We start from the raw sequence: 144,179 nt of genomic DNA, 5'->3' as shown, positions 1-144,179 counted from the left end.
TTCACACTTTTTCTGCAGCACATTACCAGCAGTGGAGAGATTCTTTGATTACCTGCACTCGATCTTCCAAAAGTGATCTAACATTAATTAGAGATTCAATAGAGAAAGAGGGGCAGAAAACTTCTCTCTAATTTCCTGAAGGAGGAAGAACAACATTTTTTCCCTGTGTACTACAAGGCTAAGGGAGCACAGTAACTACAGCAGGTAAGAAGCCTGTGGAAAGAATTTGCAAATGATTAGTGTAACTTATGAAGGACTGAGTGGGGAGCCTGGACAACCAGGAGAGAACAAAGTAAGAATTCTCAAACAGAATTAAATATTTTATTTTAACCAGCTTGCATTAGGAATGACACCACGTACAGCAGATTTGCTCATTGTCTGGTAGTGGAAGCAGTCGCCTGTGAAAGTCTGAGCTGCTAAATGGGAAATACAGGAATAACTAATTTGCTTGCCTGAAGTCCTCCTGAACTCCTGAATTAATGTTTGCCCTTCATAAGACGGGGCTGTAAGTTATCCATAATTATCTTGCTGCTGTTCAAATTTTGCAAGTGATGGAGTAAGCTGCACTAAGGTCTGAGCAATGCACTGAGCTGACCATTCAGTCTGGGGAAATCTTTCATGGCTGAGTTGAGATATATTGAGCTTAGTTTTGTTTTCCAGGAATGTGTAATACTGGTGGAAAGTCTGAAAAACAGATTTCACACAAAGGGAAAGGTTTCTGCTTTCTTCTGGGTCTCCCATTTCTCAGCTAATCACTTGGTTAATGTATTGAGCAAATAAACAGTGCTTTTTTGATTATTTTGCCACGGCTATTTAGCCAGCTGCCTTTCAAATGTAGAGCCCAGAATTTCTGGGTCTTGCCCAAGGTTATGTGTACAGAGACACTTCATAAGCCACAATCAGCATTTAATTCAGCCCAGCATTTGCTCTCATGACTAATGGGATACAGCTATTTGCAAGGTTATTTGATTCTTACACAATCTTGTTACCAGCTTTTTGAGGAAATCCCAAACCTTTGTGGCCTCTGTAAAGGCTGATGATCCCTTCCATGTGTATGTGTGTAGAGGATTTTTCTCTAGGGGCAAGAAATCTGAGATGCCTCCATTCAGATCCTTCACAGTCACAGTCAAAGCATTGCCTGCCCTTGCCAAATCCCTTGGAAAGTTCCTTGTGGTCTGCATTTTATGCTAGAGGATTAATGAATGCTGCTGCTCTTTAATGAGCCTATTTGCAGGGGATTGGCACTCATGCAAAGTAGGCTCCAACACAAGCATAATACATCTAGAAAGAGGGACGAGCACCAAGATCTGCAATCTTTGCTGATCAAAGTTTGTTTAGTTGAGCCAAAACTTGATTCCAACTATAAGAGACAGCAGTGATAGCTGGAGAAGAGTACTGAAGAGTTGGCAGGGCAAATGCAGGTCATGCTTAGTGATTTAAACACAAAATAATGTTAATTGGAGGGACAAAGCTAAATTACTCACACAAGTTATAGAATCATAGAATCACAGACTGGTTTGGATTGGAAGGCACTTTAAAGATCATCTCATTCCAACCACCATGCCTCAGACAGAGACACTTTCCACTTGGCCAGGCTGCTCTAGGCACATCTAACCTGGCCTTGAACTCTTCCAGGGATGAGGCACCCAGGAGTTCCCTGGAAAACCTGTTCCAGTGCCCCACCATCCCTGAAATTATGAGACTTCAGAGGTCACTCTCCATCCCACAGCCAGCAGGATCGATGGTATGGTACCTGACTGACTCCTGTCCTGTCCAGCAGCCTCACCTGATACACCCACCCACCTTCTGAAGGGGAGGGGAATGCTCTCCCTGGTCCCACTCCTGGCCAATTTGGACTCTTGGAGGAGGAGCACTCCATGGCTCCCTTGCTGCTCACAGGGCCAGCTCCCTGCCTGGGGAAGCAGGACTGTGGGGTGGGTGTGCAGTCAGCCTGCTGTCCCAGCCCCGAGAGGAGGGAACCCCACCATGGCCCAGGTATGGCCCATGTGCTCACAGACCCTCTGCAGCCCCATGTGGGACACTTCCTGAAGGTAAAGACCAGGCTGATCACAGAAACACCACCTCAGTGGTGTTAAAACACCTGTTTTGGTGACAGAAACCAGATTGTGCTTGCGGCCCAAAGTGGAGGCCAGCTTTTCCATCCTGCTCTGTGTGCTGTGCCCAGTTGAACACAGCCTGGGTGGTGCTGTGCCAAAGGGTTGTGTTTGACAAACTGCCAGCCATGACTGCCTGGCTTCTGTGCCAGCCAGAGGGCTCTTGTTCTTGTTTGGCTAACAAAGAGAAAAACCCTGAGCACCTGAAATGAGAAACACTGCAGTGCACACACGGGAAAAGTGCCCTGCTGAGTCAGCTCACTGCAGGCAGCTGCTCACAAGCCTTGGCTTAGGGTGGAAATGAGGGAGTCAGAGTGCTCTCCTGCCATGTCCCCAGTGGCAGAGCAGCCTGCTGTGCTCTCTGTGCTGTAAGGTTGGGATCTGCACTGCTCTGGTCACTCGGGATGCTCTCCTGAATGCCTGGGGTGTGCTCTCCCTATGGAAGGGCTTCAGCCACAGCACAGCCCTTGGGTTTTCTGCAGAGCACTGTCCCACCGATGGGTGATCACATCCTGTCACCTCCTGTCCTGCTGTGGGACTGGGCTGCCCCAGGAGCCCCTGTCTGGAGCTGTGGGGCTGAGCTTTTACCCCAGGGCAGCCTCAGTGGGGGCAGGTTTGTCCCTGTCCTGCAAGTCCCAAAAACGGGGCCCCACAGATGATGCATTGCATTTGCCCTGGGCAGACTAAAATATTTGTAATTGATATCACTTGAAATAAATCTGCTTTGGGAATTTAACTAATTGAAAAGCAATGTCTGCCAGCACCACAGGATCCCTGCATGATTCACCAGCAGGTTCAGGAGACCCACCCCACAGCTCAGATTTCTGACTTCAATCCCTGAGCAGTTTTGGAGGGTTTCTGGGGACAGAGCACTAGAGGAATGGCAGAAGCACCTCTCCAGGGTGTTTCCCTTGTGGCAGAGCAGTCCTGTGGACTCCTCTGGGGCACTGCTACCTGCAAAAGGGCACAGCCACCTCTGAAGGGAGCAGAGGCAGGAACCAGAGGGATGTCTAACACACTTTAAACTCAGACTGACTTCAGGCAATGAAATGTCTTGATCCCAACCCAACAATTACAGAACACACCTCATGTGGTGATCTATACATATGCCTTATAGGCACATAATCCCATAATGGAGAGCTATCAATAATATGGTCTACAGAGAAAGAAGAGAGAGCTTTCAGATCCCCCTGTCTTAATCCTCAGTGCTGTGACACAGCTGGGTCTTTCTTAAGTCCATTTGTAACCCTGAATTTCCTGTGTTTTGTGTAATTTCAATGCCCCATGTTTTTCTTTAAATTTCTCACACATTCCTGCAATGGATGGAACTTTTAAAAGTGTAGACAAATAACTTGATGTTGAGAAGCACTGTGGAAGAGATAGGGGAAGATGTATATAATTTGTCTCCTACCAGCTTTATGAATGTCTTTCTCTGAGGAAAGGTAACAATTCCATCCAGAAATAATTCCATTAGACATGAAATATCAGAGCTGTGAATCACTGGGCATTACAGAGCATCTTCCCAGCAGGAGAGAATCTGAAAACTACACCAGAGAGAGGAGTTTAATTCTTATTGTAGCACTAGGGAGGACAACGCAATCAAAAACAGCTATAGGAAGTTGCAGTACTGCAGAACTATCTATTTTACTAGTTGTCTTTCTGGGAAAAAGAAACCAGGAGATTATAGTTATTTTCCTAGCAATGCTGTTGATTTGCTCAGAGTAGTAACTAGGATTCACAAGATTGCAATTAAGGACTCAGGAAAGCATGTTAAATAAATTCTTCTGAAAGACTATTGTAGTGACTATGCACACATTGCTTTTAGGTGTCCAAATAGCAGGAATAACTGGGTCTGCCAGGGAAAAGCTTTTCTGATGTTTTGAGAGGGCACTAAGTCCAACCAGTATTAGAGGTTTCTAAAGGCAGGACAGATTCTGAATTGTGGGTGGGCAGTCTGTTATTGCCACTTGGAAGGGTTTAGCTCTGACTGCAGTGAAAAGCCACCAGCTCCTTGTTCTTGTCCCTGCAGCTCGACAGAACTCCACTGTTTCACTGTGGAAGACTATGGAAGCATCTCTCCCACAGAGGTGGCCCTGTGAGATCATCACAATTAGGCAGGGAAGCTGCTTCACCTGTAACTTTTAGGACTTGCCCCATTCTGCAAAAGGACAAAGCTGTTTCCCAGTGCTTGCTGCTGATGCTCAGGGCCATGGTGGGTTTTCCTACTCTTCCCCATTGCTGAGGTGGACAGAAGAAGGATCACAAGCACGTTTATTCTGACCACTCTATGCTGCAAGTAACAATAATCAGGGCCCTGCTGACTTGCAAGGTTAATTTATAGACATTGGGCCTAACCTTCAGGAGAAATAAATTCACAGAAATTGCATGGGCCTTAAGCACTCAGTATCTCTGAAAGCAAACTCATTCTGCCTGGCTCCAGATTGCTGCTGCCTGTGAGAAACAGGTGTCAAAGGCTATTACACAGAAAATAAAGGAGGTCCTTGTATATTGTTAGCTAGGCAGCTAAAAAAGGTAATCTGGAGAGAATTTGCCTTACATGGCTTAACTGGATTAGCCTCTGCATCCTAAATGTCTGGACTGCCTCCAGCAGAGGTAGTGAGTGCCTTTCCTTGAAGCAGTCCTCTTTGTCAACCAGTTTTGGAGAGCCACTGCTCACAGAGATGCCTGGGTGTCTGATACCAGGATGAAGATGGAGAACTTGTATTACAGTGGCTGTTTGCAGAAGCAAACACAGGACATGCTTAACCAAATGCTTAAGCAGAACACACTTTACAGCAAAAATTCTGCAAAAACTGGGGGCAGTTTTTACAGCTGCAGCCGTGACAGTATCAAAACACTCTGCCAAGCCAGTTTTTCATGATAGAGCTCAGGTTTTTTTCAGGAAATGTGTTACTTCTCTTTGAGGTTTTTCAGCAGGCTGCTGAAGAGGTGCCCTTTAACCCAGGTGTTTACCTGGTGAGGGGACAGAGACCCAATGCCTGCAAACTTTGGGGATCCTCCTATCCCAAGCATCTGAGTTCATGGCTGCCTGATAAGCTGGGGTCGTGGTCTTAGCACCCTGGAGCCACCTCCAGTGTTTGGCACTGAGGTGGTTGGCAGGGGACTGTCCTGTAGTCAGGATCTTCTTTCTGTTTTTCAGGGACTTTCAGCACAGCCAGAACTATTAAAATTAACCTGCCCATTCCCTTCTCTCAGTCCTAGAATCCCCAATGCATCTCCCAGCTTCCCAGGACTCAGAAACGTATCATAGTGTGGAACAAAGGCCTGAAATGAAAAACATTTTAAGAAAAAACACCCCTACTCTTAAATAATGAATGCAATGTGATGCTCCATTTATGTCATATATTGTCTGTAACCACAAAAATAAGAGAAAAGTAATACTACATTTGTCTGAGATGAAAAATTCTGGAACAGAATAAGAGCTGCCAGAGATGTCTGGACTTATACAGAAATGTCTGCACGGCAAAGAGGTAGATGTCCAGTGTGGCAGAAGACCTTGCTAAAATAATTTATGAAGTATTTCCTGCATCTGCCTCAAACCATCAGGAAGCCTTCAATGTGTCCTTCACAATTTCCTGTCCTTTTTCATCTTAAACTTCAGTCTCTGCATCCCCAATGACATTGTGAGCTCACATGAAATCCAAGAAAAATTCTCTCCTGGTCTCTGAATGCCATTCAGCATTAAACTAGTTTCTAGCCATCAGCAAGTGATATGAGCCACTCCAAACATTTATTTAAACACTCCTGTGCACTAATCCACAAGAAGTCATAAGCAGTGTGATTTATCATGTGTGTGCACAAGTGTAGGAAAAAAAAAAGGACAGTCTTGAAAACTGTGCTGAGGTGATCTATGTCCTGGCTAGAAATGTGTTAAGTTGCTAAAGGCTGGGCAAAAATAAATAAGATGGGGAAGATTCACTGATTCTCACCTGTCTTCTACCAAATAAATCACAAAGGCTGGCTATGCCTCCCTTGAGATACTTTATTTGTTCTGCTCTCCCCCCAGCCACAATGAAAGGGGCTTTTCTTCCGCTTGAACTGACCTCTGGCAAACATTTCCCTTTCAATTAATATCTGAAATGTCCTTGTGGACTGCTGTTTCTGGAGACAGCAGGGAGACAGCTCTGAAGCCACTTGCACAAGAGTCAGGGCAGAGAATAATTACCTGAATTCATAAGGTTAATTTCAGTCTAGACGAAGGCAGAGAGAAGTTAACTAGAGGTCATCTTTGGAGAACAATATGTTTGTTTTTCTGGACTCTCTGGTCTCCCTGTGATGGCTGCTATCTATATACTGTGATTATTTCTCTTATGGACTGTTGAGCAATTACTGTGTCTGAGCACTGGGCTCACCATCCTCATGTCATTATCAGTTTTATAGCCCAGTGTGAGCCTCCCAGGAATGAGGCTTTGACTGGGGCTTGACCTGGTTCCCTGCACTAAATGGAAAGGCAACAGGCTGGGCGTAGGTGTTTGGCAGCAGGGAAGTTATTGGCTGAGTAAACCAAAAAAAATTTATTAAAAACATACATCAAAAATTTGCTGCATGGAAACTTAAGGGTAAAGCCCAGTGTGACTTAATATACAGGTTAAATAAAAAGGACCAGGATAACTAGAAGAGGTAAAAGAGAAACATCAGATTAATGACTGCAGGAAATTCAGATGGTTGCACTGAGCATTTTGCTGTCCAGACCAAGTTCTCTGGATTTTGCAAATTTTTGCTAAGGGGACAAATTTGCAGGCAGATTACTTGCTGGAGACTGGCTATGTGATATGCTGTGAAACCCTTAGGTTTCCATGGTACAATTATCTGGGTTTCATGGCACTGCCATGTCAAGTCAGTGGTGTTAACAATGGTGTCACTGTCAGGATGGATGAAGGATATGATGCAAGGTTGGTTTGTGAGAAGAGGGAAGATCCTTCAAGACAAGGTTTTTGCCACACAACTAAAATTCTCTCATGTGCTGCTGTGCAAGGGTAAGTGGAATGGGATGAACAGTGGCCCAGTGCTTTGTGCATTTTTTGGTGGGTGGCACAAACACCATGTACCATCTCTTCTTTCCCAACTAGTCCATATCTTCTTTAGGTCCTAAGCCTCCTCACTGCCTTTGGTGACATCAGTTTTATCCCCTTGCTAAAACCTCTCTTTGACTTTGGCAGTTCTGTCCCTCTCAAGACTTCTTTCATCTTCTCTGTTTATTCCTTTATTGCTTCTTGTCAGTTGCTTCCTCTGTTCTTCTCCTGGCTTCCTTTGAAAAGAAAATCTCACAGTACATTGCTCATCCTCTCAGCATTCCAAACACATACTCTTATGTGCTTATAAGAGCCATTCATTAACCTGGAAGTCATCTTTCTCAGCTAAAATATCAACATCTTTTGCCTCTTACTTCCCTTATCTTAGTCATCACCATTCTTCTTGACCTCAGAGGTCTCTCATTGACCACTCTCCCTGTCTTTCAGCTCCACTGTAAGGTGAATTTCCACAGCCTGAATTACTTGTGCCCAACATGGTGTTTGTAATAGTCCCCTGTGATGGAAATTTATGAATCCTTCCCCTCTTGGCCTCCCTACTATGAAAACCATTAAATCTAATGCATGTGCACTGATAAAGCAATTTCCTTCGCTGCTCTATCCCTTTCTGCCTCTGTCTTCCTTATAAATACATCAAGCATAAATATTCTCTTTTCCTGCTCCAGACTTCTGTCCATTTATTTACTTTAATGCCTTGTTGATTTGCATCCTCTGCTATGCCAGAAATCCCAGCCTCATTTGCCTGGATATCCAGTTCCCCACTGAGTGTACACATGCTTTGCTCACCGTGGAAGGGAGGCCATCCTGATACCAGCCTTTAAAACCTGCATTTTGCAGGCATTTTCATTGTGCTGCCCACACAGCAGTGCCAATTAAGCACGATGGTGCAGGCAGCCAAGGAAATGAAAAGGCCCATTCTGTGTGGTGTTTTACCCCCACATTTACATGTGTGTGGCTGAGCTATTCATAGGCATTACGTGATCTCCAAAATGGGACCCGAGTATGTGAGGAGGAGGCAGTGTGAGTAAGGGTGTGAAGGGCTGGCCTGTGACTGGGGTTTTGATGCCAGCTCTGTCACTGCTTTGGCATGCTCTGACAGGTCACCTGCTCCTGCCTCTGCTTCCCCACCTTTGAAACAGGGATGATTTTGTTTACCCTGTTTTCCAAGTGCTTTGAGACCGAGTGATAAAACATGCTATGCAATAACCATGCAGTGCTGTTTCTCCTGTCCCATTCTTTCTCATTATGTGTCACTCCAACTGGTTTCATCTGTGGCTAAATTAGTCCTTGGGCATCTGAAGGAATCCTACATTTTTCACAGTGTGATGGCAGAGGCGTTGCAGTTCTGTCTAACTTGCAGGTAGTAATGCAGCACAAATAAAAATGATAATAAAAGCACCTTTTCTGGAGCTGTGGACAGTGCTACAAAGGGGAATGCCAAGTGTCTGCACTCAATAATGGGCATCTAAAGTGACTTCTTGTGACATTTTATAGTCGGATGGTTGCCTGAAAAAGATCCCATATGGGATGTAAATTGCATGTGTTGCTGCCATATGCTGGGGGAAGCAAGATCCATTTGTTCTGTTAGAAGAGAGGAGCCTGCTGAATTCAAACCAGAAGTCAGGTACACATCATGTTCATCCCAGCTTGTGCTAGCGCTGCAGCAGCTCTTTATTCTTTTCCCTTTGAGTGCTGCACAGAGCTCAGTTTGGTGTTGCTGAGCTTCTGTCACAGGGAATTTGTTTATTATTTGTGAAGGGATGTATCACATCCTGGTTGAAACCTGTGTTATCACTCCAAGGGAAAAAAACCCCATATGAGCTCCCCCATGTCACATACAAAGCCAAACTTAGGTGTAAGCCTGACTCCATGAATTTCCTGACTTCATGGGTGTTCCAGTCACTTACATGAGGGTTGAATTTGGCCTAGGATGCACACTAGGATACTGGATTGCTATTTGAAAACGAAGAAGTTTCTCTTTAATCTTTTCAAGACTTTTATACTCCAGGCAAGATAGGTAGAATGGTTAGGGAGTGTTGTCTGAGTATTTTCTGTCCTCTGTTTCTCTGTTCTGACACCTTATAATGTTTCAGAGATGCTTGTTCCTTATTTAAGACCTGTAACAGTTTTATGGCTTTGCATAAATACAAGAAATAACAACCTGGAAGACACAGAAACTGCCAGACTGAAAACCTCCATTAGATGCTGATCTTACCTGTCCCTTGCTGCAATTCTAAAAACAAGACAATTTTCCAATAAGGAATTATGTTCAGAAAGGAACAGCACAATGATTTAGGCCCTTATCAGTAGCTGTGATTTCCTAATAGAATATTTCTCACTTTTTTTTTTTAATTTGGTCCTGGTACTCAAGAATCTTGAAGCAGAAACACCATGATCCTGAGAGGACATTTTCCCTTAGGGGAAAAAAATAATCCAGGCTGTTAGAGTTAATTTTTTTTTTCAAGATCCATGTACTGGATCACAAGAAAATGGTTTTGCTTCCAAAACATCCATTGTACAGGTGTCACCTGAGGTTAGGAGGTTTGTGACCTTTCAGCAGCTACATCAAGCAATGTGCTATAGGGTAGGTGCTGCAGCATCTCACCAAATTTCAGACCTCTGCAATGCTGCCAGCTGGCATGGGTGAGACATTCTGGCTCCCCATGTAGGCTGGGGTTAGAAACAGGCATTTCTGAGATGCATTTTGTGCTGCTGTGGACATCCAAAGCAGTCCAAGGGGTAAATGTCTGCAGCCCAGCCACTGCTGTGTCCTGGCTGTAAGCAGGGTGTTCATGACAATCCCACATATGGACATCTCCAGTGAGAGAAATTCCTCTCACACTGTTTCAGTTTGGGCTCCTGAAGTTAATGGCTGCTTTGAAAACGTGTAAATTGCTTTTCTTGGGTCACAAAGTAAGTCTGCACCACATCCCCCAGTGAGGCTTCAGCTGGCTCATTCACACACTGGTCACATCCCAGCCTCTGCCTCTCTCTGCTGTGCTCCCATCTCTCTCTCATTGCTTGTTTTTTGATAATGTGGCCAAATGACCACTTTCACCATGAGTGTTTGCAAGAGCCACTCGCTGTCTTTCATTTACATGCTGATAAAAGTCATAAGGCATGAAATAGTTTAGTCATATATCATCCATGTTTCCACCTTCCTGCAGGGATTCGAGTATGTCTCCCAGGAAGAAATTTTAGGCAGTTTACCCACCCCTAGGCAAGGGCAAAGCATCCCTCCTCATTCTCAAACCCACATAGGGACTGCCAGCAGAGAGCATCACACTCACCAAACCATTTCAGAGACTAAGAAGAAAAAGCAAGACAGGACCATGAAAAAGTCCCTGACAGAGAAAAAGAGAAAAAATATGGGGAAAAAAACCCTCACCAAGAGTAAAAAGGAAAAGAAAAATCAACTAGAATGAGTTAAAAAGAAGTTTTCCAGGGCTGCTGCTGAGTGGAGCTCTCGTGGCACTTGGATGCAGTGGTACAGAGCAGAGACCTCAGACCATGTGCTGCACCCCTTCAGTCCCATTTCTGTGCCATGATCAGCACTGCTGTCTGTCTCACAGCTGCACCAGAACTAGGGGCAGTCAGAAACCAGAAATCCCCTCCTCAGGAAAGCTGCAGGGCTTCAAAATGTGGTTTCATTCTGAATCAAAAATACCTTTCAGTGATTTTTTTTTCCCCACGGGGGCAAATGTTCAAACACTAAAATCAAATTGTTTCCTTTGGGCTCATTAAATTAGACCTCATTTTGTATTTATGTAAAATAACAGTATAACATAAAAGCTGTAGCAAAAAGCTAAGAACAGAATATTCCAACAGATTCTGCAAATATTTTAATGAAAGTCGTATGTAGCAGTAAAAAAATTTAGTTTTGTCAAACCAGCATTTCCCACCTGAAAAAAGATTGCTCTCAAATATCTCTGCCTTGTCTTTTCAATACATTCACCTATTGGTTAAAACTAAGTGTTAAACAATCAAAATTATGTATCTGTCATGCTCCTCTTCGATTTCCTTTCTGGAAGGAAGAAGGCCAGCCAGTGATTTATGGAGGTCTATGAAGACCAATAGCCTTTTTTTCTGATGGAGACCAGCCTGAAGATTTTTCATCTCTGTGTCATACCAGGATTTAGGCTTCAGAGGCAAAAAAAAGAAAGTTGGTAGGATAGGAAGCAGGGAGGGACCATAAAACAGCCCTGCTGGATGGTTGCAGATGAGTGAAGGTTGACTCCACTATTTAAAACCAAGCCAAGATAAATGTCAGGTATTTATAACATCATTGCTTGTCTTCATTCTCTTATCAATATGGTGTGGGACACAGGGGCCAGGAATCCCTTGCATTCACACACAAAAAAGCAACACCACAGGCAGCAAGCAAGTCCCAGATCATTCAGGAACGTAAATATTTTCCTGTCCCTCTATGGGTCATTTGCCTTCTCCTTTGTGGTCTCTTCAGGTCAGCATAGCAGAACAATGCATGGGACTGAGCATTTATGTAACTCTAATAACTTGCCTGGGTCGGAAAATGAGGTTGTGCATTGTTTGATAATCCAGAAGTTACTAATAATCCTGCTAGTTTCCTTTGAGAAGAAACAATATTTACAGGAGAGTCACTGCATGAACAAAGCATTCAAAATGCTTTTGTGAAGTGGATAATATTTTATAACAAGTTCTGTAAATATATCCCTGGGCAAGGAGATTCAAATCAAGACTTTAAGTAGGGAACACCTCCTTGATGGAAAAAATATGTTCCTGAGAACAGTTGGAGCCATTTGGTGAGATAAATCAGATGCTATGCTCCACTTTTATGGGTTGCTAAACCCCAGAAATATATGGTATGTCTAGGATCTGTTGGCTGCATTCTTGTGCTATGAACACAGATATTGTAGTTCACTAACAAAGAAAAATGATGGACCCAGCAAGCAATGGCAAATATCTTCTTTTCTCATTCTTCCTGATTAGAGCTGAGAGAAAACTGCTCTGCTGAAATCTCTAGAGCTGCCTGATTTTTCCTATATTAGGCATGAGCTGAAAACAGTTTGGGTCTCCTATTGCCACTTCTACCTCTAGGAAGGAAAACAAAAAGAACATCACTGACCTTTTTTTCAGGTAGAGCAGAAGGCTCACTAGCTGTTACAAAGACCTGGAAAGAATAATGGATTTTTAGGAATGCTGTCTCAAGAGACAGTCTTAGAGACCACAAAGTCCCTCATGTCTCAAGCATCTCCAAGGTGATGATAAACACATCTTCTATTCTGGACACTGTCAACTCATATAAAGGGAAACAAAATCACTTAACAATCATCAATGGGTTGCAAAAGCAATAAAAGAGGAAATATATTACATTATCCATCCTCCCTCCTCCCCTCCCATGCAGGACAGGTATTCTCCACAAAAGCATTTCTCACCAACAATTACACCTGAAGACTTTTAGCCAAGCAGCCATGGGGACACCATCTGTTTACAGGTAGAAATGATCAAGGATGAGAACAATGTGAGCAAAAAATACAGGCAAAATGAATAAATTAATGAATACAGAAAGCAGATCTCAAAATACATGTGAGGCATCACAAGTGTATGACAAAGAGGCATCACAAAAGAATAACAACATGCTTTGCTGCCTTGCAATGTAAGCTGATGAGGCAGAGAAAGGTCCACTTGCAAGCAGCCCCAGAAAAGATGGGATGTGAATGGTCTGCCCAGTTCATATCTCATTTAATTTTCCTGAAGCTTGTGTTTCTTAGGTGAAGTGGCTGCAATGGTAAGGGGCAGACTGTTGTACTCCAGAGTTAATTGGCTGCCAGTGAGATACACAGTGTTTTCTTAGGGAGATCTTGTGTTTTCTCTCTCTATTGTTCTGCTTAGTCAGTGTTACTATTTATGCTACAGTTGTTCTTCTGCTAATCAGTAAACCGCTTTGAAATTCTCTCAGTTGAATTATGAGCCAAAACTCAAAGTGCTGCTTTTGTTGGCAACTAAGAGAGACATCACAACATTGCATCACACAAAAGTATTTAGCCTTCTATTTTCACTCCCTCTTCATTTTCCCTTCACTTTTCTTTGACCTGGATAGAAAGCAATTGTAAATATGTTATTAGCACTTATAGGACAATATTTCCATTGTGAAGTCTCCAGGACGTATCCTATTCAATTTGTATTTTCAATTCTGAACTTTCAGTCTAATTCTCTTAGCAATTCCTCTGATTCAGCCTCTTAAGGAAGGGGAATTTTCTGCATTTTTTTTTCTAAAGCCACTTCAGCCAGTTGTACTACACACAGGTTTAAAAAGAAAGCTGTTTCTTCCTTCCCCTCTCATTTTGCTTCAGCACTGACAATGATGTAGCCTTTTGCTGTGTGGAAATGTGCAGTTTCCTGGTGACTGATGTAATGGAAGGTACCACAGGGGAGCTCCAGCACACCTGCAGTGAGAACATGCCTTCCTCCACTTTTGTGCCAAACACAGAAAAATCACATTTTTAACTAATGGCATTTTGGGGTGGCTTAGGGGTGGTTTTAAAAGTAGTGCCAATTAAGTTACACAAAAATCCCCAGGGATAGAACTCTCTGTTTGGTAGCTTGGGTTAAAGTCATTAGAATAATTAAAGTTTTCAGAGAACCTTCTAGTGCTAATGGCACCTTGTAGGGTAAGTGTGGCTCTGCTTGATCCTGTGCAGGCCAAGATGCAGGGTGGAATACATGCAAAAAACAGCATAAAGAAGATAAATTTCTACCTCTCTTTTCATATAATTTCTTTCTTCCACCCACTTGACCCCACTTTTACAAATCAGCACAGATGTATCTTCTTCCACCCCTTTTTACATCGTGCACATTGACTTATGATGATAGCTAAGAAAAGAAAGCATTTCTAAAGGTCAGAGAATTGGTGGGTTTTTTCCACCTACTGGAGCAAGGAAACTTAGGAAACACTATAATGATCAATGCTAACAACAAGAGTACTAGCAAAGAGTACTAGAAACAAACTGCATGCTGAAAAGAAAGATCAGGGAAAGGGTGTGCTTTGAAGTGTGTATAAAAGAAAAGAAAAAGACCGTTTTGTTGTGATCATTACAGAGAAGATATTTTTTCAAAACACTGAAAAAACAGAAAAGGGAAGATCTCCACACCCTTCCCACAGTTCCTCCTTCTAGACTGGAAGGAAAGCAGCATTTGGCACATCTCTGAGGATGAGCTGTGTGCAGTTGTTCTCACATGGGTACAGCAACACCACCAAAAAGCCTGAAGCAGATGGCAGGCACGTGGGTGGGGAGTGGATTGTGGAGATTCCAGGAGTAGCAAGGGAGAACACTGTTTAATAGAAGAACTAGAAATGTGCAGGGATAGGCTTCACTTGTGTTTAGCCCCCTTTGCTGAACAAGCCTTTGAGACACAAACACTCTGGAAGGGTATCAGTTGGTGGGAGGAGTGTAGTGGGACAATAATACCCTGAGATGATTAATAGCAGCATGGTGAGAGTTGCCATTTATATTTAGTTATTCTTCTCCTCTGTGTTATGAATCATCTGACACACCAGAAACTGAGAACAGATTGTGCAGAGTTTGAAGCGCTCATGACTGGGTGCTACTCAGGTGGCACAGGCCATGCTGGCCCTGTGGTGAGCCCTGCAGGTCTGCTCTCCTCCTCTTTCAGAGAGAAATTCAGGCAAAGTGTGTCACTGCTCCTCTCTGGACAGCTCATGCACACTTTTGGAATGTGGGGACAAGAGGCTGATGAATATCCAAGTTGTGATTCAGCCCCAGTGGGAAGAAGGCACACACACAGATCCAAAAGCTGGGAAACACCCCTGGATCCCACAGAAAAGGCACCAATCTGAAACAACAATTAGCAGATGGATTGGTGAACCAGTAATCCAGACAGTTTTTGAAAAGCCAGTGTTCTTCAGGAGCCTGCTTTTCCACCAGCACCTTCATCAGAAACCTGTAGCACAGAGCAGCTTGGGATGCTCTGCAGAGCCTGCTGGGGAAAGATGCATTTGGGGCAAAAAAGTGGCCTTCATCAGTCTAGAAAAAGGGGCAGGGAACCACATTATCACATAGTACTGTCTCTTTCTCCATTCCCATTGTCGAGATATTTTCTCATGAGCATAAAAACAGAGGCATCACATAGAGACTGGTCTCTAATTTTATCAGAGGTAATGATCTGGTGGATCAGCTGGCAAGGAGATCAAAATGAGAACCTAAATTTATCTCCTCTTTTTTCTGTCCTTCACGTCTAAAGTATCCCACGTGGGGACACAGGGCAGTGTCAGTGTCATTCTCTGTCACTAGAGCCAGCAGGAGGTCCTCAGACACAAAACCCCAAAGAATGGGATCACAGCTCTGCATACAACATTCACTATTGTTGCACACACCCATGCTCAGATATCCACCCCTGAAAATAACACTCAGCATGAAGAAGAGGATTAACCCAAGCATGTTCCAGCTCCCAGTGATGTGAGCTGAACTCACAGCAGGATCTGCACTGCAAGGCCCTGGCTTTTCAGGACAGAGGGCTCAGGTGGGCTACCCTTACCCTGGAGCCCAAAGCCACGTTCTGTAACATGAAATATCCTTTTTTTTGCTTGTTGCAGCACTTTTGCTAGATGGACTCCCACTTCATACTGCAAATTCCTAACACCAGGAATGTGTCTGTTAACAAGTATTGGAGGAAGGCATCTCTGAGCCCCCACAGGCACACTGCTTCTGATGATGCCATTTCAGAAGATCCAGGGCTATGTGCAATATGCAGGATATTACTCCAGGAACGTCAACAGCTTAGAGGCCAAGAGGTCTCCTGAAACCACTTAGAAGAAAACAAAGGCAATCACTCATTTTCTCTCGGTGCTCATACCTGGGTTATGTAACATGTCCTGGTCACTATTATTTTTGTCTTCCCATCCTATCCCTGTGGCAGATGGTTCACCTTGTGTTAATTTGATTCATAGGATTTCTGGGATAGAGAATATATCTCGCTGTGCTTGCGGTGTGTACATCTGGCATTTCCTGGCTTTCAAGTGCTTTACTATGCAACCTAAATAAATACAGTTTTTGTACAGAGATATTTGTAATATGTTTGTATTGCTATATTTATATTAATAATGTATCATTAAACATTGGAGGAAAGTAATTTGAAATGCAAAATGAAGAGAGAAGTGGATGCGAAAAATTATAATGCTGTACAATGCAGAAAATTGCAATATATTCACAAGGTAACTGAATTAGGTTTTGCAGGGGTAGCTACGTACAGAACTTTTAATTTTCAAGTGTCTGACTTTGCAACTTGTTTCTTAGCATAAATTTTTGGGCCTATTTCAGTTTTTTAATGCAATTCCCCACTTTTTCCCCTGGAGTGGAAAATTACAAAGAACAAATTATATGTAACTGCAGCAACTTGCTGCCATTGTGAGAAGCACCTGAACCCTAGGCACAGACACAGAGGATGGGACTTGGCTCCAGACCCAGACCCCAAAATTTGGGTGTTGATGAAATAGCTATTTATATGTGAAACACTTACCAGTCCTGCCACTGTAGTCCTTGGGGTCTACAGAGCTTCTCTAAAATGGGATGTCTGGTGAAGCCACAGCTCTGCAGGTCCTATTAAATGGCTCTGCAGGGACAGTAGGAGGAGCTGAGCCCCTCACTCCACCTGCAGGTACCTGTGGTGGTGATAGGTAGGTTTAAGGGCCTGAAAGTGGGGATAAAGAGGAACATCTGAATGTATTCCCTAATCATGGACTTCTGGTGCTGAATTAAACACTCTAGGAAACCCCATTTACTCTCCAGCCACCTCTCCAGAAGATTGTAGGTTTGCTGCTTTTCCTTCAGCCCCACACAAATCTGCAGGAGAGAAGAGGTGTCTGAAATAGCACAGGTTGTGTTTGGACAACAGGACTGAGTCCCCAGTGTCCCCTCCAGGCTGGGCAATGGATATATCCACGACTGCCATGCTCAGCATGCTCCTTTCTGACTTTCTGGAGACAGGAGGTTCCTGCAGTGTGTGTGGGGAGTGAGGAGCTGCAGGGAGGAGGAGGAACACTGGTGTTTGACATGGGTGCCCCAGAAAAGAAGGTGTCCTGCTGCTGTGTGCAGGGCTCAGAATAATGCAGGATTGTACAGGGAGAGGGAAAGCCCCTGGCCTGTTTCTCTTCTCATCACTGATTGCTTCAGCAGAGATACTGAGGCATCCCAAGAGGAGTAAGATGAGAGGTTTTGCTACAGCCACAGCCTAGCCTCAGAAAGCTGATGGCTGGCAAGGAAGCAAGTCTTTCCCAAAGATTAAAATTAAGGGTGATATTTTGGGGACAATGTGCTTCTTCACAAAAATCTAACAAGAATTTCACTCTTTCAGCCACAAGGCTTTGCTGTTGCTGAGAATCCAGCTCCCCTCACCCCCTGGCAAAACACTGAATATGTGAAAGTTCCTGGTCTTTTTTAATGGAAAGCATTAAGCAATGTAAAATGACAGGACCCTTATCCACTCCTCTTGAATTAATCAGAGAATGGTACAGGCTTTTAAGAGAGGATAATGAGGCTAGAGTTGCTTATCACAGACTCGATGCCATTTACACGGATGCCTGACAGGCAAATCATCTTGGAAGTGGTGAGTATTGCTGTGCCAAGCCCCTGTGCTGGTTTCTGTGATGCTCACCAAGCCTGGAATGCAAAATCAGCTGCTCTGATGGAAAGTGCAACTCTGTGAACTATTTTCAGAAGACACTAATGAGATTTTGCTTTGGGTTTATCAGTACAAAATGGAAAGCCCAAAGAGGATAGAAGGGACAATTGCTGCCTCACAAAAATGTAGCTACATCCATATAAGCCAGAAGTTTGGGTTTACCAAGAACTAAAATATTGGTTAAAAATTAATTTAAATGTGGCATCACATGACTTGATACAAGTCTGGCTCTGTGCTAAATTAGAATGTGCCAGGTTTGTGTATGGGTATCCCCTCTTAGTCATGCTACAGGCATGGCTACAGCATCACACTTGGATGTTCTGTCATGTGTCCTCTCGGCTGACAAAGACCTGCTGCCACATTCCCAAAATGTGCACAGCTGACAGGTGGTCACTTCCATGACTGTGCCATCCAGGAACATAACCTGACACAGAGTCTTGCCTGTCTCCTGTTTAGCTGCAAATGACATGCTCACCTAGTTATGTTCAGCCTGGAGATGTGATTCAGTGAGATGTCACACCCTCTCTATTAATGGCATCCTCAGCCACATGTCACCACAGCTGCTGAAAGCCTGACTTGTTCTGAGAGGGGATATTAGAACATGGGTTTTGCTTTCTCCCAGGGTGATAGGGCTTTCTCCCAGCTTCCTGCAATCAGAGGTTTTGTGTTTTCCTCTGCTGCTTCCAAACTGCTGTGTTTAAGAGCTACTAATGATAGCTTTTGGTACCCTTGTTGCTGGGCATTTGCATCAGCAGCTGTGCAGGAGCTGGAACAGACTTGTGGCTCTGCCCAAGTCAGAGGGCTTGTCTTCCAAGCTTCCTCAGCATGCCAGCTATGAATGGCTTGATTTTTCTTCATGTGTAAAATGTAGCCTCGACATGCTCAGGGCTGGAAAGGAGTTCAGAGGTGTCTGGGAAGTGGGCTGGACAGTGTGCTCCAGCTGGAATGACCCATGAATCCATCTCTGTGTGATGCTGAACTCAGCTGGGGCTGAGGCCAAACAGTGAATGAGTCCACTCAGGCACCAGTATGAAGCTGAAGCTATAACCACTGCACATTTCTGCCTGTGCTGTAAATAATTAGTGTCTGACCCCTCAAAAAGTTTCTGTGAAAGTCCCTGGTGTTGCCCATCTTTCTACTTCTCAGCTGCCATATTTCAGACTTTGGGAGATGGGGACATATTATAATGGACCAACTTGTTATATTGCCTATTAGCAAAAGGCCACTGTGACCTCTGCGGAAAACTATCAGAGTGCTGTAAGAAATTCAATAATCTTAGCCATAAAATATGAATGGGTTAAAAATTCACAGTTATTTATTTAAATATTGTGTTTTCAGCAGAGCACAGAGCTGCCCATAGTGTGCTATTAAAATACAGTTAGGCAGAATATTATATACTGATGGAAAACCATAACAGCAATAGCAGAAGAGCTGTGGTATGGAACCAAATCAAGCCATGTATTTTGTAACAGCTCAAATGCACCCTGACTCTAACTGATTACTACATTACTGCTGTGGCTGCTGCATGGACATGCTGGGAATGTATAAAGAGTCGCTCTGACTCTTACTCAACTCCTTTTCTCTGTGGAATGACAATTTCCCATTTTTCAGTCTCCAGTACTCCTTTGTATCTGTTCAGATGAACCTAATTATTCAGACCCATTTAACTATTTGTCCTACTGTAGCATGATTCATACCTCAAGACTCAACACAGTAACTGTCATACCAAGAAAAAAATATGTTATTCAAGACACCCTCTTCTCAACAGGTTATCCCTTCATTTTCTAGTGGAAAACCCTTTTGCTTGGTTTTATCTTACCAGGAAGACAGAAGCTTTGCTGTTTGAAAGTATTGTTTCTTTTCTGCAGATACTGGGTACAGTATACAGCTATTTCTGTCTCCTGTTTTGTTCTTGTCCTTTCCATGCACTTCTCCTTACAAGCATAGAGCCACACTGTCTGTCATCAGTTCTCCATGCTTTTTCTCCTAAATTGTTAAAGGCTTTTCCTCTCCCCAGTCTTGCCATTCTCAGCCTGCTCAGAACCATCCCTCTAATGGAGAGGAGAAAGCCCTTTCCAGGTATTTTGGCTTTTCTGGGACAAAAAATATTGTACAGATTTGGTTTTTTTCCCCACAGAAAAATAACTGAGTTTTGTCTTTGTGCATAAATCAAGACAAGGGTGGAGCAATGGTCATTTATCTGGGTCCACCCCTCTGGCCTCTTCCTCAGGGACTAAGCCAGAGGAACTTGTTGATGGCTCTGTGTTGCTTCCTAACTTTTACATTTATGTCTTATTCCTACAGCTCCTCTGGAAAAAGATACTGCCTGAGGCCATGGAGGCTCTCTAGCATCCCAAATCGTGCCTCCCCTGGGGCAGGGGATCTCAAGGGCAGCAGCTGGGTTAGGAGAGAGTCTGAGAAGACTCCTGATCCTCCCTCCACTCCAGTATGAACTCATTCATCTCCTTCTCCTCAGGTTCATTTGCAGTAGCTGTGCTATTTGTCTGGCACAGGGTGGCCACTGAGCCTTTCAGAGATTGCCCAGTACTCCCTGGAGAGAGTTATTGGCAGTATACAGATCTGAGAATTTGAGAAATTATGGGCATTCCTTGAGTTAGCCTCTGTAGACTCACCAAAACTGTCTGTAGAAGAGAAATATTCAGTAGAGAAATTTATTACAACCTTTTGCTGTCTGGACATTGATCCTATCTGGTTTTAAAGATGAGCAGCTGAGCATGCAACTCTCATCCATTCCCCTAAATCCTCGCTATGGCTGTTGGAGTATGAGGGATTTTTTTCCTTTTAGCTGTCCACAAATATCAGGACCCTGTTCTCCCTGGCTGCTGGAGACATGGAGAAGGAGGTCCTTCTGAATTCTTCATGAAGTGCTGCTCTTCTCTAGATTGTGGAAACAACCCAGCACACATCAGGCAGAGGAGGTATGATAATGACAATGGGGAATACAGCAAATACATGGGGAATACAGCAAATACAGATCCCTCAGTGGTGGTCCCAAGGGTCCCCACAGCACAGGCACTGCTTTTTCTCAATGCTCCTGAGGGAGCAGGAGAAACTGGGAGAAGTGCAGCTCTCTGCCTCTTTCCATGAGCACACACACACACACAAACACACACACAAAATCCATGTCATGAGTCGGTGAAAACAGAGACCAAGCAACACCCAATTAGCCTAACCATGACTGACATATCTGACAACATACAGACCCTCTATTTGAGCCTTACACATAGAGTTCAGCCAAATCCTCAATGATTTTCAGTCATAAATTGTTGAAAAAACAGAATTTATTTTCCTTAGCTTGAAAGGAAATTAAGAAATTGCCATGAGTTTAGAAGACAGAAATGAAATGAGTTTTGAAAGTAAGACTGGGGACAGGCTAATCTTGAGACCAAGCTGTTTCCAGATAAGCAGAACCTCCAGGTAGGTTTAATGTAGAAACTGGTGAGCAAATCACACCATTCACTACAAAGAAAGGAGTGGAGAAGATAAGAAGAAAGGAGGTGCTCTAATGGGTATAGAAGATGGTGAAAATATTTCTCTGGTTTCTAGGAATCGATAAAGTCTCATATTTCTGTAACAGCCATTAACACAGACTTCTGCAGACTGAAAGAAGTAGGTATGTTTTCTATATAGACTAAGAAACAAGAGTTAAATATAACCCATAGAGTCAAGTAATTCTGAAATTCAGTAATTAAATTACACTTGCACAATACACTAATTTCAGAGCAGTGCCTGAACAGCAACTAATAGGCATCATAACAGCTGAAAGAGTGTATAAATATTATCCCTGGTTTATAAATACGAGGGAAAAGGGGAGGGACAATGTCTGAGGCTACTGGGGAGCTACTAGGAGAGACAGGATGAGAAGTGGATATCTGTGGACATCATCTCCAATAGTCAACAAAGGGGGCTGCTCTTCACTCCACTGCAAGATGAGCACAGATAATCACCAGTGGGGAATGGGGGAATATTCCAGTAGTGCTGCCTGCTTCAGACAGCTGCAGGAGTGGCAGGCAGTGACACAGTGGATTCTTTGCCTCCCAGACCCAGGGTCAGATAATAACATCCCCATCCATCACCCTTCTGCAAAGGAAGTATGGTTCAGTTACCAGCAACTCAGGGCAGAGCTGGAATCAATTAGCTCTACATTTAAAAACCTCCTTTTCTTTAGGAAAAAAGTCTGTGTTAAATATTAATACTGGGAAATAAGTTAACTATTACACAAGACCAGAACACAGTACAAAAGGACTTAATACACACAGACAAGTTTGTGAACATAAAGTAAAATCCAGGCCCCACTGGAGTCAGTAGGATCAAGATTTTATCTGTTTGGCTTTAATGAATTTAGTAATTTGTCCACAGATTCTTAGTCTGTAGAGGACACCATATGGTTCACCACTCTTGTTATTAAAGCACAGGGACAAGGAAAATGATGGAGGACTTCCATTTCCTAGGATAGGTTAGTAATAATACAATATTTCCATCACCCTGCAAGGAGGTGACATAAGTGCTTCACTAGCCATCCCTGCTAAACCACATATTTCTCCTTCAGCACTGCTCTCAGAACTGTTATGGCAGTATTTATACTCTGCCAGAATCACTTCTGTGTGAGTAAAAAATGGTTACACAAGCAGACAGCACAGCAGCTACACATAACTGTGTGCTCCTCTTCATGTGCACTCCCAATATTTTGTTTTCAAAGGCTGGCCGTGGGGCATCTCTGGCAGGTTTCTGCCCCCACATGAACATGCTTGTGGCTCCAGCCACCAGAGCAGAAGCTGTGCAGACAGAGCCTGGCTGTAATGGGGCTTTCTAATTTTAAAGCCACACTACATTACCACTGGTCAAATTCTTCAGGGTGCTGAAATCGATCTCTGCAGTAAAGCTGCACCCATGGATGCTGCCCATGTGATCCTGTTTAAATTGGAGCACCACAGAAAAGACAAACTATTGTGATTGCTTTTATTCCGCTCTCTACAACAGATATTTTCCAGCCTGGTGGGTTGATAGGAGAAAAAAGCAGAATAATCCCTGCCTGTCTTAACTGTGTCAGCAGAAGCTCTGGTGCAGATCCAGCTACACTGGCGAGAGTTCATCTTTTCTGGGATAGCTTGGTTTGCTCAAAAAATATAGCTTTGCTTTCTTTAGGAGCACAAAGAGCAGAAATGGTGGTACAGCTACACACCCAAGAACAAACTGTGTTGTTCAAATCCCTGTACCTGTAATACTGTATAAATAAATTCCTTCTAGGGCCAGCACAGCTTCCGACTGCCAGACATGAGCTTTGAGAAACCTGAGCCACTGCTGCAATGTGTGACCAGGTCCAGCTGTCTCTCACTCCCAGTTGCAAAGGTTATCGCCCCCTTAGCAATGTGAGGTGAAGGAAATGTCACCTCTTCTTTGGTGACTCCAAATTATGGATCACAGCGTTAGCTGAAGGCCTTAATGTGCAGCATTGGGAATGGGAGCAGATGCAGTTTGGTGCAAGTCTTCTCCTGCTGACTCTTAAAAGGTTGTGATTTTGAACAGAGGGACAGAGCAGGCAGCTGGAGGCAATAACATCTTAAACTGCTGCAGCAAGGGTTACCATCTCACAAAACCCTTTGCAATGAAATTGTATACATTTACTGGAGAAATACAGATGTTAATATCATCTGCTGAAGCACCAAGCAATAAGGAGAATATGTGGTAAACTTCCTGTGTGTGCCAGCATTGCCCCAGGACTTCTGTGGCTGCAAACAGGACTCAACCCTGGTGCTTTCTCTTTGGTGCTTTCCCTTTTGAGTCAGTCTCTAGCAAGGGAGGGATGATATTTTTTAAGATTTCCTGTGCTTTCTGTTAAGGAGGTGTTCAGACTGGGGCTTTTCTGGTGCTCACCTGTGTAAGCAGGAACAGTACAACCCTGGGACCTGCTCTGATAGACACCTGAACATGCAAAGAACCTCTCTGATTACCCTGACCCATCTCTGGTTGGAAGGGGAGAGCTGTGGAGCCAGAAGCAGAGGGGGCAAGAGCAAAATGGCTCCAGTTAAGGGCAGTCAGTGCCTCATCCCAAAACACCCTGGGTCCTGCTTGGTGACTACTTTTGTTCTTACTGACATATTACAATGAACAGAGCCTACTGCTGCTTCCCAGATGAGACTCAGACTCCCTCTTGCTAGCTTTCCTGCTGAGCCCCAGGAGGTTTGGGAGCTAGACCCCTTTGAGGATTGCAGAGGGATCCCCTGCCAACAGGAGGGACAGAGGATTCCTCAGGCTCCCTCCCTGGCTCCCCTCCATGCTGAGGTTGGCATGCTCTCATATCAGACAAAACCAGATCTTCTCGGGCTGAGGGAAGCACAGAGCCAAAGCTGTTTTCATTCAAGGCACATTTTCCACCCCCCTAGTCTTATTATGTGGTGAGATGGAAGATGAAGAAAAAGATGAGCTAATGTCACTGCCTTTTCTTTAAAAAGCTGCTGATCCTCCTCAGAAAAGCAGTACCTCTGGTGAAATGAGTCATCCAGCATTTCCTACTCATTTCTTAAATTATCAATGGAGAGAAAGAGAGATGCTCAATCAAAAATGCTGAATTAATATCTGGAAGTTTCTAGGGATGCCTTCTGCCCCCTCCTAATGGCAGAGAGAATTTGCTTTAGGAAGGCTGGAATAAATGCTTCTATACCATGGGCTAGAGATCACAGAAGCAGCTGGTGCTGACCTGAATTAGATCACAGAATCATAGAATATTCTGAGTTGGAAGGGACCCACAAGCATCATCAAAATCCAACTCCTGGCCCCACACAGGACAGCCCCAGGAATTCCACCACATGCCTGAGAACACTGTCCAAACACTTCCTGAGCTCTGTCAGGCTGGTGCTGTGACCACTGCCCTGGGGAGCTGTTCAGTGCCCAACCCCTCTCTGGGTAAAGAATTGAATATCTGGGTGCTTTTTTATGCTTGGCCAATGCTCACTATGGAGGACACACAGCAGGAGTACATCCACGGTGCTCCAGCCACTGACTGGACCTCAGCTCATGGGACAAGTCCAGAGTCAGACTCAAATAAATCCCCTGCATGTCATGAGGTGAGGATGAGGATGCTGGCTGTGAGAAGGCCACCCCTCTGTCTCCAGCTTCTGCCTCTGCTGCTCCTCCTCCTGGGCTGGTATCTACAAAGCCTAAAAGAGGTGGCATTTATCAGGCAGTCTGCTCCCTTCCCTTGAGGCTCATCCAGCTCCCTTTCTCCATTCTCTCTTACCACTGTTTTCCTGCTTGCTCTTCCTCCCACTCAGCAAGCTGCTTGCTTTCCAAGGATAGCTTTGCCCTGCAGGTCAGAGCTGCTGCTAGCAGCTGTTTTATTTCTTATTAGTGTTTGAGGAGTTCCCTCCCTGCCTCCTAGGTCTGCCTGCAATCCCTGCAATGACATATCTATAAAATATCTGCACCTCCAGCCTAATGACACAAACTAGATTTCAAGGCTATTGAACTAACAGGGTATCTTAGCAACAAATATTTATTTTAATAACAGCATTCCCAGCCATGTTAAACAAGCACCTACTTCAATAGTCAGAATGCCCTAGAACATTTTATTTTGTACCACAACCTACCCTCTGTTGGCTCATCTTCACTTTAAAGAGTTGCTGAAGTCAATGCCATTGTCCCAGAGAGGTTGTCCTCAGCATCTTCCCAACATTTTAGAGCAATATCCAAAAGAAGGAGGTCACTGTGCTCCTGCTAACCACCCACACAGATCTGATGTGGGGCTTTCCTCTCACTGTCTGCTAGAAATTTCTGGTTGTTGCTTATGGTGATCTGCTTGGAGAGGAGTCGTTGACCTGATTTCTTGCATTGTCTGCTTACTGCATATCCAAAACCTGCAACTCCAACTCCTTCCCCAGCAATGACCAACAGGGTGATGCCTGCCCTTGTCATAATAGATCCTTGACTGACATCCTCTCCTTGAAGCTCTCAGGAAGCAACAAGTGACATCCCAGCAAACTTTCCTGCTACCACTCACTCATGCTGCTCACACAACCTGCCATAAAGCTTTACCATACATTTCCTCTGGACCTTATTAGGATTCCGGGAAGGATTTTTCTTTAAAAGAAATTTCCAATTTCCTCTTGAAAATTAGCTGTAGTGGAAACATTCACACATCAGAAATAATGGCTAACATAACCACCTAGCTTTACTGTTTTATTGTCATTGTACATTTTGCAATTACCTTTTCCTCTCCCCTGCTAGCTAAGCCAAGAGACTGACTGTGACATCAAACCATAATTTGTATGGTCACTGTTATAAATTTATGAAAGCAAGTAATAGTTTGTCTTATGGAATAAAATAACACAGCATGAAATTAGAGTAGCTTATCTTCATATTCCTTGGACAGCACATTGTTGCTCCCTGATGGGTTGAAAGCTCTTTCTTTTGATAAACTCACTAGTATCTGCCTTTGTACTCTCCTAGTGAGATATTTTAGTGACAGAAACATCCAGAAACGTTTCTTTCAGCATCTCCCTATGGAGGGCAAACCCAGCCTTTCTTGTCCCCAGCACTCATTGGGTTCAGTTTTGTTTCAGGAAGGGAATTCAGAAAGCACAGCCTCTCCTAGTGCACATTTACCTGGGGATTGTTGAGCAATACGTTCTCCAGGTCTCTTCATTTTCCCTCACATTGCCTCCTGTTCATTTGTGTGTCAGCAGCAGTGAATCAAGTGGCATCTGAGCATTTCTGCTCCAGGGATTCAGCATGATCCAGCCTGGTTCAGTGGGCACTTGCCTGGCTCTTGGGGCTGGTCCAGCACAGGCCAGAGTGCACTTGCCCAGCTCCCAGACACACCTGCAGGCTCCTCACTGAATTGCTCCTCTTCCAGGTTGACTTTGGTCCAAGTATTTTCTCTCCTCCTCCTGCCACCCTCCTCCCCCAGTTACAAATGAATGTTTGTGTACAGCTCAAGGAGAAACACCTTTCACAGTTTCATAAAAATAAATTATGTCACCCTGGCGCTGAGTTAGTCAGGAAGTTCTGCTGAGGACAAAAGCTGTTCCAAAGCTGCCATCATGCAATATTTAGCAATCCCACCTGTGCTAGAGGATGGATCTACTATGCCACAAACTGTGTGCATGGACAGGAGAACTGGTAACAACACCCATCCACCTGGAACAGCCACAGGACTTTAAAAAAATGTTATGGCAAGAATCACTGTTTACACCTGGACAGCTGAGTGCTAATGTTGAAAGAGGAATATTGCTCACCTCTGTCATTCTTACTTGGTAAAGGTCTAAGTCCAGACCAAACATGTGGTGCAACCTGCTCTGCTCCCCAGATGAGTGAAAGGAGCATTTTGGGTAGGATGCCAGACACTTTTGGTCTGAAAGCAAACAACTCTTCCTGATTCTCCTAGCATAACTTCATTAGTGACAAGGACTGAGAGTGAAAGTGACAGCCTCATCATTTGATTTGATTGCTTATTGTGTTAATTTGGTACCGAAGCACTTTGAAGCTATTAATCTATTGATTCATTTTCACTTGAGAACATAATTTGATTACTGTATTTTTTGCATTTTTATTAGCTTTGTAAATAAACTAAGTAGCATGCTTGCTTTCAATTTATGTTTGCTCTATTATTCAGTTTGATAAATCCTATAAAAAAAGCCACTGAGCTGGTTAAGTTAGACCATTCCAAAGGCAAGGCTGCCTAACATGGCAAAGGCAAGTCTATCCATGTGGCTCTTCTTCCACATTACCCATATCCAGCATATACAGCTGTACTCTATGTCCAGCAGCACCACCCATTCCCCTATTCATAAGGCACAGCTGGTTACTCCAGATGCACCACAGTTCTGTTTTCTAATGTGTGAGGCACATTTTTTGCAGCTGCATTAACCAACCTTTGCCAATGTCCCTCTAAGCCAGTACCAGCCCAAAAACAAATTCCAATTTTTCTAGGTGGAGCTCTTCTCCCCATTCACCCAGAGTAGCTGCTCATATATATGCACATACAGCCCTATAAATTAGGGCAACCTGAATTCATAAAAGCAGGCAAGCTGTTGATGTTTTGGGCTGTTTTTAGCACTGCTGCACAGCTGAAGCAGGAGAAATGGATGCAGGCTAGGCATTTCACTTGCTACTCTCCAAACACAAAGCACTTTTCACCATTGCCAAATGTTAGTTTCCAATCTCAGATTCTAAGTGAATCTGGCACCTGTTGTAAGGCAACACCTCTTGGGATAAATTTGCTTTTTACTGGTCCCAAAAGAGGAGACGCCATGAAAGCTATAGTGTTGAGTGCTGCTTCATAAACTGGCCTAAATTTAGGTTTTGTTATTTACAGCTAGAGCAGCAATGCATTTCAAAGCACTGGTTGGATTGTAGCTTGGAAATTGAAGATGAGAGATCTGACCTTTAGAAATGTGACCTCCTTGTCTAATGGAAGTATTGCCACCTTTTCTTCCTCCCTCCTGTGAAGGTCGACCTTCACCCTCCAGGCTTTGCAACATCATCACCCTCAGCATTGCCCCAGAGAATGAAACATACTTCCCTTTAGAGACTATCAGTGTATTTTGATCACAGACACTGACAGTGAATCATCAATTAGATAACCAGTAAAGTATAAAGCTGGAAATTAGCTGGGAAAATGATGGAGAAAGATTCCCATCAAATATTTATGCCTAAGCAGACAGAAGTCCTGCTCAGCCAGGCTTAAATCCCTTTGTGTTCCAGCAAACATTTGAGTGGCCACTGTTTGCCCACAGGGAAAGGTGGAGAGGGGCTGCTCAGCAGTGCTTGTATGCAGCCAAATCCATGCTGCAGGAATTGGTACCAACGTGGTTTTACCCTCACTGTGAGGGCAGGGGGTGTTAGGGAGATCAGGAAACAAAGCAGCCAACACTTTTAGTCCAGGCCCACATGATGGATACCTGGGGATGGTGAGGAAGAGGAGAAATCCTTGAGAAGTGGTGAAGTCCTTGACCAGAGACAAGTTGTTTGTGTTCCACCCCAGGAGCACAGAACGAGGTGCCTGAGCAGGAGCTGCAGAAGGGTGCAGCTAAGTACAAACTCTTTATGCACACTGCCCTGCTCTAGCTTTGACCTTAAAGATCACTGAGATGGACTTGTTTGGCTGGGAGAGGGAGACACTGATAACTATTTCGTACATGGTTCAAAATCTGACTCCTGTCCGGATGAAACGGACAGCTACCAGCCCTGCTGTCCAGAGATAAGAGTGGGAAGAGAATTGGGTATCTTGGCAAGATTTCTGCTGGAGCTGAGTTCAAACTGCAAGCTAATACATCACTCACAGCTCTTCAAACCCTTATTACCCTCTTTGTTATCTTGAATCAAAGTCCTCTGTCTTCTGGAGTTCAGTTCTTATTTTAACTGAGACATTTTTCCTGAAGAGCAACTCTCCAATTTAGGGGCTGGCAATAAATTAATAAAAAGATAGGTATAAATCATCACTCGTGACTTGAAATAGCTCTGCAATTATTTGGGTCTGTAAGGCTTAGCTAATGTTTCTAATGTAATATTCTGCCATGAGATTTAATTTGCCTCATACGAGTAATTTAGTAACCAAAGCATAGAGGTAGAACTGACAAATACCTATTAAACCACTATGTCCAGACACAATGGGGTGGATTTGTCCATCACTAGGTATTATGGCAACACTGAGCAGATGATTTTGGATAGATAGCCTCAGCTGTAAACTATTTAATTACATGTTTGTTATTCTCTTATTGTATCTGTCTTCCATTGAGCTGTGTGCATCATCAGCTCTCTCACATGAGATTTCTGGGTGCAAACAACTAATTTACATTAAGTGGTTTTCTTAGTCATCTGCATGTTATGTTCCTATCTGAGCATAATTCCACATCACAGACTGGGCTTTTTTTCAGGGATTTGAAGTGTCTCATTGTCACTCTGGGAGCTTATGACTGAGGTATATAGATACCACTGAGGTCATGAAAAACACAGAAGGTTATTGTAACAATTACCACACATCCAGTTATTTTAATTGAGTAGTCCATGACATTCCCAACACCCCTCCATTTGTGTGTGTTAGAGATGATATTGCACTTTTCAGAAGGTAGTAGCAATCAGCAGTACCATGGGTGGTGGTTACTTCAGGCAGCATTGCCTCTCAGGGAAGCCCTCAGTTTTCTTCTCAGCAGCTGTCCTGGTGGACCTGAATGGGATATTCTTCTTGCTCACAAGGTCCTTGACTATTAAACTGGTTAAAAATAGCTTCAGCCCAAAGTAACTTGTCATAAAAAAAGCTCTTTCGATCAAAATCAATGAGAAAGCACCTACTGGTTAAAGAGAAAAAAGTAAATGGAACTGAAAAGCAAAAGCTAAGAGGGGAGGGTACTCAGTCAAGACCTGACACTCTCTGTGCCTGATCTGTGCTTTCCTTCACCACCTTTCTCTAGACAGGAAAAATTGATGCACTTCTTGCTGTACCACCTGCATGTTACCCAGGGAGATAAAATTCCTCAATAAAAAAAAAAAATGAAATGCAAGGCTGTGTGCTTTCAGAGCTAAGCCTCATTTTTTAAATTCAAACTCCTCACATCTTCAGGCAGAATAGCATGCAGCATTTAATCTACTGACTTCTTATTCCCGTGTTTTGAATTAATATTAACCATAAACAATTCTGCTGGAAGAAAAGAGTGAACACCAGTGTTGCAAAACACACTCCTGGATGTGTAAAGGTTTCTGTAGAGACGATCAGCATTTCCTTTTCTTGTTTTTCTTGTGCCTAACTAGAGGAAAATCCAAAAAATTCAGATAAGCCTGGCACCATACAGCCCTAAACTTCCCTTGTCATCTACCTTCCAGACTTAATTTCTCCCTGCCCTCTTTCTACTGCACTTTGGAATAAAACAAGGCTTTAACAAGTGTTGATTACAAAATGCCCTGATCCCATCCTGCTTAGATTGCATGAATGGCCTATTGCTAGACTGTTCCGAACTTGACCCTCATTCTGCATCCAAATTCAATGATACAGCCATTCATCAGCTTGATTTTGGCAGCGTTATACATGCCCTCTGAAACATTATTTTTGGCAGGCTCTCAAAGCACGAGTGACTTTCAGCATACAAATCTCATTTGCTGCATCGTCTCCTTCATGATCCTTGATCAGCAGGAGCTCAGGACCTCGGCTGACTAGCACAAAACCAAAAATAGGGTGTTTGTCAGTGCAAGTCTGAATAACCATTAATATGTAACCTCAGTGACAACACTGAGGTGTTCATTTGTGTTCATCTGTGTTCATCTGTGCTGCTGGGTGTTGGTGTGTGCTCTGTGACTGCTTTCCTCAAGCTGTGTTCATGTGAGCTGGTCAGCAGGAAGAAGGTGCCCTAAAAGCACTTATATCTGGTCCCTAAATTAAGCAAATGTTGCAGTAAGTTGATTTGTCCCACCAAGGATGTCTGGAGATGGTAACTGAAAAGAGCAGGCCCCTGAATTAGGGCCTTTTTTTGGGTAGAGAAGCAGTAATAATGACTCCTTAGAAAATTTTAGAAGAATTTCTATTCTTTTTGATGGTCTGGAGTTGAATGTTAGTTAATCCTGTGCTACCAGTGGGGAAATGGCAGCACAGAACAGGCCTGGGGCTCTCCCTGCCACTCAGATTTTCTTCTTGGAAGATCAGTTCTCAGGTTTTTTCTAAGACTCCTGGATCTCACCTCTTTAAGTCCCCAAAACCTCCAGCAAAAAGCACAAGGTGCCCTGCAATCCTTGTGTGCAAGGTGTGTGTGTCCCTGCAGCAGTTCTTTGGGGAAGCAGGAGGAAGTATTTGATTGCTGCAGTGCCTTATATAACCCAGCAATAACCACATGCAAGATGGTAATACAGATCCCCCTGTAACTAAAGAAATGTTGTGGGGATCTGCTCAAGCCCAGTGAGGCACCAGTGACACCCCAAAACACCCTTCCTCAGGAACTCCTGCAGGGAAAAAACTGGAGGAGCTGCCTGGACATTGGCACTGCCCTTTACTCCCTCGGAGGGAAACCTCAGGACAAGAAGTGATTCAGCAGAAGATGATGCAGCACAGGAGAGATCTGCTTGGCAGAGACCCCATTGCAGGTCTGCTGTCTCTGCTGGGCAGCACCTCTTGCACTGAAAACGAGAAAATACAAAACCTTTGCCTCTCAAGAGAGGGAGATGCTGAACATGAAGCCACCTGGCAGTGTTTGCTGTTAGATAATATCCTAACCTAGCTAGTAGGACTCCCTTCATAGCCCTCAGCTCTGTTCTTCCAGCCAGGCTAACTGGAGTCCCTGTGCTCCTGTGAGAGCTCAGCCCAGCCCTTGCCAGAGCAGGTCTGTGTGCCCTTTTAATGAAAGCAAAAATAAGCACTCAGAATGTAAGCATGATTCTTCACTGAGCTGGGCATATTTCATGTCAGGAAGTAACTGTAGTAAAAGCTGTGTTCTAAGCCAGTAAAATCTATTTTGTGGTGATGAGGGATCAGCCTCAGTAAAACGTATCCAGAAATTAAACTAGTAAAACTGAGCAAACAGCTCTGTCCTATCAAGGTAATTTATATCCTGTTAACCAGAAGGAAAAAAAACAACCCAACATGCACAAGAGACATCTGGAAGTGAAAATTAACTAAAACCAGACTAATGACATAAACAAGAGAGAAATACAGCCTCCAGATCTGTGTAGCTGAGCCTGATGTATATCACAAACTAGATTGCTCGGGGTTTTTGTTTTTGAAAGAACACAACAAATCAGGGAGGAAATTTTCCATTTAAAGCCATAACTTCTCAATTTGGAGATTTGTGAGGGCATAAAAGACACAATCACAGAGGAAAAAAATCATCTGCCAAGAGCTCTACATGCATGTTGGTCCCAGAACTAATTGAATAACAATAACCATTATTTGAGAATCATTTTGGTTGCCAAAATTCGCAAATAATTTTATTTACAATCTGGTGTATGACCACCTGCAGATCTAAATTAGTTTAAAAAAATACATACTAACATATACACCCATAAATTTGGAAGAAATAGTTTTAATTTTAATTCTAATTTTAAAAATGTCAGTTAAGCAAGCACATTCTGTCCCTGTTTTAATATTGTCTTACGCTAAGGGCATTTGCTCCTGCTTATGAAAGAATTTATGGGTTTGGTGCATTTCCTGTAAATGTGTGAGAAGGCTGTACATGCTTCTAGCTGAAGAAAATCTGGGCATGGTTTTCACCTCATCCCTGACCTTGACTATTCTCTTGTCTATCTAGTGATGAAATCTTCATCCAAACTGCAGTGGGATCTGCCATCTGTTTGATTCCCCTGCAGATCTGGGCAGAGCACTTTTATGATCTGCTTCCATGCCCATTATAGAATTTTTATAAAGGTGACAAATGCTACTGCTGAAAAAACTGGGGGGATGTTGGCTTATTTTTCATTTTTAGTATTGGAAAAATATTATCGAGCTTTTATTTGCTCATATTACCCCCAAAACCCCACCAAAACAAACATTTGCTAAAATAATGGTAAGCTAAGCAAAGCAGAAAGGATCAGGTTTTGAATTATATACCATTAAATCTTAAACAATACTGCCTGCCAAGTTCAGAGTCCACAACATTTTCAAGCATACAAGTAATTTTTGAATACCAGGCTAGTTTTGCAGTGCTGACAGACTAAAATGCTCTCCTGCTTTACTTAGAAGTTGACCCAGTTTGACAGCAAAATCTTCAGGAGAAAGCAAATGGAGAACTTTGAATTTTATTTGATACTACTTTACCAACTACAGCAAAGCTCTGAAGGTCAGTAATGTTATCTAGGCACTAAATACCAAATCCTGCATCAAAACATGTCCCAGAAAACTGTGCCTGGTTCTTTCATTCCTGCATGGAAATGGTGAAGTCTTTCCCCATGGTACCATTTCCATGGTGCACCCACCCCATGTCTTTATTGTCCTCCTCCTGCACAGGAATAACACCAGGTTAGTAATTTGTAAGTATTATACAGGCCCTTGCTGTGCTTTTGAAGTCACCAGAACCCAGTAAAAGGCGTATTTATAGTTTAGTTTAGTTTTGTGTGACTTGTGCAGTCCTTGTAGCTCCTTTACTTACATACATTGTGGAACTGCCACACCACAACCTCCCTAAAGGGGATCTGCAGGATAAAAGGCTCTGTGCAGGTCTGGAGCTGGGCTGGGGCTTGGAGAGGACTGTAAAATGCAAGGTGGAAGGAAAACACTGAAATGGAAAATGAGGAGAGTCAGAGAGACTTCATCTTCTAAAGCCTGTAGGTTCTCAGGCACCAAAGTGACAAATAAGAGACTTGCTGAGCTCTTCTTCCCCACAGGGGACATTCCCCATGAACGTCACTGGGATGCCTGCTGTGGCTCCCAGGGACTAAAGGCACACTTTGTATCCCTCAGCCATGAGGCCAGCATGACAGCAAGACATGGGATGCTCTGGTACTGACCTGTGACTCTTGGGTCAGAAGCTCCAGAAAGTGATGGACAATGTAGGGGATTCTTCAGAGATTGTTTCCACAGCATGTTGTAATGGTGATGTTTATGCAGCCCCTTTTTTATGTTTTCTTTTGCTATTTGAAATTGAGTATTGAATACAAGTGACATGGTTAGAAATATTTCAAGTGAGTCAATAAACCATTTATCTCAGTTCCTAATACAGGTATAGTTCTGGGGGCTGTCCAGGAAAAGAAGAAATGTCAACAAATACATACAGTTTAGGACAAACATGGACATGACAAATTTCAAAGGCAATAAATCAACACAAAATTTTATCAGCCCCCACTATGCTTAAAAAGGAAAGCCCTAGTTGATTCCCTGTTAATTTAAAATCTGTGTATGTCCAGTCTGAGCCTGGAGCCAGCAGGCCCAGTGTGAGAGGCCAGCATTGCAGGCACCCTTTGTGCCTTAGGTGTCAGTGACAGTGGCACTGGGGCATTCCTGTGCTCTGTGCTGGGGACAATGGCACATGGACAGGACCTGGAGAGGAGAGGAGAGGAGAGGAGAGGAGAGGAGAGGAGAGGAGAGGAGAGGAGAGGAGAGGAGAGGAGAGGAGAGGAGAGGAGAGGAGGTACCTCAGAGTTACCCATCAGTGCCCATAAGGAGGAGGGGGGAGCACAAAGCAAGATGTCCTGGTGCTTTCCCTGTGCACCTCCCTCGCCCTGCTGCTCTCCTGGGCTCATCCTTTTGCTCAGCAGCTCGAGCATATGGTGCTTTGCTCCCAGTGCCAGGGAGGCTCTGTGAACAAGCTGCGTGTTCTTCTCACATTCCTTGACCCGAGTCCATCTTGGGTGGGTGGCCAGCCTGGAGCAGGGGCACGGCCACAGGAATGGCTACAATGTGGCTGCAGGATATGTGGAAAGCACCTCCAGAGAGAAGGGCAGCCATTCCATCTTCTCACAGCCTTTTCTCAAACGTTTGATTCGAGATGTACACCTGCACCCCTCACCCAAGCTGGCCATGAGCTCAAGCAGCTGGGACCCCAGGAAGGGCAGGAGGCTGTGCTAGGGGTCAGACAGGCAGTGCTTGGCAGACTGACACAAACTGAGACCACAAATGTTTGCTGCTCCTCTACCTAGAGGAACAGAGCTCCTCACCCAATGGCTTAGGAAATTGCTGTGTGGCTGTGGAGGAAATAAGGCTGCTCACTGAGGGAGCCTGAGGGACAAGCAGTGGGTGTCTCCAGGGAAAAGATTTCTCCTACAGAAGGAAGGGATGTGGGCACAAAGCAAGAAAATCCTCCATGAGGGAAGAGGAGCTGCTCTCGTCCACCTCCCAGCTCATCCAAGAAACAAGCAGGGTCTGAGTGAGCAGTTCACATCTGCTCCATTCCCCAGCATCACAGGGAAGGACTCTAGTCCAAAATGAGCAGCTGGGCCTCTAAGCTGGAGCCAGCTTTTTGTGTGCTCATGTAACAGACACCTGTAAGCAACACGCAACAGGTTGTCCTTAAAAATCAAGAGCTGTGCCTATACTGGCACAAGATGTGCTCTACGTGTCAGTCTTAGCTTTTGGGTTGTTTTAAGATTTGGTGCTATATACTTTACCTATAATTAATTTTTTTTTAAATTTTATTGCCTTACACAACATAATTCTATTTGCTAAAACATGCTGACTATCAATTTGTTGTTATTTTCTCTCTTTCTGTCACTAGCACATTGCTCTAAGATAAATGGCAGCTTTAAAAATCAATCATCTTTTCTTTTGAAGACATGAAGAGGAGCCATTGTTTAGAGCAGAAGAAAATCTAGACACCATAGAGAGAGAAAACACATTGGCTCGAAATCCATGCAGTGTACCTCAAATTCCTTTCATTGTGCACATGGTGTCATTTTACCTTGACCATGGCTATTTATTAAAGAGCTCTTGGTGTTCCCACAGCCTCTCTGGTGCTCTTTGGATTGTCTTTTGGAATATCACATTCCACACCTTGACCTCCCTCAGCAGCATCCATGTTGTCCACAGTCCATCAGCTGTCTCACACCTGCGCTTTCCCCTTCCCTCAGTCCAGAATTCCCTTTCTGCTTAAACAGCTGCACAAGATTTAGGTTCTGTTTTCTTTTCCTCTGGAACTAGACCTGAGATGCACACAGGGAAAAGCAAGCGTCAGGGAAAATGAAGCTTTCTCAAACCTGTTTCCAAGCTGTAACTTTTTGGAGTGGTCTCTGCTGAAAGGATGTGAACACTCTTGCTGCAGGGCTCTTGGGGCTGACACAAATAATCCAGTGTCTGCAGCTGGGCCAGCAGAGTAGGAGCTCCCCAGGCAAGAGGTTGGTTAGGGTTCTCCCCCAGCAGTGTACCCAACAGTGGTTGCTCTCAGAGACAAGGTGCAGGGTCTGGCAGGTCCTTGCAGGTGACCAGTGTCTCACCCAGCCCAGAAAACACCACACAATCTGCAGACAGACACTCTTGTGTCAGCCAGGAGCCTGTGTCTGTCACATTGAGGGGATTCCTGCCAAACAGAAAAGCTGGAATTTGCTCTCCTGCCCCGACATCTTCTGCAAACACTCACAGAGCAGTGATGACAATGGGTAACTTCTGCCAGCACTGGAGGAGAGGCTGAGATGCCCAGTTCTGCCTGCATTTGCTTAGGGCAGACATAGGAGAAATCTAGTGGAAACAAATCATGGCACAGACAAGAATGGAAAAGGAGGAAAATGCAAACAGTATTGAATGCTTTGGTGCTCACAGTTCAAGGTGCAGCCCAAACACACTTCTTGACAGAAGCTAAATAACAGAAAACCATGGAGGAGGAGGACCTCATAAATGCTTCTTGGCCCCTCACATTGATCTTTCCAGAAGAAGAAATTATCTATTTCCTCCCGAGGTTATTGCAAATTACCTATTGACCTTAAGAAAATGTCCAGGTATTCCAGAGGCAGCCAGAGATAATCTGGTGTTGTTATTCATAACTACACAGAAAATAAAAAAAGAAAGAAAATACAGTGTGGCAAACCAATTTGAGTGACTTGGCAAGTGTGCAGGGTTAATTGTCACTTTATTGCTAAAGATGAAGATAATAAAACTGTATGGCTCCATTTTTCTTGCTGTGTGTCAAAACTCCTATCATTTGGAGATATAATAATGCTTCTCCTGAAATAATATAGACATGCTCTTTGCGTATTTATATGGTCTTTGTGTATTTTTCTGCTTTCTGACCTCTTATCTTTTCCAAGTCCTCCACCCTTCCTCTGTAAATGCTGGTGATCTTAATTTATCCTGTTGTGGTAGTTATGCTTAGTCACAAATGTATTTCTGTTCCATTCCCTTCAAGAGGGCACTTCACAAAGCTTTGGAATAATCAGGAAAGTCATCACAGGCCATGAGAAGTACCTGCCTACAAAGCAGCCACAAACTTCCCTTTTAAATCAAGGCATTTTCTGAGAAATAGGAAAAGTTATGAAAAGCTTATTTATAGCGATGTTACTGATAAAAGCCAGATATTGCATGCCTGCTCGGAAGGCAAACAGGATAAAGGACATCTCTTTGTGGCCTAATATAAGAGCATACATAATCCAAGCATAATTCATAAAGCTTGATGTGCTTCCTATAAAGAAAGACTTTCTTGAAAGGTTTAAAAAAGTTTTCAAGCATTACTATTTCTTCCTCTGCAAACATGCACTGCTTGCCCATCAGGTGGAGGTGGCACTGTGACCTCAGTACTGCAGAGCCACCCACCAGCCATTTATGCTGAATTGAGGCTGAATATGAATTTCATCCTAACTCATACCTGTTGCCAAACTACTGAAGCTAATGTCTGTATTTGCTCCTTTATGTCTGTGCTGCAGGAGACTGGACCTTTATTTCCAAGTAGTTGTAAATGGAAATATCTTGGTTGATTTTGTCAACACATTCATCTCCTTACAGGATCTTTTTTGGCAAATCATTCCCTGGTTCTGTAATCTCACATGGCTACATCACCCTCTTCCTTGGGCACCTATAAAGCCTGAGACATCTTTAGAAGACACATTTTGGGGCCTGGGCTTGGCAGCTTGGCCCCACTTGATGCATGTGCCACAAGCATGCAGCCACCAGCCACGGGACAAACTGGCTGCTGTACAAGACATGCTTTCTTAGAGCTGAATTTTGATGCAGAGGTGTCAGTGGGACCTCTCTGGAGTTGCCTGAACTCACCTGAGTGCAAAAAAATTATCAGACACTTTTTTTATCCTTCTGCTTCCTGCATTTTGTCACAAAGCTTGTTGTTACCCTGCAATGGGCTGATGCAGGCTCTGGGCTCTACCAGCTGAGGACAGCCCCTGGCAGGCCACATGGAGACAAGAGGAATGAGAAAAGGACAAAAAAACCCTCAAACCTCTGCTCTCCATGGAGGATGAAGTGAGTGTGGATTATAAGCCTGAATGTCCAATAAAGGACAGCAAAGGCTGCATCCTTTACACTCAACAGCACCACAGCAAATCTGGGAAAGGCCAGAGTGGGCATGAAGAGAACAAAGCATCACATTTCTCACCTGCTATAATAGCAGAAGGGTGGGAGACCTTTACATTTTTCCACCGCTTTCCCCACAAAGTTCCTACTTAACCATCAAATAGCCAAGGTCAGCTTCAGGTAAAGATTGATGTCCTTGTTTTCACTTTCTATGGTACAATGCTCTGTCATGGGATGAAGAGCAGACTTATTAAGACACAGGATATTCCCTGTGCACCATGAAGAAATAGGAGCATACAGATTGAAGAAGAATCCCCTGCAAACTGCTAGTGTTTTAAAGAAATATTTTTCAAATGACACACTTAGGCAAAAATGTCCTGTTTTGAATAACTACAAGAATGTTCTCTCTGTGGGGAGATGTGAAGAGCAATTATGTTCCCAACTCTGCAAACATGGATTACAGAACTGAAAATGTATTTTGCTTTAGCAAAGCTTGCTTTGATTTTGGTCAAGTAATACTTGAGAATCTGCACTCCCAAATCTGCAAAACTATGATAAAAGTAATTTTTAAAGGTAAATGTGTTTCCAAGACACACATAAAGGCTAGCAGTAGTTTGGTAATTCCATTTAAGCCTAAAATGTTTGATGGCTTGGTGCTCTTGTCGTATTTTAATGGTATTTGCTCTAATCAGGCAGATTTTTGTTCAGCGCTCTTCAGAGCTCTTCATTTTTAATCCAAAATTTGCATCTACATCCAATAAAATATATGCTGCTAGACTGCATGTCAAAAAGCAACTCAGAGTTCCTCCAAAGACAGCCTTGTGAGAAGACTGTATCTTCAGTGGAGACATCATGGAGCCTCTGTTTCTCAGTTCTCAGGACATCATCTCCTCCAGGGCCTGACATTTGTGAAGAAAGGAGCTGTATTTCCTGATGTGGATTTGCTTCTTGCATTTCTGTTTTCCCCCTGGTCCAAAACCCTCTGAGCTTTAACAGCACTATCAAGGGAGGCTTTGTAGGCACTCATGCAGTTTAGATCCCCAACACATCCTTCTGAGGAGACTCAGGGGATATACCTCAAATTAGGCACTACAGGACAGAGTGACCTAAAATCACATGCTATTGGCAGAAAATGTGAGTCTTTGTCAAAATCAGTATCTACCAAAACATCCATTCTGATTGATATTATAGTTTGTTTCACGCTTTCTTAAAAACATCTGAAGGGGTGGGGAAATATAACCATAGCTACTGAAATAAATGGCTCTTGTCCCCCGGGCTGTGACAGCAGCATTTATCTTTTCTACAGCCCATGTGAGAGGGGAAGGAAGAGAATTCTCCTGCTTGTAGCCATTTTCTGTCAAAAATCTTAGTGTAATTTTTGTACAGTGAATATTTATAACTGTTGTTAGTGTCAATACAATTTTTTGCAGTTAGTGCACTTATTTACATTTTAATGGCCAAGCCAATAAAGATTTATGCACCTGTCATCTGAATTTTCCACAAAAGTGGTGATTGCTTAAAAAAACCCCAGCTCCTCCTGCAGAATACTCCTTCTCCAAGCATCTTTTAGATGCCTTCATTGTTTTGGGAAACAATAAGCTAACCAGCTCTAAAAGTCACAGGTTAAACCCAGCAAAATCTTGCAGCAGTCTTCATGGCAAAACTTCTGCATATTACAAAAGCACTTGCTCAGGAACCATTTTCTTCTCTCTCTGATTTTCAAACACTGTCTCTTGAACAGCAAAAGGCTGTTTTATCACTTTGATATGTCTCAGCTGCATAAACTACATTACTTTTGTAGCTTGGGGAGATTTACTGCTTAGTGTTGACCTTGTTTTGATTTTAATGCAGTCAAAGGTATAGTTTGGCCCCCCAGCTTTGTGGGGTGTGTGGGCACACCACTCAGGAGGGCCATGCAGTGCTCCAGCCTTCACTCCCCTGCACACATAACCTCCTCCAAACTGAGAACTACAGAAAAAGAGCCCTGAAGGCATCCCCTCTGTGCCTGCCCACGGTCTCGGGCTGCCAAGGCACATGTGTGCCCTCATTCTGGCCATGCTTTTCCCGGAGGCAGCCAGCCCACAAGCCTGTTTTTATTCCCACCCAGAGGAGGCTGGTGAGCCCCACACTGCTGCCGTGCTGCCAGGGCTCTGCAGGATCAGCTCCCTCTCCATCCCCAGACTAACGCGATTATTTCCGTGCCGTCCATCCCTCGCTGGATTTCGCGGTGGGCTGGTGGCTGCGGTGACAGTGAGGAGAAGCAGGCTCTCTCTGGAGCTGTGCTCTCTCTCTGGGGTGTGCTGTCACTCCAGGCAGAGTTGAGCCAGGTCTGTTCCTGCTGCAGCCCAGAAGACACACAGAAGTACAAGGTTTCTGATCAGTTTCGGCTGGGCTTCAATGTCCCGAGTGGGTTTAGGATAGAGCTCAGATTTGAGGCTGACATGAAGCCAAGGTTAGGGGCCAGGCTCCAGCAGCACCCCAGCTTCGTGACCTGCTCTGGGAAGGCACCGTTCCTGTGTCACAGATCTCACTGTCCCCACTCAGTCACCTGCACTAGAGCTGCTAAAGGGGCACAGCACAGTCGCAGAGCCGGAGGAGCCCTGCTCCCTCCAATGGCTTCGGTGCGGAGCTCTTGCTCTTAGCACAGCCTGGCTCACCCGGACTGCGGGGCTGTAGCCAGAGCACTGTCAAACCCCTGCCACTTGCCCTTGCCGTGCTCTCCAGACCTCCGCAGCTTGCGCAGCAACGCGCATTTTAATCGCGGCACGGAAAGATATTTTCTCCCGCACGGGCAATTCCTTCTGCAGCTCCGACCATGCAGCGCCTCCATCCCCAAGCCCCGAGCAGCCCAACAACGCCTCCGAGCACCTTCCCGAGAGAAGCGGGCAGCCGGGGGGTGTCTTTCGCTTCATCTTTCAAAGCCCCCAGCCCCCGCTCCTCTAGATACTGCAGTCAATGTCCCCCCCGCGGCCGATGCTGCCGGAGCCCCCGTGTCCTGCCCTGCCCTGCGCTGCCCTGGGCGGGGGTCCCGGTGGGCAGCAGCGGCAGCAGGAGGCGCGGTGAGCCCGGCAGCGAGCAGGGCGCTGAGCTCACCTCCCTCCGCCCCCCCGCTCCCTCCTCCCTCCCCCTGCCCTCCCTCCTCCTCCGCTCCTCCCGCGCCCAGCCTGCAGCCGGGATCTCAGTATTATGGCATCGAGGAGAATGGAGACCAAACCCGTGATAACGTGTCTGAAAACCCTGCTCATCATCTACTCCTTCGTGTTCTGGGTGAGTGCGGCGCGGCGCGGCAGGGCACAGCGGGCCCGGGGGGCTCAGCCCGGCACCCCCCGGCACCCACCTGCCCGGGGCGGGGGGCTCGGGGGGCTCGGGGGGCTCCGCAGCGCTGGCACTGCCGGCCGAGCGGGGACGGGCACATCCGCCGGAATATGGATCCGCACACACACACACGCTGGCATGGATGCGCTCGCACACATATCTGTGTATAAAAAAGGATGGGGTTTGCCTCCTCCCGCGGCCAGCACATCCCCCCGAGCCCCCGCGGGGGAAAGTTGCGGGGGTCTCCCCGAGAGCCGCCACAGCCTCCCCATCCCCGCCGCCCCCCGGCCGGCCGGCCCGTGTCCGCAGTGCCGGACCGTGTCCCCAGTGCCCGCCGATCCCTGTCCCTGGCTGGCCGCGGGGGATGTCACCCCCAGCCCCCTCCCAGCGCCTACCTGTGCCAGCCCTCCGCCCGGCCGCGCTGCCGCGTTTCGTAACCGGGCTGGGGCTCCCGCAGACCATCTTCCTGACCCAGATGCATTAATTGAGTTGCCGCGATCGCCTGCCGGGCAGCCCGGCCCGTGTTTTTCGGGCGACCCCGGGCGCTGGAGGTTTTCCCGGCCTGTTAGTCAGCAGATGCCGGGCAGGAGCCGCGTATCGCGGGCGATGGGCAGGTTGGAGACCTTCTGATGGCACACGGTGACAGCAGCGATAATGGCCCCGCTGGGTGCAGTTAGACCTGCTCCGCACAGCATCGGCACTTGGCACTTCCTAGCCGGGGGAGCTGGGCTGTGTTTTATGGGTTTTGTAGCTCTGTGAGACACTGTGACTCAAGTCTTCGTCTTCTTGCTTAAAAATGCATTCTAAACAAAGAATTGCTTATTCATGGCAATAACGTTTGACATCTTTACAGTAAACATGCGACTCCAACTGTTTTAACTTTAACTTTGTTGGCTTTTTTTTTAAAGCATAACCAAAATCTATTTTGCTAATTCATACTTATGGCAGTACCTCGATGTTCTTGACCCCCTCGTACCCCCCCAATATTTAATATATCCCTCCCATTCCTTTTCAATAATTTTGGTAGCAGCAGATGTGTCTGATGACTGAAATGAATAGGAAGCCGGAATCATCTGTTGGGTTTTTTTTGTTGGCAAGTAGATCTGCTCCATCACATTAGTCTCAAGGAGGTAGGTGGCTAAGTTTATATACTTACCACAATTTCAACATTCATCCTCTCCAGTCCTCAGTTCTCAGCAGATCTGTAAGAAACCCCTCTTCATCCTGTGATGAGTGAGCAGCTGCAGGAGCTCAGGCGAATTCACGGCATCCTAAAATTGTGTCTTTTTTTAAAAAGCAATCGCTGTATGTGCTGTAGCCCGAATAAACAGAGGACTTAGCTCAGCACGCCCGTTGAGCTAGCACATTTCACCAACGCTAATCTCATTTAAAAAGAGAGAATTGTACATCGAGCCAAGCAGCTGGCTAAGGGCATTTGTGCCGGAGGCTGTCATGATGCCAGGCCAGGTTGACAGCTGGGACCTCATCGGGTAAATAACACAGCTGAGCTCTGGTTTGGGCTCCAGCAGCACGGCTGTGCTGGTGGGATGCTCTGCTGCGAATTCTTACCCTCTGAACGGTGGGTCAGGCTCCCTGATCTTCTCCAAGGGCATGGCCCACTCTTCCAGTTGCTTAACATCCCACGGGTGCCAGAGTCTCTGTCTGTCCTCTTCCCTGAGCCTGGAAAAGGAGGAGGAGATCAATGGATGGAGCCAGAGTCCTGCAGCCATGATCAAAGGAGCATGAGGAGTCATGCTTGCTATTGCATCTGGTTTCTCAAGGCACCAGCCTAGGGAAACCTAGGCAGGTCTCAGTGGGAGAAGACAGCGAAGGGTTTGGTAAAGATCCATAGTATTTGACAGCAGATTCTAAGTCTTTATCAGTTCTTGTGTGCTAAAAGGAAGAGCAAAAACTAATTGATGTTTTTGTCCCCTTTCTGGGCTCTGAATCCATTGAGGATAAATTGGAGCAGGATGCAGCTATTGCCATGGGGGGAGCAGAAACATGATGTGCTCTGGCTGTATGCTCATTTTCTTTCTGCAGGCAAGTTTGAGAGCTGAGGGATGCATGGACTTGCCTCAACCCCCCCCTCCATAATTTTCTGGGGTGATTTTTGTACTCTCAGAAGCTGCTGGCTCCAGAGTCAGTGTAACTCAACTTCAGTCCCTGTGAATTCTCAGAGCTGAAAATATGGGAAGGATTCTATTGGAGGAACTATTTTAAAAATTTATTTCTTGGACTGATCTAAATACCAGAAGGAAACCATGCCAGCACCACAAATGGCTGGTTTGTAAATTTTTATTCTGACGGCTTTCCCACATTTTTTGGAGAGGCTGTAAGCTGATTTCTGAAGGAGAAAGCTCTGCGTTGCTTAGCTGCAGTTTGTATGGGTTTTTTTTCTAGCTCCGGGAATGGAGTTGTGATGCAACCCAGGGCAGAAATTCGTCCTGTGGCAGGGTGGTGTGTGGTGGCAACCCTTTTTTTTTTTGGGTCAGGTGGTTATGGATTGTGATGTGAGGGAGCGGGGAGAAGATGCTTCTTTGCATCCAATGAGCTGTTCTGAACCATCCATGAAGGACTTCTCGGTGTTTTACATTGTTTATAAAACAAGAAAATCTGTGTACTCAGAATGTTCCCCTAACAAGTGATTTTTCTGTCAGGGTTAAATATGAATTGCATTTGTATCACTGGGCAAGATGGATATAGGTGAAGGTTTTTAGTATAAGCATTAAATGAGGCTGCACTGACTTCATGGGAGCTTTAGGACCACAAGGTTCATTCAAATTTCATACTGCATAGCTTGTTCCTTTCCAAATAGGTCTTGTTTAATGGTATTTGTTATTTTGATAGCTTGCTCTCCTCCCCCTCACCATACTTCCCAACTTCTTTCCGTAAATGTATCAACATGGTAAAAAAATTCCATAAACAGAGATAACAAGCTTTTTATGTGCTCATATGTATTGTTATTCATAGAACACATTAAATGCCTAAGGTTACCACTTTTGGTCCTTAAGGGATGTAGTAATAAAAATTCAACAGCCATTTTTTCCTAATCAGAATTCTGTACTGACTGTATCTGGTTTGGAACTAGTAGATTAAAAAAAGGCGATAAAAGCTCTGCTTGGCTGTTAGCTATTTTTATTTTTTCCTTTTGGGTATCATAAATTGCTTGCATAGGAATCCGAGATATAACCTGTCTTGTTTTTAAGAGAAGATGAATTTTGGATTAGAATTTTAAGTGAATTCTTTATAGGAGAGAGAAACCTTGAAGCACCCCTCAGTATCTTGTATTCATCTAGTACTTAAGTAACCTTTTGTCTTAAAACATGTGTTTAATTAATATTTCATTGCAGGCTTCTAAATATATTTTGTTACCAAATTAACTGCCTGCCTCATTGTGTTTTGGGAGGATCTTTAAGGGTGCACACACTTGTTCTTAAAGTTATATGGCTGAGGAAAATGGGTTTTGTCTTCCATGCAAAGCTTGTTGTTGTCCCAAATAGGCACCGTAGCAAAGCAATTACTTTCTGATTCTAGGCCCTCTGAGACTCTTAGCCCTCAAATGAGTGCTTTGTGTGTGCTGTCCTGCTGGTATTGGGTTTTCTTGCTGTCAATTAATGTAATAAAAGCATGTAAGTAGAGTTTCCATTTATTTATTGTTCCAAGGTGGGTCACTGATCCGAAGAGCATCTTCCAAAGCCAGTGTTTTGGGGACTTCATTAAGTTCTCAGAACTTGGCTTGTCTTTTGCTGTGTGACAAAATCAGAACTAAGGTAGCTGCTTGCAGTAGTGGTAGCTTGGTTTTCCAAGGTTTTATTGCTTTCAAAACAGCTCTTTTCCTGGTGTGACCCCTTGGGAGGTAGCAGGTGGCAGGAGAGCCATGGGCTGGAGTGGGGTGGGACAGGTAAGTGTTGCTTGGCTGTGAGGCCACAGCTGGTGCTGAGTCTAAACCACGTTGAAATTGCATGTTTTCCTACAGTTCTTCTGCTTTTAGCCAGTTCCTCTGGTGGCTGTGGGAATGTGGTGTCACTGCTTTGGAGGTCAGGGGTCTGGAGCTGGCCCCTTGAAGGGTGACAAGCTCAGGGATTCTCTAGCAGGGGATTTTGGAAGTGTTGGTCTCTGCTTTGAAGTTCATTTCCATCTTCTCAGAATTCCCCAAAAAGGACATCACTGGTGGGTGCTGGGGATGGCTCTGGTGTTGGACAGGCAGCTCCTGGTCCTCCTGCTGTGGCAGAAGGGTGGAGGGGAACTCACCCACCATTCCAGGAGTCACAAAGCTGTTTTCTGGGAAATCGCCGAGACAAAGAGCAAGTGTGGCAGCCTGCTCTGGAACACTGATTTATGGCTCAACTCCTGACCCATCCTCAAACACAGCGATCTAGGCTGTGCATTATAATGTGAGATTTAATTTGTATGTCCCTTTGAGTTACTAGTGGCATCAGTCATCTTCCCTATTAGTGTCTAGCAGGGTTGCTGAAATTACTGGTTTTCTCCCCAAAATTTCTTTCCAGTGCTTCTGCATTGGTTCCTGCACGTTTCTGGTCTTTTTAATACCTCTTACCATGCCTGTATTTTTTTTTTTTAATTCTTTTAAAATATATGTTAGCAGATGGTTTTAAAGGAAATATTTTGGGAAAATTTTAGCTTTCCCATGTGGCTTAGATTGCTCAATCTTTTGGTGGTTCCGTTTGATTGCAAAGTCAACATTGCTGTACTTTTAGAAAGAAATATTATTATTCATATGTAGTTACCTGAAATCCCAAAAATCTATGCTCTCAAAAATGCACAGCCTCTCCCCATCATGGCAGATTTGAGGTGTTCCATTGTTTAGGCACAAACCTCATGCAGTTGCCTCCTTAAGTCAGTTGTTTCCTGTTCTGCTCTCATAATGATATACATGAAAGATTAAAGATAATGGTGTTTCTAGTGAGCATAGCCCAAGGTGAATTCTGTTGGCTAAATAAGTAACTGGATTTGAAAAACAACAGCAAAAAAAGGCTAGATGGTGTTTGAAACCATAACTCCAGAGTCAGTTTTCTAAGTTCTTTCTTGGCATGTGTACCCAGCTTGGCTTAGTTTAGTGGGGTTTTTGGTGGGAATTTTCACATCCTGAAAATTGTGTGTTTATGGTACAAATTAGCATTGCACACCTCATCTAATGGAATAATTGACTTTGCTGTTGGGTAAATGCTCCTTTTCTGTTTGTGGAGCTGTGCTTGTGTCTCAGCAAGTGCAACCCCCTGACCTTGGAGTTTGTATCAGGACGGTTCTGTAGTTAGGGAATGGTGACTTACTGACATTGAGGGGTCAGTTTGGTCTGGTGAAGGGGAATAATGGGTGACTTGGAGTTGTGTCAGTTCTGTTTGGGAAGACACAGGATGAAATCACAAAAAAGCAGCGGCAGGAGCCCTTGTTTTTCACAGGAGATGGGATGAGGGTGTGGGAGAGTACTGCTGTATATGTAGTAAACATTTGGCTGTTTAGCATTTACTCGTGGTCTGAGCAACCTGTTGTGTGGCCCAAACAGGGTAAGTATAAATTCCAGGGAAAGGCCTTGTTAGCACTTTTCCTTCAAAACAGCAGTAGAGTCCTTGGATGCTGGTTCATTCCAGCCTTGCTTGTCAAGGAAACGGAGGCAATTATCGTAGGTAAACCAAGGGAATTTAAAATGGATCCAATAATCTGATTTTATCTCTGATTCTGTGACTATTTATCAATTCCCTCTGCTGTCAGAGAAGGAAATTAGGTTACCTGGTACCGTTAGTTGTCTCCATCTCTGGGTTTTTATCATAATTTCTTCTGTTGTTGCAACTGTCCTACAAATTTACGTGCCAGTGAGTTAATAGATGAATATCTAGAAAGGCTCTTTGTCCATGTGAGCTTGCAGAAACATCTCCTTCAATCTTTCACATGCTGTTTAAGCCCAGTGATGCTTGTTACAGAGATGCTGGCTTTGCTGTAGTGCTGAGTCCCTTCTGCAGCCACCAAATTTGCACTTTTCAACCTTGTTTTGCAAACCTCAGCCACTGAATTTTTAGAATAACGTGCAAGACTCCAGAAGTGACTGTGGGGAGCAGATGACACAAACTGTACAGCCATTTTTATTTGCATAATGTTACTTCTTTAGGCTCATTTCTATTAATTAGTATTTAATCATCTCTCAGAGAAGAGATCCTTCACATGGGCTTCTTTCCATGTTAGCTCTCTCTCCCAGTGTTGGGCAGATGGCTGATCTGTCTCTATAACAGTTCTGGGTTAGGAGAGGGAAGCATTTGAATTTCCCTTGCACTGAAGGGACTCTGAAGCATGGCACACTTGTGTCTTACTGGATTATTGTTACTTCATAGCTGAGCTGGTTTTTTGAGCTCTGGGAGGAGGACACAGGATTTTTAGGAGCTGTAATAAAAGAGTGGAAGTTAATGCTGTTAATACTAATTTTGCTGTAATTTCCACGAAGTGTTTTGCAGGATGTTTTCCAGATGTGTTTTCCTCATCTCTGTGTTTCTGGGGACATTGCTAAAATCTTTAAAAGAAGCAAGCAGCCCCCCTTCCCTCTCGGTTTTTTTCTTTTCCCATCTCTGCGTTGCTGTGCTGAGTTCACTTGGTGGCTGGTCACTGTGTGATACTGGCAGTGACCTTCTCCCAAAAGCCAGGCAGGATTTACCACATTCACCAGCAGCCTGGGCTGAGCAGAAGGTTGGAATTGTCTCTTGCCATCATTTATTTCAGGGAGGTATTTGCTGAGAGCTTTGAGGAAAGGTTGGGTTTGGTTTGGGCTGAATGTGGATTTGGATGGATCAAACTGAAATGTTATTTTTTCATTATTATATTCAAAAATGGCCTGTTTTAAGAGGTTAATTTCTAGGAGAATGTGACAGGGTGAATAATGACATGATAGACTTAATCTGCAGAAGTCTCTGGATCTTGGGAGCAGACCTAAGGAAAAGGTTGGAATGCTTATAAGGTGCTGCAGAGAAGGAGGAGAGGAGAGAGTGAAGCCCTGTAAATATCAGGGGAAGAGGAGCACTTTCATTTCCCTGAGAATGGGAAGAGAAGGAAGCCCCTGCTCTCTGACCCATATAACCACTCAGTGCCTTAATGCCTTTGAACAGGAATGATCAGCTCAGACCTGCTGCTGCCACAGGACTGAAGTTACCAGTTCAGCTGACAAGTCCTTCAGGATCTTGCTCCTGATGGGATTACAGGCACTGCTGCAGAGGATGCAGTGCACAGGAACAGCAAATTGCACTGAATGCCACCAGCAAGGCATGTTTGCAACTCACCCTTAGCACGTGAGAAATTCCTGCTGCAAGGACCTGAATACATCTCCTGCAACTGAAGATTCAGCTAAGCCATGCTGATTTAGTCATTTGATAAGTTTTAGAAACATTAATCATTTGGACAGCATTTCTCATGGGTTGGCCTCCATTGGAAAGCAACTTTGAAGTGTTTGGAAAATTCCTTTCAGCATTTTTCTGGCAGTAGAATATGAAAAATTGCTCATTTTGAATGTTTCTGAAAGTAAACGGGAGCTAAATCAAAACGTGACATTTTTGATGAAGGTGGTCTTCTCAGTGATAAAAACTTAGTCAGTGATTTGGGAAATTCTAAAAATACAAAGTTTTCAGACAAATGAGAATTTCCCGAATATGCCAGGTAACACTGAAATTCTTTTCTTCTTCCTGCAATGAAGGTAAAAGGGGAAGATGCCTTGATTTTTGTTGTGTTCCCTAACAGTCTCCTGCCCAGAGCACTTTCATTACAACTTGCTGTGGCCACCACTGCATCAGAAGACACTCAGAACACCAAAAATGTGTCATGCAAGTTGTGCCTTTCATTCTTGCAAGAATAGGTTAAGATAAAAGGGAGGACACTTTCCAGGTATGCATTAACAGAGGAACAGATAGAAACTCAATCCTCCTGTTTCACTTCAAAAGTACTTAACATCTAACTGGCTCTAATTAGGCTTGGAATGGGAACATAATTAAGTGCATGTCACTTCTGTATCCCTTTGAAAACAAAAAAAAAAGGAAACAAATAGAGATAAGTTGCCCCCAGTACCCTGATGCTTTCCCTGATGGCTGCATCTTATGGCTGGGTTCATTTTCACTGGTGCAGCTGCCCTGTGGATGTAGCATTTATTGCTCTGTGGTGTGCACTGATTGCAGACAGAGCATGATTCAATTTACCTGCTAAATAATGTCTTATAGGGAACCAGCAGCTGATATTACTGCATGTTTAGGGATTTTTTTTTTTTCATTTCCTCTGTGTTTACAGGTCATTGATGCTGGGCTAGGGCTGCTCTTTTGTTCAGCTGAGCATTAGAGTCATTTGAAGCCAATCCAGTGTGCAGTTGCTTGGTGAATGTTGAGATCAGCTTGAGTGTTACCTGGAACTGAGTTCCTCCTTCCAGTATGCTTCAGGAAAACTGCTGAATTAAATCGTGTGGGTTAAATAACCTAGAGGCTTAAATTGATCTCTCTTGTCCCTGAACAACTTACAGGCCATCTGTTCATCACCTGCAGTCTTCAGGGTTTTGGTTTTTTTTCTAAGCAAGTGTGAGCTAAAAACTCTTGAAGAAAGAGCCAGGACCTCAAGATATCAGGGACTTGACTGTCAGGAATGTTTCCCTATTATTTCCTGGAACATACAAGCCAAGCCTCAGTGTATTCCTTACTTCCCATTCTCACAAAACAGGAGCTGGTGCAAAGGGATTAAATCAGGATTTTCCAACGGAAAGTCACACCATTTGAAAAGGAAAAAAAATAGTAGTTCATGGAGACAGCCTCAGAGGTTTATTTCTGTCATGGCAGGCAGGACTGGGAACACATACAGCCTTCTAGGAGGCAGAGTGACCTTGCTGCATTTACTGAGTATGTGCAGGATGTCTGTTCAGGTTTCAGAGCACTTTGTAAAACTCTCACTGGCAGGAAGGGACAACTGTTGTTTTTGCCCATGGCCTTGCAGATAAATACTTCATACTTCCTTATGGAAAAAATACTCCTTTTTAAATCTTTCCCCGTTGGTCTCCCTACCTCAAAGCAATGCTTTCACTGAGCATTCTCCCAGCATGGTAAGGGCAGCTCAGTGTCCTCTGTCCGCTGCTCAGCACTGACTTCACCCACCCTCAGCTGTGTTTGCTGGCATTCTCACCAGAGAGACGTGCAAGGCAGCATCACTGGTCCTTGTCCCATCCAGGGTGGCTCCTGCCACAGCCAGGGGACAGCCAGCAGCCTCCTGAACAGAGTGAAAGCACTGCCAGGCAGGTGTGGGGTGGGCTGGCTGTCCCTCTGTGCTCACCAGCCAGCGAAATTACAAACTGCAGGAGATGTGCTGGACCACCCGGTGTGGTGATAAACAGTATTTCATCCAGCACTTGTGTACTTTTCAAGTGAAACCAGCAACAAAAATAAAACCTCCCACTCCCAGGACTTGTGTGTTTTGTAAGCAGCAGCTAGTTGCTCTCTGACAAGATGGTTGTACTCAAAATAGGTTTGTCTGTGGTAAGGAGAATTTTCAGCTCATGGAATTGTTCAGAACGATACAGAAAATTTGCCTCAGTTTCGGTGAGCTGGCATGATATGCATGTAATACTCTTTAACACAAAACAAACCTGGTCCCTGTTGTACAGAAACCCGAGCATGCTGCACCATAGCTATTTTTTAACAGAAGTATCAGATTTAATGTGTTCCCTTCCCCCCGGCTCACTGACCTCAGATTGCTGGGGGGACCAGACAGGATTAATCCCCGTGCTGTGAAGAATATCCAGTATTAAAGCAAGGAGCTGGGCTGTTTCCTAGAGCAATGAAATCCCCAAATGATCAAGAATATAATTGAACCATGACCACTTAGTTGATTTCTTCTCTTAATTTCATTAAGTGCTTGGCTTTTCAGTGTCATGCCAGGTGTTAGACCAAAATGAATTCCTATTTTTTCCAGCACTGTTGAATATGAAAAATGTTGAACATTGCAGACCTCTAAACCTGAAGGATATAGAGAAGAACTTCGTGCTAAGTCTTTGCTCTTAGGTAATCAATCCAGTTATTAATTATATAAGAATAAGAGCCAGCTCATCAGTGAGGAACAGAAAATTACCCAGTTTCTCTTCTAGTACCATTCACCAGCTGATCAGCCCAAGTCTATGTGGCAGTAAAATTTCCTTTTTTAAAACATATTTGCTCTATATCATATGTTAGTGCAATACTGGTAAGCAAAAGAATATGAAATAAAGACATTTCAAGAGGAATTATATCAGCTCTGGTTGATAGGCACACGTGGGTGGACTGAGTTTGGTCCATATGAAAGTGTAAAATCTCTTGCAACATCATCTTGCTCTGCTTAAATTCAGTGGGAAACAAACATGGCCAAACGGTCTCATGCAGTCAGGCAGTGGTTTTTGAAACTCACCTGTGCTTAATATTCACATTCAGTGAAACAGACAGTTATTCTGGCTTAGATTCCACAGAATTCCTACAGACATGGGATTGGGAGGGTTTATCATTCATTTCCATGCTGGATATCTCAGCAGGATAAAGTTTTCTCCCCTTCCTCTTCCAAGTTAAATTCTGCCTCTTGGCCTCAAGACTTTTCTTGGTTACCCCATGATTTTGCAGCACAACATCATTTTACAAGAAGGTGTGTGATCCTCTGGTGTGGTGGTTCCACTGAAGCTTAGATGGACCCTACAAGAGGTGGAATTGTGTTTCAAATTTTGCAGCTTCTATGAAAGAATGCAAGAGTAAAAGACTTACCCATGTGCTGATGAGATGGTGTAGTGTGAGACCACACATGAACCAGCTGGTGGATGAATAAATGCTGAGTATTATGGCTGGCATCATAGGCCACGGCAGAGTGCATGTTGTTTGGATTAAATTCAGAAAAAAAATAGACCCTAGCTGCATCCTGTTGATAAGATGGGATTTTTTTGCAATGTTGACAGCTGTATATTATATTTCCTCAGTTCTTAAGAAGCATTGTGCAATTACTTATGGCAAAACTAAATATTTGGATTTATTTACCAGTGGTAGTCCTTAAAAAATAGTAGTTGGCACATCCATTTGTTAGACAGAGCCACTGATGCAAGTCTGGCAATGTGTCTAAGATGTGGCACAGCTGTGAGTCAGTTATTTTAAGTCCCTAACTGTAATAATTATTATGTTGTAGCATTCACTTTGACATCTTATTTCAACTGCAGGAGTAGCAAGCTGAAATAAAAATTAGGGTTACCTGATGTTGCTTGAGAAGTCTAATGAATACTGCTTGTTGAGACAGGTTGTGATGGAGCAGCTGTGTGTATCTGGACTATGAAACTGATACACTATGATGCATCTTCATTCTGAAGTTGCACAGACATTGCACTGGAAAAAAGCATTTCAGGCTGCCCAGTAAGTTGGGAGAGGGAGCAGAGCTGCTGCTGCATGAGGGCAAGCCCAAAGGTGAGTGGGCTTCCACAGCTGGGAATGATCCATGCAACTTTCCTGATGGAAAAAAAAAAAAATTCCTGTCAAGCAGGGCATAGAGGGGATAGTTCTCCACCAGGGACAGAGGTGCACATTTCTGTAGATGGAGATTCACCTTTATTTTGGGCGTTCCTTTGGCTGGGGCACAAGCACGTTGACACACTTGCCTGAGGAGAGGAGACTCGGTGTGCCTGCTCAGGAATGTCCTCATCCCCTTTGTGCTCAGTGCCAGCGATCTGTTATCTCTGTGGTATGTTCCGAGGGTGGCAAGCAGGATCAGGTTTAAATGGTGACCTCCAGAGCAAGGTGGTTTGCTGACATTTACCCTGCTACTACAGACATGAAGGTGTAGGGGAAGATTTTGCTGAAAAAAAAAGTTCTGGTTAAAGACCTGTATGCAGAATTTTGTCATTTGTGGATTCTGCCAGATTTTGTGCTCCTAGGAACTGGACTGACTTCTTAGCTCAAGAGGGATTTCTCTCCAGTTTACTCATGCAGTGGATATTGTGAAAACTGCAAAGAGTTATTAGCAGTTTTGTTGATAAATTTTAATCAGACAGGTACAAAGGACAGTCTGTGTGGGGATGCAGCTCTCAGGACTCTGCTTTAGCACAGGAAAATAGCACTTGCACCTGCTGGGGTAGAGGTTGTGCTGGGAAGGACAGTGGGGGCTTCCCAAGCTGCCATTTAAGGCTAGAACAGGTTGCAAGGAAAAGCATTTCAGGTAACTTATTGCTTGGGGGAAACATTTAATTTGGGGATTTCTTCAAATGGAAGGGAGTTTGTTCATGCTGAGAGCCTATTCTGCAGCCTGTGCTTTCTCCAACACCCCAGTGAGACCCTTCTGGAAGAAGTTAATGCTGGCTGCTCTGGGTTTTGTGTCAGAGTTAAATTAAGGCTTTTCAGTAGCCTGGATTAAGGTGTATTTTGGGGTTTGGTGGGTGTAGGCGGTGACAGCTCATGGAAAGATGTGATCATTCATCCTAGTGTGCATCTTGAATCTGAGTGGGTGAATGACAGGCTGGTTTTCTTATGGTGGCCTTTGCAGTTCTACCCTAAAATCCCTTGTGATGGCTATTGCCCAGCTGGTCAGGCTGAGAGCAGAGCAGAATGGCTTAGAGCAGTCCCTGTTTTGTTCTTATCCTCTCCCATGGTTTGGTGAACAAGAGGGCAAAGGACTCAGCAGGGACTCAGCAGAAGGTAATTAATTTCTCTGGCATTCCTGGACCACGCTGCTTTTAGGCAGAGAGAATTCTCAGGTTAGCCACAGCATGATTTCTGTTTCCCACTTCTCCTTCCCCCTGAGTGGATATCATGTAGAGACAGAGATTGCTCTGTGACTTAGTTCATGCTTTGTTTTCTTTTATCACCTTATGTGGTGCAGTTTAAATTACACTTTTCAAATGGTAAATTGCTTAGGAAAGGCTCCTTAATGCCATTTTTCCTGGCAGTTTATTTCGTACTTTTCATGCAAGTCGTACCAATCAAGTGTCTAGTGGGGCTGCCTGCTAAGCAGGAACAGATGGCCCATGCTAGTGAGGACAGGAAGGATCACAGGGGTAGGAGCCAGTGTTATCTACATATGTGTATTGGATTGCATCATGAATGCTTCCCAGGAGGAAGCACAGCTGGCACTGGAATTGTGGAGATGTGATTTTTGGTATTCTTTATTCCAAGTCTTGGCTTACGTGAAAATCAAGTTCATGTCGGGCTAGATCAATAATATTGAAATGATACCTCTTCTTGAATAAAATCACTGTGTTTGCTAGTTTTCTCTCTCTCTTCTTTTTTTTTTTTTTTTTGGCTTATCCTGTAATCAAAAGCACTGTGTGAGGAGATACACAGAAGAGAGCAGCCAGGTCCATGATGTAATCTTGCTTCCATGTTTGCTCTACCACAGGGTGGCCTGAAAATGGAGTTACTAATGCAAAACTGAAGGAAGAAAACCAGAATTAATCCTAGATGGTTTGACCAGCATTTCCCCCTCTAACTTTGCTCCTGCACTGGAATGCTTGTGTACCAATGCTAGGCAGAAGACCAGAGAGGAGAGGGGGATGTGTCAGAAAGTTGCTGCCTTTCAGAGCTCATGATGTGGGAAAGTTTATTCCTGAGGCTGGGCTGGCAGCAGCCCCAGTGCTTCGACCTGGTTTTCATGTGTAGCAGTGGGAACATCTCCAAGGGGGCAGGGAAAAGGCATGAATGAAGAAAGCTCTGATCTTACAGTCTGTGGAGGCCAAACTGTGATTCTGCTAAGGTGGCCAAGGCCTAGCCACAGCCACACAGACTTTGTGTGCTGAATTATATTGGATGTTTGTCAAAGTGCCAGCAGGAAAAGGCCAAGAGATCCTAGATATGGCCACTTTGGCACACCAGGCATTTCAGAGGAATCTTACAGTGTGTATTGGTACCTGTCTCTTCTTGACACTAAGACACAACATGAATAAAAATGTGAGAAACTTCTTACTGAAAAATTCACTATCAGACACTCATGGGAAATTCATCACTTTGTGGGATATTTTTGCTTTTTGTTGTTGTTGCTGTCCTAGGAGCTTTCAGTTTAGAAGATAACGTTTCATTTTTCTGACATTTAAATCCTTTTCCTTGCCCTGCATGGGCAGAGGCTAAGCAGTCCTTGCTTTGTGTAAGGGAACTAGAGCTCATGTCAGTCCTGGGATGATGCAATCACAGAATCACAGAATGGTTTGGGCTGGAAGGAACCTGAAAGATCCTCTAGTTCTAATCCCCTGCCATGGGCAGGGATGCCACCCACTATCCCAGGTTGCTCAGAGCTCCATCCAACCTGTCCTTGGACTCTTCCAGGGCTGGGGCAGCCACAGCTTCTCTGGGCAAACTCTTCCAGTGCCTCATCACCCTCTGATTTCTGTTCTCACTGGCAGGATAATAACCTGTAGTAGATAAAACACATTACAACTGCCCAGAGAATGATGTGGAAGATCTTGGGAAGATGACCTAAGGCAATCCTGTCAGCATATGCCCTTACCCTTGGGCAGCTGAGCAAGGGGAAGACCCTTCTCCTCAGCCTGGTCTGAAAGGATTTATCTCACAACTTGCCTTATGAATTTTGCACGTTCCTGGCGCAACATCACTGCAATGACTGTAGCTCCTGCTGTGTTGATGTCTATCTTTTGAGCATAAGCAGAAAATGTTGGCCGTGTGTTAGGAAAAGATCCATAAGGAATGCTTCTGAAATGCCCTGGGAAAGAAGAGGAAACCAAGTAAAGCAGTGAAAATTCCTCCTCTACCCCTGGCCCATGTACACAAACTTGATTGGTTCTAGGGTAAAGCCAGATTCTGTATTCACTTAAAAGCTTTTTCACCAACAACCTTGTATGTGGAGACAGGACTGTAAACACTTTACTGATCTTTCAAGGGAAGGAAAGATAAGTTTATCCCCACTTTCTCTGGGAGATATGGAATACATGGCTGTGCAGAGCAGTTGAATGCACTTACCCTTGCTGGAGGTGGCAGCTGGGTTGTTTCTGGTCCACCTGCTCTCTGTTAGCTCAGTAGTGGAGTGCTGTGGCATTCCTTCTGGAGAGCAGCAAAGGAGGGAGCACCTGCTTTTGTACCTAAGCTGCTGAAGAGATCAAAGTATTTAATGATAACTCTCCCTTGCACTTCCCTCCTTAAGCCCTGCTCTTGAGAAATAGCTCATTAATTTGTTAGTGGCTTGATGAGAAAGGAGGGGTGGAAAGCCACTAACAAATGAATTTGATCTGGGTTAGGTTTCTTTATAGCAGGAGGAACCTGCTCTTTCCCCCCTAGTTCCAGAGGGGAGATCAGGAGCTGGATTCCAGTTGCTTTTCCTATTATTCCATAGACTAATTTGGCTGCTGCTCATACACGGGCTGCTGTATACAAAATCTCTTCTTGATGGACATGACGAGTTACCTAAGAAATTATGTAAGGGCTGTAGAGCTTACATAGATTCCAAAGTTAACTTCCACCTTCCTCCCAAAACTTCGCACTGGAGTTTAAATGTGGTACTTCTGTTTCCTTTTCAAAGATCTGTCTGTATATCAAAAGTTGACAGGCAAAAGAATCTTTATAATAATACTTGGACTTCATAAATCAGTCTTGCAGAAAGACAGAAATTAGCAGGTTCCTTTTGTATGGGTTTGGCAAGCAATGCTAGAGGAAAAGTCAGTTCATTACCTCCTTAGGAAGGAGAATATCCTGGTCATAACACTTTCCATTGCTGGCCTTGCCTCTGGCTCACTGTTACAATGAACCATGAATTTTTTACCTGACTTTGAAACTGGCAAGAAAACCACAGAATGACTGTAAAATGTGTTTGCACTTGGTTCCTGCTGTAGGAAGATGTTGATTTTCACATTACATATTTCAAACTGGTCAGAGAAGGTGAAGATGCCGGTAGAGACAGAAGATTTTTTTACAATGCTTTCTATTACAGCAAACAGTATGTGAAAGCTGATTCATATAGAAAAATTAGAAGAATTTAGGCAACCTAATCTGATGACATAGGTATTTGAAGGAAGAAAAACTCTAGCATTGTTTGTTTTGAAGCTCTCTCTATGAAGGGGACATAGTTGCTCACAAATACCGCACTACTGAAGCTTTATGTCTTTTCTCCTGACATATGTGCCAGTGTTTCTACAGCACACCTGGGTTGCACCTTTGAGGCTCCCAGCTTTAGGAGTAGAAGACAAATGGTGAACAGTTTGTCTTGAAACACTTAATGATAAAATGGTATTTATATATATATATATACATATATATATATATACACACATATATATCTAACCTAAATATTAACAGTAATAATGTAATAATATTGGACATCCTAGATGTAATCCCAAAGTTCACTCTGCTTCTGTTGCTTCTAGCAGAAAAACAGTTATCCTATTTGTAATACTTCTCTTTGGCTAACCACCAGGTTCCCTCTGATTTTTTGACCTTCTCCACAGAGAATGCCTCATCCTAAACACCATGCGCTTTTGAACTTCCCCTTTGCATTTTTTTAAAAACTGATGAAATCATCTCTCTCTCTTTTTTTTTATTTCCCCCCCCACACCCAGTTTAAAAGTTTACCATATGTTTTTGGGTTGGTTTAGAAAAACCTGCCTTCCCCTTTGTGGGCTGCCTCTATTTGAAACTCTACCCAGCTTGTCAGAAGTCCAGATGCTGGGACTTTAGGCTGTGGTGCAGTCTGGGGATCCAAGCCCTCACTGCAGGCTGTTTTCCCTGTGCTTTTGTCCTTGTTCAGCATTTTAGGAGAGTTATGTTTTGGGAGGGATCTTCCTCTTGGGAACTGCTAAAACGAGAGGGGACAACTGCACTGTGGTGGCAGGGGATTGAGCCATGGGGCATGGAGGGTTTATACCAATGCTGAGTAGCACAAGGAAGCTAAATCCATGCTGTGCCAGCTGTGTCTGGGATTTGCAATGTTCCCCCAGTGAGGCTGCAGATATTTACTGTGCATGTTTGGTGTGGCTGACTGCCCTGCCCTCATCAGCACCTGTGCTCTGGGCAGCACTGCACAGCCTCCTGCTCTGCCCTTCAGGTGTGTTGGTTTGATTTTTTCCTACATTCAGCAGTGTGCAGGGAAAAAAAAAAAAAAAAAGGCTGTATTGTATTAAAAAAAGGGAGAGGAAGGAGTGAGGAGAGGTGAAAAAATGGCAAATTAAAGCGTGAAGTGAGGTGCAGAAGCATAAACCCTGGTGCAGTGCATGCTGATACCAGAGGAAATGGTGTCAAATGAGGCACCAGCACACAGGGATGTCAGGAGTGAGAACTGGGCTGTGAGCCCTCAAAAGCCTTTTTGTCATCCCATTCACAACTGATCCCCCCAGACAGCACAGTCTCCCTGTGAATGGATGAACTGTCACTCACTGTGTGATTATTGGCAGCACCACTCAGGTATTCCCCAGGGGTGGTGGTGTGGGCAGGCTGCCTGGGGTGTAGCTCACACTGTGGTGTTAGTGGTGTCCAAGTGTTTCCCACCATGCCCAGGCAAGGCAAAGCTCATTTTGAAAACAAACCAGTCAAGCCCAGGGCTGCCTGGTGTGCTGCTGTGTTACCCTTGAGCAGCAGGCAGTGAATGCCATGTGGCTCTGGTGGGGCAGCAGCAGCCTTTGCTCACCCCCTCATGCCATTTTCAGAACGTCTCCAAGGCCATGGTAACCTGTAATGCCTTTGGGGTGGGAATTCCTCCTGTCTTTCCTTTGGGCTTTTCCTCCTTCAGGTAGCTTCACCTGCCAGGAGTGTGTGTGTGTCAGTGTTGTTAGCTGTCCATTTCTAGCTGTGTGAAATGTGGACACCAACAAGTGACTAAATTTGGTTGTGCAGGCAAAGATGTCAAAGCAGAAAGGGTGGGCTAACAGAAAGAGGGAAGGGGGATGCATGGAGAAGGAAGACAGAAGTTAATGGATAAGGGAAGGGCAAAGGGAAACAGGTAATTGAGGTACCCAACCAGTCAACTGTTGGCCAGTAAAGTAAGTAAGTGGCTAATTAAAATGAATCAGGAAGGTGAAAGAGGAGATAAGGCTGGCAGGGCATTCTGTTTCATGGCCCTGTGCACTTGCTTTCTGGGACATTTCACTTCTACACAATTGGATTCGTTGTGTCACTGTGGACCCTACTCATGTCCCTCTCTGCTCCCCCTTTGGCTCCCTGTGCCTTAGGGTGTGGAGTTGCTGCCCCATTGACCTCCACGGGGAGGCAAAGGGGGAAATGGTGTGGGAGCAGGCTGGTTTGTGGGATCAGTGCATCTCAGAGGGGATTGTGTTGGGATAGAAGAACCCCTCAGAATCCCTTTGCTGCTTTTCAACTTGCCATCATGGCATAAAACCCCTTTATCTGCAGCTCGGTCTCTGCAGTAGAACCAGAGGGGCTGGTGGGAGGGTTGGCAGCGTGGCACTGAGGGCAGGGAGGGAAATTTCCGGCTGTGTGGATGCAAAATTCCTCTATCAGTCCCTCTCCCAAACAGCTTTGTAATGTTGTGAGTCTTGGTGGCATCGAGATTCACAGCTTTTTCACCAGAAAAACGAATGGTGCTAATGGCATTGGCCATGAACATTATCACTACAAGGGCACCTGTGCCTGGAATCCAGCCCCACGCCTTTGGATATGCCTGTGTGACTGTATTTTAAAGGTTTCTGGGTAGGAAAAAGGATTGCATGTCAAGGATACTTAAAAAACATCTCTGGCTGGAAGAACTTACATCACCTTCTGGGGGACTTTTCACAAAGCCAGCTACAGCAATATCCTTGTCCATCAGTCAGGTTGCTGTTAATTAGTGTGAACACTGAACCCCTCAATGAGCCAAGCATTCACTGGTTGCATCCCATGTGTGTGATCCATGTGCCGAAGGTGTTCATGCAGTGGGAGTGGAACCTTCAGTGCAATCCTAAAGGCAAAGGAAAGAACCCTATAAATGTCAGCAGGTGAGCAAGCTCCTAAGGTCTTACTTTCCATGCCTCCCATTCCTATTAAAATTCCATTTTCTTCCACTTCCTTTTTTTCTATTGGATTAAAAAGCCTAATAATAATGTGGCTAATAATCCGGTTTTTCAATATAAGTTTTGGAAACTCTTGAGCTGCCTGGGTGGGACAGAGCTTTTCTTGTTTACAGGAGCAAATCACTAGATCTTGGCCAGACCATGCCTGTTGTGGAGTAGTTTAAAAAGACTTTTCTGGTGACATTAAGGGACAGAATATGTTGAGACACCTGATAATACTGAAGCTGTGCTTATGGTGGGCAAACCTGTGCTGATGCTTCAGATGCTTTAGACCATTTGTACTAATGAACTTTCTTTGTGCTCTGCTTGTTTATCTGCTTTGTTCTCTTAAATGATGGCGCATTTGTGGATAATTTCCTCTGCTGGTGAGCTACCCCCATCAAGTTGAAAGTTGTCTATTTTTAAAATGCCAGCTGCCTCTCAGATAAAAAAGCCAGTGCTGATGTACCGTTGCTTGCAATGCATTATTCAAAGTCCTTTTTAGACTCTCTCAAATAAAGAGCTTCATTAATATTTCAGCGGTCGCTGTGATTCTCTCCAAGGGGGCTCCATTCCTTTTTCTCACTTGACACCCCTGTATTTCTCTTGTGTGGTGAAGATGATTGGATTTCGAGTTACCTTTGGTAGAGTGAACTCATTGTTTTCTGCACAAAGGGGATCTTAAAGGAAAATCTGACCTAGAGATTGGTGCCAAGCAGATACCTGGCATGCCCAGAGTCTTACCACAGCCCTCAGAAATGGGAGTGGTTTGGGAGTGGAGGGGCTATTTTGTGCACCTAACACCAACTGTTGTGCACCATCAGCTGGGCTGATCATTTTAGCTGGCTTTGCTAGCTTAGAGGGGAAGTAGGTAGGGGGGCTGGAAAAGGAGAATCACAACAGGTTGGATCTCTAGACATTAAAGTTGACTTAATGAAGTTTTCTTACTTAAAGATTAACTGCGTTTGCACTGATTTCAAAACCACACTAAAGGGTTATTTTCTCCTTTTCTCACTGTTAGGTACAGAATCTGTGATAAAGCTGGGCTTTTGAGAAAGAGCAGTGATTTCCTCACTTGAGGTACTGGTGAAAAACTGGTAGACATGTCTGGAAAGAGTGGGTTTGGCTCTAAAGAAGAAAGGCTGAGACAAAAAGTACCAACCATTCTGAACTTGCTGCAATATGAGCAGTTTTCCTAATTTATAGGGTTCTTACCGCTTTCCTTGTGATGCCACAATTAAAGACTCTTTTGGCTTGATTGTGCATGACGGGTTTTGATGCTGGGAGACGGAGATCTAGTGACACAGAGCTGTGTAATACTTTTAAGGGGTAGTTTCTCAATACATCAAGCAATTAAGTGTCTGAAGGGAAGGCAAGCATTCAAAGCTGCTGCTCACCCGTGAAATAAGAGCCAGAAAGAGAGAATGCCTGCTAAAAATCAGCGCTGCATCCCCTCGGTGCACCAGAGCTGCAGGCTGGGGTCTCCCCTGCAGTGGAGGCAGTGGAGGAAGGGATGATGAAGATTAATCTAAGCAGGGTGGGGACCATTAGTTATAAAAGAAATAAAGCAACCACAAGCATGGAGGGGATTCACACTGTGGGTAACTGGACACTGTTCTGGCTGCTTAAGGTGAGCCTGGTTTGCATGTCAGGCAGCTCTTGCACTGTCAGAGCTCTTGTCAGGACACTGTGCAAAGGGAATCCTGTGGCTTTGCTTGCAAAATACTAGAAATGCTGTGAGCTGCAGTTGTTGAGCATCCAGAAACTTAAATTCTGCTTTGCTGTTGAAGAAAATTACTGTGACCAGGCTGGTTAAGAATAGCTTGATGTTTCTGCCTTGAGTCAGCAGTAAAGTGATATTCTGGACAAGAAATCTTCTCTTTGGGGGGTTTTGTGTTTGGGGTTTTTTCTGTTGATGCTGCTGTGCTTTAAAATTTGCTCTGTGTTCAGTTACCTTATTCAGCATGAAATTAAATTTCCTTTAGTTTCATGAGGTGAATAACAGTATCTGAAAGTCACAATTCTGCTTTCCCAAAATGTACAGAAGAATTGCTTATTCCTTTAGGACAGAAATAACAGCTGCTGTTCTAAGAAAATAAAGATCTTTTTCCCCACACACACACTTCACTGGAATCACTCACGACTCTTCCAGTGTAATTTGTTTAACATTTAAAAGAGGAGCTTGGCTTACAAGCTGTTCTAAGGTACAGGAGAGCATATTGCACAGTGCTGGGGAGACAGAGGGGATGCCAAAGCAATGCTGGTGTATTTTGACTGAAATAGTGTGTCTTGCTGGGAAAGGGATGAGGAGAGGAGGTACTGTCAGCAAAGTCCAGCACTCTGGGGAGGTCATGCAGACTCCGTGTGCTTGTGCTGTGTGCTGGACTCTGGGTGGAGGCTGCAAGTTTCAGCATCCATGTGCTGTTTGGCAGCACGGAGAGGTGAGCAGGGTGTGCAGGAGCTGCTGGGGGTGCGGAGCTGGGGCAGGATTTGTGCCATGTCCCTGTCACAGCCCCTTGGGCGCCCGCAGGAGATTATCCTGTCACGCGCCTGCAGGCTGACCTTAATCTTTCTAATACGGGATCGCCCTCCCTTGAGAGGGACAATAAACAACCCAGCTTTTCCTGCTGCTGCTGATGCGGTGAGCAAGCCCGGAGATCCAGGGAGGAAGCGTTCGCTGGGCGCTGAGACGTGGAGGATGGAAAGGGCGCCCTGGGGAAAAGGGAGAAGGGATTGCTTCCTCTTTTCCCTACAGTGTGTCCATCAGGGCTTTTGGAATTAGCACTGGCTGGTGGGAAGTTATCCCTTCTAAGGTTGCTTTTCCTGGCTAAGAAACCTTTTCCCCATTTCCATAGGGCTCCCCGAGGTGTTTCAGCTCGCTGCTGTTTGCTCCTTTAAATCACTGGAGATCCCTGCTTCTTGCTCCCTGTCCCAGGAGGGAGGGAAAGGACCTCCTTCCTTTGTGTCCTGGCCTTGCTACCGCTGCATTTCCTTCAGCAAACCGTTAATTACAATTAAATGCCTGTTACCAGTCCCTGCTGAGTAATAGGTGACTTGCTTGTGCAGGGGTTGCAGAAGGGTCCCAGCCCAAGGGACCTGTCCAAATGGTGTTTAGAGCTGTTGCTCCCATCTGGTCACTGAGCATTTGACACTCATTATTTTACCCAAATGGTGGCTGCTGGAGAAACTGGGGCTGTTGTGTTTGAGGACTGTCTGATGAAAGAGCAGATGCTCAAACAGAAAGATGGGTGCTTGGGGCTGCCTGACCTTGCAAATGGCTTAGCTTGGGAAATGGGAGCCAAATCTCTTCCAAAAGCCCTTAACATTTGCTAATGGTAAATCTTTTTTCCAGCATGGGAAGCAAGGGCCATGTGCTGGAGCAGGGAAAAGACAGTGACTGAAAAGCAGAACAGGAATTCCAATTGTCTGGGCAGATTTTTGATCCAGTGTCTCAGTGGATTGGGTTAGCACATAAAAATGCCTTTCTGTAGCTTTATCCACTTCTTTTCAAAATTCTGTGTTTTCTGGAAATGTTCTACAACAGTCAATATTAACTGGTTAACCCCACACACTATCCCAAATTTGGAAGGTTGAGATTTTCATAAAGGGACAAAGGTGCTAATACTCTAGCGGTGATATACATGGTTCTCTCCTTTTCCTGTCCATTTTCCTTTCCTTCTTCCAAGTCAGTTCTGAAAAAGGTCTCCAGGACTTTTTTTGCTGAGTCCCCCTCCCAATAGGAAGACGACTTTCTGCAAGCCTCCTGACTCCTGTTTGCTCAGAAAGAGACCAGGAGATTTAGTCAGAAAAGCTGGTGTGGTTGGAGGACAGCCAAGCAAACAGACACTCACACAAATCAGTGCTGCTGATAGAGTGAGACACCGCTAGAAGTGACTCAGAGGAATTGGCTAATACGTCCTGCAGCTACAAAGAAGTGCTTAGAGCAGAATGTTGTTGTCAGCAGAACATCTGATGATGCAGTAGGTAAACTTGTTTTTAATGGAAATCGGGAAGTGAGGCTTGGAAAAATGTCAGGGGTAGCCTTGTAGGTAGAAATGAATGCTGTATTCTTGGATGTTTGCAAGACTGTAATGATTATTTAAGAGAGTAGAAAGTTAATTTGTTAATTAAATGTTCTGTCATCTTGCTCCTCAGTGCCAGCTTGTCTGAGTCACCACTTATCAGTCCAGCCTTCCTTCCTACAAGTGTCACAAGCTGAAGTTTTTACCGCAGCTTGATCTGCTTGTGCTGGAAACTGCACTCTGCTTGTATAAACCTGTGCAAATAGAAATGTTGCCTGTAGCATACCCCAGTGCGGTTAAAATTACCTCTTTTGTGGGAGATGTCAAAATTGGCTTGGATTTTCTTCTGGGAAAAACCACTGATGGCACTGCAGAAACACTGTTGGGTTGTACCGGTGGACAAGCAGAAAAGGAGAGTGTTGGCAGGCTTTGGTGGGAGTTTGGGAGCACCAGAGAGCTGAACTGCTGCAGTGTGAAGCAGAAAGATGGCACATCACAAGTGCCTGTAGTGCAGTGTCTACATTTCCTTCTGGTTTTTGCGTCCTTGCCCTGGAGTTGGAGGTTTTGCCAGGCATCAGTGCAGTCCCACGCAGCTGCAGCCTCTTCACAGCCAAGTTTTCAATGGAGATCCCAGCAGGGAAAGCTTATGGGAGGCTCAGAAATGTAACTCGGAGCAATGAGAAAATCCATGCAGCATCTGTCATGCCGCCTCTTGCCTGGACAAATGTCTGATTTTAAATCTCTTTGGGAGGATGTCGGTTTGGAGCTGAGTTCTCCCAGCTCTGGGGTACTTTCAGGAGGGATCTCTGGCTCAAAGTTGCTCCTCTCTCACGCAGCAGACAAGAAGGCTTCTGAAGCTGCACAAACCAAGAGGCTTCTGCAGAAGGATGCTGAGGAGAGCCTCACCTTCTCACTGCCTTCCAGAGATCCCAGCACCACTGTCAGAATGTCCTTTCTTTGCTGCTCTCACCAGCTCATGGCCTCTTGCAAAAGCAAAGTCCTACTGGTTTGCCTCTCTGGCATTAAGGTGAGGTGTTGGTTGAGTGCACTGCTGATACACAGCTCCTGCAAGAGCATCAGCAAAACAGGGCACATAATTTTGCTAAGTTTGTGTGTAGCTACCCCAGTCAAAGGCTCACAGGCTGAAAGTTTCTGCCAGACAAGAAAGAGAGGTTCCTGTCCTGCAGGCTTTTCAGAAATGCCTCCAAGGGCACATTTCACTGGTACAAAACAGCTCTTTGTGATAAGCACAGTGACAGTGCTATTGCTACACAGTAAATTAGGTCTTGGGCCTGAAATGAAGCTATTTGGGCTTTTTAACATTATTAATAGCAGAGATTCAAAGGCTCTTTCCCTCTTTTCTTTTTCTTTTCCTTACTTTCCCGTCTTTGCTTTTACATCTGAAATTACTTAAAATTGCCACAGATAGACCTTCTGGGCAGAATTACCCAGATCTGGGCAGCAAAAAGAATACCTCGTTGTGCTTGTGCCCATTAGTCTAATGGGAGTGAGGAGTGAAACTCTTTGCCAGGCTTTGCAAATGTACCTCTGTGCCTGTTTATTTTGTGTCCTGCGGAGTATTTATCTTCCATGGGTGTCTCCTGCTTGTGCAGGGATAGGTCTCTGGCCCAGCTGAGCTAAGGTTTGCTGTCCCCAGACCCGGGCTGGGGAAGCCACTCTGCTCTGCAGAGCCACTAAACCTAGAGTGCTGCAAAGCACTCCTGAAGGAGCTGTGCTGCAACTTCTTCTCTGCCCACGATGCCCAGAGTGAGCCAGCTGGGACACTGAGCAGGGAAAGGCTGATCTTCTGTGGATGAATCAGAGACTGGGATTTATGGTCATTTCTTTGCTCCCACCCTCCTCTGGATGCGTGACTGCTGCTTATTCCCAGTGTGCACAGGCCATTTTCTACAGCTTTATTGCCCTCAGTTTATGGAAATGCTTGTTGAAATGTGGCTCATTATGAGATCTGATGAAGTACTGGTACCCGAAGCACTAACATGTTAAATTATTCTTAAAATAATAAAAAAATCTGAACATTAAATAAAAGCAGAAAACAACTTTTCTAAAAGACCTATAGGTTAAAAAGGTGAGAAATCCAATTGTACAGCTAAGTAGAAGGGGAAAAATTAGTTGTTTTATTCTGATTTTCCTTCTTTTGTAAGAAATAGCTTCGTTTTGCAAAAGATTAATTGCTCACTAGCAATTCCTGTTGACCTGGAGAGCCTCAGACAGTGACTGTGCAACTGCTGATGTCTCTGTGTTTTGCTGATTCTTGGTAGAACCCCTTAAAGCAGCAGGTGATTGTCTCAAGGCATTGAGTTCATCTGTGGAGAGGACACAGCAGTGCCCCTGCACAGGCTCCTGCCCACAGCACCTTGCATTAAATGTTTTTTGGAAAATGTGGCTTCTTGACTGTGGTGAGAGGAGGACTGACTGCCTTAGGAAGCTGCTCAAATGTCTAACTGGAAAATACAATTTACTGTCAGTGCTCTTCTCTGCAAAACCATAGTCCCTGGTATAATTTGTCCTGATATGACTGGTGCTATTAACTTTAATGGCTTGAATAATGAAGCTCTCACATTATCCTGCCCCTCACTGTATTTTACTTTGCTTCTCATTCTCCTGCAAGCCTATGAAGAATGGTGTGTGCTGTCCTGACTGGGAACAAACCCCTGCTGGATGACACAGATATTAGTGCACAGGCTCCTCTACTCTTGGCCATTTGGACACCCTCAGAAGCAAGGATGGCAGGCTTATTAATTTACCCTAGACAACCTCTGGAAGCATGCTTTACATTAGAAGTAGCATCAGGGTTCATATTTCTGTTCTCAGGCTCTGTCAGCATCAGTAAGAAGCAAGGGTTGGGACCAGTGAAGGATTTGTGTGATGTGCACCCAGCACTGGGGAATAATGGGAGCACTGGCCTTAGTCCAGGAGAAATGTGACCCAGTAAACTTCCTAAAAGACTGTTCAATTGCTCTCTTTATTATGCTGGAGCATACAGGCTGTGTACAGGATGAATGGCATTTTCATAACTGCTGCCAAAGGAAACATTTTCTATGCTGTGTATAGTAATTTTCTCCACTTTGGAGTCTCAGCTGGCAGCAGAAGAGAGCTGCTCCTCACCTCCTCACAGGGTGGGTTGTAACAGTGCAGCTTGAACTGAACCCTTCACCAGTGATTTAATTCCATCAAGCCTAAGCACAGCTTCATTGCTCTGTGTCTTTGCAGAGGAATCCACTGCCTTTCTGTAGTCATGTAGATCAGGAGTGAAACAGTAGAGGAAAAAATGTTCTTTTTGAAGAAAAGCAGGACAGACAATGGATATCTGGATAGAAACAGCAGTGTGGTTGCTTGGCTGGAGGAGCAGTGAGATGCTCTGGCACCTGAGGACTTTGGGCTGCTCTTGTAGGAGGGCTGGAGTATACAGCTCCTGCAAGATCCTCCCCAAAAAAAGTCCTCAATAACATCAGAAATAGCACAGTGTCTCCAGGTGGGATTTTTTAATGCCTCTAGCTTTTTCTCTAGCCTTTGCCCTTCCCTGTGGTTTACTGCTTTCCCAAAATAGGTTTCATGGGAAAAAAATGTTCCACTAGATTCACTCTGAAGCCAGAGTGACAAGCTGTTTATTTATTTAATTTGTTTTATGTTCCAACCAATAAATTAATCTTCTCTGTATTTGATTTTTGAGCAAGCAAGCTAAGAGAAGGGGAATGCATACAAGAGATGTGGGGTTCTCTTTTTCATGTTTTATCAGCTCTTTCTTAAATAAAAAGCTTAATTAAGCCTGCATTTCTCATTAGTCTGTGTAAATGTGGCACCTAGAGAACGTGAACTGGGCTTGAGAACAGTTTGCTGTTCCTGTGCAGCCCATCATTTTCTTTATAAGAACAATTTCTGCCTCTAATGCTTTTGTTATCCCAGTATATTTATCTTTTGCATCTTCATACACTACTCTTGGAGGTTTTCCTGGCATTCTGAAAGCCTGAGCTTCCCCAGCACTCAGACTGTATTTTTCTCACAAGCTTCTGAAACTGTATTAGATTTGATTTTGTTTTCTTACTTTCTGAATCTACATTTGTTTTTTATGCATCATAAGCCACAGTGCTCATGGTTGTGTGTACAACCCATCTGCACACAAAACAAGAATGAAATATGCAGGGTTCATTAGTCAGATGTGGTGAATGGCTTGAAATGTTTAATTAAAGAAAAAACACAAAAGGCCCAGTGAATCAGATGTTCACAGAGTAATAGAGATGGGGAAAAAAACTTCATGAATAATCTGCTATTTGAAATGTAGTCTCCCTTATTTGCCCACAGTTAGTTCCCACCCATGTTTTTTGGAAGGATGATCAGTCAGTAAAAATATATGACATCCTCAACTTTTTACTTCTTACGGAAATTCTGCTACGCTAATTCTTTTGCCTTGATGGTAGATCTTTTGTCCTTAATCTGTTTTAAAGCTAAGTGTGTCTGGTTCTACAATGTGTCTTTGTTTAAGAATGTAATGCCCATATATTTCCTTGCAATGGGATGGTCCTTTTGTCTTAGAACTGAAGCTTTGGAAAAGTCTATTCCCACTTAGGAAGAGTCTATTCCTACTTAATTCCTATGAATTAGCTTGCAAAACCAAACTTGTGAGATCCTTGCTAATAAGCCCTTGCAAGACTTAAAAAAAGAAAAAAAAACCACAAAAAGCAAGTGCTTTATGTCTCTTGTCATTGCTGTTAAATTTGGGTGTATTTTTAAACCTTTCCTGACGATTCATGCTCCTTGTGAGCTTCTCATCAGTGGAGAAGTTGAACAGAATAGAGGTTATTTCAGCTAATTACAGGGTGACGCTATAGCTTGAAATGGAGGATGAGGAATGAACAAGCACTTTGAGAGCTCTGCCCATATTCCGTTCTATGCAGGCATGTTAATAGCCGTATCTGTTAGTATATTTTTAAGGCTGTGTTCAGTCTCAATAGGGTGATGTTTGTCTGTGGGCCTCCCTCTCAGTCTGTTTGTGCCCAGTGTATTTGTGACAATGCCTGCACTGTCTCTGTGCCGTGAGCCGAATGGATGGCATGTAAAGGGGACTGAGATGTTAGACTGGCTTGTCAGTGATGCTCTTCATTTGTATTCTGCTCAGGGGGCCAAGCCAGCGAGGAGGAGACGTGCCAGAGTGCTTTCCTTACGAGAGCCCCTGCCCTCTTTAATTTTCCTTTGCACTTCTTTACCCCAGCGAACCTTTCTCTTTCAAGGTGTACCTATTTCTGCAGCACAGAGCTTGGCTTTAGAAGATGAAACAGATAGGATGTGCAGCACCTATAAACCAGTGAGTTGTTCGGGGCTGGTTTATTTTTGGCTGTGAAATGTTGCATCAGGAAACAGAGAGCTGCATTGAGAGCATCTGGTGCCTGCCCTCTTCCAGCCTGTGAGGGGGGTTTTGTGTGGGCAGAGAAATGTGAAGTATATTGTGGGAGTATGGCCTGTGCAGAGCTGCCTCTGAAGCAATAGCCAGCTCAGCTTTTTAGGGAATGGCACATGCCCTTGGAAACCCGTGAATGAGAAGCTCCCAAAGTGCTGTTGTTTTAAATCAAAAAGGCTGGTTTTGCTCTAAATCTAAAAGGCTGCTTGTCTGAGACCTGACATGCTAATGCAGTGTGTTTCTCCTAAAATGATGCAGTGATGTATCCTCAGTACTGAGGTGATGTGCAGACAAGTGCAGTGTCCTTGCCTGCTCTGCTGGCGAGACAGGGCAGCCTTGGGGAGAAGGAAAGATGTTTTATCAATATGAGGTAATTTTGTTACTGAATTCTTAAGTACCTTGCTGGTCAGGATGTGAAGGGTTTGCTCTGTGGTTTTGTGGGAAGTGAAGGGTGCTGGTGTTACATCCTGTCATTTTACAGCCTTCCTTGCTTTAACTGCAGCAGTCTCCAAGTCTGTTGTGGCATAGTCCTGTTTTCGGGACCACTGATGCAGCACATCCCCAGGGCAGGAGAGACCAGTGTGATTCCTTGTGCTCCAGACTGGCAGGGCCAGGCCACTCCTGCCCCTCTCCCAGCAGCCAGTGATTAATGTAAACTTCAACGGCACCAACTTTCAGCTTCTGCCATGTGAGTTATCCCGACCAGGGAGTGAAAGGTCTGACTGTTTTGCTGTTCGCTCCAGCCTGTGCTGCTCTCCACATGCTGGTGTGACTTTTCTCTCCTCCATCCTTCCTGCAGTTCCCTTTTGCCCTCTGCCCTTGGAGACTCCTGTGTAAAGGAGAGATCAAACAGTCACCCTGAAAGGAAAATGCAGAGCAGAGAAAAGGCAGTTTTGGTGAGGATTGCAGGTCATATGTCAGGTCGAATCAGTCCCTGATGGAGACAGCAAAGAAAATGTAACATTGCAAGAGCAAATGTGGTTTCCTGAGGAGAGGTTCGTGGCTGGTTTTGATTGCTTCAGGGTCATCTGCACGGCTGCCTACAAACCCTCTCTGCACTTAAACTCATGTGGTGCCAAACTCTTTCAAGTGAGGGAAATGAAGCTCAGGAGGAGGTTGCTGGACACTGGCCAGGGCAAGTGCCTGACCGTTTGTGAGAGCCAAGTTTGGAACAGGACAAAGCAGTTCCTCCCTTGATATCCCAGGGAGCGCCATGACATGAATGAAGATGCCCATTTCTTGTACTGTACTATTATTTTCCTCTGAGCCTCCCATTGTCTTCCCACTTGTCCTGGAAGACAAAGGTCTAATTTTAGATTTAGACTGTCACAGGTAGAATCAGGATCAGTTACAAACTCCTGGCTGTATTCCTAAAGAAAACCGTTTTCTCCTTCCCACTTCCCTGGTTCTTTTGGTATGTGGTGGCAGCAAAGTCTTGCTTTTTTTCTTGAGTTTCATCAGCTTTTGGTATGGTGGATACTGCAGGATGCTGCCTATGTTGCTGCCAGTATTAGGAAAAGAGGAAATTCTTCTGCTTGAAGAACATTTTGGATGAAGACCTGGTAAACAAAAGAAAATTCAAACAAATTCAGCAGATACTGTATCCTGAAGCCATGCTAAACAAACACACGTGATGGCAGAGCAAGCCCTTGTCTTCCTGAGCTATAAATAAATAAAATTGCCTCCTATTTTCAAAACAAAGAGAAAAAAAACATAAAACCAGTTATTTATTGTATTCTAGTGGCAATGTGGATCCTATACACAGAGCCAGAACAACCATGCAGTAACTCCTGTTCCCTCTTTTCCTTCATCAATGAAGCAAACTGAAAGGAAGCTACATCACAGAAAGTGAGGCAAGGCAGAAATCGTAGCTGGGACTGTTTGGTGCCTCATGCATTTGGAACTGAGCATCAGAAAGAGAGGTCCCAGCATCCTCTGAACTGAGTGGGGTGATCTGTTGAAGTCCCAAAGCACCCTTGTTCCCATGCATTACACATTTGTTCTTGTCGCAACAATCACCGTGTCAGTGGAGTTTTCTTACATAATTAGGAGGAATGTGATCACCTTCAACCCTGAGAGAAAATGAGCTTCTGCAGCAGCAATTCCCATTGATGTGTGCACTGCATACCAAGGGGAAGAGGAATACAATGGATTTTATGTGTCTAAGCAGAACACAGTCTGCAACTGGAAATGTCACTTCTTGAGAAGCAATTTTATGTGCTGGTGACTGGACATTTTTCATTTGAAATTAAATTCCTCTTGGCCCCACTGTGTATTGGGGTTTGGATTGATGAGTAACTTCTCACGAATCTGTGCATCATCTCTGTTTTGCATCTTCCCTTTCTGCTTCTCCCAGAGCTGTGCAAATTGATGGCAAGAAGAGAGCATGACTCAAATGGTTATTTGTTAGGCCTTCTGATTTTCTCTCATGTAGGAATTTTGCTTTTTAAAAGTTAATCCTTCAACCATGAAGGATTAACCTGTGCAAAATTGATAAACAGGTGAAGGAATCACTCTGTCCCAGCAACAGGCCAACAAATATAGTCTGTGGTACTGCCTGAGCAAAGCCTGTGAACTATCTACATTTTAATCAGTGAAGTGGGTAGCTTGGGTTTGCTCTGAGACAAGTGTTTGAGTAAAGGATCAGCTTTCTGTTTCCCAGTTATTTTCAGCAAGCTTAGGAAGACATTTTGGAATTAAACAGGCAGTCTTCTCCAAAATGCTCTCCTGACTGCAAGCTTTCTAGATCCTTAAGGGTGATCTCACTGCTTCTTCCTCATGCTTCGACTTCTGACTAGACTGAGCCTCTGATGCAGATGTCAGCATGTTCCCAATTATTATGGCAATGTCCTTGAGTGGAGCCATCTCCAGTCAGAAAAATCTGTAGAGTTGAATATAGCAAAGTGCTATTTCAACTCAAGTTTGGCTTTCTTCCAGCTGACATAGCATTTGTTCCCAAAGTCAGTTCCAGGACAATATTTTTTTCCCCTTTTCTCTTTCTTCTCCTTTCTCTGCTCCTTTCTCCCAAAGCCATTCCAGGGAAGTCACGTAAGTTGTATTGACATCTGAAAAACACAGCTGAATATGAATTCATAGTTATTTTTCAGTTGGTATTCTGTGCCATTTTTATCAGAAATCTCTTTCACAGGCTCATCTGTGAGAGGAGGGGGGATGTCTGAATGCAATTCATTTGAGATTTTCACATTTAAAAGTCTGCCCTTCTTCCCTTTTAGAGATAGCTGAGTTGTCTGGCTGGCTGTAATGTATCTGTTGGCATTACTGCACTGAAAAACAGAAAAATGTCTCTGTTCTTGCCTGATAATGCTCTTTTGCTATGAAGGAATTTTGCCAGAATCAACCCATCTTCTACTGCCGTGTGAAGTTTCCAGAATAATAATGGATGCTGACTTCCAAATATTTAGAGTTCTCTAATTAGAAGAAATTATCTCTGTGCTCCACAGTAGGGGAATTGTGTATGCCTTCCTCGCCCTCCTGGCCCCAAGGGGGCTGGAATGAATGCTGGGGTGCTAAGAAAGCAACTCCTGTACCATGCAAAAGGCCCATGAGCTGTGGGACAACACTGCCCTGGCTTTGTAATGTTTTCCAGAGAGGCCATGCACCACCAGGAGAAAGCCCAGTGAAAATGGGCAGACCCCAAACCTAAAATGTGATCTGAGAGGTTATGCTTTTCTTACTCGCAAAAAGCTAAGCCTGATGTTCCAGTGAGGATATAATGTGAACTGTTCCTGTCTGGTAGCTTTCCAAGCTGTGTCTTGGAAAAAAAAAAAAAGGGCTCTGGATTCAGGGCTAATGGTACATCTTTCAAAGAAGTGTTTCTCTAAAAATATGCTGACATCGCATATGGAATAACATCAGTGAGAACCCTGAAGCATGTTGGGATGCTCTGCTCCCTTGTGTAGTAAAGGTTATAGTCAAAATCTTTTAAGAAGAGAAATGTGAAATCTATCTGAGACTTCATGTGCCAGTGCTGTGCAGCATCTTCTGTGGCTGCACTGATCAGGAAGTCTCTGGAAGTGTCAGTGTGGGTTTCTGAGTGAGGGGCTGACTACACAAGTGACTGTTACAGTGCACACATTCAAATCATCCTGTATTGCCTGAACAAGAAACCTCACAATTCCAGCCAAGCCCTGAGCTAGCCCTGCCTGCCCAGCCAGCTCACAGCAAACCCCTGACACAGCCTTTGTCCCAAAGCAGGTGTTGATCATGGACATTTCTCTCTGGTGACTGTGCTGGGGCTGAGAGTGGTACGTGGCTGAAATTTCTCTTCTGCTGATCCTATGTCAGCTGAATCATGTCCTTTGTAAAAGGCACTTCCCTACAATCACATTGACCAGACAGCACAAACCATTTGGGACTTAATTATTGGTATTAATGAGATTTTTTATGCATGTAAACTTCACTGGGGTTTTCTGTAGCTCTTCTGGCTAAAAATTGTTGTAGCTCCTAGTGCTTACTGTTGTAAAACTTGAGATGCATGAAAAAATGGGATGGAGGGAGAACGCCACGAGGTTGCCAAGGTCCTCCTCCTGCTCCTGGGTATGATCAGCAATGCTTCAGTGATGCATCACTGCTGTTAATTTACCCTGTGTTTGAAGAACTCTGAATAAAATCTATTCCTGTGCTTTGTTATCATTATATGTAGTTTTTATAATGTTTGATCTGAGTCATTCTTGCTCTAATTTCAGCCCATTACTCCTTATCTGCCATGGTTATGGAGAACAGATCGTTCTATTGACTTTTGTAGCATGTTTCTATGTACACAGCAGTCCATTATCACCCTGCTCATAGCATTCTCCTCACTAGATGAAAAACAATGCAATTTTCTGTAACGCCTCCTGACAAGTCCTGTTTTCTAGATGTCTTTCCTGGTTTTTTTGAACTCTGTTCCTTTGGTCCCCTTTTATTTACTTAAAGTACTCAGTGTGGGAGATAATACTTCATCTGAGGACTTAGGAAGCTGAGCAGAGCAGAAGAATGACTTATAGGTGATGTGGACTCCTGTATTTATTATTCCCAGCTTGTGCAGCTTTCATAACATTATGACTTCACCAAGGCATGTTCCCCTTACTGTTTGCTTCACCCCAAATCTTCCTCTGAGGAGTTGTTGTCTGAACAGTCTGAGCAGTTTTCCCCGACCTCTCTTTGTACAGTTGGTTGCTCCTGTGTGCCTGTAGTAACTACACTTTCAGCCGTGTTGGATTTCAAAGCATGTCTTCAAATGATGAAATAATCTCATATAATCTTGTCCTCTGGTGTAATTGCGTTCCCTCCAGACTCGTGTGCTGCAAATTCTAATGAGCATGTCCTCTACTTCCTCCTCTCCTTCACCAGTGTTAGAGTGGAATAGAACTAAGAGCAAGAAAAAAAAGGGGGAAACCTACTTGACATCTCTTTTTGCTTTCACAGCGTCCCATCAATGACTCCCATGTGGGTCCTCCATTTGTTGTGGGTTTAATCAAGACTGTACTTCCTTGGTTGCTTATGGGAACATCTGTGAATGCAGCATCCAAAGAAGTGTGGCTGTACATGACGAAAAAACTATAAAAATATTTTTGTGCAGAGATATCTGGAGCTTTCCTGCAGAAGTGGAAACTCATGGGCTACTAATATACTGTCTACATCTCTAGATTGATTACAGTCAAATTGCAAAAGCAAGTGATTGTCCAAAACAGTGGGGGTGTAAGTGCAGGTTCCTCACATGGAAATCTTCATATGAGATAAAAATCATGCAAAGAAACATAAATCAGTCATAAACATAAGGATTTTGGAAGCTGGAAAGTAGCAGGCATTGGAATGGCCACACCCCTGGCTTTAAATGTTCAAAAACATGCAACGAGGTGCTGGCATTCACGAACATTGGCACTGAAAGCTCCCATGTTAAAAGACCCCATAGACTTGAGAGCTAAATTATTTCACAGACTGTAGTCAAATGTAGGTTCAAGTGCTATCTAGGTCCCCAAATCCCTTGCCAGTGTGTGGGTTTTGCAGTAGGTTCTTTTCATAGTACTTCTGCACTTCTCCATGTGCGACAGCTGGGGAGAATGGAGATGGTGTGTGTGGCACCGACAGGAGCTCAAACTGAAATAATCCTGAGAAGAGAGTCGAGAGTCTTCGTGCCACTTTCTCTTTGGGTTTCCGATGATCACAGCAGATGTCTGCAGGGATGGGAGATGCAGGCTCCCGCTGTGAAAGACTGTAATAATGAGAAGCATTTGATGAGCTGACTGTGTTTCATTCTTACTGATGAGTTGATACTTTAGGTACACAAATTATTACAGCAACTTTGATCAGATTTAGTTTAGATGCAACTAGAATTGATTCTAAGAGAGGCAGCTTGCGTGGATTGAAAAGTAACTAAGAAGTGCTATCTTGCTGGCTTTATTTTTCATTCCTTCCTCATCTCTGTTTCCCCATCTACTTAGCACTGATTTTATGTTAAGTATCTCTTTAGAATTGTCTCATTCTGCAGTCTTCAATGTTTAAGGCTGCGTGGCATCATTTTGGTTGCCTGGTTATCACAAGTATAGGGAAAACAGTCTTCTTGTTAAATATGAGTCTTACAGAGGTACTCTGGCACAGTCAAACTGCAAATCCGTGTGTGTGTTATTGCCTGGCCGTGTATTGGAAGGAACCTGAGAGACTTGTCCAGGATGAAAAATGCAGAGGCTGTGGCTAATGCTGCCCTTCAGAGCAGTCGTTGGGCTGGTGGACTGGAACACTTCCAGGAAAAGGGCACTGACACCCAAGTATCTTCACACTTCGCTGCTAATACTGGGAAGGAAAGTGCCTGAGGGAAGGACAAAACTCTGTAAACAACTCTGAGATGGAAATACGTGCAGCAGCCCTTTCGGCTGCTTTGACCGAGGGCAGTCCAGCAGGAAGGCTGCAGCAGGCTGCTGCTTTCTCCAGGTCAGGGAAAACATTTGAGGAACAACCTCCCCGTTTTATTTTGCTTCTCATTCTTGTGAAACAGTGGGGGTTGGAGGATAAATGTGCAGCAGTTATTGTTTCGTGGCCAGTGCCCCAGGGAGGTGTTTGCAGCCAGGTAGCTGTGCTGCTCTCCCATCCCTGCCTTCCTGTGGGAACTACTGGCTCCGACAGCTCTTGCTCTGCTTCCTCCCTCAGACTCCCCAGATCTGTAGTGAGTTGAAATACATATGCCTTTCCTCAGTTCTTGCCCTGAGTTTTCATCCATCAAGAAGGCCGAGGTGCTCCCCGTGAGGCCTCACAGGCCTGGAGGAGCTGCGCTGGGCCGACATTGCCGGTGGCTGCCGTGCCGCTCGGCAGTGAAACGGTGGCTGTGAGATGGAGGCGGGCGGGAGCAGGTCATTTTTGGAGAGCTGCTGGTGAATGTGTCACGGAGCTGCTGCCTTCACACCGCCCCAGCAGCCAGCAGCGGCCGCCCTGCCGAGAGCCCAGCGCTATAATTAGCTGGTGGCAATCAGCAGCCGCTTGCTGCTGTCACAGGGATTCAGACTGACTGGAGCGGCAAATGCGCACAGCTACGGCGCTTGGGCTTTAATGACTGTATTTTCCCGGTGCCAAAGCCAGCTGACTTTTTCAACCTGGATTTCAGGCTGATTTGCGGCTTTATTTTTGTAATTCAGGAGTGGGTTGGTCTTTGCTTTCCCTGAGTAAATTCTAGGAGATATGCTGAAGCATTAATAGGCCTTATTGACATTTCTGTGCAACCCCTTCAATTTACAGGAAGCTTTTGTCGGTTAAAAGACCTCACTGATTGGCATTTGTGCAGATCCATTTCTGGAGGAGGTCTCAGTGCATTCCTTTAACCCATATCCTTACCATGTTAGCCCACTCTGCTAGAACCACGTGGGAATACAGGAACCCTTACAGAGTTTGAAGCTCTGTTTTCTGAAGGCATTTCTTTCTGTCGGAAGATCCTGGGTCTTTTTTAGCTAAGATTGCTTTCAGCACTGATGGATTGGCAAAATTACGTATCCCCCTGACCTTCTGACTTGAGAAGGAGGATGGAGAAGAGATTCTGACAGTGCACACCACCAAATGCTTCTCTAGGAGCCAAAGCTAGGAAAGGAGGATACCACATTCTGTTCTCTCTATTTTTATTTACAACATGATAAGCCAGTACAGCAACATTTGTACTGGCTTGTAATAGATTTTGAGAGTGCAGTTAACTTAAATGGTTCTAAGTTAAGATACCTTCTTGTTCTGGTGCATTATCCATTTCCATTATTTTGTTCTGTGGTGGTTGGAAATGTGCTTCCCCTCTCTGAAAATGATCGCTGTACCTAAGGTTTGGGGGTTTTCTTGCTGTTACATCATTCTACAGCACAAGCACTTCTCTGGCCATTTTTAGGAGTTTGGCTGTGGTGGGAAGGGAGAATGAGGTCTCACATCTTGGTGAGCCGGGTAGGATCCAGAACTCTTCATTACGTCAGATTGAACAAGACTGATTTTGACCTGGTTCTATCAAACTCAAATGCTGACAGTAAGAGCTGGAAACATGAACTCTCTTTTGGTGTCTGCAGTTGCAGGGTGTGATCAGCTTTCCCTGCTTTGGCTAGAGACCTGGACAAACAGTGTCTGGGAGTGTACTGGGCACTAAAACTAACTTGGGGGCTTTTTTGAAGGGTAGGATTTTGTTCTCAATTTGTCTAATAAAGTGTCCATGTTTGCTCATTGAAGGATTTCGTCTGTGCCCTGACAGCCTTCCTTTGCAGCTGTGATCAGCTCTTGGAGCACAAGCTCTCCAGGCTTTGCCTTTAATTCAAGCTACTGGTTTGCATGGAGTCTCATCTAATGCCTTCACGCAGCCTCCTGCTCTCCTACGCAAGGGTAAAGCCAGTTATGTGAAAAAGCCCACAGCAAACTCAGCAGGTCTGTGCCTGGATCTCTGTGGTGAGTCTCTGAACCACTAATCTCTCCTGTGGTTGCTGATGTGCATTAGGAAGAGTGAAATGACATCATAAGGCTTTAAAGCTGACCCTGTCAGATAACTGTGCAGTCTTATCTTTCAAAGTCAAAAGTTTTTTCTTCAAATCTTCAAATCCATACATATGTTATGATCCTGGGCACCTTGTTTGTACCCATCTCTCCCCTTTGTCTGCCTTCTTTCATGAATTACTCACTGATTTATAAATAAATAAGGATGCAAGTACATTTTGGGAGATTTTTCAAATGTTATTTATGGAATAAATTTGTTGGGTACAAAAGATAGCTCTAAAAAGCATTTGGCATCAGATAACAAGACTGTAGTCCTAAGGAGCTGCTTCACACCCAAGCTGCCATAACCTAAAGGAATTTTTAGGAGGCAGTACTGCTTGCAGTGTGTGATACTAGAAGTGTCAGTGTACTGTGGAACTAATACACAGCCTTAATGGCTGTATTTATAGCATGCAACAGCCAGATCCAGCACCACGAGCAGAACTGCTCTTCGGTGTCACGGGATTTCCTCAGTGTGTTGGCTCAACAGAAGGATGAGGACATCTCACTGAGACATTTGGAACTGGAGCCCTCCGAAGTGACCTTCATTAGGCTGTGTCACGTGCTGTGTGCAGCGAGCGTTTTATGCCGAGGCTGCCACAAACCAATTTGTTGACGCTCTGTTTACCTTGCACTGCCGTGTTCCAGACAGGAGGGGAAAGCATTGGGTCTGCTGCTCTCATCACCTGGGAGAGGGATTATGACGGGAAGCAGAGCGTCCAGTGGAGCTGGAGCTGCTGCCCATATATCTGCTGCTCGCATAACCGATAATCTCCTAGTTCAGCACGAAGCATCCGGAACAAAGTGCTACCCACGCCGCTCCCCTGCTGACATCCATCGTTCCCGTTCCCATCTGCTCGCAGGGTTCCAGGGCATCAGCTGTGTGCCCAGCTGCTGGTCGTCTTCATGTTTCACTCAGGTCCTGGGACAAGCTTGCTGAGGAGTTGCTCCCTGATCCAGTCCCTAAGGGCTGGCAGGTTACCCCTTCAAAACATGGCTCCTTGGATTTATTGTACTTGGATGTCGATGTGTATGTATATTCATTGAATGCAATGTATAAAATCGTGCATGCAAAACTCCTACAAAAAAAATTAATTTGCCATATGCTGTTGGCTGCTTTGCCAGGCTTCTCTCTCTTCACCTGATCAGCACTTTCAGCTCTGTTTCAGCCCTTGAGTGTCTTAAAGTCTTAGAAGTGTTTTTCAGTCACTCAATCTGCCACAGAAATGGTTTTCTCCTCTGGACCTCCAAGTTTGTCTGCCTGAAGCGAGTCAGAGGTGCAATTTAAACAGCCATAGCTCTAATCATGTTCTTGGACTGCTCCTCAACAGGATTTTCACTGCAAGAGAAGTAGGAATTTTCCCCTTCTCTTGGGACTTGTAGCACTTCCATCTTACTTTGGAAAGGACCCAATGTACCAATTTTTAACATTCTTACTCTCTTTACAGGAAAGTGTAAGTGTTCCACATCATGTAACAGACTTCAGCATGCTCCAAGCCTTGTATCCATCATATTGAAAGGACACAAAAAAAATAGCTGTGGTAGGATTTGAAAAGCTGTCTGATGCATTTCCAGAAAGGTGACATATGGATGATACCGGGTAGCTCTTTTTTAACATTTTTATCTTGCCATCCAAGCCCAATTGTGGCTTTACCACCTGTGAGCAATCCACAGTTTCAGACTCATGCTGCAGTCACCTTGTGTGCCCTTCTTCCCCGTCATATATTCCAAATCCTGCTCTCACACTCTGCTACAGAGTGACTTGAAGGGACTCTTCAATTTTGGCAGGAACTGTGTGGCTGCTGTAGAGCCTCTAATGCATCCTTCTGCATTTTATTCATCACTGAAACAGGATTTGGAGAGGGTGGGGATTCTGAATAAAGTGTGTAAAATTTTGCTGCCAACAGCATGATAATTAAAAGAGAGAAGACTGCAGTACGTGTAATAATATTGTTACATATGCACAAAGCAGGGCTGATCTTAGTGTTGAAAGTTGGGTATTTCTGAGCCGTGTGCCTTTAAGACCTACATAATGCTGCTACATTACCTTAGGGTTTTTCTTTTGAATTTCCAGCTTCAGAAAACCAAGCTTGGTTTTCTTTTTTTTCCCTCCATCCCCTGACGACGCTCTCAAAACCTGGGGGTGTTTATTTGAAAGAAGACTCCCTGCACATCAGATATTATGGTGTGATAAGACATGTGGCAGTAAATAGGGGTAGAATCATGTGGACATCCCTGTCAGAGCTGCCATGGCCGGGTGACTGTCACCTCCCCTTTACAACGCCAGCTCTCTGATTTAGGGCAGCCACAACTAATTTTTCTCTATTGCTCCCTGACATCTCGTGGCAGCACCAGGTAATGCAGTTAATTGCTCAAAATTTTGCCAAGAGAGTAGCTCCAACATTAAATTTTGAAGCTTCAATAGCTTTGCTGAAAAAGAAACTAACTTGGCTGTTGGTATTGTGGTTTTGAGTGGTTTTCCCCCCTGGGGAAGAACACTTCTATAAGGATGGATTTTGAACAGGCCAGACCTTCCAATAAATTGTGGGTGTTTATGTGTATATATATATATATATAATGATAGAAATTAAATTAAAAGCTTGCATTAACATGATGCAATCTGTTTTAAAATGTTGCCAGTGAAATTTCACTAAGAACTGCTTTGATGCTTGGAGAGGAAGAGGTTGATGATAGCAATGCTGCAGAAGAGCTGAATGCCGTTGGCTTGTTCTTTGATATTTTCTTGCTCTCATTCTTAATTCCCCAAATGAGTTAGAGTTTGCTGGTTAGCTCTGAGAAAATGGCCAAGTCTGCAAATGAAATTATGCTGCATTCTGAGCTAGAAAGAAACACACTTCTGCTAGAAATACCTGAGTCTTTCCTATTTCTTTCCTCCCCTTAAGTGCTGAGTAGAGACAAAAATGAGGATAAAACAAGCAGAATGGCCAGTAAATGCACATGTTTGTGTGGCAGGTGCAAAAAAACTTAAGAGTAAGACTCAATGATCCTTATGGGTCCCTTCTGACTCAGAATATTCTGTGATTTCTGTGATTTCAATATATGAGCTCACTGCAGTTCCAGTTTAGGGGCTTAAGGTTTGTGTGTGGCTGCTGAGAAGGTGTTAGAAATAACAAGGTTTCTCTCTGAAGACCAGTAGCAGGAGTGGATGGATAAAGCATTCCTAATAGGTGGCTTGCTCTGTAATGGTTTGTTTTCTGTTCACAAGTTCCCCTTGTAATTCCTGGTTTTGCCTCCTCTCTGGGTAGGAGCAGTGAGACCTTTTTGGGAATGTAAAGTGATAGTGATTAATTTTGTGCGGCACACTGCAGATTGCAATCCTGTTCCAATTTTAGATAGAGTGCCTGAAAATCCATGTTTCTTTTCCTCTCCAGCCTCCAGTCCCAAGGTAAGAAACCAGGCAGATAATACTGGGAAGTGCAATCCCCACAGCTTCTTATCTGTGCAGTGAGTAGTGCTGTATTCAAGAAAGAGCTTTTCCACCACCTCTCCTGGTTTTGCACTCTGTGCCATCTTGGCAGTTCTTTTATATGGATGGCATGGAATCATCAACAGCTTGTCCCATCTTTCTCTGGCAGTTTCATGAGCTAACAGCTACAAGTATCTTCTTTTTATTCTCTTCCTTGTTTTTTGGGTTTTATTCATTGCTTGTTCCAAAGCCCCTCCATCCTGGATTTTGTCTAAGAGGTTTCCCAGCTTTACCTTTCAGGCAGAGTTGCCATTTGTTTATCTCCATGGCTCCATGAGTAGATGGCCACACATCCCAGTTCTCAGTGTTTGATGGGAGGGCAGAACAGGAGCAGCAGCTGCTGGCTGCCCTAAAAGAAAACACAGGACAAAATCAGCATTGCAGGGCTGAACTCTGCACAGAAGAGACTTCAGAAAACACTGGCCATGTTCAGCAGATGAGACGGTTCTGTGGGAGCCTGAATTTCACCAGAGACCTGATGTGTGTGCATGTCCCACTGAAATACCCACGAAATCGCAGCCTTTCAACGTCACAGGGGACATTTTGGAGAGAGCAAAAATGCTCCAGAACAGCAGGAGATACAGTGCCTCTGAACCAAGCATCTTACCTTGAAGGGGCAACCCTTGGAGGGCTCTGGCTTTTGAAGCCAGGCTGTGACCAAAAGGATTGAGAGCTCCAGAAAAATGTGTCAGGGCAAAAAAAAAAGAGAGCAACATCAGAATACCTTGAGCTTATTATCCCCATCCTTTGCTTTGTAAAGTTTTAACAGAATTCATGCCATAGGAAGGTGCCAAAATTAGTGCTTCTTTCCCCCTTTGTCCAGTCATTGGTAAAACCATAAGTTTAGTCCATTATTTGGATTTATTTTCCACAGGGACATTGGTGATTATATCAGAACCTTGTTCTAGCTAGACTTATGGAGTCAGTTCATCCTTGTTCATGGTGTCAGTGTGCCACCCCATGTTGTAGAAAACAAAGCCCCTGAAAATTAAAACCTGCATTTTACAAGGATGTTTGTAGTCAGAATTATACCCAAGTCCATTATAGCTTATCGGGTAAAATATTTACCATATGTGTTTTCCTACTGGGAATGACAGCTAGACTTGATTAGATGCTTAAATGCTCAGATGTTTTGAATGAGGAATCAAGGGGAGGCTCTTGGTTGGTGGCAGAGGCAGCATTAAGGGACAGTATGAGCCTGTGAACTGCCACAGCATCTCCCAAGCAATAAAACTGCACTCTGCAATCTTTTGTGTTCAAGATGACTGAATCTTAACCTACATAGCAATAATTTCCTGCTCACCAGTGAATGAGTGATCGCATGAAAAACTGCTCAATCCTTTTGTGGGGAAGGAGTGCAAAGATCTTAGGTTTGCAGTGAACCTCCTGCCTTGGAGAATGATGTCCTCTTCATATCAACTACTTCTCCTCTGGGTGGCAAAGAGTAGTTTCTGCTCTCCTTCCTGACAGCTGGCTTTTGTGTGAAAGTGAAATAAACTTGGTGTGCTGAAGGTTTCATGTAGCCCAATGGCTCCAAATTCTCCAGTGCTGCCCACACCTCAGCAGAGGATTGTTTCATGGCACTTCAGTTGTATGTAGCACCCCTGGGGCAATTACACCGGGCACTTCTGCACAAAAGTACTAATTTTGTGTAGTTTAGCTGCATTTGCTGCAACTTAGCAATTGGGTCTAAATAGCAGCAGGACAGCTCTGCTCTTGCTGTCACACACAAGATATGACTTGGGAGCAGGTAGCTCAGCTTGTTTGTGAAAACATCCCAGCACTGCTGCCTTTTTGCATCACTCTGGGGTAAATGAACTTGCCACCATTGAGTCAGGAGGGGTTTGCTGCTTCCTTCTGTACAGAAAATGCCTCTACATTGGAATGGATGATTTTGATTTAAAACCTTCATTTAACATTTGAGAGAGATTTTTTTCCTGTCTGGTTATAATTGTTAAAGTAGGTCAAGGTTGAGATCCAGATCATCATAAATCACTCCCCTTTAAAGGCAAATGTTTTGCTTTGTGGCCTGAGGGACTGAAATCAAGTCTGACAAGGCGCACAGACCTGCATTTTATTCTTGGCTTTTCCGCACTGCCTCTGTAATTTTTCTCTCCATCTGGAGAGCGGTGCTTACCTTGCACTGCTGTTGTGGGGATTAATTAATCCCTCTATTTGCACAGCGCTTTGAACGTGCCCAAACGAAACGCTGTTACTTTAATTGCCTCGTGGCTCTGTGCAGCCTCCTGTGACAGCAGAGGCTGAGGGACGAATGGATGGGCAGAGCGAGGCCCCTGGGCCACCTCATGTGCTGATTTCAGAGCTCTGCCTGCCACCTCCCAGCCAGCCCAGACAGAGGGGACACCAGGTGTGACAGACCTCTGGGTTGGGCACATGTCGCTGTTGTTCCCGGAATGTAGCACACAAACCCAGTCCAGTGAAAAGCAGCAGAAGAAGAAGCTTTATTGTTGTAATTTCTCTTTTTATGTATGCTAAAAACTCATAGGTGATTGGACAGTGGTCACCCACCCCCCAGGGTGATTGGCTGAGGTCCTACAACACCCAATTCCAAACACACTATCTTGAATCAAAACAGATCTGGAAAAACAGCAGGTGTTCAAACACTATTTACAAAAACTTACCTTATTGTTTTCATATTTTGCATGGGAAAGAAAAGGTTCTCAAGAAAGGTCCTGTGTAGCCACAGGCACAGGCTAAGCAGGGCTTGGGCAGATTCCTGGGCTGTTTTCTGTGTCTCATGGCTGGACCAGCTGCCATGGGAAAGTCTTCTTCAGCAAGACTGGCTTGTAGGTTACAGATTGCTGTGCATTTAGCACTGACTGCTAGAAATTTGGACATAAATTCAAGAGCCAAACAGCTGTATTAAGTTATGTTGGTGTTTGGAACCGGTGAGGGGATTTGACCTTTTCTTAGAAGATGTCAAACCACCACAGGATGACAGTGTAAGCATCATGTGCAAGTGTCTGAGGACAAAATGGTCACTTAGCCATCGTAAATGTGCATTATCAATTGTATGTGTAATCTACTAGGCATTTAAGGCCATAAACCACACCACTGTTTTTAGAGTTCCACAGGCTTTGTGTATTTTTTTGGCAGGGGGCTATTTGATATACTTGGGATCTTACCTCCTTGGATTTTCTTTGTTTTACTGGTTCACAGTAAAACAGGGGCAGGTTAAAGTTGTAACAAGGATATTACCCAGTTGTAGTTACAGCAGGAAGCATTTGCATACCAGAGATTGATTTTTCTAGCATCTCTTTCCACAAAAGAGATGCACTAGTAAAGCATGTAGGGCTTCACAGATGGGCTGTAAAAGAACAATAGGAACATTGTAGCCCTGTTTGCTGTGTCATTTCCTTCCATCTTTTCATTTGCTGTCTTACTCTATCACTCTTCTTTTCTTTTTTTTTCTGTCTTGTCAGTCTCTATTTACTTTGCTCCTTGCTGGCAGAGTTATTTCGAGTGGAACTGGATGGTTCACATCGCATGGTGATGCTCATGCAGTAGTGCTCTCACTAGCCCAGCCAGGCTGCCTGTGTGAGAGCCACAGAAAATGCAGACCAGAAATGCACAAGGGATGGGAGCCCAGAACTCAGAATTTACTTTGCTGCCATCATGACAGTGAATCCTTTTCCAGTGATGTATTCAGGACACTTGGATGCCAGTGGGAGGAAACTGAGAATAAAAGAAAACAGAGAGGGAAAGGCCTCCAGAAAAACATCTGAGTTACTGATGATGTGCCAGGAAACAAATTTAGGATGACAATGCTACATGGACAGGGTTGTCTGTGCTCAGCCCATGGTGACCTGCTGGAGCACTGGTGTAGAATTTTCCTTGCGAGGAAGAGGAGTATGAAAAGGATGCTTTTCTTGAGTTTCCTAAGCAGAAAAACTGCTGCACAGGTGTAGCTTTCAGAAAATTCACTTCAGGCATGAAAGAGGAGCTGTGGAGAAAGCTCAAATTACCCCACTGCACTGAAGAAGGAAAACAAAACCTGTTCTTAGCTACAAAAATCCATCCAGGAAAACCACATTGTGTCACCATGTTTCTGTGACACAATACAAATTCTAGTCTGGCCATGAATTTGCATTGTCTGATGCATTTTGATCCAATAACAGCTGGATTTCACCCATCTTCATTTTGTCAAGTTATACTGCATTAAGCATTCCTGCTTAGTGGAAGTTTTGGTGGTGACTCACAGCCATGGGAACTGTGGTGTGAGACCTGGATGTCTGCTGGGAGATCAGAGCTTGGAGTTGACAGACTCAGCCAATGCCTCACTTTGGAATGATACCAGTGTGTTGTGAGGTACAAATTGCTGTTGTTGCTATTTTTTTCCATGTGCTTTGCCACAATTTAAAGGACTTAAAGATGGTATTTGATATAGAGCAGCACCTGTAAGAGGGATTATTAATTATCATCACAGCTGACTGCACATGTTTGTGTCACTGCAACATGTACTGACTTGCCTTCTTCATTTAAAGCCCTGTTCCTTCTGCTTTCTTCCTGCCATGGACTGCATTCCACAGAATAACCCAAAGCCTTCTACCTTAGTCATCAGTTTCCTGTTGGCCATCCCTGGAGCTGTTCTATACCTTCTCATGATAGCTGCTCTGATGTGAGCTCCTCCAAAAAAATAAATTAACCCAGTTGCCTTGGGTAATGTTCATTCTACTAATGTGCATTGCTATGATAAGAGGAATGACTGTTGCTTGAGATAGCTGGAAAAGGAAATGAGGAATTTATTCAACACAGTGCAAATTATATTGCTTTCTCTTCCAGGGAGCCAGCAGGTTCCAGTGGTTGGTGTAAGGTGGAGAATTTCTCGGTATTGGATACGTGACAGTGGTCCTCACTACACACATGCTGTGCCTTCGTCATTCACTGCTTGCTTTGTCTCTTTCTTTCCCCAAAAAGTGAAAGGACAGAGGCCATTGTCTTTTATTCTCTGGCTGATGGAAGAACAGCCTTTACCCTTCTCTTCCTACACATTGTGTCCTTGCTGTTAAAACCCCATGTGAGGGCCTTTCTGCTGCCTTTCCTGCTCAGCCCAGCAGAGGATCAGGGCTCCTTTCCATCATCCCTGCCCAGGCTGGCAACCACATCCTCACCCTGCCAGGCCTTGTGCTCTGGGTGATGACAGGCTGAGCCCACATTTGGGTTCTGCCACCTCCATCTGAGGGAAACCAGCATTCCTGTGCAGCTGGGGCCCCTGGGGTGCGGAGGCAAAGTTCACATCTTGGCTTTCAGCAGAAATGTCCAGGCACTCCTACATGGCTTTGGCTGCTGGCTCAGCTCTCACTGCCCTGAGTTTGCTTTGGATTGGTTTGGTTTGGTTTGGTTTGGTTTCGTTTCATTTTGTTTCATTTCGTTTGGATTGGCTGGGAGAGAGGGAAGGGGTTGGGGGCAATAATCCCTGTGGCCCCTAGGTGACCCTTCCTCTGGCTTTACTCTTTGACATGATGCTTTTCCTTGGCTTTCTGAGTGTCCCCAGCCCATGCAGCTGGTGGTGTGGGAGCTGTGAGCCATGCTTGGCCGAGTGGAGGTGCCACTGAAGCCCTGCCCTGTCCTGCATGTCCATCTGGGCCCCAAGCAAGGCTGCACCATCAGTTTCTCACCTTCAGTCACTCAGTGCAGCTCCTTACCTGCGGGGTCTGTCGTGTGCTCACTCGATCCACCAAAGCCTGATTTTAGTCTCCAGTTTCCAGGATGAGATGCCTTGGTCAGCCATCTTTGGCCCAGGGACTGTGCAGGACCTGAAGAAGGCAATTCTTCCCAGCCAGACCCAAACTGCAGCTCTGCAGGGTCTGCCTTGGTGGTCCTGGTTGTTCTGGCCCTTGCCTGGGTCTCATCTCTCTGCTCCCTGGGCTGTGAAATGGGAAACACCCTCTTGGTTTTCAGGCAAAGGTGCAGAACCAAGGCAGGACCTTAACCCTTGAATATACTGATCTGTATATTTTGTATAGTTTTGTAGCAGAAAGCCATTTGAGCAAAACGCACCAGGTTTACTGATGAGTTTGTATTGGGGTGAAGGGAGTGAATTCATGTTTAGTTTTGACCAAAATATTTTTAGAAGCAGGTCAATTACACAGAGCATTCCTAAGCTTTCACTTCCCTGCTATGTCAGTCATTAGAAATGTTGCGTTTTTGTTGTCTTTCACCTCTAAATTGAAAAAAAGGAAATAAATTTTAATAGAGTGCATGTAATGTGCTCTAACTCTTAAATGCTTAAAGTTGCTTCAGAACCAAGTATTAATAATTGCATTGTATTAATTTATTTTTAACTTGACTCTAAGCCTGAAAGCAACCAAGCAGAAAAAGTATTTAATAACCAACAAACTTAGAGGAACAGAACACATAGCCCAGTGCTGTTAACATCCTTCAGCAAAAAAAAGATTAAGTACTGCTGTCGTCATTTAAGCTTTGGGGGGTGGGAGGGAGCTCGGGAAGGGAGAGAGAAGATGTCTGATCCACTTAATGCAAAGTATAAATTGATGTCATTTTCATTTTCTTCTTATAAGATTTACCACTTTACATGTAAATACCAGCCAGCACTGTGGCTATGCTGGATTTCTGATTCATATGGAGAATGTGTTCATCTGCTGGAACTTAACTGATCACACTGAGTTAAGGGGAGGATAATAAAAAGCTATGGAGTGAATAATGGAAGGATTTAAAAATGAGGCATGGGGGGCAGAAGATAGGATACAGAGTAATTTTGGAGGTAAAACTACAGTTGAGATTAACAATATATTTCTGGACATCTGGCTGATCTAAAGTCTGTCTGATGATTGTCTTGTAATTGTTAAACCTGTCTCCTTATGCATGGGATTAAGCCTGTTTAAATATGCATGCAAAAGGCAGAATGGTTATTGATTCTGTGCTGCATAATTTGTGTGGATCTTAGTTTGGAGTCAAATGGAGTTTATTTCTACTTTAGTTCCCACATACTTGGTTCTTGTTTAGCTTTTTTCTCAAATGTAATGAAAAAATGAGCATCTGTGAGAAGCTTAGTGATAGAAGAGTTTAAAATAAGAGTTACCATTTTTAAAGGAACTGATTTATGAAGGAAAAATGGGCATCTTATTAGTTACTGAAAGTGTATCTCCTGAACAATTGTATGAAAGTTAGCTTCTAATAATCCTGCATCTGTATTTAATCCCTTTCACTGCTACAGATCTTTAATTAAAGACTCTTCTATCTTTATGCCAATTAGTTTGAGATCCTAACCTTTGCACTTAACAAAAATGGTTGCAGGAGCTCTGCTGACATCCTCAGTGCTGTTTGTAAAGAAAGAAAACTCCAGAAAAAATACATCAATATCAGCCCCCATGGAAACAGTCGAGCATTTCATTAACAGTTGTAAACTGAAGAGACAATAAGCTGGAGGGAAGGCTTTATTAGGCCAGAGATGGTAAATGGAAAATTGGCAGCAGAAAATCAAAGTTTGATCATGAACAGCCCCTCACAACTGCAACAGCATCTTATTGTTCATGTGTTTGCATTTCCATCATTGCCCCGATCACAACTGTGTGAGGCCACGTAATAAATAAATAACCCAACCTTCAGGAGCAAGGAAAAAACAATATGATGGCTCAGAGCCAGCAAAAGCTGCTCTGCAGCCATCTGCTCAGCATCAGCCCAGCACCAGCCTGCATGCTGTGAGCAGGGAGTACAGATCATTCCCCAAGGCCTGATGGTCAAAATGTCACTGATTTTATGTTATTTGCAGAGTATATTTAATGTGATCTTTTCCTTACAGCAACCATCTCCACTGGTGTTCTAGTTACACATCTGTATTAGAAAGTCACTGTAAATACATCGTGTCTGTATTAACAGGCTAAGGGCAGGGAGCTGAAATACTGAATACTTTGATTTGCTCTTCTAAGGTGGTTTAAATGGAAAAAATGAGCACAAGTCAAGGCATGTAAGAGACAGGACAGATTAATGCTGGCATGAGGGTGGTTAGAAAAGGTGATCTTTATGTAGAGTCACTTTTCCATTTAGGTACCTAAAAGTGCAGATAGGTACTGGGGTTTTCAGATGGTTGGGCAGCTGGAGCTCTGTGCAATGAGAGAAATTGGAACATTGCAAATTGGGTGCCTGTTTTCTACTGCATTATCTCTTCAGAGAATCTTGGTGCTTTTGAAAGTTCCATATTTACATGCTGGGCTTTTGACATCTCTGGTAATCTGGTTTATGGTAGGTATGGAAGCTGATGCTTCTATATTTTATCCTCTGGCCTCTGATGGCCATTCTTGGGTGCAGTCCTCATGCTTTAGTAGTCTTGAAAGTCAACACTGGGTTTTTGGACAAGAGATAGAAGGAGGAAATAGATGACATGGCAGCTCACAACTCTGATTCATTGTTTAGGTACCTAGAATCTGTTAAAATAAGCGACCCGTGGTCTACAAAGTGTCTCTGTGGATAAAGTCTTCTAAGCCTTTATTTCAGTGTTTCTGCAGTCAGACAGGCATTATTTTGTGGGTGTGGGTGCTCTTTGTCTAAGCTAAACACCTTTAGGTGATAAAAAAGTAAAAGTGACACCTGAGAACTCTGTTCAGGTAATGCTGGGTGGATTTAGAGAGAGTCATCAGAGATGGGGGTTGAAAGTGTAGCAGAATTGTCAAGTTGCAATATAAAAGCTGCAAACTAGACTGAGATATACCTTTATTCTTTTCTTCCCAGCCAACTCTAATTTAAACTGGCTGTTAGCCAATTTCATGTGTGATCCACAGAATAACGCAGGCCATGTGTGCTTGCAAAAAGAAAAGAGTGAAGAGCACGACTGAAAACTGCCAATAAAACCACCCTTAGACCTGCACTTGCACTGTCGAGAGTGTGACTGGTGCTGCTGCTGGAGGAAGACTAGGAACCCACGGGGCAGCCTGGAAAGCTGTGGTTCCTGCAGCAGTCATGGTGTGTTCCATACTCATTGTGTCACATCTGAATGTGGACAGCTCTAATCAAACTCTGCTCCTGAGGAGATTTCCTTTGGTGCTTTGTTCTGTAGCACCCATATTTCCATGTACTGCTGGAATTATGTAGTTTGCACAAACATTTTTCATACCTGATTTGCTCTGTTGCTAATACTCCCTTTCTGAGCAGCTGGTGCAGGTTTTCATCTGTCATTCCTGAGGACTGAGACCAGGGTGTGCCAGAGATCTGTATACATATGCTCAGGACAGTTACTAAGTTCCTTCTGTTTTGGTGTGAAACACCTCCATTTCCTCCAGTGTCCTCTGTGTGACAGTGCTGCCCATTTTCATCCTCAATAAACTTTCCTTAGGATGTCCCTCATTTTTTGGGACTCTTGTTAAAGCAAGTCATCTCCAGTGCTGGCAGAATTTCTCTAATAACTCTGACTGGCAAAGGTGATTGCAGCTTCCCCTGAGTTGCCAGCTCCTTTGTCACCAGGCTGTTTCAGTGCAGCTTTTCCGTGTTTTCCACGTGGTGCTCTGTCAGCAGGTTTCCCGAAGGGAACTCAGATGGTTCCAGTTGTATTTCTGTTGTGTAAAAAGTGAGTCAGCTTTTCAGAAAGAGTTATTTGGGTTAATTTGCAATAACCAAGCTTCAGTGAGCCTTGCTTTCTGCATGGTTTTATGCCATTTCCTACTTACCTCTGTGCCTTCATTTAATAAAGCAAGTAAGACCAGCAAGAATAAAACATTTTATGTTAATTTTTTGTGGTCAAGAAAGGACATCTGTTTAAATTAATAAAATCTTTTTTTTTTTTTGCTTCATTTAGCTGCAGTAATGCAGGTGATGCTGTTAAAGATGTACACTGATGATCTGGATTTAAAAATTAATGCTGCTTTTAAGTTTTGAAAGGAACACTTTAATAATACTGTTGCATTTTGATGGGACATTGAGAATTTAAGAAATACCAGTGAAGACAATGCCTTACTGGTGGCTTGCTTGCACGTGCCAGCCATTCCAAGAGGTGGAGGCAATGGCTCATACCCAGTGGTGTGACCATGCCTGATGGTAGATATTGCAAGAAAATTATTTTATTTTCAATAGGTGGGCCCTGGTTTCCCATTTATTTTGGCACTTTATCAACTTGTACAGTGAAAATTATATCTACATTTTCTTAACTTTTTTCCTGATATTTCCTTTTTAATTTCTTTTTTACTTCTTATATTTGCATTCTTAAACAGTGCAGCTTATGTAATGATGCATCAGGGGTGTATTTACTTGTGCTGACATTAAAATATCCATTTGAATGAGAAAATATTTTCCTCAATAGAAGTGCAAATGTGTTTTAGAAGTCCTTGCATTTCTGTATTTATCAGCAAATTTGATTAAAGTAAGTTCAGCTTACTTTGTCATGTTGGCACAAAGTATTTGGCTATGTTTGAGCAATTCTGTTGGGGAACAGGGAAAAGTAAGTAGAAGGAATATTCTTTCATTACAGTTTAAGCATTGCTTTGCTTTGAGGCATCTCTTGGGGTGCACTTGCCTAAGCTTTGTTTTGTGAGGCAGCTCCATCTCACAGTGGCATCATTTATCCATCATTTATCATTTATTATGTGAAGTATTCCTGTCATGTATTCTTAACTGAGCACCCATTTATCCATTTGTGCTGTAGCATCCAGCCATAGTTTTTGCCTCTGTGAATTAAACACATCTAAATGTTTGAGTAAACATTAGCAGGTTGCTCTGCTAAGATAGAAAGTGGGAACCTGGAAGCTGGATTGTAGGAACCTGATGGCCTGACAGACAAAGATTGTTGCCTGATCTGTTGAAATGGTATTATGGTAGAAGGGGTTAGTTTTAAGCAATTTGCATTTTGCAGAGAACTCTCTAAGTCAGATTGTTTGTGTTTCTTGCTGTATTACAGAGTGGTGCTTTTTCTTTAATTTACAAGGCATTCATCTGGTGTTTCATTCATGTTACCCATGGTGTTTGGGTGAGTTTCAGGGAGTTTCAACCCTTCTGTGCTTAATTCAAAGTGTATCTGGAAAATCTTTTTGAAAATCTGCCCCTATTGACACAAACAAAAGAAAATTGTTTTTTGTTAATTCTAGATATTCACCTTTCTTGATGTGGCACATTTCTATTATCTTGATTGCATTTCTACAGCTGCAGTGCAGCAAAATGCACTGCAAAATGGATCAAGACTTTGCAGTGTAGATACTTGCAACTGAAGTACCAAGATCAATGTATGTGAGGTGTCAATGGAAAAGCCTATGTGTGAAACTGCCATAAGAAACAGCAGAACAAAAATTAAAGGAACAGCGTGTTTTTGTACAGAGGATCCTTTGTACGAAGTTCAATGAAGGAACTAAATGGCAAGAACAGAAACAATGATATTTGACTCTCTCAGAGAAGTTCCTGTTACTTGTTGGGTTGTGTCATCTTCTCCAGAGGTTGATGTTGGAGTATCCCCTGTTGATAACACTTGGATGGGAAAAGCATGTTTTGTTTTTGAAGAATCAGAACTTACTGGGATTGTTTGACAGGGCTGTCACAGCTGGAAGCAGCTTTTGTTTTCTCCCTGTGAATCCTAGGAAAGTACACAATTCCCAAGCTTTGACCTCACCAACATTTAGGCAGGAAAGCTCCCCAATAGCCTGGCATGCTTGGAAGGTCCCCCTGTTAATATCATCAGTATTAAAATGCAGTTCTTTCTATTTTTATGTGTTCATTAATTAGGAGGTTGTGGTCCTTTTGTATATGCCTGGAGTTTGGAAGTGAGCACTGTACTGTGTGTTAACAATGTGCTTGGCAACATCAGATGGAGAAGGTCTTTTCCCATTCTGTTTGGTGCCAAGGTTTTTAATTTTTTCTTTTTTTATTATTATTGTTATTAATGGATGAATGTAGCAACTTTATTTTTGTTGCCTTCCTTGCTGATACTGCTGCTCTTTCATTCCTCCCAGGCTCTCATACCCTAAGCCTAGAGAAGCCTGTTTGGTAAAGCACCATGGTGCTGGTGTGTCATCCTGAATTAGCAGTGTGCATCAGCAACAGCCAGCTAGGATGGCAAATTTGGGAGCTGCATCCCTGCCTGGAGCCACTCACAGTACAGTCCTAGTGACAGCTGCTGGCAGTGTGTAGTAAGAGCTGGTGAAGTAAAAGAGGAAAGCTTGGTAAATGCGTGTAGGAGAGTAATCAACTAGGAATTTTTATGGCTCATGCTCAGCCTTTTAAAGTTTTCTATTTTCTGTCGTTAGTAGGTGGTTCCCCAAATTGGAACCTATAAAGAGCATAGATGAGGCTTGAATAAGATCAACTGGCAATAGTGCAAACATGAATTTTACAACAACCAGTCAAATGAAATAAAACAGAATGATGTGTATAATGATGGTAACATTAGCTTGCCTTACTGCTAATATGAATGCTAGTAAGATAAATATTGAATATCTGTAAATAAACTACCATTATACCAGCATGAAACCCCCCTTCAAACTGTAATTCTTCTTGAGAAAGATGCAGTGGTTTTCTTTAATCTTTTCAACAGGGGCTCTACAGTGAATCATTTCCTTTAATTGCTGTTCTGAAACATATAACAGGTTTTTTAATGCCTACTCTTTATATTTGTCTTTTTTCTTTCCGTTAATTGCAGTACCTCCATTCAAGCTTGAAAATGAAATTGCTTCCTCAACATATTTCTTCTCTGCTTTATGTAAACACAGGGGGTTTTATTAGCCCAATTTCCAGGGAAGATGGAAGTGCACTAGCACCAAGCACACAGAGAGGTTTTCACCAGTTGTCTCAGTTCCAGGCACTTTAAAGGAAACTCAGAAGAGTTGCCAGGCAGAACAAACCTCATCTCCTTCTCTCACTCTGTGGAATTCATCTTGTGCCCCAGGGGGCTGAGGAGCAGCACCAAAATCCAGTGGGATGGCTGCTCACCTCTTTGTTTTTACTGCCTGCTCCGAGAGGCTCAGAAAGGCTTTGCAAATTGCACTCTGGAACTGTGTGCACCAGAGCCAGGGATCAGATAAAGTCCTTCTCCTCCTCTTCCTTTCCTTTAAACAACCCACTTAATTTATTTGCATTGATTGCAGATTTGGTCTGCAAGTGTGTTAACTCTATATGAAAACCTGATTAAAGCGGATGAGATGAACGGGAATAAAGAAGTCTGAAAGTATTTAAAAATGAATCATCTTTCACAGCAATAAGATATGCAAAATCCCATACAGTTTGGTCCATCTGTCATTTAGGACATCATTGTAGTAGTTTCAAGACAAGAAAACTTGCAGGATAAAGCAGCAAATGAAACACAAATCTCAGATTTTTGTTTAAAACCCAAGAGCAATCCATCCCTTCTGCAAACCTTAACACTGCATCTCAAATAGCAGAAGCATTCCTGCTCAGTTTTAGGGTATTTTGGTGGTTTTGACAAAGGGCTTTTTACAGGCCAGGGGTGAGGGGTCTGCAGATGGAAGCAGCAGCCACTGCCTCCCTGGGCTCTTCTGAAGGGACTCAGCAGCTGAGACACAAACCACAGGGACATTTGTGGAAAAGCTCCAGGGTGGGATGAGGGAATCCTGCGTGATGGAATCTGACAGCTTCTGGACCCATGCCAGAGAATGAGACCTGTGGCTAAAAGGCTTTCCTGGTGGCATCACTGCCCTGATGGGGAATGGAGTTGCAGGTTGCTTGTTTCTCAAAAAGGGATTGAAGTACCAGTAGAATAGTTACATGTGTGTTACCAGCAATATGGTAGTGTCACTATGGTATTGTGATTATCAGGTATTTTTTACTGGTTTTGCTGTTGTGGTGGTGGGTTTTGGGGTTTTGTTGTTTTTGTTGTTGGGGTTCTTTTGTTTTGCTTTCATTTGGTTTGGTGGTTTTTTTGTTTAGTTTGCTTTTGCTTGGGTTTTTGGGTTTTTTTCTTGTATTGTGGTTTTGGGTTTTTTAGTAACCAAACATCTGGGTTGAATTTTTTTAAGTTTTATTCCTGCTCTGACTGACTTTTTTTGGTTTTGTTTCAGCTGGAATTTAGCAGTTTGAGTGCAGGCTACATAAAAACCATTTTTTTTTCCCATGCAAACACATACAGTCATACACATTCAAAGATGTCAGTATTTTAATTTAGCAGCTCTGACATATAGCAAAATCCAGTTTATACATGCGTAATATGCCTTTATTTTCAGACACACACTCAAGTGAATACCCACAAACAGGAACTCCAGTATCTCAACCCTTTAAGCACCAGTATATGTGTATGTATAGGAATATAAATCACAATTCAGTTGTTTCTTTTAATTCCATCCTGAGAGTTTTGGTGAATGGTTACAGGTAATAAACTATTTTGAAATAATATTTATTAGCTATTTTGTGGAATTTTGGTTCTTTGCGATATTTGTATTTTAACAAGATGTTACAGACTACAAGGCCTGTTGACAGCAACCTTGTACTAAAAGCTGGGAGCATGTTAGGTTATAGTTATATACATACAGTTAGATATAGAAAAACTGTGTCTTCTCTCCTGCAGTCCTTTGAAGCTGCCATGTCTCACTTGCACCTTCCTACCTTGTGGAGCAGAGATCTGTTTTCCACTGAGGATGAGGATATTCTGACCTCATGGCTTCACACACGTCCAAGCATCACCTCCTTGAATATCTGACTTGTGTGCTGATAAAGACACTAAATATCCTGTATCCCTGGTAAACCTCTGCAGCAAAGGGAGTTGATGGTCACACCAGCTGGTGTCACACAGAAGGCCCCAGTGTCCCCATAGTTGTTTCAGCCGTGTGTGTGTCTGATTTATCTGAAGCAGGTGCTGATTTTAAGGATTGCAAGTTCTAAAAATGCACACTTACACATTTCAAAGACACCTTTTAGAAGTTAGTAACTGGCAGCACATGGTGTCTGTCTACTGTGTGGGCTCTGGATGAACTGACAAATTTGAATTTTATCCACCTTCTTTCTCCCACTTCTAGCTGCCAGGAAGATAAGACTTGAGAGAACAACCTTGGTTATTAAATCCATCTTCCAGCAGTGCAGGATGGCACACAGAGCATCTGCACACCATGGGATTGCACACCATGATCCATGGGATTGCCTTCCTGTTGGGATTTGGGGCAGATATTTCCTTCCTCTCTCTAAAAAACCATTGATATATTAAAAGCAACTTCTGGCTTTGACTTCTGTGGCAGGAGTGACACATGAAAACCAGAGCTGTGCACAAATGAACAACAGAGCAGTATGAAAACTGTTGTGTAGATGCAGAGCCAGAGTGCTGGACAAAACTGGGTTATTTTAGAGTAGAACAAACCTCACTTTTGCCATCCTTAGCCTTGTTTAGTTACCTTTATCACTTCCTTGACTGTGTTGCTGCTTGTATTTAGGAGGAGGGGCAATAGCCAGGGTGTGGGTGGCAGAGCAAATGCAGATGGTGATGGAGAACATGATTGGTTTTGAAGAACTGACTTGGGTATGCTGAAATGAGAACTTTTTATTTCTCATGTGAGCTGTACAGCAGCTTAGTGGGGATCCTCCATAGGTGCACTGCTTCCAAAAGCAGACCACTGTTAAACACTGGAGCATGGTGCCTGAAGAACTGGAGAGGAAAATATGGCTCATGTGAAAGGAGAAAAGGAGAAACCAGAAGTCTTAACTGATGGAAGAAATATGTCCTTTCTGAGGGAAAAAAAAGAAGCAGTCCCACAGTAGGAATGGCAGTTCTCAGCTCATTCTGAGTGTGATAAGGACAATGTAAATAACCAGTGATTTTCCATAAAAAGGGATCAGGACATTAGGGGTTTGGTTGCAATAACACAATCCTTTTTAAACTTTAAACAAAACCCTTATCATTACATGTGCCCCCAAGCTGATTTTTGGATGGACTGAGCTGAAATTAATGCTGCAGCTGACGACCTTCTTGCCAGAGGCAGCCTGGCACTGCATGGATAGAGACTGAGAGCCCCCTGCCCCCCTTCCCCTTCACAAGCTCCAGCCTTTTGGGATTTAGTTACACCCCCAGCTCTCCACTTGAGCAGCCCCCATCCCACAGTGAAGGGATGCAAGCTGCCCAGCTGTCACCCTTTGCAGGCTGTGGTTGTGTTGCCAGCTTCACCTCCTTCCCTCCCACCTCTGTTCCAGAGCAGGAGGCTCAGCCACCCTCATTACCCTCATTTGCACCCTCGGTGCATTCAGGGCCAGCGTGTGCCTGCTTTGTTCCCAGCTGGGCTGTGCTGGGGCTTAAACAGCTCTCTCTTGTGCTTGCAGTGTAATCCCCTTACAGGCAGGTTTATCTCCCCTCACCCCTCCTTATCCTGCTTCATGCCAAGCTTTGGAAGCCACACGTCTCACCTCCTGCTCGAGAGACTCTCCAGTGCCTCATCATCCCAGGAGTCCTTCCTTGTACCTGTTGCAGCATCCCCTCAGCTTTCTTGAAACAGCATCTTCTGGAGATTCCCTGCCTTTAGAAATGCACCGTTGGGTTGCATGTGCCTTTTTCTGTACGTGGTCCCTTTTTCTGTACATGTGCACCATGAGTGGTTCATCATAAACATCATGGTCAGCTGGCATTCAGAAATCCTTTTCCTCCACTATTATTTGCAAATTGAGGAGCTAGAAACTTCTGAAATTGGTCCCAGCACCATGACCTTGCATTTGGTACTGCTGAATTTAATTGTGTATTTATCATCTCATACTTCAATGCCCTATTCTGTTTTTTTCTGAAGGTTGTTAAGACCATAGTTGCTTGGATAAAAAATGGTTCTGAAAAAGTTTCACGCCACTGCTGTTGTGTGCAGTGACCAATGAGCTTGCACATTTCTTTTTAATTCTTTTCAAGTATTCTTACTGTTAAATCCAAATTTTATAAGACTGTTACACAGGCAGGGAAGAATTTATGTGCTGACTGATCCATTGAAATTACCAAAATTCTTTCACTGGGGTCTCTCTCAAAGTCTTCTCTGCCCTGGTAAGTCCTGACGTACAGAAGAGTCTTTCCACTAAAGTCTTAACTCATTCTTGTGTCAGCGTGTGCTTTGAACATAGTGCTAGTCTCATGGACATAGCACTGGAGTCTCTCCTCAGGGTGTTTAAATTTGTTCCCTTACTTTTTTCACGTTGGGATTATAGAAGTTTAGATTTTGTCTTGATTTATTAGGAGGCAAGCAAACAACAAAAGCATTTAAGAAACAATAAGGTGTTAAAGTAGGGGATATTCCTGTTTCAAAACAATTATTATCTTACTTTTTTATCATTTGAAGTGTTTTATCTCAGTAAAATTGGCAGACTGTTTTAAAGTTTGAGGTCAAACTAAGTCATGCTGTGTAAACAGTATTTCTGTCACCTCTGTGGATTGCTACTGAAGGGGTTTAAAAGTGTGAGTATGAGGGACAGCTGCTCCATTTAAGCTTTCAGAAACTTTCCGGCCCCACAGGTAAATATTCTCTGGCTGTATCACTTTTCTGATGATCACTTAGTTCCTTCTATTCAATGTACTACTAGACCTTCAAAACAACCACAATTCCTCTAGCTGGGAGCATGCCTTAGCCTTGCAGAGTGGGATGCTGCTTTTGAAGTCTCCACTTTCTAAGTTCTTTTCCCTGAGACATTCAGTCATGCATATTTAAAGCTACATTTCAAGAAATTAGGTCTGAAAATTCCCAGCAGAAATGTATTTCTGCATTTTATCCAGAGATGACCACATTTTTGTCTGCAAGCTGGCTTAAAAGATAGATCAATTAATAGAGCCACTGGTGACTAGACTGTGAAGCAGAGTATCTTCTCTCATTTAATGAAGTTTCTTACATAAAAATAATTCTCATGATAAAGGACTTAATTTTACTAAGATTTCCAACTTTCTTTCCAAAAGTGCAAGGTGTAATAAAGCTGAATCTTCAGCATAAGAATATGGCTGTTGATTATAACTATTCATCATGGGCATGATATTAATATAGAGATCAGGTCCCAAATGTCTTTATTCTTCCTGAGTCTTCCTGCAAGTGGCATGTTTCCTTATAGGAAAATGCTTTAAGATTAGGTATTTGCCACTGTATTAGCAAGAAATTGCTCATTTTGAGCAATGCTGCAAGGTTGTTTCCAGGCTCTTGTCTCCCCACTGCAGTCCTTGTTAGTGCTCTTAGGACTTCTTGGGCCATGTCCAATTTTTTATCCTGCAGCAAACAAAATTACTGTGGTGTTTTCTTCCCTGCTGTTCATTAAATGATCACTGGCCTCTTCTGGTTGCAAGGAGAAGGTTGCACTCACCTCTATTTGATTTTTAATCTGTTCTCCATACAGAGTAAGTGATACAGTCCTGGTTGTCATTTCTGCCCCAGCCTGCAAGGAAAGCACTGTTAGACCTTGGTGTGTGGTTGGTGTATGGATGGGTGGGGGTGCTGGGAAACACCTGGCTTGTTTATAAAATGTTCACTTCCTTTCAGAGGTCGTTTAACTCTGTAGTTGATAGAGGCACTGCTGAGGTTAGGCATTAGTGCACACTCTGTTGTCTGCAGAGTTGGTGGTGAGTAGCCAGATCAGCTCCATGATAATTTGGTATGTCACTTTGTGTGAGAGTCAGTATTTTAATTTCTTTCCTTTTTTTTTTTCTTTTTTCTTTTACCAGCACTACAATTTAATCTGATAGCAATTAATCTGATGGCATCTCACTCAGTACAACTATTCATGTACTTGTGTCCCACCTAGGACAAACATTGAACCTTAAAAATATTTTTGAAAATGAAATAGGATAGTAGTCTACTTACAGAAGGGAGATGTGCAAGATGTAATGCTTTATATCAGTGTGTCTAATCAAAAATCTCCTGCACTGTCAGCTGGTTGTAGATGGATGCTGAGCAGCAGGGATCATAACTCAAAGATTCCTGAGGTGAAGTGATGAAGCAAGATTCATTGTGCTGGACATCCCACACGTGCAACAGGAAGAGAAAACCCTGAGCCCAAAGCATGGCAGCCTGCCCAGGTGAGACAGGCAAGGGAGCACAGAGAGGAATGTGAATTATTTTTTTGGCATTTTTTCTTTAAAACTTTTTGGCTGTGTCCTTTTAGGAAGGAATTATTTACATGGAAAACTGTAAGGAAAGAACAGGAAGAGCAGTGGGCCTGAGTTACAAGAGCAGAGGTACAAAATAATCGTGTTAGGTACTGGGGGAATGTATTTAGAAACAGTGAAGTCGGGAACTAGGAGACACTAAACAGTTATATACAAGAATGGCCACTGAAGGTGTTTTTTTACCACAGTGACCTTTACAGGCTGTCTCTCAGTTTGCAAAGGAGCCAGAAATTACAATTATATGTCTTGCAACTTGTTAGTTTGTTGTAAAGATACAGCTCATGGCATCTTCATTTCCTGTTCAGTCCAGCAGAGATCAGTCACAGGACTGATCCAAAGGTGACCCAGGTTGGGTTTGCAGGTGCAGTCAGGATCAGCAGATGTGAGGACAGAGAATTCAGCTGTGTTGCTGGCTTACATTCATTTCCATGTTCTGTTGTGTCTTTGCTTTATGCTTTGCCCCTGCCTGTGAAGAGCTGACATTGAAGCTCAAAGGAAGATTTAGATGAGTTTAGTCGCCTGCCTGCCTGATGAGAGCCCAGGGCTGAGGCAGAAGACTCAAAGCCAGCCACTCCCAGTGCTTGACAAGCTGTAAAGCAAGAACATTTTGAATGTGATCCATTGCCTATTTTGGGAAAGTTATAAAATTTTCAGAGGTAGGCCAGTTATTTTTAAGTCTCTCTGGACATGCTTTTAATGCAGGATTTGTTCTGGATGTTGTCAAGGTCGGACGTTTTCTTCATGAAAAAGTTTCCCTCCTTTGGGAAAATGTCTGGAAGAGCTAATTAGCTGTGTGCCTTGGTCCTCTCTCATTTCCTCACAGCCTGCTAAACTTATTGCTAGATCTTTCAGCTTCAGCCAAGATGGATGGAGTTACTTCTTGTCTGCCTTCCCCTGGCTTCATCCATTTTATGCAAAGCCTTTCTCTAGCCTGTTTGAGGAGAAGAATGCAGCAGAGCTGTGCAGACACAGCATGCCTCTCCCAAAATGCAGGGCGGCTGGTGTTTGGGAAAGGAAATATTTAGAGTTGAGAAGCTGAAAATACCAGCAATATGGTTATTTTCCTTGTATTTTACTCTCTGCTGCTGCTTTGAATTTCTTTTTAAGTTGCCCACATTTTACATTCATTTAGCGAGGTTGAAAATATGAAATGACACAGAAGAATTTTACCTGCAATGAGATCCTCATTATTGAAGTTGCCCTCCTGCATCTCAGTTCTGTAGGTAAAGAACCAGTCCAGAGAAATGCTGAGCTCTTCCTGCTGCTTTTGGGAGCAGTAGGGATTGCTGTGTGTTCTGTAGCAATCAGGATTGGCTTCCAAGTTTTATTTGGACAGAGCTTAGGAATCAAAATAATTGGCATCAGTAATGTAAAGGAGGACATTAATTATGTGGACAAATAAAGTAGCAATTCCTGCTGCACATTTGTCTTCCCCTCTGTAATTGAGAGACTTCAGGTGTTCCATATGGTGGTCCTGAGTGAAAATAAGGGTTTGAAATAGGGTCTTGAATCTCTGTGGATGCAAGGTGTAGTCGCTTTCATATCTCCTGTATCAGCAGTGGCTCCCTTAGTAGCATGTCACCAGTGCTCTGAGTTTTGGGGCATAAAGACAACAGACTCCACAAGGAGTAGTGTGTGTCCAATTCAAAGGAGTGCATAGTGTTTTCTTGCCTAATTCTGACAGAATTAAAGATAGTGCACTTTCTTTGAATTCTCTGAGTACTCCTCTCTACATATTTTGTTGCTGTTGCCTAGAAGAAGGGGGTTGACAGTTTAATCTTCATTGCAGCACGATTAAAAGAAGTGACTCTCAGACATTTTTCTGTTGCCTTTTATTGAGAAACTGCATGTGTTTAGTATTAATTCTGATTTCAGCAATGCCCAGCTTTACCAGGACATCACTATCTCCTGTAAATCTGGGGCACATACCCTTGTGTCAGTGCTGCTGGCATGTCTTTCTGTCTGTATGTCTGTCTGTCTTTTTTCTTTCTGTCTGTCTTTATGTCTGTAAAAAGCAGTTGGTTTGTTGGACAAGTGAAGTTAGAGCTGACATTCAGTTCTGCTGTATTTCTGCCTGCCTGTTGCGTGTTAACTTTTTCACCACATCCAGAACTGGGGGCAATACTGCAGGTAACTGAGATTGGAAACATCTGTGTTAATGCTGAAGAAAGGTAAAGGGGCTGGAAAGCCTTCATTTGACTGAAATCAGGGATTGCTGGGATGTGGCTGTGATACCATGCTTGAGGGAGAGGCAAGGGGTAGAGTTGGGGGGCTGTTTCACAGACTTCTTATTTTTTTTTTTAAAGCCAGAACAACCCAATTCATCTAGATTAGAACATTCTGTGGAAACATCTTGGTTTCAGTGGAGTTTTTCTCAGAAAATGTCCAGGTGGCCCACCTGCTTCATTTCCTGCCATCGCATCAGTCAAGGGCTTCTGGGCTGTGTTTGCTGAGCCTGAGCTCAGAGGCACTGAAATGTGAGACCTGCTAGTGCTAAACGATGTGATTTCTACTTGTGTGGAGTCTTTACAATCCTTGCCCTACTTGGATATCTCCTATGTTGGTTTTTTTTTTCTTTTAACCTTTAAAATTTTGACCTAAATGAAGGGCAGGACTAATAATATTTTATGGAATGCTACATCTTGGTTTTCCTGGCTGAGGAAACATGAATCCAGGGGCTTCCACCGCAGTGAACTTTTGTAAGGAAGGTACAATCTACCTTTGATGAAATCCAGGATGAAATAGCTTTCTAATAATGCTGCAGACTGGAGAAAGAGCACAGAAAACAAACAGAAGGTGCAGGAAAAATCCAGCAAAATAGTGTGGGGTGCAGGACAGTTTGCAAGCATGAAAAAAAGCTGACCAAAACCAGCACAAATCACTTGCAAGCCCATTTGTGGACACAAAACCTGTCTGAGTTTCTGGGGCTTGTTATGATCACAGGAGCTGGTCCTAAGCATGGATAAATCAGGCCAGCCCTGGCTGCTGGCAAGGATCTCTCTAGTGATGGTGTCTGTTTGGGGGTGGAAGTTCTGCTTTGCCTGTTTCATCCAGGGTGGGCTATTACTGCTTAAACCAAGGCTTGTATAAAGTCCAAGGAAAACTTCAGGTTTTTTCTGAATCAAAGCATTTGTGAGGGTGAGGGTGAGTTTGTGACAGGCCTTGAAACCTGGTATTTTGGGTAGTTTTTCTCTTCTGCTTTTCCTTAAAAATATCAAAAGATAGGATCCCACATCTCCTTATATTTAGGAGTTTCTGGCAGCTGCTTTTTAGAAGCAACTCTTTTTATTTTTTTTCCCCTTTGCTAAATGCTTGTTTTTCTGTACCACTCTGGATGTCTCATTAAGAGCATCACTGATGATGAGTGTCAGGAGCAGTGTCTGTTCCTGCTGCCTTGTTCTTAGGCCAGCACTGTCCTGGTCTTCTGTCTGCCCTTGTCCCTCCTGCTTTTAAAGAAAAATCTAAAAACCAAACCAGAGACCAGTACATTCATTGTTCCCTTGATGCTTCATCTGTGTGATGAAACAGAGATAGGGATAGAAAGTGTGTCTTGGAAATAAGGAAATGAGGCTTGCCTTGGGGTGGAGGTGGAATTAGTCATACCACTGCTTGTGCTCTGCTAAATAAAGGTCATGAAAAGGTTTGTAGGGAAGTCTTGCAGTTTTTCCTCTTCACAAGGAAAATTCCAGCCAGCACTGCTGCTACCCGAGGTGTATCTTCAGTGTGTCTTTGTGGAAACATCCCATCCCCTTGCACAGTGCCAAGCTTGCTGGGGGTTAGACCTCCCAGCACACTGAGGGATTTCCTTAAATCCTGTAAATCAGAGCTCTATTAAGAAGCAGAAGGGGAATAAACCACCAAGAGGCTTTCCTCCTTTTGTCCAAAGTCTGTGTGTGCCATAAATTGAATAGGCCCCCCCTGAGACCTGGGGAAACCAAACTCTTTAAATGCATAGTAAAGGGGTAGTAATTGTTTCAAACAGCCAACTAAAAATGCTTTTTATTACAAGGCTTGAGCTCTCCTTCATATGTGAAGCTGCTTGTTCATTTTGGCAGTGAAGGCTGCTTTTATGCCTCCCTGGGGACAGTGGTAAAACTTTCAGCAGCTCAGGCACAGAAACCAGCCCTTTGTGGAACGGGAGGAGAGACAAAAACACCAAAACTTGTTCTGCAGATTTCCCAGTCCCCTGCAGCTTGCTTTCAGATTTTGCTGATTAATCCACTTTTGTTTGGGAGAAAAAGGAGAGAGCTGAAGGCAGTGCTGTGCAGGAATGGAACCAGACTTGGTGAGGGCATTTGATGTCTGTGGGTTGGTTGGCTCCTTGGTGATTTTTTCTGACATTCAGCTTGCTGGGTGCAGGAGCAAGGAATCAGCACTTTACACACAGTTTCACTGGCAGATGGACAAGAGCTGGATTTATTCTTATTGCCACTCTGAGCAGGAGAGCAGAAGTCTCTGCCAGTCCTGCCCCAAAGTTGCAGCAGAAAAGCCAGTGGCTGCCAGGGCTGATCGAGGGGAGCAGGGGACACTCAGACAGAGGGACATGATGGGTTTTTATGCTAGTCCTGCACTCCAGTGTGCTCTGAGTGGGAGCCAGGTGGGGGCAGATCTTCCCTACAACTGTGGGAGGCATGGGGGAAGGATTTCAATGAGCTGTGTAGTGCCAGAATTGCTAGGTGAGATTATGTTTTCTCTGATATGGAAAGGATCTCTTCCAAGGACAAGTTAAATTGATTTTGTCTGCCTGGTCTTCTCTCCTTCTGCTTCTCTCTTTACCCCTATTTTTTTTTTAATTTCTTGTTTTCCCTGCATCCCTCCTGCTGTATCTTTCTTCAGAGCATCCATTTCACATCATCCCTCCTCCTGGTATTTTCCTTAGGTGGCTCTGATTGCTCAGCTGCTTTGCTGGATGCAGTTTCCTCTCCAGAGAGGCAGAAGTGCTGCAGCAGAGCAGCACCTGCTGCCACTGCTGCAGACACAGGTCGAGCAGAGGACAGACTCCTTTGCCTGCCAGTGCTGAGCAGCAGGATGGTGGAAAGGCAAATGGGAAGAAGGTGTACCCTGCATAGTCCTGTTTGAGACAGCCCAGGTGAAAAAGCTGCTTTCCCTTTTTCCTTCAAGAAGTTTTTCCCGGAATTCATTCACATCAACCTGTATGAAAAGCAGCTGAAGCATCTTACAGCATAGCTCAGCTGGGAGTTCTTAGGTGCAATACAGCTGTGAACAAGGGTCTCCTCCATGAACAACTGCAGGGCAACCCTGGTGTAATGGTGTTGAATTTAAAGAGCTCACAGCAGTATAAAAATGTTCAGAAGAAAAAACTTGGAAAGCAGGCAAAAGAATCCTGACAGGATGTTTCTTTTGGTCCTGCCCCTCAGCAGTGGCTTGACTAAGACAGGGGAATTCTGGAAGCATTTGCAGAGCTGGTGCAGATCAGCAGATGGAGCAGCATCACCCCTGTTGTGGCCACTGCTCCATGTCCGTGTGTGGCACACCACAGGCTTCCCCCTGTCCCTGCTGGTGCTCAGAGCTTGTGTGCCCTGACTGCCTGGTGTGTCCCAGGAAAGGGGCTCAATTTTTGCAGGGCCCACTGGTGTTCTCCCCTCCCTGTCAGGGGGCACAGCTTCTGCCCAGCCAGGGGCAAGACTTGCTGTGTGACTTGCCAGAGAAGGGCACTGCAAGGGATGTTCATACTCCTGAAACTTTGGCATTAAGAAGGACAGAATGTCAGGCAGCAGGTTTTTGTGGTTCAGGCAGTTTTTGTGGCAAAACTCGAGGTGTGAGGTGGCAGCAGTTATTGTTGCCTTTTGGTAAGAGGGATGGAGTTGGCCACCTCTCTCAGCAGGCTGCAGGAGCAGAGAGCTGTTCCTGCAGGTGGTACACTGCATCCTCCCTTGGCAGATTAGTCTTAGATGTTTGCCCTTCAGTGGGAGCTTTAACATAACATTCCCAGATGCTGGAGTTTAATTTTGTCTGTCCATCCCTCTGGAGGTAGAAGAACTCTTGAAGCTTCCTTCTGCCAGCAGCCCAGCACCACCAGATCCCTCCAGGATCACCATGTGCTGACTTTGGATGCCTTTCCCGGCGTCTCCTGACCATTTCCCCCCTCTCCTTGCAGATCACCGGCGTTATCCTCCTCGCAGTCGGCGTCTGGGGCAAGCTCACCCTCGGCACATACATCTCCCTCATCGCTGAGAACTCCACCAATGCCCCCTACGTGCTCATCGGGACAGGAACCACCATCATCGTCTTCGGCCTCTTCGGCTGCTTCGCCACTTGCCGCGGCAGCCCATGGATGCTGAAGCTGGTGAGCAACCCGAGGGCCAGGGGAGGGGAGGAGGTTTTGCTGGTGGATTGGGATTCTCCCCACCCCCTGGCAGATGTTGGTGTAGCTTTTTAGGCATATGAGCTAGATTTTGTTAGTCTTTATGGTCAACATGTGGGCCTTTCGGACAAAGGGGTAAAAAAAACCACTTTGCCAAAACCAGTTGTTGATTAGAGCTGAATTTTGCTACTTGTGGCCCGTGGGCCCAGGTGTTTGGAGGAAGGTGGAATGCTGCTGAATTGCTCTGTGAAGCATTCTACAATCATTCTGGTTTTCTGTGAGCCAGATAGATAAGTATATTTACAACCTTAAAGATACCCAGAGCATCATAAATGTGAAATTCTTCTGAACTGTATTTTAAGGGGTCAGTTTAATACCCTGATGTGAAATTATGGGAAGAATAGTTGGCACCTCATAAAAGCACACCTGCCTTTCTTTTTCTCCTAACATTTAGTAGGATAGAACAATTCACACCAAAAAGCAGAGAACTGTATAGTATGTTTGGCCCCATCTCAAAAGCAGCAGGGGATCAAACAGTGGTACAGCAGTTGTCCTGCAGTCCACTTTAACCTCTCTCTATATCAGTTTCTCTGTTCTGAGTTTTCCAGCCTATCTTAAAATTCAAAATAACCACAGGTTAAACAACCTTACATGATAAACTGTGTTTCTAGGCATATTTAGGAGCAAAATCTTACATGTGTAATGATTTGCAGAGTGGAAATAGCACTTGCGAAGCACTAAAGTAGTGAGAAAGGGCTTGACAGTACAGTGCATCTCCACTGCAGTGTATCTCTGATTTTCTGAGGAGATGGGATGATTTTTCTCCAGTTTTAACTGCACTTTAAAAAAGAAAGGACATGTTAAAGAGAGTTAATTTCCTGAAATGATGGCAGGGAGGAGAAGGGGAGAGGTAGCAGCTGCAGTTCCATCAGCTGGTGGCCAGCTGGCAAGCACCTCAGTGCTGTCTCTTGCTGGTGATGTGCTGCCAGGGCATGTGTAGAGGCTTGCTGGAGTCACTGCAGTCCAGATGGGAAAGGGATAAAGCTGAATGATGATATAAATCCATAGGAAATCAGGCTCTGCTTGTTGCTTCGTAAGTCATGTAACTTTCTAAAAGGTGTGCCACTAACACTAGCATGTGCTGTTCCAAGCACGTGAGTTTATTTTCATTTTACGCATGAGAAATATTTCTAAACTTTTTTTCTCTCCTGAACAGACAGTGATTTGACAGCTGCATTAATTGAACTCGTTCTTGTTCTAGTTCTGCCTTCACCATCGTCCTCCTTTCCCCAATAGCCTTCTATTTCAGCTAAATTTCTCTTTCTCCACTAAATCCTGCTAGGACTGAATTTAATTTATAGTGTTTCCTTTCTTAATTAACTGTTACTTAGCAGGTGGAGTAAAAAGGTAACTTTCCCTCCAGAAGATTAAGTCCCAACTTTAAATTTTCCTATCCCACTTTGCATTTTTTCTTTGCCTTCTTTATTTCTGCCTAAATATATTTTTAATAGTTGGTGAGTGTCTACACTGAAAGCACTGTTTTCAAGGTTTATTTAGCTCCTGATCCAAATGCTGCACCTAAAGCCAAACATGGATCTTGGCTCAGCAAAGTATTTGGAGCATATGTCTAATATTACTGTGAGAATATTTCCACTGAAGTCAATGTTTCAGTTCATTCACTGGAGAAGCTTGAGGAATCAGGCAGCAAATCCCAATCTGGCAGTGAGATAGATAAACCAAAACACCTGAGGAAGCCTATTTACCTTAGCAGAGCACCATGCAAACAGGAAGGGTCTGTTTGTATTCCTTATTGCAAGATCAAAACCCAAGTGACTTGGATTCATCTCTGGCATGTGAGTGTGTTTTAATTTATATAAGAATGCTAAGAAACGTGGGAACAGTAATGTCAGAAAAGGCAGTAATTAAGCAATACATACCAGTTGTGAGTTGTATAAACACATGTATTACATTCAGGTCATAACCTGTGTATCTCCTCCAAAAGACCTTTGGTTTCTTAACACCTTTGAAGGGTGCCTAGAGGGGAAAGTTATATTTTATGTGATAATATCTGTGCTGAGACAAAAGCCTGTCATGCTCTGACTTCTCTTGCCTCCTGCCTTTTCAGTATGCCATGTTCTTGTCCCTGGTGTTCCTGGCTGAGCTAGTGGCTGGCATTTCAGGGTTTGTCTTTCGCCACGAGGTAGGTGGAAATGTGCTGAGTTTGCATGTGGCAGTGGCTCCCTGGGCAGGAGCTGCTGAGAAGTTCCCTGGAGCGTGGAGAATGTGTGGGGAGCTGAGCTTGGCAGCTCCAGCACATCTCCAGGGATGTGGCTGATGTGCAACAATCACTTGTACAGCTCTTAAAAACTGATGTGATTCCAAATGAGGGGATTTAGGCAAAGCTCTTGCCCTCAGCTGCCTGATGATTTGCTCTGGAGCTATCAGGTTTTGTGTGTCCACCATGTAAGATCTTTACTCTTTTACATATGCTGAGGGCTGCGAAATAGATTAAATGCTTTTCTTAAACACAGCTTTTTCAGCCAGGCAAGTGCTGGTTTGTATAAGGCAGAGACCACTTCTGCATCAGACCAGACTTGCTGTTTTGTAAATCTTTTCCTTTTTTTTTTTGGGGGGGGGTGGGGAGGGAGTGGGATGGGATTTCATTTCTATCTTGAGAATAAGGAGAGATTAGAAGTAGAGTGAGGTAAGAAACTGGGACAGGAAGAAGCTTTAAAAAAGCATGATGGTCTAGATTTGTAGTAGCACTTCTGCTTTATCCACTGTAATCAGGTCTATCTGTGCCTCTGAGTCCATGGACCTAAATGCCACTGGTGCTGAACCAGAACAACCCCAGAGACCCTCCTAGCTTTGTATTTTCGAGTCTCCTCTTTTGGCATGACATTTCTATTGCTATAGACTTTTCTGGTGTTCACCCTTGCAAGTGGTGGATTGTTTTTAATGTGGTCCTGAGATGCCTGTCCAGCTGCTGAGCATTCCCATTTCATCCCACCTAACCAGCAACAGCCCCAGTGTCAGATTTCTCCCTTTTGGGAGAGGCAGTTTCTTGTGAAGGCCTCTGCCATGTGGGTTGCCCACATCATCTGCTTGCCAGCCCCTTTCCCACCCAAAGTGCCACTCCCAGTGATGTGCCTGACCTTTTCCAGCTGAGGGACCTCTTGTTCCTTTCCCAAATGCCTTTGGTGCTGGGGATGCCTGGTCAGGGGATTCATGGTTTCCTTTGGTGCCACTGGCTTGTGTCCCCAAAGTGTTTGCACAAGCTTTGGCTCCCACATGGCATCTGTGAGCAGAGGGAAGCACACAGTCTCCTTCAGACTTAGTCCTGGAACAAAGTGTTTGAGAAAAAAAAATCCTAAAATTATGTATTTCTGATAGTTTAAGTAATTTTACAGTATTTTTTTAACATATCAGCTTGCTGGGGTAATTTCGTTTCTGTGTCTGATAGACCCCACTTGAAAAATGACATGAGTGACTCCTGACAGTTAAGAGGGAGCTCTGCCAGTTCTAAAAACACACTTAAAAATAGCTGGGATGGGCTAGTTTGGATGTCTTGTTAGGAAATTTGGAAATGCATTTGCTCCCTGCAAAAACTGCTTCAGATGTTATGTTTCTTGTTGCTCATCTGGGCTTTTTTTTTCTTTGCCCTCACAGATCAAGGATACTTTCCTTAGGACATACACTGAAGCAATCCAGAACTACAACAAGAACGATGAGAGGAGCCATGCAGTGGATAATGTACAGGAAAGTGTAAGTCTAGAATTGGATACCAAAAATCAGTCAACAGGGAAAGCACACATTCAGATTCGATCCCAGAACATGAAGTTTGGATGGCTCAGTCTGAAAGTTGTGTTTTGCAAGCAAAGTTAGAGGCCGGCAAAACTGGTGTAAAGGAAAAGTATTTCAGCTGAAATGCTTGCCCAAGATGCCTAAATTTTCGTGAAAAAGCTGTCTGATAAAGGCAGGGCTTGTCCCACTGGCTTGTTGTTGGTCCCAGATCTTGAGTTAGATTAGGGGGCAGTTTTATTTCTAAAGAGCACTCCTTGTTTAGTTTTATTTCTAAAGAACACTTCTTGTTCTTAGGGGAATTTGCCAGTAAGATTATAAAATGTTTTAAGTTTAAGATGAATGAGACAGGATTTTATAACCTAGCATCCTGCATCACTGATGATCTGCAGCAGTTCTCTTCACAAGTACAGTGAGAGGCTGGCAAAGGAGACCTAGTGAGTTAAGGGGGGAAACTGGGTGTATTTTCCCCAGAGGAAAAGGGAGTGGAAAAATGTGCTGCTGAGGTCAACAGAGAAAGCTATTCTGGAGGGATGGAGTAGGAGCTTGGTGGAAGAGCCCTTCTGACCCTCAGGGGGTGGTAGCAGGGCACAGGGCAGGAGCAAATGCCACTCTAAAATGAGTACATTCTGCTGTCAAATTGTCTGTTTGCATAATGTTAACCTGTATTTTAAATTTCTGCTTCCTTGGAGTTGACCAAACTAAATACTTCTGAGTAGTTTCTCAGTGTTTCTGTTGTAGCAAAATGTTCATTTCATTCATAGCTCTGTTTTCACAGGAACTGCATTTATAAGCCCTTTCCATGCAGAAAATTTAGCACATACTCCATATTTTTTGAAGTCTCTGTCTTCTAACTTGGGATCTAAATCAGAACATCCTTCCCAATTTAGGGTTTTTAGCTGACTTCATAGATAAACCCTGTGAACATATGGTCTCTTTCTATTCACAGCTCAGTGAATTGTCCTAGAAATTATTTTGGTGAGCTAGAGAGGCTTCACCCTATTGATTTGTACTAGTTTGAACCTGTATGTGTTACATGTAATTCTATGCAATGCTTTGAGGTCTTGAATTTACAGGGTCATCTTTAATCAAATAAGTAAGTAAAGGAAACAAACAAATAAAAAACCCAACAGACCATCAAGTAAGAAAGATGGGTTTATGGCTGGACCTGTGTCAAACATATCAAATAATAGTTCTGCCCATAAAATACCTTCTTTTTAATAGGTCATCTGCTCCCATATTCTGTAAATTACATGCCTGATACTTTCATAATTAATGGGGCAAGGGTGGTATCTTCTCTTCAAAACTTGAGACACCCTGTCTTTATTTTGATTAAGAGCTTATGAAGTGGACCGTGATGATTCCATGCTAGTTTTAATTCTGTTCTGTTTGTCTGTGTGTTTTAATCCTGCCTGTTATTCCTCCCAGCTGAGCTGCTGTGGCATTCAGAGCTACACCAACTGGAGCACCAGCCCTTACTTCTTCAAGCATGGCATCCCTACAAGCTGTTGCATGAACTCCAGCGACTGCAACACTCAGGATCTGCGCAACATGACCGTGGCTGCCACTAAAGTAAACCAGAAGGTACCAATAATGTTGTGCCAGAGGCAGTTGTGACCACATCCAGCACCCCAGTGGAGTGTGTGGCTGCTTGGAATTGCACTTCATTCCAAATGGTTGGTTGATAATGTGCAAATAGGGCTGGAGTGATGGTAAGGATGGGCTTAGTCCTGAACTTGCGCCATATTCTTTAAGATGGCCTTTCTCAAATCCAGTCCCAGGTGCAGCAGTTCTGAGAAAACAGAGGTGATTGACAGTGAATGTTGTGGTTGGTGTGTACATTTATTGTGAGTTAAAACCTTTGGACATGTGGGGCTGCAAGCACAGCACAGCCAAAATGAACCTTTCCCTGGGGTCAGCTGAAGGAGCACATTGGGAAAACAGAAATAGGCTTGAGAAGGCAAGCTGGGTGAACAGGGAGAAAATGAATAATGGGAGAATAAAAATACAGAAAACACTAAGACAGGGAGGAAAAAGAGAAAATAATGCATCTAAGCATTAGACATTGTGCTGAAGAAGTGCAACTCAGGTTATTGCTTCAAGTGCTAGTGCATCATCAATTCTTTCTTTCTCACTTGAGATTTGCAAGAGAGGGAACAGTTTATTGGTAAAAGGAATGATATTGTGGCCAAATAATTCTGAGTTGCAGCATAGTTTAGTCAGACTTGAGGATTATTTTCTTTTCTGATTTTATTTTCAAAATTGCATTTAAAAAATAAATAGAAGTCCTGAGTACACAACAGAGGAAATATTGTCTCTTCTATTTCTGTCTTTTTCACCTCAGTCACCTGTGACTCAGAAGGTTGGACTGGTGGCTGAGCACAGCCTGAAACATCTTAAAAAACCAGTCAAGTAGACAACATTTTCTAGCATGTATTGTAAAAGGGATACTAGAGGATTATTTTCCACTAAGCCTTTCTTTTTTTGCAATGGTTTAATGAGAACCACTCATTGCAGACATATGTGGAATGTTAGTGGTGTCCATTGGTTGAGTAACTCACAGTCACCACCAGCAGTAATCCTCCTTGAGTGTAGAGGGTGAGCCACTCTGTTCAGTAGCTCTATGTGAATTTGTACTATCTTTATATTTTGGTAGAAGTGGAAGGAAGGTGAGAGGCAGGGCAGAGTGGATCTAGGGTAGGCATGGTGCCACCCTGAGCCCTTGCCTGTGCTCCTTTTCCCAGCAGGAAAGCTTTCTGCTGTGACTGCTGTTCCCCCAGCAGCTCCCAGCTTTTCAGCTCAGGACAGCCAAGCACTCTGAGCCTTTCCTGGCTGCATAACCATTTAGCTGCCATTTGCATTCCCAGCACTGACCTGGTGTTTCCCCCAAGTGCCAGGCTTGCTCTGGGACAGGGAAATCCCTGCCCACTTTGAATTCCTTGTGGCACAGGATGCCTGCTGAGCTGTAGGAAGCAACTGAGGGATGAGTGTGTGCTGGTTCAGGGCTAGTAACACACTTCAGCCATTCTTGCTCATTTCTCCCATCTCAAATGCACGAGTAACCTGCTGGAAAAGGACTGCTGATTCCTCAGGAAATAGTTGAAATAATTACTTGATTTAATTACCATGGGGAAATTTGGAAGTTCATTTGGTTTTGTCTCCTTTTCTGACATAGCCATTGATAATCAAAAGTTGCAGATTTCTGTCTAGCAGCTGTGAAATCTTGGAGTTGTCCCAGACATTTGAGCAAAGTGGGATTCTTCTGAAAGGTGCATGGGAATAAAAAGCAAGCAGGAGGAAATGTTTGGCCCTATCCTTTCACTTCAGATAGGCAGCAAACATCATTGCCTCTGACCCAAGCCCCTTGCTCATCTTGGAAACAGGCCTTTTGCTCTCTTGTGTTGGAGAGAAAGGAAAATAAGTATTGCCTGAGTTGAGGAAGACCCTTCTCACCATGCCTGTGGACAAGTATTTTTGGATTACATCTCTTGGTGGATCTTGCAAAACTATCAGTAAGACGAGTTCTCTATGAGCTAATCAAATTACTAGCAGTTTCTGAGGACTAATAATGAATTAAGCAAAGAGGATTAAACTAATTATATAATTACAGGACCAAAAGACAGCATTCCTGGATTTTCTTTGCCAATTCTGACCCTAACTTGCTTAGTGACCTTGGGTTAATTATTTAGGCTCTCTGTTTCTTCATCTCAGACAGCACTAATACCTAACTTTAAGAGCTGTCATTAGGATTAGCTAATTAATGTTCACATAGTGCTTTTAATCACAGTTCTTTACCAAGAAAACTCAAGAACTATTTCTCTCTAAAATCTTAAGAAAGGAGCAGATGCATGGAGTCAAGAAAGATCAGGTCCTTGCCAAACTGTCCCTTCTGAGCTCTGGATCTCTGGATCAGCACCCAGAGGTGCTCACCTGGTGCTTCACACACCTCTGTCCTGTAAGGCAGCTCATGGGTGCTGCTTGCACTCTCAGCCCATGCACAGTGAAGACTGAGCAATCCAGACACATCTAAGCCTTGTACTTTAGTAAACAGATTATTGTGGCTTGGGAAAACAGAGGCTTCAAGTGAGGAGAGTGATCAAAACTCTCCCATTGCATGTTTTGTTATCAAGATCTTCTGCCTCCCTCAAATTACCACTGTGCTGCGATGTTGCATCTCTTGAAAGGTCTTCAACAGAATAGATTTCAGAAGGGCTGGGAGAACATTAGGCCATGCCAGACAGAATGAAAATGCTGCTTGAGAAATCTAATCTCATTGTGTAACACATAAGACACACAAACTAGAGTTGCTTGATGGGTTAAATAAGCAAGCTTGAATCTGACTTATTGTGCACTGTGGTAAAACATAGTTAAGGTTAATATCTACACTTAAACATTTCAGAAATGAATCACAGCTGTGCTAGTCCTCAGCTACTCTTAGGTTCAGCACTTCGTTACCCTCTGGATTAAATGTCTTCTGATGTTATAAAAGAAGTTGAATAAATTGTACAATTTATCTCATGAATGGGCTGTCTCTTATAAAGGACATTGCTTTTCCTTCTCGCTGTTATTTTTATAAGCATCTGATGCTCTGAGTTCATGAAGAGTTCCAACAGTACTTGCAGAATGAGGGTTGTGTGGATGTAGGTGAAATGTGGAGACACTTCTTTCTTATGGGAAAGGAGTCCAAACTGGGAAAGGCAACTCACTTTATTTCTGAGTTATTTCTGAGTTCCAACTTCTGATCAAATGGATAAAGTTATAATGCATGAAATTCCTCAGGATTGGTCATTTGAGGAAGGTGGCAAAAGGGGCTGAGCAGTGACTTCGGATTGTGTGGACAGACGGGTTGATAATGAAAGAAAAAATAAATGTCATCTTTCTTTTTTTATTCAAGTAATCAAATTGCTTGTTTAGATTAATTTAGGTGCCACAAACTAGGAAAGATAATTTCAAATCCTTTTTTGAGGGGTTTTATTGGTGAGGGGAGAAACTTGGTAAACATGATACTGAAGGGGAATATCTCAAAAAAGTCTATCCAAGAGAAGGGCAGATATTGTAGGTGAATCCTCTTGCCCCAGTCTGGGCTGTGAATTGAGACCTGGGGAAGCAAATCAGCAGATAGAAAATTTGGTTTGGGGAGCAGGACAGGAAATTTTATGTCCAAGGGCAAATGAACCAAGAAAATTCATACAAAACCCTTGATAACTTTGTTACATGGTTTAAAGTTACATACTGCTCAGTGCCTTGCCTGGTGTCCTTTGACGGGTAAAGGCAAGCAGAATGCCTCAAGGGACACTTTATTAAATATCTAGAGTATTAGGAAATCAGCATCATTTATTCATTTTTGACATCTGTGTTGTATTAGAACATTGGTGTATTGTTACTGGTTTGGCTTCAGGTCAAAGCTATATTGTTTTTTAACTGACTTTCTTTAAAAAGGCCCATAAAAATGAGTACAACATCCCATTTAGCTTTTAAAAATACTGAAATGCATTTGCTTCTAAAAGGAACTGGTTTTGCCACCACTCCACATGATTCACTTAGAATTGCTATTTAAAAAAAGGTGACATTGTTGGAAATTACAGCAGAAATATTGTCTGGCCAGAGTTCATTTTAAATGAGAAATTTGTATGTATGCATTCACAGCAGGGAAGGTCAATACAAGGAATGATGATGTTTGTTTTCCAGGGCTGTTATGACTTGGTGACCAGTTTTATGGAGACAAATATGGGAATCATAGCAGGAGTGGCTTTTGGGATTGCATTCTCACAGGTAAGTGCATAAACACTCCCCTTCCCCCTTTTTTCCCCCCTCATTTTCTTTACCTGGACTTCAAGAAAGGAAGGATTATGGAAAGGGACTGAACTCAGCATGCTCATTAGTCCTGAGGTCATCTGTTCATTGATTTTCTTTTTTTCAACTTAAATGAAGTTTCTCCTTGGGAATATCAGTTACGGTTGAGCTAATGACTAGCTCAAGGAAAACAACTTGTCCCTCCACTGGGTCAAATAGAGGTTAACCCAATAAAACATTGGCTTAAATGGAGCATAAACAGCTAAGAAGACAAATAGCTTACCCATTGTTTGGGCAGGCTTCTCTCTTCCAAGTACTCGTATTTGTTCTTAAAGGACTCAAGAATTCAAATGACTGCACCTTCAGGCCTCCCCATCCTGGAACTGGAGCCTGAAATGACATTTTGTGACCAGTTTTATTTATTTTCCCTTTAACACTGAACACTGAGAAATGTTAAGTCTGCCAAAATCAGATTATTAAGCCAACTCCTTGTCTGCACCAAAACAAGTGTGGTGTGAGAGGGACAAGAGGGGAGCTGAGAAGGGATTTTCTGCTCCATGATACTCAAACTGCCTTTATGTGGACAGGAGTTGGGGGAAGTATAGGCCTGGTCAGAATGTTCTGGTCAGGAAGGGCCAGGAAAACACCTGCATCTTTCAACAAGATGCTCCTTTATACCAATCACTTCCTGTGTGATGGCAAGAACTCCCCTGGAAATATGAAAAATGAGAGAAAGGGAAATATGGACAATTCAAAACTGTCCCCAAGCCATGTGGAAAATGGTGACCACATCCTCTCCATCAGCATATGCACAACCTGAGGGAGCCCTGAGGTTGTCTGGGCTCAGGCTGGCTGACTGCCCTGCCTTGGGAATATCTTGTAGCCAAGGTGTTGGATGAGGAGTCCCTGGTTTGCCCTGCCAGCCAGTTTCGTGTGGGTGGCAATGTTGGTTCATCACAACACCAGCTGCCCAGAGCATGTGCCTGCATGTCAGGTTTTTGGGATCCAGAGAAGGTGAACAGTCTGGAGCTGTTTGTGCATGGATGAGGGGAGGTCAGGGTTTTTTTTTTTAATAGGCTGTTCTAGTTCTTGTTGACTTATTCCAGCATTGATACCCTTCTCCAGCCTTGATTGTGGCGTGATTACTCCTATAGGACTCAGTTTGGGTTCTAGACAGCCAGAAGGCTGTAAAGTATCTTTTTAAATGCCTTGTGTAAAGCTATCCAAAAGAAAAACGAGTAGAATTGTAAAATATGCTGCTTGGGCAAATGTCTCAGCCAGGACCAATACCACCTGAAAGCCTTTAAGTGGTGTACCATGGCAAGCTGCACTTTGTCCCTGAAGCTGAAGGAAAAATGAGGTGTGTTTTGATGTGGTGTTGTCATCTCACACTGCTGGTGGCACCATGAGCCCTGCTGCCAGGTGGGGATGTCACTAGGCTCTGGCACTGCAAGGACATGCCCAGCTGCTTGGGGTGTTAGCAGACGTGTAAAAAGGAGAAGAAAGAGGCTGCAGAGGAGAAAAATGCAGCTCTCCTGGGCTGTGAAGAATAAAAGGTGGCCAGTGGTAATTTACTGCCTAATCTGTTTTGCTGGGCCCAATTAGGGACAGTGTTTACAAATTGATTTCAGGTTAACATGGCTGGCAGTAATGCCAGGCAGGGCTCCAGCTGTAGGCAAGGTTTTGCTCTTTCTACTGAGGGTAGGTTTAATCTAAATAAAAGACAAATGAAATCATGTTGCTCTTCTACAGTAAAGCATGCTCAAGGGCCTTTCCTTCACTTGATTTGTTAGGTGTTGACTAGCATGGGGAATGTGCTGATGCCCAGAAAGAGGGAAGGTTGATGTAATGGCATTGCAAATCTTACAGGCCTGGCACAGACCTCCCCATCAGAGTCAAGAGGTTTTTAAAAACACACTGTGTTGCTGACCTTGTCTGCTCTGCTCCTCAGGTTTGAAATAATAACAATAAAATAAAACTTGATTGCTTTTGGACTTGGATGGCAATGCTGACTTCCAGCTGGAATAGTTTCAGTTTAGCAGGTGCTCTTCAGAGCAGAAAAGTGATTGCTGTCTTGTGCCCAGCAGAGAATAAAATTATGCAGACTGCATGGATGATGGAGAGTTGTGCCTGGATAGAACTACAGTGCAGGCACTGGCTTAAGGAATTCAAGAGACACTGTCTGGAGGGGTTTATAGGTTTGACTGGGGGAGACTCAGTGCAGTGTCAAGGCCACATTATTCCCTTTGTGCCGAAGGACTGCAAATCAGGTGCTCTCCATATGCTCCAAACCAGCTGTTGGGGAGTTCCCATCGTTCTAAAACACATTCCCATGCAGCCATGGTCCCTCTCTAGAGTGCAGCATCCACCTGCCCTCTGTCCTGCCAGCAGCAATGGGAGTAGCTCTGCCTGAATGTGGACACAGTTCTGCTGCAGACATCATCCACCTCGCCTGCTACAGCTCCTCCCTGAGCACAGGGAGGCTGAGACTCGCTCAGGGGTTAGGGAGTGGGATCCACATCAGGGTCCAGGATGTGACTTGAAATCTGGTCTAAGACTGGGTTGTTCCTAAAGGTTAATCACTGTGGGTTCAGTGTGGAGGTAGGAGCTGTGCCAGAAGCATGCCACAGCACAGGAGGCTGAGACAAATAAGTGACATGTGGCATAGAAAATTCTGTCTTCTAAAATAGAGCCAGAGAACCTGCATGCTTGGAGATTCACATTTTGAGAATATGGCAAGGTAAATCTTTGAGCTAAACAATTATTCCTGATGGATTAAACCACCCCCCCACCCTGAGTTTTAGCTTGCCTGATGTGCTGATGAATTCCAAGTTAGTTAAACACATTTCTATTTATAGAAATTCTCCCAAAGAATGAAAAATGGTGACAATACCAAGGCCCAAAATAAAATGGAAATTCAAATTGCAGTTCAGTTTCTTTCTCTTCAGTATAATAAGGTGTAATAAATATGTCATGCAGAACAGCTTCCAGTCAGTGGTAACTCCTACAGAATAACTGTATTAAAAAGCCAGTTATTATGTGTACAGTGGGGAAAAGACTGGTAGGAAATATGCTGTGGATGGTTTTCAATGGTCAGGACTAAGATGTGCCTGAGATGACTCCTAGAAACCATGAGAAATTCACTGTATTCTGCTTGCTGGAATGACCTGTGGCCAACAGGATGATAGTATAGGAGACAAACCTGAGGGGTATGGGTTTCCCAGCTGTCTGAACCAAGGAATTTGTCAGCATTTTCAGGTTTCCTGTGGCAAGACGAGAATATGGAAAGCTCTCAGTTTTCTATAAATTAGCTCAGAAGACCAAAATAATCTTGAGGGGAAAAAAGGGAAGAATGGAAAAAAGAGAGAGAGGACAAAAATGCAGAACCAAGTCTGGCATCTTAGCACTCAAAAATCAAGATAGTAAAAAAAAATAAATGGATAAGTGGATAAAAGTTGAGATGGGGCATTTGAGAGGCAATGGGAGTGCAGGGCAATGAATGCAGCTCCCAGCAGCAGTTTCTTTGTGGGAATCCTTTAATGCCAATTCTTCTGGTTTTTCAAAGGAGCTGCAGGGTCCTGGTGCACAATGGGATAAGGGGCTTCCTCCTGCCTGAAGAGCAGAGGAGGCAAGTGATGGAACAAATGCAGAGAGCAAGGCAGGGTGGAGAGTGCTCATTTGTGCTGCACAGCCTGGGAGCCTCTAGCCTGACTTAAATGCAGAGAACTGCAGTTATGCCTGTCATGAAAGAGCACCATGGAGAAAATTCAGCAGCTCAGTACAATATTGCCTCTTCTTGGCTACAGGAGGGACAGTGCTGTTGTGGCTAAATGTGGAAGGGAAAACCCTGCTGCCAGCCCAAATCACGGAGCTGTCTGGTACAGAAATGTGTATTTTGATGGAGATGATTGTGTTAACAGGGAGCACTGCCTGGGCTAGGGGAAGGGACATGCAATCCCAAGGAGTGAAATAGGAGGAGCCAGTTTGGATGAGCAGCCAGCCAGTTGTACCTGGGCATGCTCTGCAGGCTCTGAGGGAGCTCTGCTGCTGCCAGAAGGTTGTGATCCCTTTGCCATGTGCTCTGCCTGCAGCAGCAGGAGATGGGGGAGAGATGGTGTGTGTGTGGGCACAGCTGGAGCCACTGTGACAGCTCTTCCTTGGAGCCAGGTCCAGGGAAGCCTTGTCCATCACCAGACACAACTTTCTTGCCTCACCTTCTTAGCCAGAGATGAGCTGTAGCAGTCTGGATATGCTCAGGAGTTAATTAATTGACCAACCCCAATGGGAAAAGTGAGGTTGAATTTTTTACAGCATATGAACACTGTTGGCACATGCAGGAAGCACTGCAGCAGACAAAATATTGAAAAGACTGAGTGCTTATTGATGAGTGGAAACCTGGGATCTGTTTTCAATAATCTGAGTGACAGCCAAGGGAATAGTGAATGACTTTTTAAAAATTTATTTCCAGATTGATAGCGCTCATTTCTGTGGTGCTGCATCACTTGTAAAGGAAGCATAACCACTCTGGGGCATCAGGAAGCTTTTCCCTGGCACACTGATAAGGAAGTTAAAGTAACCACCAGCTCTCAGTGGTGATGGGTGGTAGTGAGGGACTGGGTAGAGTTTGCAAGTGAAATACAGCCTGTAACATGCTGATACCCCTGCCAGTTTATTCATCCATATCTGGCCAGGCATTGACAACGGGATTGAAAGATACCAAAAAGGCATGCTGCCTGTCAAATAAATGATAATAAAATCAAGGGGAAGACCTGACAAAGAAATATGAGAGATTTTAATGCTGTTTTTCTGATTATAGCAGTCCTTAAAATAGGACATAAATACATTGTGCATCATAGCTCCAGAACGTGAAATACTTGTTTACCAGTGCTTTGCATTGATGTAACATAACTTAAATTCTGTTGTGTCTCTGTCTTGTCTGGCACAGTTGATCGGGATGCTGCTGGCATGCTGTCTGTCCCGGTTTATTACTGCTAACCAGTATGAGATGGTGTAACAAGGTGAGCTTTTCCCTTTCTCCAGGTTGTAATGCTACAAGAGCCTTGGTATGTTGTTGTGGCTCTGCTGCTTCTGCTGTAGGCAGCGAGCAAGTTTTACATTCTGAGCATGTTCAGTGAGAATTAAGCCTTTCTGTGGGTTTGTTGGCTTTGGGATTTTCATCCCAATATTGTCTCTGGTGGGTAAAAAAAGGGGGGGAACTGCAGTGTTGAATGTTTCATCATTACAGTTGCCTTGAAAAGAGAGAGCAAAACACCTGCTGTGAGTCCTGTTAGCAACCAAAGCAACCCACTTGTTGCCTTCTATTCTTTTATTTTTTTATTTTCTTCCATCCTCCCCGCTCTCCAGTCTTTCCAGCAGAGCGAAGTCCAGAGCCTGTGTGAAGACCAGGAGCTGCAGAATCGGAGAAAGACTGCCATGAATGTTCTAGCACACACTGTCTCTCGCACGCACGCACGCACACCCCCCGAGCAAGCCCGTGCGCGCGCACACCGCTCCCCACCTCCCGACTGTCCCATGCGTAGTGTCCCATCCTGTGAAGTTCCACGGTGCCACCGAGAGCAGCCAGGGACCCCTGGGCCTGCAGACCCAGAGCCCAGCCCTGCAGCTCAGCCTAGCACCGTCTGTATGTTCTTGGTCACACAGTAGTTGCATCGTAAGTTAACAAAGGTAACTCATTAACAGCGTTGATCGGGCTGTGCATGTAGTGACTGGAGGGCATAATTAGCCTTTCACCATGGTTAATAAGTGTTGCACACGTTCATATAAAACGGTATATGAAATATATATTCTTTTGGTTTTATCTTAATTTCCTGTTTCGTTTGTTGCTTTACTAAGGTTTCCATCCTTTCCCCCTTCCCTGCGCCTGTCCCCCCTTTCCCCGAAAACAAAGGAATCAGTAACATAACATAAAGATACTTGAAAATGATGTTAAAATGTTGTGCTTGAAGGGAACTGTTATTCCTGATGTTCTTCTACATCTTTGATTCTTACTCAGTGTTGTATGCCTAGTGCGTATCCCGGTAGGCTTTGTCTAGTGCATTTTGCCTCGGAACCTGATCCTGTGTAATACTGTTATTAAGCTGTGTTGTTGCTTACTGTGAAGGCAGAAATTTTTGCTCCCTTTATTTTTATTACGTAGTTATGAACTAATTGAACTGTGCTGTACTGCGGCCTTCATACTTTTTTCCTGTTCTTTCTTTTTTTTCTTTCTTTTTGCATTGAGGTTGCAGCCACCAAATACGTTGTTGAATCAAATGGAAATAAAAACACACACACAGACAAAAAAAACAAAAAAAAATCACAAAAAAACAGGCATATGAAATATTTTTGGGGGAAAGCAAAAGTTTAAAACCTTTTTAAAAAAAAATAGGACTTTTTTAATAATGCCTCTGTCTAGCATGCCAACGAGAATGCATTGATATTGTGAGTATTTGTGATATACGTATTAATAAATGGAACCATTACAGATTTCTAGCTGCTTCCTTTTCGTTCTTTAGTCATAAGAAAACTCTTTTTTTGGGAGGGGGGAATGTGAACATGAAACACCCAGCACAGCTTGGCGTGACGTCTTTATGCATTTTTTAACAACTAATTTGCTTGTAACAGAAAAATGTTACTACACTGGGAAAACGAAAAAAAAAAAGGGAGAAAGAGCTGGAATTGTTTCAAAACTCCTAGAAAAACCTTCCACAGCTGGTTTCATCACATGACAAATACATACTCTCTGCTTTGCAATTTTTCTTCTTGTGACTGTTAAAAATCTGCAGTGTTTAATTATCCCATCCTTAGTGCTGCAAGTGATTTTGGCATTAAGATTTCTCTCTGATTTTGGTGAGAAAGGGGAGAACAGAGATTTGGGTTTGAGGGGGTGGTTTGTAGAAAGGCAGGCAGTTCTCTCTTTCTCATTTGAATGAGTGAAGCGTCACAGATCTGTCAGAAAACCCATGGGAGTTTAAACCTGGGAATTTGGGGCCAAGGCCTTAGCTTGGCAGTGTGGGCAGAGAGGGAGACTTGAGAAGTCACAGCACTCCCATTTGCAGTCTCTCCTGCGGGCTTACAGACAGTCCCAGCCGCTCGCTGGGTTGCTGGGGCTACGCGGTGCTGGAGCGATGCCCTTCTCCTGTGGGCACAGGATGTTCACAGTGATGTTTTTCCACACCAGAAAGAACTGGCCCACCAGCTGCCCCAGTTTTCCTCCCCTCTTCACTCCCGGGCAGGTCTCCCCTTGCCCCACGGAGGGGAGGGAGGTGGGTGAGGCTGCTGCCTCCTCCTCCTCCTCCTCCAGGAGCCACCAGTGACCTTCCGGAGTGGAAAAGCACCAGCCTCTCCTCAGTTTTCTTTCCCTTTTTTTTTTTTTTTCCTTTTCATTTTCCTGAAAGAAAGAGCTGTTTGTGCCAAGAGCTGTTCCTTTTGAAGATGCTGATGTTGGGTGACAGGTCAGCAGGCCCCCAAACGTGCCTGTCCCCATTCAGTAAAGCATGTGCTCAGCTTTAAGGCGTAAGCAATGAATTAACTCCATTCAGCAGAGCCCTTCAGTGCGTGGTCGATTGTTTCCCTCAGCGTAGCACCACTCCTGCTTTTATGGGGTAGGTGTGTTAATTGGGCTCTTGGCAGCTTCCCTGAAGAGGTTCCGGCTGCTGAAGGAGCTGCCAGGGGTTTCCCTGGCGAAATCCCCCTGGCTCGGGCTGGGACCACCCAGGCTGAGCTGGCTGGCACTGCAGCATCCCCTGCCTGGGGTGGAGCATCCTGTGATCCTTCTGTTCCTCCCTCCGGGTGGGAGAACTAGGGTAGTTGATGTGGGAAACAAAGCTGGAGCTGCTGAGAACAGGCCAGTGTCAGCTGGGCACAGATGTGCAGGATTTTCCTTCCAGAGGCAAAGCAAAAGGAGCACAGTGGTACCAGAGGTCTTTGCCTCAGGGGCTGAGCTCCCTCTGCTCCCTCTGATATGAACTGAGCAGCAGAGGAGTCAGGCTCCTGCTGCTCCGGGCTGGGTCTGCCTGCCTGATCCCTCCCTGAGCAAACTGTGTTCTGTACAACCACTGAACCAGCTGGGCCAAAGAGGGGTGGGCAGGTGTGGGAGTCAAAGCAGGTATTGGGGCAACCAGGTAAGTCCCAGGAGGGGTGGGGCTGGGGGATGAGGAGAATTGAGCATCACAGAATCATTTAGGGTGGTAAAGACCTCTATAATTAGTCCAGCTGTTACCCCAGCACTGCCAAATCCACCACAAAACCATCATAAAACAGATGAAGCAGGACTCTGGATGGAGGAAGAAGGGACACCACCTTGCTTTGGTCCTAGTGGGCTGCCAGCTTGGTTTGGCTGTAAGGTGGACAACAAGCCTTAGCTGATGTGTATCCCATCCTGAGCTGCCTCCCAGGACTTGTTTCTGCTGAGGACAGCCCTGAGCCGTGCCAAGAGGACAATATGTTGCTGTGAAGGTGATGTTTCACAGTGTCAGCAAACTGTAGCTGTGTGATGGTTTGAAAACAAACCAGTGGGAGATCACAAGTCAAGATTGAAATTAAAAATAAGTGAAATAATACAAGGAAAAGCACTGACAAAGTCAGATACAACCTAACACCCTGTTAGGGTGGTAGTAGCAGTCCAACTGAAGTAGTCCAGTTGAAGCGGTGATCCTGTGAAGGTCTAGTCTCCAGCTGAAGATCCAGTAGTAGCTCTGGTCCTCTGGGAACCCAGTAGACAGGGTAGCTCAGGCAGTTCCAAGGCCAGGTTATATCCAGGTGGGAACACCTGGCTCCTCCCTCCTCGGCAGAGCATCTCACAATGGGATGAGATAAGTCCATGAGTCACACGGTGGGTCCCTGATGGCCCATTGCCTGTCATGCGGGGTGGGTCATTGCTGCTCTGAAGAGGCCTTGCTGGCTGCTGCCATCCTTGGGTGAGCATCACTGCAGAGCAGTCTGGCTTTGCTCACAGGAGTTCAGGCTGCTGCTCCTTGAAGGACTCACTGCAGCCCCTAAGGTGATTTTGTCTTTTGTGACTCCTCCCTTGGCTTTAATAACTCATAAGTGTTGTAGAAAATTTTAAAGCCAGGAAATAATTTTGCTGCCAGCCAAGACCCTTGCATAAAATACCTGTCATCCCACTGGAAGGCAAGGTTTGATTGGGATGTCAGACTTCTACCAGGGCTGAGCGAGGGCTGCTTCGGTATGAACCTGTATCATAAAAATAAAAATCCTCATGGTTTGACATAGAAATGACACTTCTCCATTTTGTAAGTAAAAGTGTTTTGCCCTCCAAACATGTAAAGTATGGTCAGCTTTTTGCAAGCTGTTTTTGCCAGCTTGGCCTGATTTTGAAGAAAAAAGCTGTTGGTTTTGCCTTTTTCTTGTCATTGCACCTGTTCCTGTTGCAACCAGGAAACATTTCCTTCAAAAGACAGTTTCAGTTGTGTCCAGCATGACTGGAGATATTTGGTATGTGCAAGCTCGTTAAAAGCAAGTTGTGCTGAGGCAGCAAGTCCTTAATCTCTGGAGTCTGTCCTGCTCCCTGGTAGCTGCAGTGTGGTTATTTTTGGTGTCCAGGGCTGTCTGTAGGTGACACTGAGGACTAATTTTAGATTGCGGTGCTGCCGTGTGATCAATAAGTGGGGAGTGTGAGTTACAGACACAGCACACCCAGGCCAGGCTGGGTGGGGCACTGTGCAGCCTCATCCAAGGGGAAGGTGTCCCTGCCCATGGCAGGGGGAGTTGGAACAAGATAATCTTTAAGGTCCCTTCTGAGCCAAACCATTCTGTGATTCTCTCCCTGGTGCACTTTGCAGCTCCAAACATTCCCAAAGCAACTACTACATCACCTTTGTACTATATCACCTGAGTGCTATTTGTTATTCACCATACTGAGTGTCTTGGCCAAGACTTGCACAAGAAGTAGATTCCAGGCAACCCCCTGGAGGTATTTCCAGAATGCTTTCAGAAAGTGCCAAACGACCAACTTTTTGTTAATCCAGCCCTCTCAAAGCCTCTCAGGGCACTGAGAAAAGTAATTTCTGAAAGCTCTATCTGTTCTTAAAATGGAGATCATTCAACCAAGTTAAAAAACATTAATATTTTCAAAACTGTGATTTCCAGGGGGAAATACAGCTTTCTGGCTTGCATGTAGGAGGGCATGGTTTGTGTGCTTTATCTTCTTGAGTAGAGAATCAGAAAACATGATGTGAGAGAAGACTGATGCCCCATAGGAGAACTCCTGGGGTGGGATAGAAGAAAAAAGAGGGGAAAAAAAAACCCAAATTTTTTTTTTTCGAGTCAGAAAGGTTTGAAAATGGGAAGTATTTCAATCTGATGGTGTGTCTGACAGCAGCTCCAAGGTAAGTAGGCTCAGCAGCTCAGGTCTGCAGCCACAGGGTCTGAGGTCTGCTCTGGAGGGGATTATTGCCTGCCAGGACACCTCTGACATCCTCTGGGTACTGAGAGCAGCCTTTTGTGGGAGTCTGTAGGTGTCAGACTGCTAGAAACTGCTGCAGTTCATATCCAGTGAAATTTCTGGCCACCCAAGGCTTTGTAGGAATATTTGGATCCTGGTAGTTTCCTGCTCTGCCTCCCACGGGCTGACTGCACTTCTGTGGGATTTGCTTTTAATGTAGTAAGTTATTGCTTCCTCAAAAGAACTAAGAGGACCTGGTCAGTGCTTGTGTTGATTTTTTGGTATCTTTAGCTCTGAAGTTGTTTGTAAATAAAAGCAAATAAATGATTGTGCGGAATTTTCTTCATCCTGGAGTGCAGTGTGACCCAAAGATCAGGGGAATGAGTCTTCCTCCCAAGCATAGGAGCTGCACACTGACCCCGTGGGTTATTTTTGTGTGCTGCTCCTTTTGCCTTCACGCAGTCCTGGTACCTGCATGGCCAGGGATTGCCTTGTTCCTGCAGGAGAGCTGGAATTCAGCTCTGTAGGGAACCTGCCTGAGCCTCGTGCATTCCCTCTGCTCTGCCAGAATCGATGCTGTGCCTTGGGGGAGTGAGGAAAACAGGTCTCCACCTGCCTCATGGAAGCACGAGGCAGCAGGAAGGGATGAGACCCACAAAATCCTGGCCAGCACCACAGCAGGCTCGAGCACTGAGCTGAGCATAGGCTGGCATGGTCCACTGGTCTTTGTAATGATGGGGATTCCTCCCCATGCTTATCTGGATAACCTAGCTGTTCCCAGCTTCTGTGGGCTATGCATTTTAAGTGTTTCAATATGAGAGGGAAATCAAAACCCAATCAAAACTATCTCTGTGAGACCCATTCAATAAAATAGTTATTGGCAATTAGCACGGATTTTTTATAAAGAAGTAATTAGCCCTCCTGCCCTGAGCATTAATGAATGCTTTTCATTACACCCCAAGGGGTAGTCAACCCGATAATAACCCACTTCAACATGCATGTTGTTATAAAACAGTGTTGTTTGACAACAGAGGCAGCAGGACAGTCACAAACAGGAGGCGAGCCTGCTCTGGTGAGCACTGGAGCTGGTTGCTTAAAATGAAAGATCATTAATAATTTTCTTGGATTGGTTCTATAGACTTGACTTCTTACTCATAAAGGAGATGAAGCAACTCATACAAAAAACAGGGTCTTGTTTTTCCCTGGGTGCAAAGCTGGGAAAGCCAGTGGAGATGCAGCAGTGCTGGCCACAACCTGCTATTGACGGTGCCTAAGAGCCTGGCAGGGTGGAGCAGGATTCGTCTGTGTGGTTGTCTGGAGGTGCTGATTTTATGGTCTGGGAGGTGTTTGGCAACCAAATGGCAGAGGATGGTGTGTCCCTGCAGTCTCCAGTGCTTAACCCACACAGGGAGTGAGGAGTCTGATGACAGCACTCCTGGTGACAGCACCTCTTCCCCCATGCTCCTGTTTGATTATTGGCATTTTCTAGCGAGGTGTGTGTTAGTGCAGATGCAGAAACCACATTGACTTCTCAATTCAGTGGCTCTCCTGCTCTGACAGCCCATCACAGCCACCTGGTTCTCCTCAGGTCTGTGAGCACAGCTCAGGCAGGGCTCTCTGTCAGAGGAAAGCCCTCACAGACTAAACAGATGAACCAACAATTTCCCTCCCCTCTGACTCCCCTGCAGCCCTGGCTCATCCTGGGTCTGGTGGGAACCCCAGCTGCCACTGCTGAGCAGGGGCTGCTGGCACAGCTTCCTGCAGCCAGGCTGGAAAAGCATCCCTGTTACATTTACAGACCTGAAGATTCCAGCGAACAGCTGAATCCTTCCCTCCAAGCTGGGCTGTCAAATTAGGAAGAAGTGGTTCAGGATGAGCTGGGGAGCTTGGCCACCAGGGCTTTTCCCTGTGGAAAGACAGTAGGTGATGGGAGGTCTAATTAAGGAGGCCAACAGCACATTTGCATGCTGCAGGAAAGATCTTCCTTGCCCACTCCTCCTCCTGCTGTTTCACACTGATTTTCTGGGGATCCCATTCCCATTCCAGGGCAAAAAGATGCCTCCAGCCTCTCCTCCTCCCTAGCCATCCCTGTGCTCTCCTGGGAAGCAGGGACAGTCCACCCCACGGTGGGGATGAGGACTCCTGGGAGATGGTGCTGCAGCCCCTGGACAAGGTGTGACACTGGAATCAGGTGTGGCAGATGGCTCTGGAGCCAGCCCAGGCTTTAATAGACTCTACCAGACCCCTCTGTAGTGGCCACGTCTCTCCACACTGTGTGCAGAGAGAGGAACCCCTGGGATGAGCAGGAATTGTGATGATTGCTCAGCTGGCAGCGTGGAGCTGCCTGCAGGCCATGGGGTGGGATCAGAGCATGTCTCCCTGGATATGTCAAGGGAATTCAGTCATGCCAAGGAGCTAAGGCTGTAGGTGTAAGGATAGGAGCAAACAAGGGCTCAGAGGATTCAGCAATCCTTGTGGGTCCTTTCCAGATTGGAATATTCCAGGAAAAAAAGAGAGAGAAGATTATTAGGCAGTGTGGAGGCTGTTGGGATCAGTGCAATGAGCACAGAGCTGCATTAGACTTGCTTTAGGCAATCTCTATTTTGGCATTTCATAGATTATGGGTGCCTAATTTCACAGCTGTAAGCTTCTCTGAGCACACATTTGTTTTGATGTAATTACTTCACTTCAAAAACAAAGTACATGCGGGAAAACATTTTTTTCATGTGGAACCATAACCATCCTCTGAGGTACCCCTAGCAGGGCTGCAATCCCTACATCAGCCCTTCAGTGCCTCTCACCAGCTCTTTATGGGATGGGGAAGTGGGACTGTTCAGCTCCTGGCCCAAAGAAAAGCTGCCTGGGGATAAAGGAAATGCTCCCACAGAGCATGGGGCTCCCTGGGGAGGCTGATTTCCATGCTGTGTCATGATTTTAGTATAAAGGGAATAAAAAGGTCCCTCAGTTTATAATTCACTAGAGTTTTATTGCTGGAAGGGTTGGCAGACCTCTAGGGAAAGTTTTACAAGGGGGAAAACTAATTTTTTCCAATGCAGAAGTTTCCAGAACTTCAACAAGCTGTAATTAAGTTTGAAACCTGAACTAGGAATCACTTAACTGCTACATTTAAAGTATCTGGGGTCAAGGGTTACATTTTTTTGTAATATAACAACATTTTAAATTAATGCATTTGTATTTGCAGTTTTTAGAGAGTCATCCCTTTTATTGGTTGATTTTTCCTTTTTTCAACAAACAAAATAAATAAAGACTTGGTGTGATCTTACTAGAGAACCAAGGAGGACCAGAGCTGGGTTTCCTATGGATTCATACAGTGGTGGAGACTGTATTTTCCCTCACTCATTTTCCTGCAATACCAGGAAGGGAAAATTTTGCAGGAATAGTTGAATGTTGGAAAAGGGAATTATCCTTTAATGCCATCACAGCAACAGTGCCAGGAAATAGCAGCTGCTTGTATCTGCAGCCAGGACAGGTCAGACTCTAAGACACAAAGGCAGCTACAAGCTCAAAACCAGCAGGAGTTACAGGGTGAGTGTGTTTTGTGGCAGTGGGAGCTGTGGCAGTACTCAGGTGCACTTACTGAAGTGGGAGATGCTCATCAACCCTCCCTGTAAATTACCTGCCCCACAAAGCTCCCATTAATGCAGCACTTGAGCAGTTTATCCCACAGCAAATGTGAAGCCTGGCTGGCTGTTACCTGCAGGCTGCAGTGCTCTGGGCTGGAGCTCTCAGCCCCTGGCAGCCTGCAGGGACATCACTGTCCTGCCCAGGGTACTGCCACGGTCCTGGGGTCACACATCCAGCACCTCCTCTCCCCTCTGCTGCCATGTCTGGATGGTTTTGCTGGGTTGTGGAAGGACAGCTGTGCACAGCAGAGAGTCAAGAGTAAAGATTGACACAGGAAGGACATGGACAGACTTGCTCTTTTATTTGCATTTTATCCTGCACTGGAGGTTGCACAAGCCTGTCTGTCCTGGCTTCAGCTGAAACAGAGTTAATTTTCTTAACAGTAGCTGGCACAAATCTGTGTTCTGGATTGAGGATGAGACTAAAATGGATAACACACTGGTGATTTTAGTTTTTGCTAAGTAGTGCTTACACTAAGTCAAGGACTTTGTATTGTGCATCACTTGTTTTTCTTGGGTTTTCTCTCTCTCTCTTCCTTTTAATTACAATTATTATTAATAGTAGTATCATATTTATTGTTGTTGTTTTTATATTTTACTTTGTTTTGGTTATTGATCCATCTTAACCCACAGTTAAGTTTTATTTTTCTTTCCCCTAATTCTCCTCTCCATCCCACAGGGGTGGGTGGGGAGTGAGTGAGTGGTTGGTTGGTACTTAACTGCCAGCTGGGTAAAGCCATTACACTATCCCAGGAGGGTTTCAAATGCTGGACACCCTGCACAGTTACAACAGTCAGGAGACAAATTTTACCTGGGGGACAAATGAGCTGTTGTGTTTGTCATTATTTCCAAACTGGAAAATCTATGGCTGTAGATTGTTCCTCAGCCTCCCTAATTCTCTCTTGCCAACCAGCATCTTGTATTTGAGAATAATTGGACTCCCTTTTTTTTATAAGTAGGATAAATTTTTCAAGGCCATGCTAGTCCTCTGCTTGTGGTCAAACAAGCCATGCTGTGTGCACAGGTGCCCAAAAACTCACAGCAAACTCTGTCATCTCTCTGGGAAAAAAAGACAAGCTGCTTTTAAGACATGGATTGCAACAAGACACTCTATGGAGGGAGGTCTGAACAACTTCATCTAGTCAAAGATGTCCCTGCTCATTGCAGGGGTGTGGAACTAGATGATATTGAAGGTCCCTTCCAGCCCAAACTATTCTGAGATTCCATGGTTCTATAATTCCATGATTCCTGCTGCCTGAAGAAGGGTATTTATCTTCTGATGAGGCTGTATCCCTCCTGAGGGCAGCTGTGCACGTGCAATGCCCACATTTCACTCCAGCCTGTGATGCTCAGCCTGGCACCAGCACACCAGGGAGCAGCTGATAAATGGCCAAGAAGGGTTCCTATTCCCCCTCTCACTGCAGTTTTGATCCTTTCCCTGGCTGGTGGAGAGCACAGTTTCACCTGGTGGTGTTATGGGGTCACAGCACACAAAAGACATGGAAAATTTGTCCCTCCTGCAGCAAGTCCACCGAAATGCCATGGGTGCAAATGGGGACTGGCCTGGCTTTTCTGGCATGCTGCAGCCACTCCAATCCACCTGACTAAACCTGAGTCGTGCTGTGGAGGACACAACCCAGAGACCCAGCTGCCAGGGTCCCAGTTCTAGAAACCCCTTCTAGTCCCACGGTGATACTGACAGTGCAATTTTCAGGACTGCATTCCAGGATCAAGCTTTTTGTGATTTCTCCACAAATTAATGTTCTCAACATTTTGATTCCTTGAGAAAGGTGTGTGTCTGTGCCACCTGGGAAGACACTAGAGAGGGTGCACATCTCTGCATCTAAGGCAAGGTCCCAAGACAGCTCAACAACCCATGGCTGACTGATTAAACTGAATATATTAATGAGCTGGCCTGTACCATCTTGAAAGGGGAAGATGGGCATGATACATCAGCCCTTCATGTGAACTATATCTTCTTTGTTTTATACAGGTTATTGAGCAGAAGGTCCCTTTTATAGGGGAAAACCCAATAAAGACTTTCCAATTTATCAATGTTCATTATTGTTACCAATTACCCTTCAGAATAAAAATATGACCAGATAAACCATGCTTAGGTGATACTTCATGTACTGAGTACTTTCTACAAAATATAATGTAAGCATGTGGTGGCATTCACATCTGTGTATGTGTGCAAAAGACAGCTATTATGCCATTTATCATCATCATCATTATCATCATCATCATTGTATAATATACCTGTATAACTTATACTCTGATTGAAATTGAATACATTTTTTGCCTTGTGGGAAGGAAGAGAATGTGGCAAGGGAAGGACAAGTTAAAAGTGTTTGAGTGCTTTCAAAGCTGGTCTCTGAGACACAGATTTCCAGGGCAGCAGAGATTTGGAAGGACACCACAGTGGTCCCAAGCACAGCCATACCAGACACTTTATTTGAAGTATTCCTAGTCAAAACAGTCCTCTGCTTATTCTGGACTGCAAACAAGGCCAGTGCTGAGTTTCACAAGCCCTGTGCCTGAGCCCAGGGGTGTTGCATCCTCAGATGTCACAGTGGAGCCACAAGGCAGAGCCCTCAGTGCAATACAGCATTGCACCTCCTGCACACCCACGCAGGAGATCGAGACGTCGCATTTCAGCTCTGCAAGCTCTGACAGTGTCCCTCTCAGCACTATTGCAATGACACCTGTTACACCACCTCTCCTCATTCCCACCTAACGCATTGTGGCACTCGCAGTGGTGTGGCAACACTGACAGCTGACAGATTCCCTGCCTTTGCAGATCCACTCCTGTGGGGTTGCAGGCGCTTGCTAATCGGATAATGCTGTTGTTTTGGTGGCACTCGTGTTTGTCCCTGCAAAACGACAAGCAGTAGCTTGTGTTCTGCTTTCTGGCTCTTCCCTTTCAAGCTTCACAGCTGTACTTGCCATTGCACCTTGTGTGTGAATCCAAGTTGTTCTCGCTGCTCTGTGAGACGGTGGCAGCTGAGTCTGGGGAGGGATGAGCAGTGGCAGCCCCGGCAGCACCTGGAACCTTGCAGCCCTCATTAGCCTTTCAGGGAGGCAGCTCGGGAATCGATGGGAAACAAAGGGCACTCGCCTGAAACTGGTCCCAGTTTGGTTTCTGCTGATTGATCTGGCAGCTCCGCCGGGGGAAAAGAAGTTGTGCTGGATGTCAATTATTTGTGGGTCCACTCCCTTCATTTCAGGAGTGCTTTTGGTCAGCATCCAGGGAGATAGATGAAGGAAGAGAGGACCTCATCTCTGCAGCAGTGCCTCTTCCTGTAAATCAGCTCCTACTAATGAGTCCAGGTGTAAATGAGGTACTGCTGAAATGCACAATTAGACACACTGATCATCAGGGGAACTCGATACGAAGATTGCTGCACCAAACCCACATGGTTAAAAAAGAAGACTTCTCATTACATAGTTAGGATCACAGGTATCAAACTGAGGATTTAGATATTCTGTTAAACAAGTTTGTTCACCAGTGCCTGAAGCCCAAAAGAGCTCCAGCCTCTCCCAGGCAGAGCTCTGCCCCTCACACCATGTAGCCAGGGCTAATTCAGGGCTCTTGGGGCAGAGCTTGAACTTTCATGCAGTTCTGGTGCCTGGGAGAAGACTGTCTAATCAAGGAAAGGTGCAATTAATAGATTGCCCTCGTGCATGAGATCAGAGCAACGAATGTTAAAACTTAATAATACAATTCCCACCTTGGCACAGATAAAGGACATCTCATTTAGTGCAAGTTGGAAGAGCCCCTGTAGGGCAAGGCTCAGTCTCTGCCCAGAGCAGGTTATCTCCAGGGAAGTGTTAAGCCCAGCAGCAATTCCCAGCCTCTGTATTTCCCAGTAGGTCACTGTGTGGCACTGAGTTTCCAGCTGACTTTGGCAGTGCTTTGGACACAGAGCTGGGAAGCAGCTCCAAAATACACCCAGACTAGAGCACAGTGCTGTTGGAGAGCTGTGTGCTGCATGAGTGTACTTTGTTTACTTTAGAAATCATACTACAGATCAGCCACCAAGCTTAAAAGATTAACTGTAGGGAACATGGAAGCATGCCATAAAAAATAAATTGGATAAAGGCCTGCCTCTTGGTAGGAAAATGGGAAAGAGTACAGTCAGTGTCATTTTTTGTTGGTTTTAGTGGTGGGAGTTGAGAGCTGAGAGTGAGGGTAGGAAGGGAAGAGCATTGCTTCAGGAATTATACATTTTACATAAATGATCTACCAAAAATCAATGTTCTGCATAAGAAGTCAGAGATAAAAAAACCCTACATATTTAAAACAGACTTAAAAGAAATAATTAGCCTTGTTAGTCTGGCATATTAAAGAAACCCCATAACTTCAAACTGATCAGCTCTTGACACATCTTCATTTAGCATCCTACAGGCATGCAGAATGTCTCCTGTTGGGCTATAGAAAATAAAGACACATGGCAGCCTTTGTGGGTGCAGAGATCACACTGGGCAAAGCAGAAATGAACAAACACATCTGTAATGTGATGTCTAGAAAGCATCAAAGAGCATGTGGCTGGAAACATCAGGGTAAAGCAGACAGAGGAAAAGTGCATACAAAATCCAGGGGAAAGGGGGAAACCTTTTCTACATGGAGTGATAACAAGACATATTGCATGAATACTTTGAAGAGCTTCCAACCAGAAAGAATCGCAACAAGTTCAGAGTGGGAAAAACTGGGAGGTGAAGGTTAAATGTGAAGGGTCTTTACGGGAAAGATAGGAGCAACTTCAAGTGCAGGGAGAGGACAATCTGTCAACTTTTAAGGCTTGCACTCATGAAAACATCTAGCAACAGTTGTAGCTAGCTATAGCCAGGCAAGCCAGCACAAAATTCGGGAAATTTAGTAGGAAGATTAAAACTTGCCATGCCAAACTTTCCAATGAATGACATCTCTAGATTGGCTACCCGTCATTTAATCCCCTAAAATCAACAAACTTGACAAGGAAAAGCTGTAGGCCATGAGATTGCATGTACCTGAATAGTTAGGCCTGAGACCAAGAAGGTGAACATCGCAAAAACCTACAAAAATCCTTCCCAGGAGCAAGGGGACCAGTTGCATCCATAGGAAAGGCACAGGGCTGTTAGCCAGAGACACAAAGACATGGAAAACATGAGCCCTGTTCTTGTCACCACCTGCAATGTTTCACAAACCTGAAATTAAGGGATTAAAAGAAGCATTGCTGAAGAAGAGTGCAGATAGCACAGGTTGTAACTACAAAATGAGAGAAAGCTCTGTGACAGTGTGCTGGTTTGGGCTGGGTAGGGTGAAATATCTTCACAGTGGCTGGTATAGGGCTGCATTTTGGATTTGCTGAAAAACTGATAATACAGTTTTTTTGTCATTGCTGAGCAGCACTTTCACAGCATCAAGGCCTTTTCTGCTTGTCATAGTGACACACTGGCGAGGGGACTGCAGGTGCATGTGACACTGGGAGGAGACACAGCAGGGACAGCTGACCTCAAGTGACCAGAGGGATATCCTATACCCTATGGCAACATGATCAGTATATAGAACCGGGGAAAGAAGGAAGGGGGAATGTTTGGAGTGACATTTGTCTTCCCAAGTCACTGTTACATGTGATGGAACCCTGCTGTCCTGGGGAAGGCTGAACACCCCACCATGGGAAGTGGTGCATGAACCCCTTGGTTTGCTTTGCTGGCACTCAAGGCTTTTGCTATTAAACTGCCTATATCTCAATCCATGAGTTTTCTAACTTTTACTCCTCTGATCCTCTCCCCCATCCCACTGGTGGGGGAATGAGTGAGCATCTGCCTGAGGCTCAGTTGTCAACTTGAGTTAAACTATAAGAAAGAGCAGAGGAGAGAAGAGGTCACAGGAGAGGTACCAGCTCTCACTCTGACCCTTAGGCAAGATCATGGGCAGCAGGAAGAAACCTAATTCTTCCATGAATCAGTTTTTTAATCAGGATTTTATCAGCCACCAAAGGACCAAGGGACACTCCAAATGAGACCTCTGGCTGGGTGTGAACACACCACCCTGGAGAGCTCACAGCCCTCCTGCCAAGGAATGGGGACCCTTAGAAATTTCTATAGCTTGATGCAGTCCTACTGGAGGCTCCAGCATGCACAACAGGCACAACAGCTGAGGCTGTCTTGAAATAACCTTCCGGAGTGCTCTGAGAGCCAGAAACACTTCACTGCCTCATTGTAGGCACAAGAGAGTCTTCAGGAATGAAAGCACCCATTGATGATGTGCCATGCCAGGGCAGGCAGTGATCAGAATCCCAAATCAAGGAGGACATTAAGGCAGCCAAGAAGATGCAACCCAAACCACAGCAGAGCCAGATGTCAATCGCAGACAATTTAATTATGTCTGGAGAAACCAACCACAAAGGCAGTAAAGCCTGCTGGTTATAAGCAACAGGGAGCAAGCTGACAATGAAAGGGGTAAACACGGGAATTTAGAAATTGCAAAGGAGGTTGAAGTAGGTCAGTGTGTTCACACCCAGCCATGCAACTCAAACCACTTGCTAAAGAAAGTGCATTGCTCAGATACAGAGTAATTGTCCCAGCCAGGGCAGTGGACGTGGTCCCTTCCAACCTTATCCATTTTGTGATTCTGAGAGAGCAAGGACCTGAAGCATTTACAAGCATCATCAGTATTCCTCCTCCCTCACCCTCCTACCACTACAATCAGGCTCATGCTACAGGGCAAAATGCAGCTGTAAATAAATAATAGGACTTTGCCAAGCTGTGTCAATGACTACAAAATGTTCCATGGTCTCTAGTTCCCACCTTTTCAAGTATCTATTTCATTAGGATGGCCATATTTTCACTCTTAAACTATAATCCATCAAACAGTGTGACATCTGTTGATGTGCAGCACAGACTTAACACGCTTGGTGAAGCTGAGAGGATGATCAAGTGTCTCTGCCTTTGGAAAGCTGCTAATCTGAAAAAAATTGAAAGAGAACAAGATGTCCACAGGGAGAACTAAAGAGAGGAGAGGTGGTGTGTCACCCCAGAAATACAGGCTTGAGTAGCTGTAGCCTGTAGTGGGCTTCACAGGAGGCACAAGAAGAATGGGAACCAGTTTGGAAAGATGTGCCAGGCCATGTAGGTCACTGTTCATTCTTTTGATGGCCATCCCCTCACTCTGTAGCATCCTAGTAGAAACTGCACCAAAACCACTACCTTACAGAAAAGGAAAAGGAAGGGAGTAGCACCTTGGCAGGTAACTGTGAGGGCCTTTGTTAGCAGGTTGAAAGTCTGGATGAAAAATTATGTCCATTCAAAACAGCAGCCAGCATTCCACCTGGTAATTGTCAGAGTGCTCAGCTGGATGAGATACAAACTATTTGGAGAAAGCAGAGGTCTCCCATGTGAACATGATGAGGTCTAATGTGCTTGCTGTATCTCCAGCAAAAAGGGGAGAGCAAGGAAAGAAATGCAGCCAAAGAGGAAATACTGTAGCAGCAACAAACCCTCAAAGTACAGGATAGTGTAACTGATCCCCCCACAAGAACATTCAGTCATTTAGGGAATATTCATGAAAAGTGTGGGCACAGTATTTCCCACGATGCTGAAAAGGAAGGAGTGGAAGGGGGAGTGTGGGAAAGCACTTTGCAGTGATTCTGCTCACTGACATTGAAATGGAGAGAAAATAGCCTGGAAGTTCCGGGGTGGGCAGTGAGAAGGACCTCTGTTTCTGCCCTGAAAGGCAGTCAGGTGGAGTTCTTCACACCCAGGCAGCTGACTGAGGGGCTCAGATCAGGGCTGTGAAATCCCTGCTGCTCCTCGTGGCATCTTGACTGTTCCAGCACTTCTCGTGCCCAAATACCCCCAAAATGCTCCTGAGAAATAATTCATATCTGAGGCACAGGAGATCTGTGGAGTTAAGCAAACAGTTTACAGACTTTTAATGTCAGGCTGTGACCACACATTACCCACAGCTTTTTGAAGTCCAATCTGCTGGGATTTTATCACAGCCAGGGTATCACTGTCCTTTCCAACTACCAAAAGCTGACTTCTGAAAAGGCCTCCATCTGTCTCCCATCTTACTTTCATTTACTAAGTTGTGCCATATCCCCATCTGGCTATTGGCTGGAATTTTGTTTTGTTTTGTCCCCTTGAGTTATTCAAGGAGACACAGAGCTGGCTGAGTACATTAGATCATTATATGTCTCTTAAAATAGTTGTTGGATTTATTTGAATGGGGATTAGCAAGATTAAGAATGTTTTCTTTAAATTACTATAGTAGCCTACAATTTTCAAATGGTAATTTTGTCCATTATATTGATTTGTATTTAAAGGACTTGGATGGTTTTTACTACAGTACAAAGAAGTCAGTTAAGCAATGCTGCTGTGAAAACCACCAGTTTTAGAATTTTGTTCAAGACTGAAATAAAAGATGCACAAATCCCATTAAAATTTGATGGAAATTGACCTCACACCTCAGTAAGTTACTTGAAAACCTTGTTTACAGAACTTCCAGAAGTAGCTTTACACATAATTGGTGTTTCCTACCAAACATTCTTCATACAACTTCACATGTTGTTATTTTTGGGGGGAAATAATGAAAGAGCATTCCTGACACAGTGTTGCTGAAATGGAAAAGTGGCTCAGCCCGTCTGAAGTGTGCTTCAGTCCTTTCCTTGTCTGTCTTTGTCTCTCTGAAGTGTTGCACCTCAGTTTAGCTATCTGTGGTGTTTCCATCAACAAGATACAAGAGGAAAGTCTCAGTGGAGTTTATCTTTCTATCATCTCATTACATTATGCATTATTATCAACATCCATTTTTTCATTAAAACAAAACAAAACAAAAACAAAAAAAAAAAAGAAAAAAAGGAAAAAAAAAGCAAAAAAAACCCCCAAACAAAAAACCAAACAACCAAACCTGAGTTTGTGTAGCTCTAAGGAGCTTTAAAGGAATCATGCAAGACTCCTGTACCAGAAAGGAGTATTTGGATGGAGGGTTGGTTCCTAAGGATTTCATCCCATTGATCCATCTGCTCCATGCCCAGACCCTCACAGCACCTGAGGTTGCTCCAGCATCTCCTGGCTGTCCTTGTGTCTCACTCAGGGAGATGGACATGGCTTGTGTCACTAACTTGCTTTCACACAAACCCAAGGAAGGCTAAAGGTGTGCCACTCCTTTCTCCTTGATGGAACGAACAAGATGGGGGGAAATTAGGTGCTTGGAAACTCTTCTTTCCCAATCATGTTTTGTCTGTCCAAATTAGTCATTCTCTGTGCACACTCACCAGGAGAAAAATAACAACATAAATAACAATAATAGTAGTACCTTAATTAAATACTATAAAGAGAAACTAATTAATTAGTGTTACAGTAGCCTTTCTGCCTGTTTGCTAAATGGCAGAATCATTGTCTCTGCGCTGATGGCAGGTGAGGAACAAGAGATCAGCTTCACCTCAACATGTAACTACCATCAATTTTAGAATCTGTGAGGAGTAAAGTATAAAGTATTCAGTAATTTTTCCTCTCTGTCTCTTTGTATGCATATCCTAATACATGCAGAGACTCCACAGCTCACATTTTTGTAAGAATACAAGCAAATATCCTGCCCCAAAAGTTAAACTGAACCACAGCTCAGCAGCAATCCTTTCAAAGGCTTTTCAATGGTCTGTTCTCTGCCTTTGAACACTTCTTCGGCATTCAAGTACTCAGAAGAGAGTCATTTACTAGTTTGGATCTGAGGCATTATCTGGTGTGTGCTCTGGATATTTTAGGATCTGTGCGATCGCACATCACTGCACATCTCCTAAAATCAACATTGCTGTGCTTCTGTATTCACAGCATGACTCTGATCCAAACTCAGCTCCTTGTATTGACAGGAGATTGGCTTTGGGGTGTCTCACCTACAATGATGCTCACAGTTTGCCTAGTCTAGCCAAAAAAACACTGAATAAGACATCTCTCATTTAAGTTCTGTCTTCCTTGCTTTGATGTGAAAGAAACCCTGACATTTTATGACCGAGCAGGAATCTATCTGAATGCCTTTGTCTAAAATTTCCTCTCCCTCCACTCGTGTGCAGTGTGTTGCAATCCATGTGATTGTGATTGCCTTTGTCCTATCCAAGAAGGGACTGGTCTATAGCAACACTGAAAAAAAAGTAATGAATTTTGAGAAAATTACCCTGAAAGTGGAGAAAAGAAGCTGAAAAGCACTTCGAGATGTAAGTTATTATATAAAAGCTCAGCTGCTTTTTTTATTACTTTATTAGTCCTTGTTGATAATGATGGAAATGCTTGCCTGGCTTCGAAAAGGTCATCCTTTCTGCTGTAATACAATCCCTTTTTGAAGGCTAAAGTCTTTATCCCTCCAACTCTGTGCTGACTAACTTGAGTTTGCTAGGGAAGAAAGACTAATTCAAGCCATTTGTTGATTTTGAGGAAACCTCAACAGATTTTAAACTCACCACCCAATTTAACCAAATGTGACAGAGGGCCAAAGATGTCCAAGACAGACATTTCCTGTGGGCTGCATGAAAGCAGGCAGGTGGATGGAAAGGACCTTATTAATATTCCCAGCTGAGGGAAAGGGTACAGTGTGGGCATAACTGCCATTACACATTACAAATTCCTCTTAGGTGCTCAGCCTTGAACCATGAATCTGTAGAAAACCAGGTCTCGCTGGATCTTCCCTTCAAACATTTCTTTGTTGTTCTCTCTTGATAGCAAACCCAATAACCTCCTAAGTAAAGATTTGAATTGTAGATGACAATATAGCCTGTGCTAGCATGTAAAATGAAACTTTGGTATTATTCATGGCTCACCAAGCCTACAGGGTGTGGTATGCCTTTGCCTGAAAGCTGCCAAGTTTTCTTCATGGTGGCACATCTGTGCAGCAGGAGAGGCGTTTTGAAAACAGCTCATTAGTTTATCATTGTTGTCTTTACCCTTTCTGACTACATCTCAGTCTCCAGCTCAACTCAGTCTCCTTTTGCTTTGCCTCATCATCATCTACTTTTTAAGCTGCTTGGCACTCTGTTTATGTGTTTGTCGTTTGCCCAAGCAATGCCAACTCCTCCCTATGACAAGTTTTTGGACCTGTAAAGATGTCTGTGTGGATCCAACTGCTGAAGGAAGTTTTACATAACAAAACCAGAAATTATTTCTAAAGCTCCTTTGCAAAAAAAAAAGATTTTTTTCCTTCTTCTTTGAGGAAATATTATTCAAAGTCCAAACCTGCCCCTGTTAACTTCAGTTCATGAAGCATGAGACCTTTTAGTTCAACGTGCTGGGTACTGATTGTGAGGCAGCCAAACTCACTTAGCTATGCCCTCTCTATTTCAGAGGTGACTAGAATTTGCTGAAATTAAACCTAAAACTAAAAGGTTCAGCAAATATTAATTTGTACTTTATAGGCAATTAGGTTGGATTTGCATCTCAGGCATTTTTTCATATCCAGTTATAGTCTTAAAAATGTCACAGCCCCAAAGTTTGTAGACACAGCACTCTCCAAATGAACAAGGGAGAATTATTTCATAGAGTAAATCAGAAATTCATACATGTGAGTAAGCCCTTTGTGTCTGGGCCAAAAGGCTTAGTACAGTGCTCCCATGCCTCCAGTCAACCAGCTAAAATTCCTTTGAATCCAGGGCTCCCCAATAAACTGCCTGCACATCCTTTAGGGATGTCCTATGTTCACTGAAATTTTTGACCCAATAATTAACTCATAAGAACAAGTTAATGTGAGAAAATTGTGACCTGCTCGTGGACAATTTCCAGGTGAGAGGGAGGGTGCACAAAACTGATGGGATCCATTACTCAGTGTCTCAGAAAGGGAATCACCTGGCTCTGCTCCCAAGCCTTCCCTTGGAAATCATGTCCTTCACAGCTTGAAGAAGCCTCGTTTGCCAAACAAGTTGAGTGGTGGCAGCAGCGCTGTGGTGGCTTTGGTTCTGTCACAGTTTCAACCCTAAATCAGGAGACAAGAATGATGTTAAATATCCACTTTTAGGCAACTGCAAATCAGCGAGGGAAGCGTTTCTCAGCGAGGAAAGGTTTCACCAGCGATTTATTCCCTTCCCACTGCTATCGACAACACGAAACGCCCACCATTTCTCTGGGATGTGGTTATCCAGACAATGCGGCACATAAAATATTGATGCGAGTTAACCTTAAAAAACCCCAAACCAACCCCAGCTGTAGTTCCTGCGATCCCAGCCGGTCCATAAAGCCGGGTTTCCGTGCGATGCTGGCCAAACTCTCCTGCAATCCGGCCGCGCGGCGCTAGATGGCAAAGCAGCGCCAGGTTTGGCAGCGCAGCCCGGGCTGCTCGCCGCCTCAGCCCGGCCAGCAGCGGG

At 44.2% G+C, this 144,179-nt stretch overlaps 1 protein-coding gene across 1 annotated transcript; it reads left to right on the top strand.

Moving 5' to 3' along the window:
- The first annotated feature begins 41,826 nt into the window (after nucleotides 1-41,826).
- TSPAN7 (tetraspanin 7) lies at nucleotides 41,827-124,290 on the top strand. Its single transcript, XM_085049173.1, has 8 exons — nucleotides 41,827-41,987; nucleotides 108,004-108,192; nucleotides 110,336-110,410; nucleotides 111,880-111,975; nucleotides 113,440-113,595; nucleotides 117,700-117,783; nucleotides 122,750-122,822; nucleotides 123,169-124,290. Exons 1-7 carry the CDS (start codon nucleotides 41,907-41,909, stop codon nucleotides 122,816-122,818), a joined length of 750 nt encoding a protein of 249 aa, XP_084905299.1. The 5' UTR covers nucleotides 41,827-41,906; the 3' UTR covers nucleotides 122,819-122,822; nucleotides 123,169-124,290.
- The last annotated feature ends 19,889 nt before the right edge of the window (nucleotides 124,291-144,179 follow it).

Source organism: Lichenostomus cassidix, chromosome 1 (genome assembly GCF_008360975.1).
Source record: "Lichenostomus cassidix isolate B80296 chromosome 1, HeHo_3.0, whole genome shotgun sequence".
NCBI classification, from domain to species: domain Eukaryota; kingdom Metazoa; phylum Chordata; class Aves; order Passeriformes; family Meliphagidae; genus Lichenostomus; species Lichenostomus cassidix.
Note: the sequence above shows the minus strand (reverse complement) of the source record. Positions and strands in the feature narration are given on the sequence as shown.

Coding starts and splice junctions, on each gene's coding strand:
- TSPAN7 (XM_085049173.1), top strand. CDS start 41,907: ATGGCATCGAGGAGAATGGAGACCAAACCCGTGATAACGTGTCTGAAA. Junction 111,976..113,439: donor TGGATAATGTACAGGAAAGT/GTAAGTCTAGAA, acceptor TATTCCTCCCAG/CTGAGCTGCTGTGGCATTCA. Junction 117,784..122,749: donor TTGGGATTGCATTCTCACAG/GTAAGTGCATAA, acceptor TGTCTGGCACAG/TTGATCGGGATGCTGCTGGC.